The following is a 144,179-nucleotide window of genomic DNA, read 5'->3' as shown; positions in this document are numbered from 1 at the left end:
CAACAAAAAAAAACCCAAAAGAATACAAGCAATGAAACTCAGTGACACCACCAACTAAAATAAGTAACAATTGTTGGTCACTAGTTTCTATCAACATCAACGGACTCAACTCCCCAATTAAAAGACACAGACTAACAGAATGGTTGAGGAAACAGGATCCAACATTCTGTTGCATCCAAGAAACACACCTATGCAACAAAGATAAACACTACCTCAGAGTAAAGGGCTGGAAAAATGTCTTTCAAGCAAATGGTTCCAGAAAACAAGCGGGAGTAGCCATCCTAATATGAAATAAAATAGACTTTCAACCCAAGTTAATCAAAAAAGATAAGGACGGCCACTATATTCTCATCAAAGGAAAAATCCACCAAGAGGACATCACAATTTTGAATATCTATGCCCCAAATACAAGAGCACCTACATTCGTAAATGAAACAATATTAAAGCTTAAATCACACATTGATCCTAAAACCCTAATAGTGGGAGACTTCAACACTCCACTCTCACCAAGGGACAGATCAACTAGACAGAAAACAAATAGGGAAATAAAAACACTTACAGAGACCCTAAATCAAATGGAACTAATAGACGTCTACAGATCTTTTCATCCAAACTCAAAAGAGTATACCTTCTTTTCAGCACCGCATGGAACCTTCTCCAAAATAGACCATATAATTGGTCATAAAGAAAGCCTCAACAGATACAAAAAGATTGAAATATCTTTGTATGTATTTTTGTATGAAATATCAGTATCTATCTGACCACCATGGACTTAAGCTGGACCTCAACAACAACAGAAATAACAAACAGCCTACACATACATGGAAACTGAACAACCTGTTACTCAACGACAGCTGGGTTAAGGAAGAAATAAAGAAAGAAATTAAAGACTTCCTAGAATTCAATGAAATGAAGGCACAACATACCCAAATTTATGGGACACATTGAAAGCAGTGCTCAGGGGAAAATTTATAGCACTAAGTGCCTGCAAGAAGAAATTCGTAACAGCACATACAAACAACTTAATGGCCCAACTGAAAACCCTAGAAAAAAAAGAAGCAGATACACCCAAGAGGAGCAGAAGGCTGGAAATAATCAAACTCAGGGCTGAAATCAATCAATTAGAAACAAATAAAACTATTCAAAGAATCAATGAAACAAAAAGCTGGTTCTTTGAGAAAATCAACAAGATAGACAAACCCTTAGTCAAACTAACTAAAAAGCAAAGAGAATCTATCCAAATCAACAAAATCAGAGATGAAAAGGGTGACATAACTACAGACACAGAGGAAATTCAAACAATCATTAGGTCATACTACAAAAGCCTATATGCCACAAAATTTGAAAATCTAAATGAAATGGACAATTTTCTTGATAGATTCCATCTTCCAACATTAAGTCAAGATCAGGTAGAAAGACTGAACAGCCCAATATCCCCCAAGGAAATTGAGGCAGTCATTCACAGTCTCCCCTCCAAAAAAAGCCCTGGGCCAGATGGTTTCAGCGCGGAATTCTACCAGACCTTCAAAGAAGTGCTCACACCAATTCTCCTCAAACTATTCCACAAAATAGAAACAGAAGGTACATTACCAAACTCATTCTATGAAGCAACACTCACTCTGATACCTAAACCACACAAAGACCCAACAAAAAAAAAGAGAACTTCAGACCTATCTCTCTTATGAACATTGATGCAAAAATACTCAATAAAATGTTTGCAAACCGAATCCAAGAATACATCAAAGATAACATCCACCACGACCAAGTAGGCTTCATCCCAGGCATGCAAGGGTGGTTCAACATACGGAAATCCATCAATGTAATCCACCACATAAACAAACTGAAGGAGAAAAACCACATGATCATCTCCTTAGATGCTGAAAAAGCATGTGACAAAGTCCAACACCCATTCATGTTTAAAGTCTTGGAGAGATCAGGAATACAAGGCACATATCTAAACATAGTAAAGGCAATATACAGCAAGCCTATAGCCAACATCAAACTCAATGGAGAGAAACTTAAATCAATCCCACTGAAATCAAGGACAAGACAAGGCTGCCCACTCTCTCCCTACCTCTTCAACATAGTACTTGAAGTCCTAGCCATAGCAATAAGACAACTAAAGGAGATCAAGGGGATACAGATCGGAAAGGAAGAGGTCAAAGTGTCACTATTTGCAGATGATATGATAGTATACATGAGTGACCCCAAAAATTCAACCAGAGGACTCCTCCAGCTGATAAACACCTTCAGCAAAGTGGCAGGATACAAAATCAACTCAAAAAAATCAGAAGCCCTCCTGTATACCAAAGACAAAAAGGCTGAGAAAGAAATTAGGGAAACAACACCCTTCACAATAGCCACTAATAACATAAAGTACCTTGGTGTGACTCTAACCAAGCAAGTGAAAGACCTGTTTGAGAAAAACTTCAAGTCTCTGAAGAAAGAAATCGAAGAAGATATCAGAAGATGGAAAGATCTCCTGTGCTCATGGATTGGTAGGATTAACATTGTGAAAATGGCCATCCTGCCAAAAGCAATCTACAGATTCAATGCAATTCCCGTCAAAATACCAACTCAATTCTTTACAGACCTTGAAAAAAAGATTCTCAGCTTCATATGGAGAAACAAAAAACCCAGAATCTCCAAAACAATCCTGTACAACAACAGATCATCTGGAGGTATCTCCATCCCCGATCTCAAGCTGTACTACAGGGCAACAGTAATGAAAACTGCATGGTATTGGCATAGAAACAGAAAGGAGGATCAATGGAACCACATAGAAGACCCAGAAATAAACCCACACACCTATGAATACTCGGTATTTGACAAAGAAGCCAAATCCATTCAATGGAAAAAAGACAGCATCTTCAACAAATGGTGCTGGACCAACTAGATGTCTACATGCAGAAAAATGAAAATAGATCCATATTTATTACCCTGCACAAAACTAAAGTCAAAGTGGATCAAGGACCTCAACATAAAACCAGATACTCTAAATCAGTTGGAAAAAAAAGTGGGGAACAGCCTAGAACTCATTGGCACAGGAGACAACTTCCTGAACAGAACACCAACAGCACAGGCTCTAAGAGCAACAATCAATAAATGGGACCTCATGAAACTGAACAGCTTCTGTAAAGCAAAGGACACTGTCATCAAAACAAAACGCCTGCCTACAGATTGGGAAAGAATCTTCACTAACCCTTTATCTGACAGAGGACTAATATCGAGTATATACAAAGAACTAAAGAAGCTGAAAAGCAGCAAACCAAGTAATCCAATTAAAAAATGGGGAACAGAGCTAAACAGAGAATTCCCGACAGAGGAATATCGAATGGCAGAGAAACACTTAAAGAAATGCTCATCCTCATTAGCCATCAGGGAAATGCAAATCAAAACAACCCTGAGATATCACCTTACACCCATCAGAATGGCCAAAATGAAAAACTCAAGGGACAACACATGCTGGAGAGGTTGTGGAGAAAGGGGAACCCTCCTCCACTGCTGGTGGGAATGTAAACTGGTTCAACCACTCTGGAAATCTATCCTGCGCTTTCTAAGACAATTAGGAATAGTGCTTCCTCAAGACCCAGCTATACCACTGCTAGGTATATACCCAAAGTTTGCTCAAGTACACAAAAGAGATATTTCCTCAACCATGTTTATAGCAGCTTTATTTGTAATAGCCAGAACCTGGAAACAACCCAGATGTCCATCAACGGAGGAATGGGTACAGAAATTGTGGTATTTTTACACAATGGAATACTACTCAGCAATCAAAAAGGAGGAAATCATGAAATTTGCAGGGAAATGGTGGGACCTAGAAAAGATCATCCTGAGTGAAATATCCCAGAAGGAGAAAGACAAACATGGTATATACTCACTTATATAGACCTATAAGATATGATAAACATAATGAAATCTATACACCTAAAAAAGATAATCAAGAGAGCGGACATGGGGTAAGATGATCAATCCTCGTTTAGAAAGACAGATGGGATGCATGTTAAACATTGACAGGAGTCTACTGAGCGCATTTGAAAAACTCTAACTAGCAGTGTTTTCAAAGCAAAGACTCATGACCAAACCTTTGGCAGAGTACAGGGAATCATAAGAAAGAAGGGGAGTTAGTCTGATGTGGAAAGGATAGGAGCTCCACAAGGACCAAACATATCTGGGCACAGGGTCTTTTCTGAGACTGACATGCAACCAAGGACCATGTATGAATGTAACCTAGAACCTCTGCTCAGATGTAGCCTGTGGTAGCTCAGTAACCAATTGGCTTCCCATAGTGAGGGGAACAAGGACTATTTCTAACAGGAACTCAATGACTGGCTCTTTGGCCTCCCCACCCCCCAAGGGAGGAGCAGTCCTGTTAGGCCACAGAGGAGGGCTTTGCAGCCAGTCCTGAAGATACCTGATAAAACAGGATCAGATGAATGGGGAGGAGGTCCCCCCTATTAGTGGACTTGGCAAGGGGCACGGTGGAGATGAGGGAGGGAGGGACTGGGAGGGAATGAGGGATCGGGACACGGCTGGGATACAGAGTTAATAAAATGTAACTGATAAGAAAAAAATAAAATTAAAAAAAAGACATTTTTAAGAGGCATGAACATCAAAAGGAGCTATTAAGAAAAAGAATGTGACCAACAAAAGAGAAAGGGGATCAGAGGGTCACTGGGTATATATGGGATCAAATTGTACTACATGCATGTGTGAATATGTCACAATGAAATTTCATGCAAACAGTACACACTAAAAAAGTGAAATCTCGTGTCAATAGATTTCAGAATCATAACAAAGAAAGAAACAAATGTTGAGGCTATGTTTTCTTCAGCATGCCATTGTCTTCAACTCTGCATGAAACACCTGCATTGCCAAAGAAACAGCTAACTCATGTGACTCGTGTTAATGCTCTCCTTCCCTAACAAACTCTCTGCCACCATCTTCTATGTGGACACTAAATCCTCCTTCATTTACTACATTTTACATGTGCAGAGTAATAAGTGGATATTTTACTGTACTCATAATCACTACGCCTCCCATCGTTAGCGCCTCATTGAAGTGCCTTCTTGGGGATTTCAAAACAAAGGCCCCTCTGAAACTCACTCAAAGTAATCACAGATTCACTTTTTACCTCTACCCTCTGCTCAGTGGTTTCTGCAGGTAAAGAGTAAGTAAAAGACATGGGATCATAAATTAGGTAACACTCTTCTTATGCTCAAGCCTTAGTAAATAGGTCATAACTGAAATAGAATTAAGCAACTGATAGTTTTCGCTTTCTGTCAGCTTTCACTCCGCTGTATCTGTGCCACCTCAACTATTTCATGCTGAATTTTGAAGAAGTAAAAGAGGTCATTTCTAAGTAGAAAGTGATGGCTACCTGTCTCTCCAAGGTTGAGCAGAAGAGACATGTTTTTCTTTTAGTTTCTTTTATTATTATTATTATTGCAATTTATTCACTTTGTACCTGGTTGTAGCTCCCTCCCTCGTGTCCTCCCAGTCATCATGGCTTCATGGTACATAGGCTCTTATTGTTTGTAAATGTCAGGGTTGGGAGGCACAGTTTTTCTGAATCTTGCATAATGCCACACAACTGCATAATGCTACTCACTGTTACATCGCTGTGTAACATCAGATAATCCAACCCATCATTTAAGAAAAGAGATAAGGTCAGGCCCTACCCCAGTTCTGACTATGATATGACTAAGGTAAAGATGTAACCAAGAGGACACATGGATGTACAGACCAGAAATGAGGCTGTTCTATCTTAAAAGAATGAAACAATACTAAGTTCATCAAAACCAAATACTTTCTTCTTCTCCTGAGGGAATTTCCAGTCCCAACTAGGTGATAAAAAGTATACACTCTCTTTTTCTAGCAAGCAGTTATTTTTAAATTCATTTTTGATGTTCTTTTTGGTGCAGTGTCAATAAATCTCACTTTCTTTTCACTAACTATAATACGTATATGTTTAGTTGCGTATAGAGTTTTCTAAAATTTACAAACAATGGTATCCAGCACGCAAGTAGAGTAGGTTAGTATAGTTGGAGAATTGTTTCTTCAAATGTAGAATGAAAGAGAATGGATTTTATGAGACAGATAATCTAGAGCTATTTTAGTGATATACCCTGTAGAAGTATATCCCAATACACCCTGCACACCCTTTTGCTGCTACAATATGATGCTGACTCAGATGGGTTAAGATTCCGCTAGCATGAAATCAATCAAAATTGATAGCTATGTGTAGACAATGAATCAAAAGTGAGTAGAAGGGAAAAGAGGTCTATATTTAGCCTTGCTGTTCCAACCAAGCTATCAGTTAAAAATAACAGGAGACAAATGAATAAGAAGCTACATGCACTTCTGTTAAGGAAATTAGCAAGTTCACTGACTTGACCAAGTGAATCCAGAGTTTATCCGATAAAAGCAATAGCTAGGAGTAAGCTTAAAACTTTTCAGTACAGGCTGGGCAGTGGTGGTGTACTTGTCCTGCTACTAGGAAGCAGAGACGGGGAAATCGCTGAGCTCATGGTCAGCCTGGTCTGCAGAGTTAGTGAGTCCCAGGACAGTCGGAAACAGACAAAGAAACCCTGTCTCAAAAACGGAAAACTAAAACAAACAAAAACTGTTTCAGTGTAGATTAGTAATGAGCAATCGACACAAGAAAATAATCTACTGTCAACACTGCTCGGGAGGTGACAGGAGACAAAGCGCATTCACCCGCAGTTCCTAGACACTTTAAAGCTCTAGTAATAATTCAGCGGGATATGTATCTATTGCTATTCACAACCTTAATTATTGGTTGGTTATAAAAACAAGTGCAATGTAAGAAATCACTAACACTTTAAAATAATTAGTTTGAGCTTCTCTCATTATACAGGACTGAATACTTTACATTTATGTATTCTTAAAGGTTTTGAGTACTTTCTGTATTTTGGATCTTTTTTTTTTTTTTTTTTAACATTACTACCTCTCTGCCTCCAATGTAGAAAAGAGAAAATAACATTTCTGGGTGTCTTGCAACTGCAATGTCAGCATTTGACCTCACGGTCACTGAAGACTTGAAGAAGAAATGAGGAGCAATTGCAGGCTGTAGTAATTAGAGACTAGCATCCCCAAAAAGCTCTGTGATGGACATACTCAGTTCTTCTATGATGGTGACAGTGGAGTGCATGGAGGAAGAGAAGTAGTTTGCCACACCCACGCCAGTGTCGCCATAGTAGCTTGTGCTACAGGGTAGGAGACACGCTTTCTTCGGAAATTCGCTCCCCGGAAGGTCCCTGGCAGATTCATCCCACTTGGAAAAGAGACGTATTCTGAGATTTCTGTGCTTTTCAGGCGTGGTCTTGGGAATGGAATTTTGAATTCTTTGATCTTTCTCTGTGACTCCTGAAACAGCACAACTAATTTTATAAAGAAATTTATTATTAGTAGATTATTAAAGGCTTTAATAAAAATAAAATGTAAAAGGAATAAGTTTAAGAAAAGTAATAAATTAGATTTAGTATTAATAGGCATTAAGAATAGTGAAAAAATAATGGGCTCCTTCTTAAGAAAAAATAACATGAGAAGTACAGCTGACACGAGTTTACCCCTCCCTTCAGCGTCTTGTTCCTAGGGAAGATCATAAATCTTTAGCAGGACATAAGGGAGGAGGGTTGACAAAGGTGTGTTTAGACTTTGGCAGGTGTTCGACTTGGCTCGGAGGACTATTACAGCTCCTGACTTTCCTCTTCACTAGTCAGTGATAATGAAACCATAGTTTGAGGTTTTTGTTTCTTGTTTGCGTTGATCAGAAAGTTTCTAGGCAAAGATTTCTTGTGGGTACTGCCCTATGTTAAAACAGAAACTTTGTATCCTTGGTAAAAGTCTGAATGTTCTGGAAAGCATGCCAATTTTAAGGTGCTTCCTTGTGAGATCACTATAAAAATACTAGCTTGACTTCAGTAAAATTGCACCAGAGCCAAAACCATCAAGGTGTCTCTGTCTGTCAATTCATCGCCGAAACCGTGTCTTCCTGTCCAAAGCCTTGTTCTCCCGCAGACGCCGGGAGCCCGACTGGGCCGGTCCGTGGCAGTAGTTTCCAAGGAAAATTTTTAATCTGACTAGGCTTCCCTAAACATCCGATTCCTGATAAGCTGGTGCCAAGGTCCTTGATTTCATTGGGAATAATTATAACTATTCAGTACTAATTCAAACTTAATTAATTATTAGTATTAATTAATTAATTAGTATTAATTAATTCAGTATTAGTCCAAACTTGGACTATCCACTCTTTTCAATGTCTTTGAATTACCATGACCTTGTTGATTGAAATACATTGGTCCCTTTATAAGCAACTGAAGTATTTCATGACACTTGGACTGATGATGACCGACCTTTAAGATAGCTCCATAATGAGTGAGTGAGAGAGAAAGAGACAAACAGGTATTGAGTATCTCCTATTTGGAATTAAAAATCAGAGGGCCTGTCACCTATGTCTTCTCATCATCCCCAAATTGTCCACAGGATAAATACTAACATCTTCATGTAAAAAAAAAAAAAAAAAGCTGGAGAATCCCCAAATTATATGCTCACAGCCCTTCCTATAGCAGAAATATTTTCCTTCCCAGTAACAACCTTATTCATTTTCCAAATGTAAAAGGGAGCAGAAAAACTATGCCATGAAAGAGACAAAACATTAATCTTGGTTCGACTGATGCTGCACAGGGGCTTATGAGATTGTTGGTTTTCGGCAATGCTCCTGGTAGTTTTTATTATTATTAATATTTCGGTTAAATTCTGTCTGGGTATCAAGACATTTGTTTTAGATTCTAATACTCCACCTTCTGAATGACACTGATACTGGTAGATATACTGATGCCCTATTTAACTATAAAGCATACTTAGCAGAGTTGATGCCCTTGGGCATTGTTGGAGCCTCAATTCAAGATCTGAGTCATATTTAGTCAGGATTATACTGAAACCGCACAGGAATAGTAAAGAACCTAATCTTGAACTATTCTACTCTCCATGCCGAATGCAATGCAAATAACATCTAGCTGGTAATTTGTTATTGTTAATTTGCCTCACCAATATTTTATCGAATATACCAGTAGTCTTAAATCACCAATTTGCTGTAGATAAAAGAACACTTGCTATACAAGGAAACTATACAATCAACTTTTTACTTCCTGACTTGAGCAGTGTCCCTGAGTGACCCATTGGTTTCCATTAACATAGAATAGCAGCAATATGAGATTCCACAGAGATGCCTTCAGTGCTTGTCCTAGCTGAATGGCGCACACTTCAGCACGCAGATCACTTCAACAGAAGAACTGAGACCAGACAATGGTTAAATAAAAAAAAAAAAAGACCTCTATTAAAGATAACAAAGCATGATGGTCAAAACAGTCTTTTCATAAGTTCAAATCTCAGTTCCACGTCATCGCTGTTGGTGTGACCTTGAACAAGTTGCATCATCTCCCTGAACCCTAGCATAAGCTAACAATAGTAACTTTTGCAGAGGTTTTTGTGAGCTATTAAGGCTAAAAAAAATGTTCTGAGCAATTAAAAAGGACCTGGTAAATAGAAATCAGTATGCAAGTGTTAACCTCCAAAGCTTCCATTTGCCATCAAAGGACAGTCGGAGGACAGTTTGTGGGGCTATGCATACAGAACTGTCATTATGTTAGAATGCTCTTATGTCAGAATGTTTATTTCTGCTAATCTGAGCTTCAGGAAATGGAAATATATTACATATGTTGGAGTTAGTAATTGCTGAGAGGCTGACTAGGGCAATGGAGAGAGCATAGGCAAACCTGCCTTCGGATCCCCATTTCTCTGAAGAGTTATGAATGGCTTAGTACAAATTCTCAAACTCCCTTGAGTCTCAGTTTTCCAGTATGTAAAATATAGATGGTAATCCCTAACACCAACGGCATATATGTGTATACACACCAAACAACAGAAAAGTATGTCTTAAATACATAGATTTTCTTAATTGTTAATTTGTTAATTAAACATCTTTGAATGTTTTATATATTATTTATATATATACATATAATTTATATATAATTACATATAATTTATATTATATATATATATACACATATCAGATGTTAGAAATAAAAAGATAAAACTCTGCTTCTCTCAGGGGCTTTACATACATTGGGAAAGAAAGCCGCCCTGTAAGGGTTATGTTACACAAAAGGGCATGACGTTAGGAGATCACACCTAAAGGGTACCCAAATCAGCCACAGCACATGTAGGGCAAGAGCTGAGAAATTCAAGAGAAGTCTGCAAGGACATTAAATTCTGAAGGACTATTGGATTGAAAGGTAGGTTACAAGAGAACGAGCAGAACAAAGTGTTAAGACTTTGCCTGAAAAATGTGACCACACTCAGGCTGGAGGAAAGGGTTGTGTATGCACTGTGAGCTGATCTCTGCAGGCTGTGTGTGTAAAACCTTGATAACGGCAGATCAGAAGAGAGGTCTGAGAAACACGTTTTTGTCCAAATTAGAAACCCTGCTCTTCGATCACTTGCTCTGGCAATGTGGTCTTGCCAGGCCACAGAGGAACAGGATCCAAGCCGTCCTGATGAGACTTAACAAGCTATGGGCAGATGGCAATGGTGGACTCCCCCTTTCAGTGGACTAGAAGAATGGGATAGGGAGGAAGAGGAAGGGAGGGTGGGACTGGGGGGAGTTGAGGGAGGGGGCTTCACTTGAGATATATAATTAATAAATTGTGGAAAATTTAAAATTAAAAAAGGAAGGTGGACTATTTCACAGATTCATTGACCTAATACAGATCACTGTATTTACTATTAATATTTATATATATCCAGTCTTGGAGAACATGTCTAAAATAGAAATGGCAATCTATGACTAATGAGTAAATCTTCTATATCTTTGTGCTTTATTCATTATTTGTTTTGTTTTGTTTTTTGTTTAAGAATGGGTGCCAGCATGACAGTGCTCAAAAGCAGAGGTCAGAGGACAACCTCAGTCGTTGCCTTTTGCCTTATGTGAAACAGTCTTATGTTGTTTTTTGGCACCAAGGATGCCAGTCTAGCTTGATGGATTTTCTTGTCTCCAATTAGCCTCTCACTACAGGAGTGATGAGGTTACCAATGTGAAACCACACTGTCTCTCATGTGGGTTCTGAAGACTCAGTCTCTTGTCCTCACCTCCAATAATCACTTTACCTACTGGACCATCTCCCTGCTCCAACACCCAGGAAGGGTTTATCGTGGCTCTGTTTTCTGACAGAGTCCGTGGTGACAGAGAAGTCATCAGGACTGGGTGATAAGGCAATAAATCATATTCCATCCATAGTCTCCTATGAGGCAAACAATGATGAATGCTAGCTCTCAGCCATTCACTTACTTCATTCTATTCCGTTCAGGGCCCAGTCCATTGAATCTTGTTGCCCACAAAAGTGGGTCTTCTCACAATGGTTAACTTGGATCTCAGCATTCCTAACACACTTGATACATGTGAGGCTTGTCTCCTAAGTGATTTAGATCTTGTCAAACTGACAATCAAATTACCCATCACACTGTCTTAAACTTTTAATTCCACCCTTAGCTTTATATATTTTCCTTTAGATTATTTTATAATCTGGATCCACACTTTAATAAACCTAGCTATAACTTGGGCTATTTAAATTCATTAAGTTTATTCTTATAACTAGGTCTGTTTTCCAGATATTTCCACTGCTTGGAAAATCTTGAGTTTATATGACTGATCTTTTTTTTTTTTCATCTATATATTTGCTTGAATACTTATTAGTAAATGGCTGTTTATTGGTTAGCAGGAAACAAATGTATAATACTCAAACCCAGGACCTGTTGTTATTGTTAGCAATCAGGCATTTCCTCCGGCCTGCCCTCAAGGGCCTAGCAGCAGCTTATGTCATCACTAGCTGCAGCCTGGTGCAACAGGTGTGTGCACAAAACAGCCCCAGATAGCCCGGATCTCTCTCTCGGTCCCCATCTGCCCTGTTCTCTCTCCTGCCCCCAGTTCCCTCTCTTTCTCTCTCCCATTCTCTCTCTCTTTTCCTCTCTCCCCCTCTCTGTGTCTGTCTGTCTGCATTTCTCTCTCTTTCTCTCTCTCCAGTTCCCATCTATCCATCTCTCATGTTCTCCCTCTTCCTCCCCCTCCCCCTCTCACTCACTCTTTCCCTCCTCTTTTCTCCCTTTCTCCTTCTCTCTCTCTCTCTTACTGTCTCTGTATTTCTATCCTCCTTCCCCTCTGTTGTTCATTCTCTCTGTCACTGTCTCTGCTTCTCTTTCTCTATCTCTCTCCCATGTCCCCACTCTGAGGCAGCCTTTTGCTCTCCCCTCTCCAATAAACCTCTTACACTATATCTGTTGCATGGCACAATTTCTTAGTGGCACACTTTGGTACAGGACCTTCAAAGGTACCCCCCACCTTATAAGTTATATACTGGACAAGTCCTCTTCCACTTAGCTATGCTGCCAGCCTAATAAAATTAGTGTCTTTGCTACATCTTATGAATTATAATTTGCACATTTTGCACATTTTGTTTATTGTTTAATATTTATCTTTATATTGAGATGTGAGGGACCTAGGAGCTAAAAGTGTCTTCCTTGTAGCTAATTATTATGACAAAGGAGATCAGAAGTAAAAATAATACTTAGTACATATTGATAAGTGGTGGAATTTCTAACCTCATTGACTATACTGATTTCTATCCTATGCATGCCACAATTTTATGTATTACTTCAGAGGCAGGTAGACACAGAGGCAGAGAGAAACTATAACCCAAACTATAAACTATAACCCAAACAGGCTCAGAACTTGCTATGTAGCCCAGACAGGACTCCAAACTGGGCTGCACAGTTACTGTTCTATTACTGTGAAGAAACACCACGACCAAGACAAGGCTTATAAAAGACAGAATTTAAGGGACACTTGACTACTCTTTCATGGGTTCAGTCCATTATCATTGTGACGGGGCTCATGGTGGCACACACCGCGCTTGAGCAGTAGCTAAGATCTACATCCTGATCCACAGGACAAACTAGAGACACCACCAGGCTTGGCGTGGGCTTTTGAAACCTCAAAACCCATCTCTACTGACACAAGTCCTCCAACAAGGCCATAACTCCTAATCCTTACTTTCAAATACTGCCGCTCCCTGGTGACTAAGTATTTGAAGATGCAAGCCTATGGAATCATTCGTATTCAAAACACCACATATTCAATAACAGACATTTGTTCCTTAATTTCATTTCATTAAATTAGTATTTAAATGATTAAATTAACATAGTCAATTGGCCTGGCCTTTTATTCTTTCTCAGAGAATCTTCCATAATTATTGCATAATATAAAGGGAGCCATAGTAAATTCTTCTCCATTTTTTAGAGATGTGTGGCACCTAGCTCAAAGTTAGGCAATCCATTGGCTAGCCAGGCAACATTTGTATTTGTCCTTCAGAGTACTGTATCTGATTCCAAAGTGTGTGATCATGTAGACTCAGCCTTAACTGCTATCTTCTGCTTTGAATATGGTCAGCCAGAGACATATATATCTCAGTAGAAGCAAGCACAAGACAAGACAGGAATATAGAGAGAAGCAAATACTACAAAGCAGGGGCACACCAATGGTGTCACAGGGGACTTCTGTAAGATCTCTCAGAATCCTCCCAATACTTTTATCTATTTCAGGTAAGTTCTGGTCCCAAACATCTGTAAGATAGTCACCTTGGTAAAGCAGATAAAAAGGTAAGAATAGGGCAGGCTAAAAAGTGTATCCTGGTCCCATCCATCTAGGACAGATTCCTCTCTATTTTTGTTGGCCCACAACAGTTCATTTTACACGTTAGTGGATTCTCTCATTCCCCCTATATTATTATACAAACTGTGACCAAAATTTATTTAAGAGACTCTGAGATCATAAGCCCAGCTGCCATGTAGCATCCAAGAAAGAAGCTTGAGATGACATATGCATTGAAGTTTTGGGTTAGTAAATAATTGAAGGTTCAAAAAAAAAAAAAAAAGACAGGTTACGTGCTATTTTTTTAAATGTATTGGAATGCAGAATGTTGGCTAGAAAACATATTAAATGTGATCTTTGCCTGTCCAAGAGTAAGAGCCACAGCAAGTCAGTCTCCCAGGCACCAAAGAATAATGATTTTTTTTTTAGAATACATGGATTTTGTCTGTTCAAAACATCTTTAGGAATTTTTAAATTATTATTTTATGGGTTTACTCATGAAATTATTATTTCATGGGTTTCTCTCACCATCAAGATTTTATGACTATTATATTAAAATATTTTTCAGCCATACTTATTTAAAACTGGTTTCTCCTTAAAACACTTTTTTATTAGTTTCTTTATGAAGAAGGAAAAGGGGGGAGAACAGAGGCTGAAGAAAAGAGGACAGTGAAGAGGGGGAGGGAAGGAAAAGGAGGCAGCAAAGGCGGGGCTTGGAGGAGGTTGACTTCAGGTAGAGACATACCCTGTAGGCTCAGATATTTGACGGCTTGGTTCAAAGTTGGTGGTCTGTTTCAGTAGCATTTCAGGTGGTAACCCAGCCTGACTAGTGATAGTGCATCGTGGGTGGCAGACTTTGAGGGTTCTCAGCCTACTTTCAGTGTGTACTGCCTGCTTTGTGTCTACAGTACAGGTGTGACCTCTCCACCTCCTGCTTTCACCACCATGAAAGCCACTAGCTGCCACACCTCCCTAACCTACTGACTCTAGTCCATCCATCTGCAACTGTAAGGCCAAAACAAACTTTCTTCCATAAACTGCCCTTGGTCATGGTGTTTTTTTCATAGCAACAGAATATAAACTACTGTATCCTTCTCCATTATATAGTGCATTTCTGAATATAAATTTCAAAACATGCAATTAATCTGCTTCTGTCAGCAGAAGCTTAAGAGAATATAGCAGACCTCTCAGTGCACTTCATTCAGTATCAAGTTTGTATTACTGTTGGCAAAGAGAATGAAGCAGAATTTCCTGATCATTAAAGCATACGAGTACATACAACAGAAGCTTGCAGGCTTTGTAACTTGATAAGCAACATAACTGCGCTTCCTTAATTGTAATGAAGAGGAACAATAAAATGCATACTCACGTATACATGCACAAAGGAATGTTACTCAGCTGTAAAGAAAAGTGAAATTGTGTAATTCATGGGTAAATGGATAGAGCTGGAAATAGTTATTCTGAACAAAGTAACCCAAGCCCAGAAGATAAACATCACATGATAAATCATTGATGTAGGAAAGCCTAGTCCACTGTGGCTACTACCTGGGTTATCAAACCCAGGTGGGCCTGGGTTATCAAAGAAAGATTCGGTGAGCGAGCCAGAGGGAGCAAGCCAGTAAACACTGTTCCTCCATGGTCTGCTTCAATTCCAGTCTCCTAGTTACTGCCTTGCATTTCTACCCTGGCTCCTCTCAATAGAAAGAAATATTATCCAGGTAAATAACATTATTGTGTTAAAAGCATTATAAACTAATATAATATTGAAAATTGAGATTCAAAGAAAACAAATTACAAAGGAAGAAAACCAACTAACAGCCAAATATACAAAATTTTAATATAAGTCTAAAGTAAAATATGGTACTTTATTTATAACAGTGGTAAGGTAGCATGCACCATGCTTTATATATCTTTTTTTAACATGTATTTATTATGTAACCAATGCTCTGTCTGCATGTACACCTGCAGACCAGACAAGAACACCAGTTCTCATTACAGATGGTTATGAGCCATCATGTAGTTGCTGGGAATTGGACTCATGACCTTGGGAAAAACAGCCAGTGCTCTTAACCTCTGAGCCATCTCTCCAGCTCCTGCTTTATATATCTTAAGTTTTATATAAAGCTACACAGCTTCATATTACATCTAATAGAACCTTTTCTAATAAAGAACAATATATATTGTTTCTTACCTTTGGGAAATATTGTAAATTATGAGCCTATGAAGAATTTTGACAGATACTAATCATATCTCTAGGAATTCAAAATATGGAAAAAGTCAGATTCAAAAGTTAATCACAGAATTGCTTATACTGATGATAAAAATGCAAATAAGCAATTTAATTATTCAACCTTTGGAGTTGATGAAGTAAACTGTGATCTCAATTTAGTGCAATCATTAAGATTTTTGGTTTTGAACACCATTCAAAATGCATTTCAAACATGAATTGAGGAAAGCTGAATAGAAAATATGTGGATTTTTAGAACAATGATCTAACATAAATATATATAAAATATGCCAACTAATAATAGCAATGGGAATAATGAAAGCATAAAGATCAAGGTAAACATATTGAGATCCTTTACATTCAAATTAATGTACACTTACAACCAAAGTAACTCAGAGATATTAGCCACCTCTAGCAAAGAGATTAAGTTAATAAAAAAATATATCTGTAAGTATATAAGGCTTCTAAAATATAATGTTGTGAAAGCTCAGTGTTTTCACAGGTCACAAACTCCCTGTGATAGAAATCAGAAAGAACAGAAAAGATCCATAAAAAAGTTAATGCATCACCAATAGCATGTTTTGGTGAGGTACTTGAGGGAAAAATTAAAGAAAAGAAAGCTGTTTGTCATTCAAGTTGGTATAGAGAACTGGTAAAGAGGAATATAGAGTGACATTAAGTATTTGTTAGGTCTGTGTGCTCTAGGATGGCAGGGAAATGTCTGTCTTGCTCATCACTACTTAGAAGCTCTCAATAGTACACATGCTGAATGAATGGAGAAATTCTACACTTGTTGGGCACACTGAGCTGGGAGAATGCTGGGAGAACTGTGTCCAACTCTTCCTGGAAATTCAAAGGAAAGGTTTCTAAAGAATAAGATGAGACTTCAGCAAAGTTTGATTGGCCACAAAACAGCCAAATAAATGAACCTCAACCAATAAAAACCATGGATTTGGAAGAGTGAAATGGGCTTGGGGATAGGGATAATGATAGTTTCATGTGGCCCAGTTCCAAACTGCATACTAGTGAGTGAACAGGAATAAAAGACATGAGATATGCAGGAGTCAAATCCTGCAAACCAGATGTTATAGCTCATTGTATGGGGTTTGGGCATTTTGCTGCAGAAATGACTCCATATATGTGACAAAATGAAGATCATTATCTCATGCTCAGATAAGTGCAAATTACTAAAATAACTTCAGTGGCAATTTGGAAGTATATACTTTTGTCTATACTACTGAAGAAAACAGCAGTTTTCTCCACCTACAAAATATCATTACATGGCCAGACATATGGCCCATTCCAACTCACTCAACTTCAGGGCTGCGCAGCACACCATAGTAAACAATGAGGAGCCATTCCTTCCTGCCTGCTGCTCCTACATCGACAGAAATCGGGTGACCTACAGAATGAAAGGACATTCCTTTCTACTCCTAAATAGATGTACCGGCCGTGATTATTGAAATCCTAACACATGGGAGAAAAGAGTTATAGAATCATCTGAATGTGACTGTGAAATATAAGTAAAATAGGACTAGACCCTCCAGGTCTTCTAATTATTCACAATATATAAGTTATCAGATTAATCTACACGCTCACCCATAGACAAACGGATAAAGAAATGTGTTGAACACATATAGTGCACTTAAGCATCCAAAAATGAAAAAAAATGGTATCGTTTGCAGAGTATGAAATGGAGCCGAATGCCACCATGTTAAGCAAAACAAGTCCAACTCAGAAAGACAAGAATTGTGTATTTTTCTCTCATAAAAGTATCATTGAAAAGAAAAAGAGAAACACATTTTGCTGGATAGTTTTATGTCACCTTGACACAATATGAAGTGAATTGGAAGGTGGAAATCTCAACTGAGAAAATGCCTCCATAAGATCTTCTGTAGAGCATTTTCTTAATTAGTGATTGATGAGGGAGGACCCAGCCTATGTAAGTGCTTCCATATCTGGACTGGAGGTTCTGTGTTCTATTAAAAAAAAAAAAAGGCAGGCTGAGCAAGCCATAGGGAGCAAGAAACACTCTTCAATGACCTCTGTATCAGCTCCTGCCTCTCAGTTCCTGCCCTGTTTGAGTTCTTATCCTGATTTCCTTTGATGTTAAATAGCAACATGAAAGAATAAGTTTGGTTTAGTTTGGTTTGGTTTGGTTTGGTTTGGTTTGGTTTGGTTTGGTTTGGTTTGGTTTGGTTTGGTTTGGTTTGGTTTGGTTTGGTTTTGTCATGGTGTTTAATCATAGTGACAGAAACCCAAACTAAGACATTAAAGGAAAAAGAGCTTATTAGAAATGTAGAAAGCAATGAATAGAAAGAGAATGGAAATAATTGTGTAATACACAGGATGAATGAAATCAAAGTATGTGTGTATGTGTCTGTATATATGTATGTATGTGTGTGTGTGTATGTATGTTTGTGTATGTATAGCCATACTGTGAGTTCTTTTGTTATGCTGCACAGCACAATGTGGTAGATACTGAATGCAAAAGGTTTCATGGTGACTTTACATGTATACACATATGTATATGCATATATATATATATACATACATACATACATATGTATCTCAAAGGCTATACAGCTGTACAAAATAACAAACAAGAACTCACACTAATGAATGGTATATAAGATCTTCTGGTTTATAATGACTTAACAGACACCACACTGGGTCTCTAAAAAGAGGAATAAGGAAAGAGGACAGAATTTCTTTAGATCTAGGTGTATGATGGATATTTTATTTATTTAATCCTTAAGCAATAATTTAAGTAAATACTACTACTTCAGTCTTCCAACAAGCTAAAACTCAATGGGATTAATTTGGTCAAACTAATAGAAAATAGTCAAGACTAGTCATATTCAACCTATAATTTTTTTAATTTTTTTATATTAATTGCAGTTTATGCACTTTGTATCCAAGCTGTAGCCCCTCCTTCCTCCCCTCCCAATCCCACCTGTCTTCCCTCATCTCCTCCCATGCCCCTCTCCAAGTCCACTGATAGGAGAGGTCCTTCTCCCCTTCCATCTGACCCTAGCTTATCAGGTCTCATCAGGACTGGCTACATTGTCCTCCTCTGTGGCCTGGCAAGGCTGCTCTCCCCTCAGGCAGAGGTGGTCAAAGGGCCAGCCACTGAGTTCATGTCAGAGACAGTCCCTGTTCCCCTTACTAAGTCACCCACTTGGATAATGACCTTCCATGGGCTACATCTGAGCAGGAGTTCTAGGTTATATCCATGCATGGTCCTTGGTTGGAGTATCTGTCTCAGAAAAGACCCCTGTGCCAAGATATTTTGTCAATCTATAATTTTATATCTCCCACACTACTCTGTGCAGAACCTTAACTAAGAACTTGTACCATGAAACCAAATTTGAACTTTTCAGGTTGATAGATTCATGGTTTCTCTATTCTCCAATTTCTTCATATGTAAAAACATGAATCATAATGTTCGCTTCAATTAGCACAATAAACTTGGCACATAACAAGTGGACAGGAAAAATAAAGTTATAAAGAGAAGGCAGAAAAAAGCCAAAATTCACAAGGCAGAACTTAGTTCTCACAAGACTTGTGGGAAATTGTGATCTAGTCAGTTTTAATTCTGGAAACATGTATTACATTTGCACCATCAGCAGGGGACCAGGCCTTCAGTGCGAGAGCCTTTCTATCGAATCTTCATTGTCACACAAAAACAGAATACTTTGGAATTTCAAAGGAAAACAAAAATCAAAAATTGACTGAATGGGAAGATTACACCATTTGGGATAAAGAAGATATTTTTAGGAGTAGTTAGGGCTTGTTCTTATTTATTGCCTTTGTTGAGTGAATGTACGCATGAATGAATAGCCCAGCAGTACGGATGAATCTTTAGATCACTGTAGGAATTTGGACACACCGTTTACCTATTCTCAGGCTGCCTACTACACACACACACACACACACACACACACACATATGTGGAGAAGGCTGTGCCTCTAAATGTCTCCTGCTAACATTTTTATTTCCAAATTAATTTTGTGAGTTTATTACCCAAAACATATAAAACAGAGCAATTTTATACTTTGCTAACCCAGACATTATAATCCATGCTACCTCTGGCTCCATATGGATAATTTGCAATACTGGAAGCAGCAGAGTTGTAGGCTTCACAACTTTTTACAGTATCTGAGACTCGTTAACCATGTTCTACTGGAAAAAATGTATCTAATATCTTTTAAATGACACATTTTTATGTCCCAGAAAACTAGGAAGGACTGTACAGTAAAAACCAAGAGGTTGACAAGTTACATGAGTAACTTTCTTTAATATCATTTCTGAGCCAGCAGTTGAGATGCTCTGCCTCATTTCTGCCTTATTAGAAAAAGCTGCCTTTCATTCCTGGCACTGTTGAAGAGGCAGGTCTTAATACCTTTGACCCTAATAACATTTAGAAAGTATTCCATCCTCTATACTGGTTCGGTGGTGAGAGCACCATCTACAATAACAGTGAGCAAGAAGAGAAAACTTGATTTTTAAATGCACCCTCTCACCAAGTATCAAGGTTTTCTAAGGAGTGATAAGTTTGGGGGGAGGGATTTGAGGGAGGGAAAGCAGAAGTTAGGAGCCAGTTGAAGAAATATAGAAAGAAATGATATGGCAAAACAGCTAGGAATTCTTTAAAGAAATTCTTTAATTTTTTGAGATGTTTTCTGTATGAAACACTGGGTCAGGTAATGAAGATGTGGGAGAACTGAGTCATGGTCCCTGTCTGAGTGACCTTCAGTGTTCTGTGCAAATGGGTCTGTAGCATCTGTCCTCGGGGTAACAGAAGGCTATATTAGCGACAGAGGCACAACGCGTTAAGATTCTCTGCAGTTAATATGTTGATTTTTAAGGTATTCTTTACTGTTTTGATTGTCATTGGTTTTTCTATCTCAGTATCTGCAATTTTGCCTTTTATTAAACATGTCACCTTACTGTTGTCACTTTCTCTAGCACAAACTGTGAGAAAGGAAGATGGTTTTGTGAACCTATGGCTCTGATTGCACAGTCCCACCTGCTAAAGCACAGGGCGCTCCTTGGAAGGCCTTCAGGGTTTTTCTTTGCACTTCTGTATGCTATAATGTAAGAATGTTCTGGAAGGCAAGGTAACTCATCACAGGGAGGCTTACAAGTGTGTGTCATAACATAGGTTTTTTTTTTTTAATGTTAACAAAAATAGTGTTTGTGGAAGCTGAATTTTTATTTTTAACAGAAATTTCTAAGATTTTCTTTAAGAACTAAAGTATAATTTCATATTTTGTTACTTAATAGCAGATATTAGTATAGTAGAAGACCAAAATATTTCTGGAAAGAAAAGAAATGTCTGAAGAGAGATAAAATAGATTCCCTTGCAGCTCTCTGTGTGTGTGTGTGTGTGTGTGTGTGTGTGTGTGTGTGTGTTGGTAACATTAAAAAGAACAGATTTCTTCATGTAAATTCCAGTAATGTCATTTATTGCTTCATGATTTTTACCAAAATTGTGAGTTAACTTAGTTTCTGCTTCCTACTTGGTAGTTACAGCTACCTCTCAGGACTAATAGGGGCATCAAATATATGGAGGTTTTATCTCAGTACATGTATTGTGGGGGCTATATATTTACTACTTGATACTATTGAGGGTTTTTTTAATTTTATTTTTATTAGTTACATTTTGTTAACTCTGTGTCCCAGCTGTATCCCGCTCCCTCATTCCCTCCCCAATCCCACACTCCCTCCCTGACCCTTTCCAAGTCCACTGATAGGGGAGGAGGTTCATTTGACCCTGTTTTATCAGGTATCTTCAGGGCTGGCTGCAAAGTCCTCCTCTGTGGCCTAACAGACTGCTCCTCCCCGGGGGGTGGGGTGGGGTCAAACAGCCTGCCCTTGAGATCCTGTTAGAAATAGTCCTTGTTCCCCTTACTTTGGAAAACTACTTGGTTACTGAGCTACCACAGGCCACATCCGAGCAGAAGTTCTATGTTATATCCATAGATGGTCCTTGGTTGAGTGTCAGTCTCAGAAAAGACCCTGTGCCCAGATATATTTGGTCCTTGTAGAGCTCCTATCCTTTCCATATCATACTAACTCCCCTTCTTTCATATGATTCCTTGCACTCTGCCAAGGTTTGGTTATGAGTCTTAGTGTCTGCTTTGAAACACTGCTAGGTAGAGTCTTTCAGATGCCTTTTGCAGTAGACACTATTGAGGTTTTTTTTTTCCAGAAGACAAGTATAATAAAGAGAACGGATGATACCCATTAAAAGTGTTAAGTTTATTCTAGAACCCATCAAGTAGTTTACAAAATATAAGCAGAATCCACAAAATAAATATCACTACTAAGTAACTCATCAACTATGTTCAAGGTGAGATAAATAAAACAGAACACATCACAGAATAAAACTATTGTCATTGGCAAATGAAAATAATGTAAAAAATTAATTAACTGTATTGCCTCTGGGCTGAAAGACAGTTATCCAAACTTCAGGTATCCAGTATGGATCCTTCATACCCCATAGGGTCTTCTGCCCAAGAAACATATATAAAATCCAAACTTCACATTAGGTTAATTAATGAGCTATAACTCTGATGAGTGGGTTTGCTCTTGCATCTCTATGAGAGATTCTGTGTTTGAGATCCAGGTGCCTTCTTAGCTTAGGTATCAGAGGCCATCTCGTCAAATCTCCGTGAGACATATTTATGAAATATTTCTTGTGGATTTTCTTTTCCTTGCTTCTCACTATATATTTTAAATTGATGTGATAAACTGTATCATTCAAGCCTTTCCACTTGGTTTATGAACCCTTCTATTCCTTTACCTCTGAGAAAGTGTACCGAGGAGTAAAATTGGAGGGTGGTATTGCTTCAGTGTAATTTCTCAGATGTCGAGAGCTGTGCACCTTAGCCCCTTTATTTCCTCTTGGTGAAGAATAATAGAGGAATGAATCACAGTGCCTTTCAGAATTGCTATGCTGTTTGTCTCTACTCAGACACACAGGCCTGTCACCACATACCTCCCTCACAACTCCCACTGCACAAGCATCCCTCACACCCACGCTGAATGCATGCCTAGTGGCATCCTTCCTCGCTATAGTACATGGGCTGTGAGTGTGTTTATCCCATACAACCAACCACTGGCTGGCGGGTGAATTGAAACATGGGAAATCCAGCCCAGAAAGCACCATGCCATTCATATAATGAAGTAAGACTACAGACGTGAGAAGTCACTGTCAGTTTTAAGAGGAATTTGTTGACATGAGTAGGCTGTGTTGTTGCTCAGAGTTAGTAGGAAATACAGGTGAGAAAATGGGGCATGCCTGAGGTGAGGGGTAGGAAGAAAGCTGTCTAGTAGACGAGAAGAAACAGAGGAGACTGGGAGACACCGTGACATTGCTAAATGGTGAGGGCAACTCCCCCAGACCAAAAGAGAAGGCAACAGGGAATGTGTGCTTCCTTGCTTTCTCACCTCCAGCCTCAGCAGGATTCCGTCACTCAAAACTTGCTCCTCGATGCCCCCCATTCCAAACAAGATTTTTTTAAAGAAACTTCCATTTGCCTTAGAGTAGAAGATTTTCTTTAACTTTTCTTCTTGTTTTGGAAACCTAGCAAACAGAATTTTTATTTGAACATTATTTTGAACATTTTATATGTATTTACGTGTGTGTGTGTGTGTGTGTGTGTGTGTGTATGCACAAGCATAGATGGCATGACACAGATGTGGAGGTTAGTTACTGTTTTTTGTTCATGGTGTCCATGATCAGGGAGACGTTTATAAAAGAATGCATTTCATTGAGGGCTTGCTTGCGGGTTTAGAGGGCGAGGCCATAATCATCATGGCAGGCGTTAGAGAGGCATGACGCCAGAAGAGTATCTGACAGCTTTTCCTCCTGATCCACAGGCAGCCCGCAGAGGCACTGGGCCTGATGTGGACTTTTTGAACCCCAAAGTCCACACCAATTAACACACTTTCCAACAAGGCCACACCTCCTAATCCTTCCCAAACAGTTCCACTCCTAATGACTAAGCATTCAAACGTATATTCATATGGGGACCATTCTCATTTAAACCACCACAGAAATCAGCTTTCAGAAGTCAGATCTCTTCGTCCACTGTTGCTCCTGGGACTGAGCTCAAGTTGTTAGTCTTACCGGACAAGCACTCTTACCCACTCAACCCTTTCACCGGCCCTGATTGTTTATCTTAATGCTCCCAAATAACCTCACTTCTGTGGAACTCGCACATGTTTCTTTAAAAACAGACACTGGTAGAAATACTTAACTGATGCTCGTGAGGTAGCCCCCAGAACCTTGGAACCTTATGCCTCCTACAGGTATAAAGCGTAACTCTAGAAACTTTCACAATCACCACGACCTTCGTGGTTCCGTCTCACGATACTGGATAATCCATCGAGAGCACAGAGACGTAGTATTTAACCACACCCACCCAGTTTTCTAAGGGCCCACACAAAATGAGGTCATCAGTTAGAAAAGCGATGTGAGCAATAGTGACAGTAGGAGTGTTCTCGGTTCCCCAACCAAGAAACTATCTGCAAAGGGAAAATAGCTTCTCTCTAAGGGAGTCTCACAGGGTCTACCAACCACACTCAGCGCAGGCCCCATGCGGGGAGTAGTTGGCCAATGAATACAAACTCAGTGATGCTTTTGTGGACCTTTTGTTTTATGTTGCTTTCTTTTTGCACCTTTTGTCTTATTGGTCTTTGGTTTTGATTTTTATTTTTGTGGGGTTGTTTTTGAGAGAGAGGGGAGAAAGAGAGAGAGACAGATTAAGACAGTCCACTTGATAGTGGAAGCACATTTGGCCATGCTGTAACTATTTCATTTGGAAAAACTAATTTAAAAAATCAAAATCTACTTGTCTTATGTTTTATGGGAAATGTTAATTTGGCATTTAACAAAGTCATATAAAATGTATGCAACCATGTCAAAAATGATTCTTCAGCCAAAATTCTATTATAGGTAATTTTAGTATTGAATTCTAGTACTAAAATAATTCTAACAAAAATAATGTTTTAAAGGTTTAATTGTCAGTACCACAGGGGTAAAAAATATCTTCTTAGTGTTTCTTTAACTTCATTGTACCTGTACTTCATCCCCAGGGCAGTGTCAGAGGCGTTTGACTTATCAAACGCATCAAATCCATGAATAAAGCAGTAAACTAAGATTCAGAGAAATAATATTCTTGTGTTATTTGCCCAAAGATACACAGAAAGTAAATTACAGACTTTATACTCTAATTACATTATGTCTGGCTCCAAACTTAACTTTTTTTCATTTCATCATGCTTTTTCAACTCAATATGATGTGGTAAATTGATGATTTTTAAGCAATAAACTGTATTGTACTTTAATCATCATTTTGGAGACATATGGCTCTAGTTTTATTTAAATACAATAAACATTTTAGATTTTTTGATTGGCTTAGAGATCTTCAAGATCGCTGGTACTATCTAAAATACAAAAATGAGACAAAATATTTTGCCCTGAAAATAGGCAGGCATCCAGCTTCATGGAGATTGCCCATGATAGGTTTACTAAATGAATATCCCTTAAGCACATGAAACACACAGCTCCAAAACCAAACTCATTTTTTACAAGCTTCCTATCTCCAAAATATGATAGGCTAGTTTGACCTGAGTTTCCCTATATCAATAAATAAGATCACCCTCAACTCTGGGCCTTATACACAAATCCCAGAATTCACCTGTCATGCTTCAGGGGTTCCTGAATCCAAAATGTTCCTGTGCTGTGTCCCCCATTTCTCTATTCAGACCACTCTCTTCCCTTTACCTTGAGTTATGTCCCCAAAGCAGACTCCAAATGGTGGGCAACAGTGATCTTACAGGCAGTTTCAGGAAGGCATCAAATAGAGGGCAGTCATGCTCATGGCTTCATCACCACAGAACCTTGTCTCTGAGACTTTGTCATAAACCCTGTCATCCTTCTAGTATTTCTCAGGTTTCTGACAATCACTCTTCTGATCCTGTAAACACAGAGAGGTGGCCACTTCCCCTCATGTCTGTCTCCTATACAGCTCTCAGTTATCTTTTTTTTTAACTTTTATTAATTACATTTTATTCACTTTGTATCCCCCCATAAACCCCTCCCTCTTCCCCTCCTAATCCCACCTTCCCTCCCCCTTCTTCATGCATGCCCCTTCCCAAGTCCACTGATAGGGGAGGTTCCCCTTTCCTTCCTTCTGATCTTAGTCTATCAGATCTCATCAAAAGTGGCTGCATTGTCATCCTCTGTGGCCTGCTAAGGCTGCTCCCCCCTCAGGGGGAGGTGATCAAAGAGCAGGCCAATCAGTTTATGTCAGAGGCAGTCCCTCTTCCCATTACTATGTAACCCACTTGGACATTGAACTGCCATGGGCTACATCTGTGCAGGGGTTCATTTCAAAATAACTAGTTTTAACACATCTTTCATGTCTTATATTTGATTACATAAGCTAAGCTCATCTGGTCCACATCTTTTTGAATGTCCTCTTTTCTTCATTCCCAGTGACCTTAATTTTGAAGTTCTTCTTTTACTTCCTGGATTCCAGTGATGGCCTTTTGACTAGTCTTTAACCATTTTCTAAATTCTAATAACATCCTGAAAGAAATCAAATCAAATTAGCTGACAAATTCATGTACTGTTTAAAACGCCCAATGACAAGATGACTTCCCATAATGCCATGCTAACTCCAAGCTGCTTGAGATGCCTTATAAATTCCATTTATCATCTGGACCACATTTGCTTATCCAGCTCATTGCTCAACATTTGCCCCCCCACACACACACACACATACCCTTGAAGCCCATGTTTTACTCATGTTTGTTCATGCTTGACTCCACCGACCACAATTGCTTCTCTCACAATTGATTTCATCTATCCAAATCAATCTCCCCACTCAACCTCAATTGGCCAGTTCCTTCCTCCACTGCTGGACGATTGGCTTTGGTTTCCACATTTGGCAAATAATTGCTGAAATCTCCTTTCAGTCTGCACTGGCGTTTCTTTATCTTTGTAGTCCCAAGAATATATGTTCACCATTATGCTGACAGCATCCTTTGCTACAGACAGTAGCTTCCCTAAAAGTGATAGTCAACTCTGCAATGGCTAAATCCATAGTACTTGACACAGAACACATATCCAATAAATCTTTGTTGAATGAACCAAATTAGAGGTCTGAATATTCTTCCCCAGAAACCCAAGGCATACAAAATGTTTGTTCCTGTGTTCTTCTCAGCAAGATATCTTTGGCACAGAAGTGTTTGTGATGCACATGTTTATTAGAAATGTGAGTTGATATTAACACGTGTGTATATTTCTATTTCAGGCAGCCATATTATGCCCAGTTTGGGTAATAGCCACAAAATTCTGCTATGCAGAGAGCAATTTCTCTGTAATCACAGTTGGTGGTTCCCTTTCATAAACTTTAAATTTTGTGTGTTGTTTCTTCTATTATCAGAAATCAAATTAAGAAAAAGAATTCATGCAAAATGAGGGCATGACAGCTATAAATTAAAAGGTAGAAACTCATCTCTCTGAGTATAAATTACTATCAAAGGCTGCAAACTGCCTGAGAAAACAAAGTTCTCAGTCCACTGGCATAGAATGTGCTATAAAGCCACAACACAGATGGCATAGGAGGGAATTTTTACAGATGCCAGAATGTTCAATTGTGTATATTTAACAGATGAGCTACTACCAGAACCGTCACTGTCATTGTAGCTGCCAATCCCACAGCTGATATTTTCTGTCTGTCTGTCTCAGCTCTGTCCATTGGCAGATGCTGTAGCATATAAGAAGCACAGTGATAAGGTTTAGTCTTTGTCTATAGCAGAGGACTATTTGTTATAGAATTTCTGGCATATTCACATTACCCCTCTCCCACATATGTCACACACTTCCTATTATGTATAAAAGCATCTTCTCCACTTATCAGTTGTCTACTGCAGGCTAACGCACAGCCATGACTAAGCAGCTTAAAACTGCAGACACTTCTATCACAATCTAACAGTCTGTAAAACAGGCTAGACTCAGCAGTGGGGTTCTTTTGCTGGATTTCCCCTTGTGGTGTCTGGTCAACTGTAGGTCTCATCCAAAGCAAACTGAATAAACATCTCTTCAAGTAGTACTTACTCTCCTCCACACTACCTGTCCATGTTTATATAAAAACACAAATTGCCAGGAACAGAGAAAGAAGGCAACCTCAAGGAGAATTTAGGAGTAGTTTGAAGGACCCTTCCTCCAAATCTGTGGTAGGGGTTAGATGTGAAAAAGATCTTGTAGAGAGCTATATGCTCTCTAATGTGGTGACTGGCATTAGTATCTCACGCCATGGTGACATTTGTACCAGATTTGGATCCACAATTTACACAAGTCAAAGCTCTAAAGCTCTAGAGCAATGATTCTCAGTCTGTGGTCACAACATCTTTGAGGTTGTATATCAAATATCCTGCACATCATATATTTATACTATGATTCATAACAGTAGTAAAATTACAGTTATGCAGTATCAACAAAATAATTTCATGGTTGGGGTCACCCCAACATAAGGATCTATATGAAATGGTGGCAGCATTAGGAAGGTCGCGAACCACTGCTCTAGCTTGGGTGGATATAGAGTATAATTGATATCACTAAGTAAAATGTGTAGAAATATTATTCTAACTGTTCTATTAAATAATACCAGTCTTGTAAAGTGGAAGCTATAGATTCTGTTCCAAGATCCATGACCTCACGAGCTCTGGGTAGTTGGCTAGGTTTCCATCACCAGATGTGAATTCCCTCTTGTTGACTTTTGGTGAAAAGGTCTTAAGTACAATTGGAGAGCTATTACTGCCCATGCGTACACATTTCTGGATATATGTTACATATATATTAAATATTATATACATATAATCAGCTACATTGCAATTTTATGAACAGCATGAGATGCATGAGAGAAAAAAGGAAAGGGGAGAAGAGGGGGGAGATGAAAAGAGAGAGAAGGAAGAGCAAAAGAAGATAATTATGATGATTATCTCGGCCTACTTTAGGCCTTTTCAAAGCAGCTTTTGTATTTGGCCTAACTTTTAAGCTTGTCAGGAAAATGTCAATGAGCTTATCAAAGTGCTAGACTCCACCAACCCCAAAGCTAAGAGTGCTCTAGTATCTGAAACACATGGAAAAGATTACCTCATCTTCTTGTATCCTATTTAACTGATGTTTCCTTCATGGATAAATATATGAATTTATAATCAGCTCCTATGACTGAAAAACATATTGTAAGCTCTTCCACAGTAGAACATGCGACTTAACCTAAGCCGAATCCATATTTCTGTAATTAACTCAATATACGTAGTATTTCCTTTAAAAGAAAACCATTACATTTACATACCAATAATGAAAAGTGCTATTTCCTAGATGGTATGATGGCCTATGGTAAAGGCTATTTCTGTCAAGGCTTGAGGTAATTAGTATCACGGCCTAATCAAATATTTGAAATCTATCTGCTCATAGAAATGTTGGGGGACTACAACATTAGATTTATAAAAAAAAATGCAAACGTGTTTGCTTATTGATACTTGGAATACTTAAAATATTATGCAAATGGAAGGATGGTGCTATACAGCAGAGTATCATCTTTAAACCTGAACTTTGAGAAAAGAATAGACGAGAAGCATATAAACATCATTTCTAAAAGCGGGGTCAAATGTGTTCGTTTTAATTTCATGTAGCAAAATAGCTGAGACAAACTGAAGGTGAGAGGTGGGTGAGGCCATCTGTTTTTCGGTCCATGACCCCTCATTCTGTGATTCTGGGCCTCTGCTGAGGTAATGTGACAGAGGAAGTGGGGCTGTGATGAAACAGATGCTTCTGGGAAGCAGAGAAAGACAGAGTGGCCCAGGGCAAAATATAGCCCCCATGACAGACGCCTGTGACCAGCTTTTCCAAACGAAACCATACCTTTGCAGGTTTATATCACATATGAGTAAGGTTGTCAGATTATGAGGCCATCAACTGACTCATTCACTCACGACACCAGTCCTCTAATCACCACCTATGGACCATTCACGAAACCCATGAGTGTTTTAGGGGGCGGGGGTGTATTTAATTTCCAAATCACAAACCTGTGTCTGACTCTTTGATATTTGTCCAACTCTCAGTACTGGAATAGGTCAAAGCCCTCATTAAAAGATTGTTGGGGTGCAGTGGGGTGGAGTACAGCCTAGACAGGAAGCCATTTACGAGAACTCTTAAAATTTGTGATAAGCATACTTAAGTGTAGCTCTCCACAAACTTATGGGTTCTGTTGACAATGCAGTTGAGAAAGGACTCAGTTTTCTTTAAGGGGATGGCCTTTAAGAGTTTGCCCATGCTCCACTGAGCATATAGGCAGCACAAATGGGACTTTTTCTCTCTTCTTCTTCTCCTTCTCCTCCTCCTCCTCCTCCTCCTCCTCCTTCTTCTTCTCCTTCTTCCTCTTTTTATTTTTCTTCTTCTTCCTCTTCCTTCTCTTTTTCTTCCTCCTCCTCTTCCTCTTCTTCTTCTTCTCCTTCCTTTTTGTGGAGTCAGAAAGGGGTATTCGAGAAGACTTGAAAGTGAATATAATGAATATATATATATATATATATATAAAATGAATACAATTTGATGATATGAAATTCCCAAAAATCAATAAAAATATTATGTAAAAAAAGATTATTGGATTAGTTAACTTAGTTAACGTAATAAAAATTGGGAGGATACATATCAGAGCCCTGCTACTAGAAGGCTCTCCTTCCTCTTTGTTTTTTGTTCTCTTAATACCAATATCAGAGAATGCAATAAAATGAGAAAAATAGAGGTATAGTAATCTTTAACATTCCCTCAGCTCTATAAATAAGTTGTTTTGGTTCTCTGTCTTTTTCAGTTTCAATTTATAATAACAAGTGAAAAGATAAAAAAGAAAACTGTGAAATATAGAATAATAGTATTTAGATCCTTATTGTTTCCATTATTGATGGAATGTAACCAACCATGAAATATTAGTTTAAAACACTTTGATCTGTACAATATTAAAATCCAATATTACCACATAATGGTCTTATTGGTAGTAGGCACTAAGTTAAATTTGATTCAGAGCAAAGTAAAACAGAATTTTGCACTCATTGATGAAGTCTCTTGATGTGCATGTGCAAAATTTGACATTTAATTTAAACAGCATGGAGGCACGATGGGAAAGATATCTCTATGTTGAGAGCGGAGAGCAGCGGTGCATTTTATTTGACATGGTGGATTTGCTTTCCTTTATTTTCATATTTTAATAAGTTCAGCTCATGAAAGCATAATGAAAATAAAAAGATCAGCTATAATCAGGATGCATGGACATTTGAGGATCTTGATTTAAAAAGCAGTTGCCTTCTTAAGTCTTTCAACAAAATGTAAATTAAACAGATGAAATTGCCTAAAACATCACTGATTCCCAAGGGAATGTAATCATGCTTAAATGCCAACACTAAATTAATCAGAGGAACAGAATCTGGAGATAAGAAATTTCATTTTAGGCAGCTTCCTGTTTCATAAAAGTAAGTGGACATGGCGGGCCAGGTTAAGACTTTGCAAAGAATTATTTGAAAAGCAAAAGGCAAAGGTTTCCATCACAATGATGCAGCCACAAAGCCTATTCAAGCAGAGCTGAAAGGCAATTCCTGTGCTGAGCAAGCTCCAAAGATGATCACTTTCCCCAGACATTTCTTTTTCTCTGAAAATTCGAGGGGGGGAGGGAAGGTACTAATATTTATATTACCATATTCCTTTCTTCCAAATACTTTAGCTTTAACTTTACATATTATACTTAGATTGTTTATAAGCAATCATGTTCTTCTACACTAAGATGGTCCGAAAAAATGCATTGGGTTGCTAGTGAAAGTGAGTTATTTGGTTTAGAACAAACAGAGAAAGAAGTTGGACAGGAAGGTGAGGGAGCCAAATATCTTCATAATTCATTTATTTGTTCAACAAATATTTTGACCGCCTATCTGCTCCACATACAGTCCCACATGTGTGGCATATCCACATATCCAACATGCACACACACACAAGCGCACATGCATGCACGCATGAGCACATACACAAGCATGCATGAAGAGCAAAATTTTTAAAATTAGAAGCTAAATTAGGTAGCAAAGCAGAATAAGACAAAGAAATATGCAGTTGAGAAAAGGAGGCAAATTATGAGATAACAGTGGGTATTCAGAGCATACCTTTTAAGGAACTGGGCTTGAAAGAGTAGAACTGCCCAGGTTTATACTTATCCAACACATAGAGTGCCACCATTATAGACAGAAAAAAAACTGTCAGTTCAGTCGATCTTGGACAGGATGTCCTCTGAAAACTTGTGAAGAAGTAGAGACCAATGTGTCAAAGCAGAGAAGAGGCCAGAGTAGCAGATGAGGCCAGCAACGTGGGGTAAGATCACATGGAATCTCACAGGTTGTTTTAAGGATTTTCATTTTTACCCTAAGTAAAAGGAACGTATGATCTGTGAATGAGCAGAAAAGTAAACACAAATCAGTTTCTATGTTTCCTGTCCTGGGAATAGATGAAAGAAGAATGAGACAAACACAGAAGCAGAGACCCTAGTTAGGACAATACTAGAGTGAGTCAAGCGAAAGTTGCTGGTAAAGAATAAAGCTGATAATGATTGGACTCTGGATTTATTTTGAAGGTGGCTTTCCTGTTTAATTGAACATGGAATGTAAAAAGGAGTCAAAGATGACTTGAAGGTATTTGGAAGGGCAGCTTAAAGGGAAACATCAACAACTAGATGGTTGAAGAACTCTATAAAGTCTGAGGATAGAGAAGATAAATTATACTTTGTACAAGCTGAGTTTGAAATATATTTGAGAAAACAGTTTGATATGCCATTTTCAAAGAGAATACATAGGTCTAGAGATACAAATTTGACAACTCAACATAGACGTGATGACGGAAAAGCTCTCCAAAACTACAACTCTCTCAGGTGTCCCAAGAAATGCACAATTTCCTCATTTTCAGTCCTTCATTTTTGGCCTTTGTCTGAGCATGCAGTCCATCTATTAAAGCCAACTACCCTATCCAGCCCTCAGTTGTCACTTGTACCATGATCTATTGTTCTGTTCAGAGAATAAAATATGATAGCCATACTTTCAGTTTTGAAGGAGAGATTATATTAATTGCATTGCCAGCAGAAGTAAAAGAACAAACAGCAAGCAGCAGATAGATAGCAGAACATAAAGTCAGGTTCTTAAGCAATCCGGCAGAAGACACTGGAAAAGGCCCACTGAAGCAGGCAGGCTGGTGTTCCCAGCTGAGAGCTCCAGGCTGAGCATCTCCCTCGTATGTGAGGCTTCCAGCTTTCTACTTCCATCACAGGCATTTTTAAACCATGGAGTAAACAACAGTGCCCTCTGTCAGCAGAAGATCACCTTCCACATGTTCTCAAGGATGCAATACTCATGCCTCTGGAACCCCTCCTGGGCCCCCCACTCTCAAGCTGATAGCTCCTATTTCTTTGATGATTATTGTCACATTCATATTGTCTGTGTGCATGGACATAAATATTTATAAATACCTGCTGTCTCCATTTTGTTGTTGTTGGTGGTGGTGATGGTGGTTGTATGTTCAAAGCTGACTACTCCGCACTGGACAAATAAGGTACCACATCTCTGGAAGAGGCAAATTCTTCTTTTCCCAAATGTTTCTCTTTCTCTTTGTCACAGGAGCAAGAGGACAGCCTGTCTCAGGACAAGTAGTCTCAGTGGACTAAAGTTAAACATAGTTAAGTATGAGAGAAGGGGCCTGCCTTGCACCCAGAGTCCACTCTAAACAAGCACAGAGAGCATGTGAAAATTTATGGATATAATTTATATTACATCTATTTATAATGTAATGCATTTGTTACATTCCCCCTCCTTGAAGGTTAAGAACTTTGGCATAAAGATTAATTTTAGACTTTTTAAAATATTTTTGAAGTCCCTAATGCCCAACACAATGTATAAATAGCAGCTGTATTAACTTAATATGTTGAATCAATCTGGAATTATTAAAACAAAAGATCTTTTAAATGAAAAAGGTGGAAACTATATTTTGATTGTTCTCATATAATTTAGGCTAGAATTAAAGAATGATGGATTTTTATCACGTATGAATGCATCCCTCAGTTGGGAAGCATATAAAACTAGAATATATTCTAGATGAAGCACTTTAAATATGCTATTTTATTTTATTTAATTAATGTTGAATTGAAACAACCAACTCCATTTTATGTATGTATATATGTATGTATGCATGCATGTATGTGTACTGAATAATTAAACGGAAATCAGAAATTAAGGCCAAAATGTATCTGTCCCTAGAGCTTATTCCTCCAGTGCCATTTAGAACTTTGAAAATAATAGAATAAGTCTAATGAGTATCAAATGGCATCTTTAGACTTCTATCAGGGAGTCTGCTTCAGAACCATCAATATAAGATATCAACAGTATCCACTACCCATCCTGTTCATTCATTCAAAATCTTCATAGTCTATGAGGACAAAGGAAAGGGAAAGTGAAAGAAAGGTGAAGGTGACAAGCAGAGGACTGAGGCAGCCTTTGGACACCCCCATATTTTACTGTGTCTTGTTCAATACTCTGTGGCAAGACTGTGCCATCCCTTATGACCTGGAGCTAAAACTGCAATGTGAGAAACACAATCAGGTGTAGTGTCAGCTTTAAAAAAGCTAGCCAGCTAGAGACAATGTGCACAATAGATTGGGAGGTGGATTTACAGTCAGATAGGCCAGACTCAAATCCCAGGTCAACCTCTTCTGTAGTCATGAGACTCACAGCAATCATCTAAACACTCTGAGTCTCAGGCACTGAATCAAGAAAAGGAAGAAAATAGCATCTTCCCTTTCATATCACAGAATTGTTGCGAGGATGAAAGAGGCAATAAAGGACAAAGTGCTTTAAATCAAGGGATACAATTCTAGCTAAGTTTATCTATATAGGTTTACAGTGGCTTTCCTGAAGTCTGATTTGTGTACGTTCTCTCCCTAGCATGGAGAAAGAGGACTGGAAGTTGGTGCCAAGGCTTCTAGGTGTATAAAATAAAACTACAAAAACCTTATAGTAAGAGATAAGCACTACCACAGTTATTTGTGGGTTCTTTCATTAAGTGGTAGAACATATCTTTCCACCCTTAGTCTTTCTGGGCTAGTGGTTTGCTTTAAGTAACTCCAGCATAATCACCATATTATGTATCTCTTGGCCAGAGCCATGAGAGTCTTTGAGTACATCCTCCTACTCTTGTGAATCCTTGCCACAAATCAATATGCAGTAAAATAAGAGTCTCTGGTGAAAATAGAGCATGTGGAACTAAGACAATCTTTCCCAAGAACTTCATGCTATAACATCCATCCTCCAGCCAAACCTACTGACTTCATATGTATATGAAGTGCAGCCAAGACCAGCAAAGCCTGCTCCCATCTGACCAATCCCAGGCCTAATTGCTGACCCAGCCATCATGGCTTTAACACATAGTTTGTTGTTCTTGTTGTTGTTGTTGTTGTTATTTAAAATGAAGCTAATTTTGTAAGGTATTTGTCATGCAGCAAGTATTGACTGGTAACAACCAAGCATGAGAAGGAAATGTTCAGTGGGTGCATGTTGTTACTCTAACTTTTCCCTCCTATCTTTAGAAACTGTAGATTTGCTAGCCACGGAAACTGGCTTGAGAAGAACAATCGATCAGAATCCTCTTTCCCCTCTGAACTCATAAGCATGGACTGGCCACATGAGGAAATCTAAAATGTCCATTGTCCCTGCTCACAACCCAACCTCTAAGGAGGTGAAGAAATAATCCAGCGGGACAAGAACCTGGAAGGAGCAACAGACTCCACAGGAGATGAAAGCTTCCTGGAAAGAAATTTGATACGTCATCCTTCACTGACTCACTCTGGTCCACTTGGATGGGGACTCAGCACAAACCCTAATCTCACAATGTAATGAAGCAGGAGCCCATTTTCTGCCTACCCAGTGGAAAGTGAAATTGCAATCCGCCTGCATTGTAAATCAAAATGCCTTTCCAACCTCAGTTGTTAACAAATGTATAATTTCCATTTTGCCACCATCTGACTTATTCAAATTCATTATCAAGACATCCCAGAGCCTGCTGGGCTTCCTTGTCTAAATAAATTTTTATAAGTTATGAAGTTTAGAGTATTTTTAAAAATTCAGAAATCTAAACATTGAGGTACCTAGAAAATGCACTTTAGTTTTCAAATATACACCAGTTTAAAAACCTTTCAAGCAACTCTGACTCTCAGAATAATGCTTGTTTGTGGGCAATAACAACAATGAAATAATAATACAAAAGAAAATCAAGATAACATCTGAAAATGTCTACAAGATGGTGTCATATATTCATAAATGTAGGCATGTGAGTATGCTGACTTTGGCATATTTGCTCATACTCAGGCTTAACATAATGGACCTCATAAAATGATCATCGTCTTTTGCCCCCAAAATTCGTCAGAAGTAACTTACCCTGTCAGCACTTATTTCTTTCTACTGCAAGGAAATGTCCTGAGATTCTTTTTTTTTTTAAGTAGGGCTGAAGAGAAAGCTTAGCAGTTAAGAATGCTTGCTGCTCTTGTGGAGGATAGATGTTTGAATCCTCACACCCACATGGTGGCTCACCTACATCTAAAACCCCAGTTCCAGAGCGTACAACACCATCTTCTAGGCTCCTTAGACACTGGGCACCAATGTGGTGCACAAGCATTTGTGCAAAACCCTCATACACCTAAGATAAAAGTGGATGAATCTTTCTTAAAAGCACAGGCCTTTAATCCCAACACTCAGGAGGCAGAAGCAGGTAGAGCTCTGTGAGTTCGAGGCCAGCCTGGTCTGCAAAGCAGGTCCAGAACAACCAAAGCTTCATAAAGAAACCCTGTCTCAAAAAAAAAAAAAAAAGCAAAGACAGAGGCCACATAATAAGCTCTGATAAGTGTTCTTTTTAAAAACATAAGCCATCATTTCTACTTTTGAGTAAGTTATAGACCTGCTATGAAATCAACACTAACACATATGAAGGCCCTGATAAGATAACCAAGCACTGAACTAAAAGATGGAGATAAATGTGACTTTAAAAGACAAAATACCATTTACTAAGCTTGCCTTCCATAAGAGTACACTGCAAACATTATGTCATTCAAAGTGCCCCATCTTCTCTTCTGACATCCTTTCCTTCTTGAAAGGACTCTTGTGATAAACTACATTGAGCCTGTCCAGATAATACAGAAGAACCTTTCTATAGCAAAGCCAACAGATTGGCCTGATTTGCTTTTGCTGTTTAGCATGTCATATAACATCAGCCTTAGTAAATTAAATGTTGTTCAGGCTGGTGTTTTGCTCACTATACTGCATAACCCATAAAGCCTATTCATCCCTTTAGGGAAAAAAACCCATGCCATGTCCTAAACCTTAGCTCAGGTTTATAAGCCTGAGTGTGTAACATGTGGATGAGCTAAAACAAAGTACAAGACACCTGACACAATATGGGATCAGTTCTAGGCTGCCACAGAGAAGGAAATATTCCAACTAAATGATTCACATAAATTTTGGGTTTCTTGGTGACTATAAGATGTATGCTTACACCCATCAGAATGGCCAAGATGAAAAACTCAAGTGACAACACATGCTGGAGAGGTTGTGGAGAAAGGGGAACTCTCCTCCACTGCTGGTGGAAATGTAAACTGGTACAACCACTTTGGAAATCTATCTGGCGATTTCTCAGACAATTAGGAATAGTGCTTCCTCAAGACCCAGCTATACCACTGCTAGGTATATACCCAAAATTTGCTCGAATACACAAAAGGGATACTTGCTCAACCATGTTTATAGCAGCTTTATTTGTAATAGCCAGAACCTGGAAACAACCCAGATGTCCATCAACGGAGGAATGGGTACAGAAATTGTGGTATTTTTACACAATGGAATACTACTCAGCAATCAAAAAGGAGGAAATCATGAAATTTGCAGGCAAATGGTGGGATCTAGAAAAGATCATTCTGAGTGAAGTATCCCAGAAGGAGAAAGACAAACATGGTATATACTCGCTTATATAGACCTACAAGATATGATAAACATAATGAAATCTACACACCTAAAGAAGATAATCAAGAAAGTGGACACGGCGTAAGATGATCAATCCTCATTTAGAAAGATAGATGGGATGTGCCTTGAACTTATGACAGGAGTCTACTGCAGAAGGCATCTGAAAGACTCTACCTAGCAGTGTTTTCAAAGCAGATACTAAGACTCATAACCAAACCTTTGTCAGAGTACAGGGAATCATATGAAAGAAGGAGAGTTAGTATGATGGGGAAAGGATAGGAGCTCCACAAGGACCAAATATAACTAGGCACAGGGACTTTTCTGAGACAATTCAACCAAGAACCATGTATGGATATAACCTAGAACCTCTGCTCGGATGTAGCCCGTGGTAGCTCAGTAACCAATTGATTTCCCATAGTAAGGGGAACAAGGACTATTTCTAACAGGAACTCAATGGCTGGCTCTTTGACCTCCCACACCGCAAGGGAGGAGCAGTCCTGTTAGGCCACAGAGGAGGACTTTGTAGCCAGTCCTGAAGATATCTGATAAAACAGGGTCAGATGAATGGGGAGGATGTTCCTCCCCTATCCGTGGATTTGGAAAGGGGCAGGGTGGAGATGAGGGAGGGAGGGTGGGATTGGGAGGGAATGAGGGAGCGGGATACAGCTGGGAAACAGAGTTAATAAAATGTAACTGATAAGAAAAAAATAAGATTAAAAGAAAAAGATGTATGCTTACACTATATTATAGGCTATTAAGTGTGTAATAGTAGTGTTTAAAAACAATGTAGTACCCACCTTAATTTAAAAACACACTATGGTTATGCCAACCCTCCTGGTGGGGTGAGCGGAAGGCACCACTATCAAGAACAAATATGTGATGGAGAGCTGAACAACATAGCGAATCAGAGTGGTGCATGCACTGTGGAGAGAGGCGTAACTTGAGATGTGAAGGCGGTGAGTATGATCAGGCTGGTGGGGGTGACCTGCACTTCCACCTGAGGCCTTGGTGATATCTGGGTTCCTACTGCCTCTGAGGGCCATGTCTGGCTCTGTGGTCCTACTGCAGCTGGGGTCTGTGCTGACGTCCATCTGCCATGTTACCACCAAAGGCCATGCGGTTGTCTACAGTCTGTGGCACAGCCTGAAATCATGTTGATGTCAGGAGGCCATGTTGATGTCAGAAAGCTGTGCGGCCTCCATATTGATGTAAGTGAGGCCAAGTTTATGTCCATTTTCCAGGATGACTTTGAGGGTATGTGGTCCTACTGCAGGCAGGGACCGTGTTCCTGGCTTGTGCTGTTGCCAGAAACCATGCTCCATGCTTCCACTGTAAAGAGCCTCCACTCTGCTAAACTCCCCTCCAAAAAAGTAACAGCCTAAAGATGAAGCCATCGAAGAGAACCCTTTTAAAATGTGGTAAGGATGCTGAAGTTAGCTCTCCAAACTGATGACTTCTGGTGGGGGTACAGGAAAACGATTCAGTTCTATCTACGGGACGGGCCACTGAAAGTTTGACCATGCTCCAATGAGTATAAAAATAACACAAACTGGACTTTTAATATGTAAGAAGTGGGAAATAGTAAGAGCTGGAGAGGATAGGAACTCCACAAGAAGAGCAACAGAACAAGATAATTTGAACACAGGGAACTTCCCAGAGACTCATACTCCAACCAAGGACTATCCGTGGAGATAACCTAGAACCCTGACAATGCAGCCACTTCTGATGAGAACTGATAGACTAAGATCAGAAAGAAGGAGAGGAGGACCTCCCCTATCAGTGGACTTGGGGAGGGGCATGCATGCAGAAAGGGGGGGGAGGGTGGGAACAGGAGGGGAGGAGGGAGGGGCTTATGGGGGGATACAAAATGAATAAAGTGTAATTAATAAAAGTTAAAAAAAGAATAAAAAAATATATTTTATCTTTATTTGTATGTGGGGGGAGGCATCACAAGGGTGGGAAATGGACATAGAATGACTGGGAAAGAGGTGTGATGAGGTGCATAATGTGAAACTCCCAATAAATCAATAAAAATACTATGTTAGAAAACATATTGTAGCTAAAAGTGCTGCTTTAAATCTGATCGTTCTTGTTGGGAAAATCACATCAGCAAAGTTCTCTGATGTAGCATGGTAACAAACATTAAATTTGGAAAGGGACAAGCATTATCTCAATACAGTAAGGGGCCAAAAAAAAAAAAAAGAAAGAAATGAATCTATATTAATCAGATGTCTAAAATAAAAACATGTACGAACTCCATTCCTGGGTCCACCGATAGATAAAAACAAAAGAGCCTCTCATACAATAGTGTATCAATAATACGGATCTGGACCACCCCTGCCAGGAAACCAGACAAACTCCTCCAGACCTGCTCTTCTCTCTGGGTTTCCCTAGATCCAATTCCTTAGTCTCATCCTCAGCTCTGCAGCGTAACTCCTGTGGCAACCTTCCCTGCTCCGCTGCGCCCATCTCCTGAAGATTCACAGATCTTCCCCTTCTAAGCACCCTGCTTCATTGCTTTGTCCCAGCCCCAAACGCAGCAGAAACTCCCTGCTAACCCAAGGACCACTCCACTCAGGGCAAGAAGGAGGGTGACAGTGGAGCCACACCTGCTGTGGATGTTTTCGCTCCACCCTCACTCCCATTGGCTCCACCCCCTCTTCCCACTGTTGCCATCCTTCTCCGCCTCCCCTCTGCTCTCTTCCCTGGCTCTCCTCCCTCTTCCCTAAAAAAAAAAAAAAAGACAAAATGGCAGCCTACAGAATGGGAAAGATTGTCACCAACTCCACATCTAATAGAGGGCTAATATCCAAAATACATAAAGGTCTTAAAAAACTAGACATCAAACCAAATAATCCAATTTTTAAAATGAGATGCAGATGTAAACAGAGAATTAACAACAAAGGAATCTCAAATGACCAAGAAGAACTTAGAGAAATCTTCAACATCCTTAGCCATCAGAAAACACAAGTTGAAATGACTCTAAGATCCCATCTTACACCTATAAGAATGACTAAGATCAAAAACAAAAGTTATAGCTCATGCTGATGAGGATGTACAGCGTGGTGAACACTCCTTCATTGCTGGTGGGAGTGAAAGCTTGTGCAGTTACTTTGGAAATCAATATGGCACTTTCTCAGAAAACTAGAAATCGATCTACCCCGAGATCCAGCTGTATCACTCCTGGGCATATACCCAAAGGACACTCCATCCTGCCACAATGATATTTGCTCAGCTATATTCATAGCAGTTTGTTCATAATAGTCAGAAACTAGAAATAACCTAGATGTCCCTCAACAGAAGAATGGATAAAGAAACTGTGGTACAATTACACAATGGAGTGTTACTCATCTATTAAAAAATAATAATAATAACATCTGAAATTTGCAGGCAAATTAAAAGAACTGGAAAAAAAATCATCCTGAGTGAGGTAACCAGAACCCATAAAAACAAACGTGGTATGTATTCATTTTTAATGAATTTTAGCTGAAAAATAAAGGATAATGGTGCTACAATCCACAGACCCAGAGAAATTAAGTAATGAAGACAGCTCAATGTAGGACGCATGGATCTATCTGAGAAAGGGAAAGACAATGGAGTCTGTTTGTGGACTTGGGTGAATGGTGACAGGAAAATGAGGAATCAGGTAGGAGGAAGGTGGATGGAGAGATTACTGGGGAGAAACTACTGGAACTTGGAAAATTTTTAGGGCTAGGTAGAAACCTCATGCAATGGAAACTCCAAGCAATCTATGAGGGTGACCCTAGCTAAGAATCTTAGCAATGGGGGATGCAGAGCCTGAACTCGCCATCTCCTGTAACAAAGCAAGACTTCCAGTAAAGAGATTGGGACACCAATCCAGCCACAATACCTTTGACCTAAAATTTGCCCTGCCTGCAAGATGTGCTGAGGTTTAAAAAAAAAATGTAAAAGTGGCCAACGAATGATTGGTCAACTTGAGACCCATGCCACAAGAGGAGCCCATACCTGACACTGCCTGATGGCCAGGAACTAAAGGCAGGACAGCCCAAAGACTCTGGACATAACCAAGTATGACTGGCAAAAAGTCAATAAAATGATTACTAATGATATTCTTTTATACTTATAGACAGGAGCCTGGCATAATCTTCATCAGAGAGGCTTCATCCAGCAACTGATGGAAACAGATGCAGAGACTCATAGCCAAACGTTAGGTATAGCTTAGAAACTCTATGGAAGAGAAAGAAAGATTGTAGGAGTCAGAGAGATCAAGAACACCACAAAAAAACCCACAGCATCAACTAACCTGTGCCCAGAGATGAATATATGGTTCAACATATAAAAAACAGTAAACATGGGGCTGGAGAGATGTCTCAGTACTTAAAAGCACCGGCTGCTCTTCCAGAGGACCAGGATTCAATCCCCAGCACCCACATGGCAGCTCAAAACTGTCTGCAACTCCGGTTCTAGGGAATCTGACACCTTCACATGGACATACATGAAAGCAAAACACCAATGAATACAAAATACAAAATAAATAAATAAAATAAATTTTTAAAAAAACAGTAAATATAATCCACTATATAAACAAGCTGAAAGAAAAAACACATAATCATCTTATTAGATGAAAGAAAAGAAAAGCCTTTGACAAACCGCAACACCCCTTCATGATAAAATTCTAGGGAGGTCAGGATACAAGGGACATACCTAACCATAATTAAGGTAATTTATAGAAAGCCCACACCCAATATCAACTTCAGTGGAATGAAGCTCAAAACAATTTTATTAAAATCAGGAATAAGACAAGTCCCCTCCCTTTTTATCTATTTCATTTCATACTTGAAGTTCTAACTAGAACAATAAAGACAACTGAAGGAGATTAAGGGGATGAAAATTGGAAGTGAAGAAGTTAAAATATTGTTATTTGCATATGATATATGATTAACATATGTCACCCTAAAAATTCTACTAGGAAACTCCTACAGCTGGTAAACAACTTCAGTGAAGTGGCTAGATACAAGATTTACTCAAAATCTTAGTATTCCTCCTATATACAAATGACAAATGAACTGAGGAAGTAACCACCCTTCACAATGGCCACAGATAATATAAAATACCTTCTGGTAATTTAACCAAGCAAGCAAAAGGCTTGTTTGCCAAAAACTTCAAGTCTTTAAAGAAAGAAATTGGAGAAGATACCAGAAGAAAAAAACAACCTCCCATGCTCATGGATAGGAAAAATTAACAGACTAAAAATGATCATCCTACCAAAAGCAATCTACAAATTCAATGCAACTCCCTTAAAAAAAATTCAGCACAATTTATTACACACTTTGAAATGATATTTCTCAACTTTATATAGGGAAAAAAAAAGCCCAGGTTAGCTAAAACAATCTTGAACAATAAAAGAACTGCTGAAAGTATCACCATCCCTGATTTCAAGCTGTACTACAGAGCTATAGTAATAGAAAAACAGCATCGTATTGGCATAAAAATAGACAAGTTGATCAATGGAATTGAATTGACCACCCAGACATAAATGGACACCTGTTTTTTGATAGAGAAGCTAGAAATACACACTTTACAAAAAAAAAAGTAACTCAAAAACATCAGTAGCCCTCCTGTGTACGAAAAACAAAAGGGCTAAGAAAGAAATTAAGGAAACCACCCCCTTCAGAATAGCCACTAATAACATAAAGTACCTAGGTGTTACTTTAACAAAGCAACTGAAAGACCTGGCCACAGAGGAAGACAATGCAGCCAGTCCTGGTGAGACCTGATAGATTAGGGTCAGATGGAACGGGAGGAGGACCTCCCCAATCAGTGGACTTGGGAAGGGGCATGGGAGGAGATGAGGGAGCTGTCTAAAGTCTGGTAATAGTTGTGTTAGCACTAACCTTATGACTGCTTATAATAAAAGGGGCCTTTGAGTCACATGCTCAGACCATCCAAATGAGTAAGGAATTGGAGCTTTTTGAAGAGGCAGCCTCCCAGTTATTCAGAAATCCACAATCACAGATTGGGACAACGTCAGAACTCAGGTTCTTGGACATCATAACTACCTTTCTATCAAATGTCCAGGGTATTTGGTGGTGCTGTAAACCAAAACTATCAAAATAAAAATCCTTGTTCTTTTTATTCTTATTAGAAATATTTACTATGCATTTTATTAACTTATTGAGCAGTCAGTAACCAAAGAAGATGGCTAGGGAGATGGTTTGATGCTTAAGAGCACTGCGGCTCTCCAGGGCCCTGGTATGATTCATCACATGGATCACATCTAAAACTCCAGTTCCATGGGATTTTGTGACTCTTCTGACCTCAGTAGGTCCTCATATGCATTCAAGCACACAGAGACACATAAAACCATTAAGTGAATAAATGAATAAATACTTAAACTTTATATAGAAAAACAAACAGACAAAAAAACACCCAAAATAGCTAAAACAATTCTATACAACAAAAGAAATGCTGGAAGTATTTCCATCCCTGAATTCAAGTTCTATTACAGAGCAATTGTAATAAAAACTGCATGATGCTAGTATAGAAATAGACTGGTTGATCAATGGAATCAAATTAAAGACAAAAAAATGAAGCCACATACCTATGATTGCCTGTTTGGGGGTTTGTTGTTGTTGTTGTTTTGTTTTGTTTTGTTTTGTTTCTGCAAAAACCATACAATGGAAAAAAGACAACATCTTCAACAAATGGTGCTAGTCAAACTGGATTTTTTTTTAAGAACAGGCATTTTTAAAGAATAATTATATATTTATTTTATGTATATGAGTGCTCTATCTGCACGTATACCAGCAAGCCAGAAGAGAGCATCAGATCCAAATATAGATGGCTGTGAGCTACCATGAGGTTGCTGGGAATTGAACTTAGGACCTCTGGAAGAACAGACAGTTCTCTTAACCACTGAGCCATCTCTCTAATCCTTCTATTAATATTTTTATTCTTTTAAATTAAAAACATAAGTACATTATTTTTTAATTTTTTCTTTCATCCCTCTAAACCTTCCTATACCCCTCCTACTTTATTCTCTCTCAAATTCATATATATATATATATAGTACTAAATATATAAATACAACCTTCTCAGTCTATATGGTGTGCTTCTATATATATATATGATATCAGGGCTTACCACTTGGTATTAGGTAACTGATTTGAGGGGTTTCTACTTTTATATTCATTTATTTTGATAAGTATTTGTGTACTTTATTACATATTTATTAAAATGTATATTTGTATAATCAGCACAAAAATAAAATTGATCGAATTTCCACAAAAAAAAAGAATTATAAAAGCCAACATTTTTCCTCCTCTTTCTATTCCTGACAAAAGCTGAGACATATAAATGCAAATAAAAGCAGAAGAAAGAGCAAATCATGCCTTTTGCTTTGCAGATAGAGAAAGAGCTTCTGTTTGCATGGGACAGTAACCATTCACCCAAAGTGGGCATCAGAGGAAGCCAGATCCTCTAGCTAACTGTTTATCCCCTTCTGTTCATGTAGTGTGGCTTTCCAAAGTACTAAGAACTTGATTCTTGAGTGGAAAAAGCAAGCGTTGAAGAGAAATATTCACCTCAATCCTGCAGTGTTAAACAGTTTAGTCTTTATTCTGGATTTGAGGCGATCTAGCCTCAAATTAAATTCAGGCTTATGTTTACCTTGCTTTCACCAGCAGATCTATAGCCTGTGGAGACAAGGCTCACCTAAAAAAAATTCAGGGTTAAAATAATTTTAACCCATGGCTGTTATGAATAATACTAAGGCTTATGCTGAAACATAGCCTTGAAGAGAAACCTGAGCCAAGATTCAGGCATAGTTTCATTTATAGCTTTTAAATATTTAGATTCATGGTATGTGGACCTCCATTTGTGACCTTGCCCTACAAATGTTAAAGGAAATTACCCACCAAGGACACCTTTCCTTGGATGCATTGTTAAGAATGGATTCTGAACCACCTGGAACAAGAAGAAAGCAATGTCAGTGAGATGCGGATGGTTTTCCTAGGCCAATATGAACCATCTCCATTTAAAGGGCACCCTTTGAAACAGTCATCCTGTCCTTTATAACAACAAACCCTTCCTTTGTTGTCAGACGGGTTAGAGTTGTTGCCTTTGTCTATATCAACTCTATGTGAAGGTATGTAAACTCACATGATCTGCAGAGAGGGCAAATCAACTATCAAGAGCAAAATCTAATTTGACATAGCCAGGCCACCAGTTCCTACTGAAGCAATTCGGACAGCTTTGTCTATGTGACCAAAACTATTTTCCTTCTGAGTATGAATTAATTTTAGAAGAAATACCAAGGGATATTAATATACAAGTCAAAAAAACAAATATTGACAGTGGGTAGTGAGAGAAAATAGAAGCAAATCAATATGTTTAAAATAAAAAGCTGCCTTGAAGCTATGAATAAGTCTTTGACTATCAGTGTAATTGTTTGGTCGATGCAGCATAATCAAGACAGCTTAACTGGTTAAAATTAGTCTTCAAGGAGGTCATCCCTAAAACGAGATCCTGACAGTATGATGAACTTCAAGCTGCAGATACTTTGGTAGGTTTCAAAAGGAGATCAGAGTGGAACCAGATATGAAAAGGTCACAGAAAAGCTACACCCTGAGATATAACTGCCCAGGACAAAGAGGACACTTGTAGAAAAAAATATGTGAATTTGAGAATATTGTTCCAAATAATTTACAAGAGTTTTGTCCTAATAAGGGGTTTTCATGGCTCTATTAATGAGGCTATTTTTATTTTCATTTTCTTCAATTTTACAGCTTTTTGAATGCAAAGCGAGTGGTTAGTGAAGGTTCTGAATTCTGGCTTCAGACATAAACAACATGAACCCCTAACTTTGAGAAATCCCTATTCTACTCAGAAATGAAGCTAACACATCCAAAAGCAATAAGACTCTAATTGTTAGACTCTAATGATTGGAGAGAAGAGAGACTTTCATTCCAAAGTGAGAAATTGTATCAGTGACTTTACTTCTTGCTATAAAAAAAACACCAACAAGGCTCAACTGAGGAAAACAGGGTTTATGTTCACTCACAGAAGACACAGTCCATCATAGCAGGAATGTCACACCAGCAGGAGCTTCGGGCAGCTGCTTACAGTCATAAAGCAGAGAAATAGAGATACATGCTGGTCCCCAGTTTCCTTCCTACTTTTTATTTCATCTAGTATGCCAGCCCATGGAATGGAGCCACTCACAGTTAAGGTGAGAATTCTCATTTCAATTAGCCTAGTCTAAAAATTCCCCCAGACACGCCAAGACATTCATCTCCTAAAAGATTCTAGAACATGTAAAGGTAACAGTCAATGTTAACCACCACATGAATCTAAATTAGTCTAGATTCTCATCATACTTATTATATCTAATACCATGTTGACATCAATATTTTTGTGTTGCAGTATAATCAGCCATCCCTCCTCTCTTCATCTCAAACAACAGCTTTTATCAGAAAGAGACTGAAAATTAATATTTTTAATCAGAACTAACAGATCAAGTTGATACCAGTCCTTTGCTTTAGGCATGGAAGAGGGTTCTTACCAGTAATCAATAAGGATAGGCAATAAAAGCCAAATGAGGCTCAGTCCAGTACTAAGGGAGACTATAATTCATAAGATCCATGATCAAACCTAGGTAACACGAGAAATATTCTTCTTCAATGCAGAATTTGCAAAATTCTCAGTAAATGGGTAAAAACAGTGTTTATGTTTATAACTTCTACTTTGGTGTCTATGTAAAGAAAATAAGCAAGGCCCAGGTATTATCTTTGTAGCTACCACCTCCCGTTCAAAACACTTTTATGATCACCAGCGTCAATATACATACAATTTTAAACTACAAGAAAATACAGATTTAGATGTTCCAAGGCATTATCCCCCATCTTTATGTGGTACAAGCAGAGTTTCCTGAGGGGAGCTCATGTGCCTGAGAAACTTATAAAGGTGCATGTAAATCAGCAGATCTGAGAGAGGTGAGTCAGTTCAGACACAAACAGCAGAGACAGGTTTACCTGGCTCACCTAGGCCCTCTTGCCTGGAAAGGAACGCCTATGCCATCTGGAACTTCAGGCTTTATCTCCCCTTCACTCTGGTGTGTCTTTCAGATATGCTTGATTCATTAGTAAAGAACTTTTTGCATGTGTGTGCCCTGAGGTTCTAGGTGTTTGAGATGGTGACAGTAGAGAGGGCAACTTAGCCTGATCCTCTCCTTTGTCATGACAGCTTGATGGGCAATGGTCACATGGTGATGGCCATTCCTGGTTCTCAACTTTACTTAACTAAAGTACAAGCAGCTGGGCACAACTATAAGGAAATTTTTGTCTTTATTAGATCATCTGAGGTGGAAAGATCCACCTTAAATCTGAGACACACCTTCTGGTATCAGTCTACATAGAGGACCTGGAAGAAGGAAGCTTTTTTTCTTTGCCTACTTGCCCTCACTCCCACCGGCAATTTCATTTCTTCACTGGTATTTGAGCCTATTTCTTTGGAATTCTGGCACATACAGAAGACCACCTGAGAGATCAGACTTGTGGACCAAACAGCTATTGGATGAAGACAATGAAGCCAGTCCTGATGAGATCTGATAGACTAGGATTAGAGAGAAGATGACTTGGGGACCCATTCTCCTAACTAAACTACCTCATCTAGCCTCAGTAGGAGAAGATGCTCCTAGTCTTACTGAGATTTGGTATGCTGAGATAGGTTGATATCCATAGGAGAGGAAGTGAATGAGGGGAGGTCAGGGGGAAGATTGGGAGGTAAGAAAGGGGAGGAAACTGTAGTCAGGGTGTAAAGTAAATTACTTTCTTAATTAATTAAAGATATAGAGATTACCTTCAGTTAGGAAAAAATGGTAAAATATTCTAACCGCTAAAATGTCTACAAATTCCTGGCATATTTATTACTGGACTAGTCAGAATTTAAAATATATGGTATCTTTCCCTGGATGCTGCATAGAAAAATGGCTTAGAAATGGGCAATATTACGGCACAATGTCATTTGGGGTGAACCACTACAGCGTTCATGCTACCTCTGAGGAAAGATCTGACACAACAATTATTTTGCCTTCTGTCTTTCCTACAGCTGCTACTATGCCAACCTTTCCTTTCTTCAAGAGAGCTGTCTCTGATGTAAATTGAGACAAACACAAAACCTAAATTTTAAGCCTGAGAACATAGGACAAGGGATGTGCAGAGGCTTAAAAATGGTGGCTCTTTAAGAAGTATGGCAATGTGTCAGGAATGACCACTGTATGTTAAGTGAGAAGGATACCCAGGTGCCCTAGAGTGAGTTGTATTTTAACATGTGTGGTACTTTCAGGATCGACAAAACACAGGATCCTGCACAGAGATCTCCTTTGTCTAGTTTAAGGCTGATTCCCTTCTTAAGATAAAGTTTGATCATTAAAGGTATCATTACCTTTGATTTTCTTCCTGTGGACTCAATCAATCCCATCATGTCTGAAGTCAAGGAAGCATCTCTGTAGGGATGTTCAGTGGAAACCTACATGTGGATCCTCAGGTTAAACCATGAGATTTCCCCCATTGCACATACACATACGCTTCCATGCAAATTCCAAACTCTGTAAACAGCTCTCTTAAATCAAAGTATATTAATTAGTTTTTCTCCTAATTTAATCAAGGTTTGCATTATTTAAAGAGGTTAAAAGTGACTGCTCTGTTGATCAATGAAGGCCAATCGCAATAGTACTTCTAGTACCACCACTCTGTCATTTGAATCATCCTAATTACAAATAAGGATCAGAAGCTCTATGTGACTAGAAAAATAAAATCACAACAGAAACATAAAGCTTGAATAAAAGATCCATTAGAAAAAAAATGTGCTTTCCAATTGATGATAAATGCCTCACACATCACTTTTATTGCCAAATTCAAATGATTAACAGATGGGTTGAGCAATTAATTTGCATTCAGCACTTAAGTGTTGAGCAGTTTTTATGCAACCAGGGCATTCACTGGTACTTTCTCAATCAAATAAATGTGGGTTTAAATAATCTACACTGTTTTCCTCCCAAATTTCCTACCTTAAATTAATCTCTCTCTTCCTCAAACGTTTCCAGTTCTCCTTCTTCATCTCCTCTCTCTTCTTTGCTTTTGAAATAATGTTTTAAATGGTCAAAATCTGGTTGGCCTTGCCTCCAACACGGGGAAGTGAAGAGTGGTATCATAGTGTTTTCGGAATGATATGTAAAAGCCTCTGTACATGCAAAGCCTACAGTATTCCTTGATGTAAATATTAAGATTCAGCAAAGTTCAAACAGAAGTAAAGCACTCTGGAACGCACATGCATTTTATATGAAAAGAGCGGTGGCCTGAACTGCTACTTAAGCAATGTTTATGTGACAATAAAGACCATCGTTAAATTCCTGAACTTAGTGTTTCATTGAAAGGACATAGTCCATTAATACATATATGTCAGATTATTTTCAGAAGTGAAGATGGCAAAGAATTCAACTTACATAGATAACATTCCCATTTCAAATGTCAATTTACCTTTCAACTTGACTGAGAACATAACTGGTAAAATAACTCTGATGGGCTGTGTCTATGGGAGCATTTTGGGAAAGACTTGGACTTGGTCAATTGTTCAGGTAAAGAATATTCCAATGTAGGTGAGCGACATCTAATCCATTGAAAGAACAAATAGAACAAAAAGAATAAAAACCAGGAGTTCCTCCTGGAGAGCGTCTGTCTTCCTTCTCAGTCATCAGAGCTCTGAAGGACGCCACAAATTACACCACAGGCCCTTCTGCTTTTCTAGTTCTCAGGCCTCCGACTTCAGAGATTGCCCGATACCCCCGCAACCTCCCACACCCACACACCAGGTTCTCAGGCCTCCCTTCAGGCTGGGTTACACTATTTACTTTCCTGGTTCTCCAGTTTGCAGACAAAATACCATGGGGGCTTAGGTTCTACAATCATGAGTCATTTCCCACAGTAACCTTATCTATCACCACATGCATTGGGACATGCCTTTAATCCAGTGAGACTGAGACAGGAGGATCACTGTGAGTTCAAGGCCAGCCTGGTCTGCAAATCGAACAGTCAAAAATACACAGAGAAACTGTCTCAAAAACACAAAAACAAAAACAAAATCTTACCTATCTTTTGTACAGAGAACCACAGTTACTACACTCACAGTGTCTATCCTGGTTTCCCTTCTGATGCAGCAACCAAAGACCATGCCTAGAAAGGACTTAGACCCCCTACTCAGATGTAGCCCATAGACAGCTCAGTCTCCATGTGAGTCCTCTAGTAAGGGGGACAAGAGACAATCTCTGACATGAACTAGGTTGCCTGTTCGTTGATCACTTCTCCCAGGTGGGGTGATCTAGCCAGCTCACAGAGGAAGAGGATTCAGGCAGTCCTGATGGGACCTGATAGGCTAGGATCAGACAGTAGGGGAGGAGGACTTCCCCTATCAGTGGACTAGGGGAAAGGGATAGGGGAAAAAGAGGGAGAGAGGATGGGACTAGGAGGAGATGAGGAAGAAGGCTACACCCGGGATACAAAGTGAATAAATTGTAAAATAATAATAACAATAATTAATAATAATAAAGAAAAAAGAAACAATAACATTTTTAAAAGTCAGTATGAATATAGTTTTTAAAATAGTTTTAATCTATAATTCATTGGATCCACAACTTAGATACAGAGAGCATACACGTCCAAATGTCTACACAGTGTCTGATTAGCATGAAGATAAAGGCCCAGCATCCTTCAACCCAAGGCAGAAAATTCAGAAATCCCTCTCAACTTCAGACCTCCTGCAGGGCCTGCAGGGACTTTCACTAACTGTGCTTCACAGTCAAAGTTCTCTTTCTGTAATCTCATATTTTCTGTTCCATTCTATGAATGACCCACAGGGCATTCCTTAATGACTTAGCCTGCTGGCATCTGGCACAGCAGATGGGAAGATTCTTTAATGAGAGTCTCACTAACTAAGAGAGAAGCCTAAAGACAGTGATGGCAAGGACCCCTTGATGAAAGTTTAACTAGACCTTTCTCTAATAAAGCTCACAGGAAGCCCTACACAAATGCACAGAGGTTGTAATTAGGGGTTATTTTTAATTGCATACTCTTATATGTGAATTATCAACAACAATTACCAAACATATGAAATAGAAAAATGAAAGACAGGCTAAGGTTTATAGAAATTAACAACTTAATACGGAAATGAATCATGCCAGAAGTTAAACCAGAACAAAAGCAATCATTGTTTGAAAAGATAAAAGAAGGCACTGCATCCATTAAAAATATATTAAAGATAAAGGGGGTGAATATGTGATACACTTCTTTAAACCCAGCATTTGGGAGGCAGAGTCAGGAGGATCTATGTAGGTTTGAGGCCAGCCTGATCTACAGAGCAAGTTCCAGAACAGTCACTACTGTTTTTGGAGAAACCTTGTCTCCAAAAAATATCAGAAAGACAGACAGTGGCAAAAAAAAAAAAAAAAAAAAACTTTGTTTAAAATATGTATGCATAAGAAAAATGAAAATAAAGGGAAGACTAGAATAGCCTCAGTGGGTAAAACTACCAACTTATTTTTTAGAGGACAGAGGTTCAATCACCATCATTTACATGGTAGCTCACAACTGTCTGTAACTCCACTCCAGGAGATCACGCCTTCCTCTGGATTCTGTAGGCACTGCAAATAACGTGATGCACAGACATACATGCAGGAAAAACACCCATACACATTAAGTAATAAAATGTATTATAAAATCAAAATAAAATGGAATGAGTATACATTATAACAATTAGAATGTTTGAAATATATTGATAGTAATAAAAAATTCAGTACAGGATTAGAACACAAAGTTGAGGATCTACCTCAAAAGGCAGGAAGGAAAAAGAATATGAAAATCTAAGATTTTTTAATTTTTTATTTATTTATTACAATTTATTCACTTTGTATCCCAGCTGTAGCCCCTTCCTTAATGCCCTCTCACTCCCACCCTTCCTCCTTTATCTCCTTCCATGCCCCTCCCCCGTCCACTGATAGGGGAGGTCCTCCGCCCCTTCCATCTGACCCTTGCTTATCAGGTCTCATCAGGACTGGCTGCATTGTCTTCCTCTGTGGCCTGTTAAGGCTGCTCCTCCCTCAGGGGGAAGTCATCAAGAGCCAGCCACTGAGTTCATGTCACAGACAGTCCCTGTTCCCCTTACTAGGAAGCCCACTTAGACACTGAGCTGCCATGGGCTACATCTGCACATGGATTCTAGGATATTTACATTCACGGTCCTTGGTTGGAGTATCAGTCTCAGAAAATACCCCTGTGCCCAGATTTTTTAATTCTGTTGCTCTCCTTGTAGAACTCCTGTTCCCTCCAGATTTTTCATCTCCCCCTTCCTTCATAAGATTCTCTGCACTCTGCTCAAAGTTTGGCTATAAGTCTCAGCCTCTGCTTCGATACCCAACTGGGTAGAGTCTTTCAGAAACCCTCTGTGGTACACTCAAGTAATCCAATTAAAAACTGGGGTACAGAGCTAAACGGAGAATTCTCAGTGGAGGAATATCAAATGGCAGAGAAACACTAAGAAATGTTCAACTTTCTTAGTCATCAGAGAAATGCAAATCAAAACGACCCTGAGGTTTCACCTTATACCCATCAAAATGGCTAAAATCAAAAACTCACGTGACAACACATGCTGGAGAGGATGTGGAGAAAGAGGAACCCTCCTCCATTGCTGGTGGGAATGTAAACTTGTACAAGCACTTTGGAAATCAATCTGGTGCTTTCTTATTTAGAAATAGTGCTTCCTCAAGATCCAGCTATACCACTCCTAGGCATATATCCAAAATATGCTCAAGTATACAACAAGGACATTTGCTCAACCATATTCATAGCAGCTTTATTAATAACAGCCAGAATCTGGAAATAACCCAGATGTCCCTCGACTAAGGAATGGATACAGAAATTGTGGTACATTTACACAATGGAATACTACTCAGCAATTAAAAACAAAGAAATCATGAAATTTGCAGGCAAATGGTGGGAACTAGAGAAGATCATCTTGAATGAGGTATCCCAGAAGCAGAAAGACACACATGGTATATACTCACTTATAAGTGGATATTAGACATATAATATAGGATAAACATACTAAAATCTGCACACTTAAAGAAGCTAAGCAAAAAGGAGGACCCTGGGTAAGATGATCAATCCTCAGTCAGAAAGGCAAATGGGATAGACATCAGAAGAGGGAGAAAACAAGAAACAAGATTTTTTTTATTTAGCATACACACAAATATTAGGAGTTATGGAGTGAGAGAACAATATGCACAAAGGACACTTTAAAAATAGAGAACATTTTGAAGAACTGAAAGTTTTATGTTCTTAAGGAAAAACTAAAATGATTGTTAAAAATAAACAAATACCAAATAAATCCACAAGAGATCTCAGCGCTCTAAGAATAAAGACTCACTGAAGGTTCAACTTTCCTATACAAATACCCTAAAGGGCGTGACAGGCTTCTTTCGAGGAAAAAAGAAAACGTATGCTGGATAGTTTTATGTCACCTTGACACACCTGAGATCATCTGAGAGGAGAGAACTTCAATTAAGGAAATGCTCTGAGGTTGGGCTGTAGGTAAGCCTGTGGGGTATTGTCCTACTAACTGATGATGGAGGGAGGCCCAGCCCACTGTGGATGGGATCATTGCTGAGCTAGTGGTGCTGAGTTCTGTAAGAATGCAGGCTGAGCAACCCGCGGAGAGAGCACTAGTAAGCAACACTCCTCCATGGCCTCTGCAACAGCTCCTGTCTCCAGGTTCTTGGCCTGCTTGAGTTCCTTCCTGACTTCCTTTGGTGATGAACTGTGGTGTAGAAATGTAAGCCAAATAAACTCTTCCTCCCCAAGTTGCTTTGGTCATGGTGTTTCATCCCAGCAATTAGTAACTCTAAGTCAGAAAGAACTCTCAGGGGAACTAGAGCAAAGCATCAGTTTTAAATTCTATGGGGAAAGTTATTTCCCATGGAGAATTCTACACCCTACCTGCTGTTGACATAAATCTTGAACAGGCTGTTCCATGCCCTGACCAAAGAATTTTTGGTTTACTTAAGCATTGCTGAAATCCTTAACCCCCTATGTTAAAATTCTAGTCACTGCCACCACCTAAGTCAGTCACCCATAACCATTTATATCTTGATACCCAAAGCAATGCAGTTCCTAAAGATAAAACATCCTCATCTGTAAAAATAACTCCAAGAAGTAGCTGCATTTAACTTCTTTATTCTCCAAACCCCATGTATAAACTCCAGTATTCCCTATGGGCAGGCATCCCTTTTCCCATGGCAGTGTCTGCCCCTCACTGCTTGAAATAAACAGTCCCTTCTGCTGAGGTTAGACTGGTCCCTTTCTGCCGCCTGTCTCTTTATAAAGGCTCGGGAATCTAATACCTACTATATCCCCTCTACCACAAGGTGCAATTAACAATAATCTACTTTCATCTCTTATATGTGATGATAGAATAAAAATGTTTGGTATGCAATGCTTCAAATTATTTCCTCCAGATACACCTTTCCTTGTGGAGCCTTTATAGAATATATATTTTGAATAATACAATAACAAGAAAGGAAATCAATGTATGATTATGCCTCCCATACCTGCAGACCAAGGAGATCTCCATGGTGACAGAGAGGAAATGCCAGATGACCACTCACAACAAGCATAGGCTTCATAAGACATGAGTATCAGCTGAGCATCTTTAAGAAAGTAATATTAATACAAGTACCTGATTTGTTTTATTGTGTCAGGATAATTACCCAGTTTGGTGTTATTTGAGTGGGTAAATTATAACTATTTAAAATCTAAACAAATGAAAACCAAGACCTTTACAAACTACACACAAAACAATAACCAGTTTGGCAAGAAAAGGAGATTCATTTTGTTATCTCCAAAAATAAGTTGACCCAGTAATAATAAAATAGTCTGAAGGGCTGAAGGTGTATGTGTGTGTGTGAATTGGGAAAAAGAAAATTAAAAAGATCTAAATTTCCATGCTATAAGAAGCCTCAGAAGTTATTTTCTAGCGGGAGACTCAGGGATATTCACAGTATGTTCATGTCAAGACCAAAAGCCTGGGCTTCTACTTCCAGTTCAAGTGCATTGTGGAGAAGGCTCTGGAGGCTGGAGGCTCTATAGTTCTAAACTGAAGATAGGAAATTAGTATGCCCCAGTCTCCAGAGGGAGATGCAAACTGTATTCTGAATTTGTTCTCTGAGTCACCAGCAATGGTATTGTGCCCACTCAAAGCAGAGACAACTCTTCCCCATGCAGTCTGCTCAAAAGCAAAGGCTGTTAGGATGGGGATTGAGCATTATAGCCAGAGTCCTCCCTCTTGATTAGTTTCTTTAGCTGTACAGATTGTAGTAGGTTTATCCTATATTATATGTCTATATGAGTGAGTATATACCGTGTGTGCCTTTCTGCTTCTGGGATAGCTCACTCAGGATGATCCTTTCCAGGTCCCACCATTTACCTGCAAATTTCATGATTTCTTTGTTTTTCATTTCTGAGTAATATTCCATTATGTAGATGTACCACAACAAGAAGAAAACAGGAAACAAGTTAGGAGCCTGCCACAGAGGGCCTCTGAAAGGCTCTGCCCTGCAGACTATCAAAGCAGATGCTGAGACTTATGGCCAACTGTTGGGTAGAATGCATAGAATCTTATGAAAGAAGTGGGAAATAGTAAGATCTGGAGAGGACAGGAACTCCACAAGGAGAGCAACAGAACCAAAAAAATCTGAGCACAGGGGTCTTTCCTGAGACTGATATTCCAACGAAGGACCATGCATGGAGATAACCTAGAACCCCTGCACAGATGTAGCCCATGGCAGCTCAGTGTCCAAGTGGGTTCCATAGTAATGGGAACAGGGACTGCCTCTGATATGAACTGATTGACCTGCTCTTTGATCACCTTCTCCTGAGGTGGTGGGGGGAACCAGCCTTTCGAGACCACAGAGGAAGACAATGCAGCCACTCCTGATGATATCTGATAGACTAGGATCAGAAGGAAGGAGAGGAAGACCTCCCCTATCAGCAGACTTAGGGAGGGGCATGGGTGGAGAAAGGGGAGGGAAGGTGGGGTTGGCAGGGGAGGAGGGAGGAGTTTGTGGGGGGATACAAAGTGAATAAAGTGTAATTAATAAAAATTAAAAAAAAGCAAAGGCTGCCTACTTTATAAACACCTTTTAAGACACAGCCAAAGCAGTATTTCAAGAGATGCCTCAATCCGGTGAAGTTGGCACTTAAAATAAGCTGTTACAAATGGTTTCCACCTAGACCTAACATGTGTTCAATATCACTATCTCAATCTCTGTCATTGTCGTGCACCCGGCTAGTGAAATCTGAAATCTGTGACTCATCCTCAGCACCTCCCCTCTTTTTCTATCCACATCCTGCTAATCTTATAGTCTTGTGACTTATCCTTCTATATTTCTAGAAAGTACTTCTCTACATTCACACTAGTATAATTCACAGGATTTTTTTTTTTTTTACAGGCTGGTGTGCTCTTTTCTCTTTCCTTCTCTCTTTTGCTGATTCCTAGTCACAATCCAGATATCTTTATTTATCAGTTATACAAACACATCTTGTTTCGTGAAGAAAATCAAAATCAAAATCACAATAGCATATAGCCTCATATCTGCTACAAGGGCTACTGCTAAAAGTTCAGTACATACATGCTAGTGAGAACATGAAGCAATGAGAGCCTTGTACAGCGCTGGTGGTAACTGGTTCACCTATTATGGTTAAAAAAAAAAAAACAACTAAAAATAAACTACCATAAAGATTCAGCAATTCCACTGTTGAATGTAAATGCAGAAGAAATGAAACTGAATCTACAAAAGAGAGACCAGTTCTCCCATGTCCACTGAAGCATTACTCATGAAATCCAAGGTCTAGAAACAACCTAAGTGTCCACTGATAGATGAAAGGCTAAAGAAATGTGGAATTATTACACAACTGAATAATAATCAGCCATAAAAAAGAAACTGTCATTTGTGACAAGATAGATAAACCTGGAGGAGTTTATGTTAAGTACAGAGAGCTTGGCATAAAAGGCAAATGCTTTATGATCACTCTCATATGTAGACTCTTAAAAAGTTGATCTCATGGAAGTAGACAGCAGAACAGTAGTTACTGGGAATTGGGTAGCTGGTGAGGGGGTTTTTAGAGATGTTGGTCAAAAGACAAAATTTCCATTTGGAGAAATAAGTTCTATACAGCTATTAAAAACTGTGATCTATGGTTAGTATGCAGTAATTATATTTTATTCTTAAAAATGGTGAGAGTGGTTGTAAAATATTCTTACCACAAAAATGGTAACTAAGGTAATGCACACATTGTCTGGATATAAATCATCTTATATGTATACATATTTCAGAACATACTGTTGTGTACATTGAACACATGTAATTTTATCTATAAACTTTTGAACAAAATACAGTGAAATATCAAACTGGTAATGAGAAGAAATTTTAGTAAAACATCTGTAGAACTTATCAACAAAAAGCCTTTTTCGGCCCATTCCAGGCTAGGTTTAGAATACTCTAGGATATTTTTATTATTGCAATTGCCACCATTATGATTAAATATTGATTGTTGTATTATTAGCTATGTAATGACTAGCTCCCAAATGCAAATATGAGCCTCCCAAGGACATGAATAAAATATTTTATTTAACACTATAGATACACTTCCCAACAAAACAAATGTTTATTTAATGAATAAATGAACAAATTAATAAAAGAATATGGTGCTCTTATTTCTCATCATCTAATTTTGTTAATTTTTTTGTTGAGGAGAGGAATGGCCTTTTATCATAATAAGATAACAAAACTAGTTACGAAATAGTGACAACATTAGCAAGAAAAAAAGTTCAGTGTGCCTCTGGGTGCGGGGAGTGAAAATCTAAAACAAGGGGAAGAACATTTTAGTAATCTCAAAAATATCCTAAAACTGTAAATATATCAGCTAGAAGAAAGAGATTTCTGGGAGACCATGAAAGACTAAGATGAACCCAAAGAGAAACAAAAGGAGAATGTTTGACATCATGGTCTGGACTGAGGGCAGAAATTATGGTGAGCCACAGATAAGACCCGGCCATTTAAGTAATAAACAATACAACCCAAGCTTTTCCAAATTGTGTGTGCATTATCCCAGAAGTATGTATTATTTGTATAGCTTCCTCAGCCAGGAGAGATTTAAGTCTGGGTCAAGTTTCCCCACTCTATAATTCCAGAAATATTAAATAATTCATTGTTTCCCCCAGATGAACAGTATATACTGTTGCCTCCAAACTGAATGTACTACCTTTAGGCAGCAATGCCTGCTCTCTCTAAATCTAAATCCAAAGCATCCTCCAAAGCCAACTCAAATTCTGGACCTCTCCTGAGGATTCCCCCAGGGGTCTTCCAGTAAAGCCAGCTTAAACCACGTAGTCTTTACACTGTTTTCGTCATCCTCATCAAAACGTCAAATTGAATTTTTTTTCCAGTGATTGGTGGCAGTTTAGGCTAGTTGCAATAGTGTGATTAGTTTTTTACCCTTTAATTTTTTAATTAGCATACAAAGTACTGGGTATCATTTTAGCATTTCCAATAATCTGTTCTCTGTCTTTGTTTCCCCCACCTCCTTTCTCCTTCAACTCCCTTGAGTCCTCCTTCCTCCTCTCAGTGTCCTCTGCACTTTCATGTCACGTGTCCCCCCCACAACCGTGTGTGTGTATGTGTTTGTGTGTGTGTGTGTACTTGTGTATGCGTGCACTTGCACAGCAGAACCCAGAAAAGGTGCTCTGGAGCTGGAGTTACAGGTGGGTGTGAGCTGTTCAGTGTGGCTGCTGGGAATCTTCGAGAGAGCAGAAGCTTATGTAGCCTCTGAGCACATAGAAGCTACTGATTTTAGTGTGTTGGTTTTGTATCTTGCCGCTTTACTGAAAGTGTTCATTATATCTCAGACCGGGCCCTGGGCCTCACCTTGGCAGCACAGTCAAGCAGGCCCTGATGGCAGCGGCAAGGTTGAGCGGCCCGAGAGTGAGGGCACAGGAGTGCTAGGCCCACTGCCCCTCTGCCGTGAGGTAGTGAAGCCCTAGCCGCTTGGGGCGCTTGGTGGAGCTGGCCCTGGGGTAATGAGAGCAGGTGAGCGGCCCTGTCTCAGAGTGATCTATCTTCTCAGGAGAGCAGGCCCTGCACTTCACCTGGGCAGCACAGTATAGGCGGCCCTGATGGAGGGAGGGCAGGTGAGCCGGTTTCCCCACTCCTCTGCCATGAGGTGGAGTGGGTGCACGGGGAGGGCATGTGATGCCTTCCACTCACCCTCAACCTCACCCTCACCCCTTGCCTGGGCAACACAGTATACCTGGATGTGGTAGCAAAGGCACAGATGAGCCAGGCCCAAGAGTGTAAGAGTGGGAGAGCTGTCCCAGGCCCCTGGCTGGCTGATGCAACTGGGAGAGTGGACACAGCACCTCCAATGGACACCACAGTGGAGTTGGCTCTGGAGGCATGGGGGCAGGTGATCCAGCCTGAGGGCATGAGAGAAGGAAAGTTGACCCTGCCTCCTGCCGATTGTGGCATTGGGTGGCCTAGCCAGAGCAGTGCTAGAGTGCTCACCTCGATGATGAGATAAGGGAGAGCCAGCGGGACAACCAGCTCAGCTCCCAGGCAGACCCAGATCCAGGGCTTTAAGTTGGCCCACCCCAAAATCTACATCATGTGTGAATTGTTGGGAACATGAAAGGGTCGGTCCTGCTGATACAAAGCTGCTGTGTCTCTATGACACAGGGCAACAACAGGATAACAGGAGGAGTCCAGGTGAGGAGCCAGTACTGATAGCGTCACAGAAACCAGAGCCCTCAAACCAGACCAATAACCCATTGCAATAAACATTCTCAAGTGAAGATGTGTGGACAGAGGGGCGTATTGTTTGACATGCTGTGACATACTGCAGCTTCCACGATGAGGTGTTTTGTATGTTTTGTTTTGTTTTGTTTTGTTTCTTTTGTTTGCTTGTGTGTTTCTTATTTTGAATGGGAGGTTTTAAGGGCAGAGGGTAGATACCAAAGGATGGGGAGATGAATGGGACCGGCATGCATGATGTGAAACTCACAAAGAATCAAGAAAAAGTTTTCTTTAAAGAAAAACTACTGTATGAAAACCCATTGTTAACTAAACTAATTTAAAGAATATAAGTTTCAAATGGCACAAGTTTGGACATAAGACTCCAGCCTCTAGACACCAGACTCCTCCCACCTCCCTGAGGATAGCTCCTGAATACCAGGTACAGTCCCAACCTCCTGTCCTCCGTTCTACAAGTCCCTCTGTGGAGACCTGCCAGGCAATGGGAGCATATAGAGTCTCCTTCCCAGATGGCAGTGCCTTGAGTGCAAGGAGTCTGAGTACAAGTTCAGTGACTTCAGAGTGAGCAAGAGGGTGGGCTGCTGACGACTCCAAAATGCCAGCCTCCATTCATGTTTTCCAGAGAAAGGAGGGGCGTCCAGCTGCCAGATACGTACCATTCCCAGCCCCAGACCTCCCAGCTAGTCCCATCATCCAGATGACTACTCCAGAATCCGGAGACACCCAGATCCAACCAGCAGTTCACAGCTCTGCTAAGCCATCTTGAGGAGACTTGCTGGACCTCAGGATCGCACAGGTTAGAAAGCCACACCCTAATTCCCTGCCTATGGGTTAAACTGGGACACAACCAGCATAGAAGAGCTGCAGGGTTTTTGCAGAGATCCAGCCCCCAGCCCACAACCCAGGGCTCCCCCCACATGCTTGAGAAGCCCAGGGGGCTCCAGGAACAACCGGTCAATGGCAAAGAAAACCAGATGGCTAAAGGCCAGCATAAGAAAACACGCAACAAAAACCAGCCACCACCAGAACCCAGCCATCCTAATATAGCAAGCCCTGGCTATCCTAACACAGCTGAAAGCAGAAAAATGTCCTTAAATCTATTCTTGTGAAGATGATAGAGATCTTTAAAGAGGAAATAAATAAATTCCTCAAAGAAATACAGAAAAATAGAATCAAATAGAGTCTTTTAAAGAGGAAACAAATCACTTAACGAAATACAGAAAAATACAATCAAACAGGTGAAGGAAATAAATAAAACAGTTCAATACCTGAAAATGGAAATACAATCAATAAAGAAAATGTAAACTGAGGAAATTCTAGAGATGAAAAACTTAGTAAAGAAAACAGGAACCACTGAGGTAAGCATCACCAACAGAATACAAGAGATGTAGGAGACAGTCTCAGGCATAGAAGATACATTTGAAGAAATCGATATATCTGTCAAAGAAAATATTAAATCAAAAAAATTCTGGACATAAAACATCTAAGAAATCCCTTGGATTTACATGCTGTAAAAATGAAACTTAAAAATAATAAGAATAGAAGAAAGAGAAGATTCCTGGCTCCAAAAACCAGAAAATATTTTCAATAAAATCATAGAAGAAAATTTCCCCAACCTGAAGAAAGTGATGCCTTTAAACATTCAAGAAGCTTACAGAACACCAAATATATTAGACCAGAAAAGAAATTTCTCCCACAGCATAATAATTAAAATACTAAATGTACAAAGAAAAAAAATTAAAAGCAGCAAGGAAAAAAGGCCAAGTAACATATAAAGGCAAACCATCAGAATCACACCTGACTTCTCAATTGAGACTCTAAAAGGCAGAAGGGCCTGGGAAGATGACCTGCACACCCTAAGGGACCACAGATGTTAGCTCAGACTACTATATCCAGCAAAATTTCCAACCACCATAGATGGGGAAAACAAGATATTTCATGACAAAAACAAATTTAAACAATATCTATGCACAAACCCAGTCCTACAGAAAATACTAGAAGGAAAATGGCAACTCCAGAGAATATAGGGTATAAATAACTACAGCAAAACCAAAAGAATATAAGAACACAAACACGCTACCACTACCAATATCAAAATATAAGTAACTAACAATCATGGTCACTAATACCTCTCAACATCAATGGACTCAACTCCCCAATAAAAAGACACAGGCTATACAGATTGGGAAAGAATCTTCACCAACCCTTTATCTGACAGAGGACTCATATCCAGTATATATAAAGAACTAAAGAAGCTGAAAAGCAGCAAACCAAGTAATCCACTTAAAAAATGGGGAACAGAGCTAAAGAGAGAATTCTCTGTAGAGGAATACCGAATGGCAGATAAGCACTTAAAGAAATGCTCAACCTCATTAGCCATTAGGGAAATGCAAATCAAAACAACCCTGAGATTTCACCTTACACCCATCAGAATGGCCAAGATCAAAAACTCAAGTGACAACACATGCTGGAGAGGTTGTGGAGAAAGGGGAACCCTTCTCCACTGCTGGTGGGAATGTAAACTTGTACAACCACTCTGGAAATCAATCTGGCGCTTTCTCAGACAACTAGGAATAGCACTTCCTCAAGATCCAGCCATATCACTCCTAGGCATATACCCAAAAGAGGCTCAAGTACACAAAAAGGACATTTGCTCAACCATGTTTGTAGCAGCTTTATTTGTAATAGCCAGAAGCTGGAAACAGCCCAGATGCCCCTTAATTGAAGAATGGATGCAGAAACTGTGGTACATCTATACAATGGAGTATTACTCAGCAATGAAAAATAAGGAAATCATGAAATTTGCAGGTAAATGGTGGGACCTGGAAAGGATCATCCTGAGTGAGTTGTCCCAGAATCAAAAAGACACACACAGTATATACTCACTCATATAAACATACAACATAGCATGAACCCACTAAAATCTGTACATCTAAACAAACTAAGCAAAAGAGAGGACCCTAACTAAAAATGCTCAATCCCTATCCTGAAAGGCAAAGAAGATGGACATCAGAAGAAAAAGAAAACAGGAAACAACCTCGGAACCTGCTACAGAGGGCCTCTGAAAGCCAGAAGAAAAAAACAGGAAACAACCTCGGAACCTGCCACAGAGGGCCCCTGAAAGCCTCTGCTGTGCAGACTGTCAAAGCAGATGCTGAGCCTGATGGCCAACTGGCAGGCAGAGTGAATGGAATTTTATGTAAGAAGTGGGAAATAGTAAGAGCTGGAGAGGACAGGAACTCCACAAGGAGAGCAGCAGAACAAGAAAATTTGAACACAGGGAACTTCCCAGAGACTCATACTCCAACCAAGGACTATCCGTGGAGATAACCTAGAACCCTGACAATGAAGCCACTTCTGATAAGAACTGATAGACTAAGATCAGAAAGAAGGAGAGGAGGACCTCCCCTATCAGTGGACTTGGGGAGGGGCATGCATGCAGAAGGGGGGGAGGGTGGGAATGGGAGGGGAGGAGGGAGGGGCTTATGGGGGGATACAAAATGAATAAAGTGTAATTAATAAAAGTTAAAAACATTTAAAAAAAAGACACAGGCTAACAGAATGGATGTATAAACAGGACCCATCATTCTGCTGCATATAAGAACCAAGATAGACTTTAAACTCAGAGGAAGAGGCTTGAAAAAGGTTTTCCAAGCAAACAGACCCAAGAAGCAAACTAGAGTAGCCATCCTAATAGCTAATAACATAGACTTTTAACCAAAATTAATCAAAAGAGATAGGGAAGGACACTTCAATCTCATCAAAGGAAAAATCCACCAAGAGGACATCTCAATTCTAAAAATATATGCTCCAAATGCAAAGGGACCCACACTTGTAAAAGAAACATTATTAAAGCTTAAATCACACATTGATCCCCACACACTAGTAGGGGGAGACTTCGACATCTCACTCTCACAAATGGACAGATCATTGAGATAGAAACTAAATAGAAAAGATAATGAAACCAACAGATGCCATGAGTCATATGGATCTGATAGCTACAGCACTTTTCACCCAACCACAGAAGAATACACCTTCTTCTCACACCACATAGACCCTTCTCCAAAATTGACCAAATACTTGGTCAAAAAGTAGGACTTAACAAATACAAGAAAATTAAAATAATCCTTGTATCTTATCAAATCACCTTGGATTAAAGCTGAACTTCGGCAACAACAGAAAACCTAAAAACTTATGGAAACTGAACAACTCTCTACTCAGTGACCACTGGGTCCAGGAAGAAATTAAGAAATTAAAGACTTCTTCGAATTCAATAAAAATTAAGGCACAACATACCCAAACTTATAGGGCTTGATGAAAGCAGTGCTCATAGGAATGTTCATAGTATTAAGTGCCTTCATAAAGAAATTAGTAAGAGCTCACACCTAAAAAGCTCTAGAAAAAAAAAGAAGTAAACACACCCAAAAAAAGTAGACAGCAGGAAATAATCAAACTCATGGATAAAATCATTAAATTAGAAACAAAAAAAAAAGAGAACAATACAAAGAATTAATGAAACTAAGAGCAGATTCTTTGAGAAAATCAACAAGATAGACAAACCCTTAGCCAAGCTAAGAGGCAAAGAAACAATATCCAAATCATCAAAATTAAAAATTGAAAAGGGAGACATAACAATAGACACTGAGGAAATCCAAAGAATCATTTGGTCTTACTTCAAAAGCCTATACTCCACAAAATTGAAAAATCTAAATGAAAATGGATTATTTTCTTGGTAGATTCTACCTTCCAAAGTTAAGTCAAGTTAAATAGTCCTATAAACCCTAAGAAAATAGAAGCAGTCATTGAAATCTTCCATCATCAACAACAACAACAACCAAAACAGCCCAAAGCCAAATTGTTTCAGTGAAGAATTCTACCAGATTTTCAAAGAAGAGCTAATACCAATAACTCCTCAAAGTATTCCCCAAAAAAGAAACAGAAGGAACACAGGAACATTGCCAAACTCATTCTATGAGGCTAGTCACCATAATACCTGAACCTCACAAATACCAATGAAGAAAGAGAATTTCAGGCCAATTTCCCTTATGAACATTGATGCAAAAATATTCAATAAAACATTTGCAAACCGAATCCAAGAACACATCAAAAATATCATCCACCATGATCAAGTAGCATTCAACCTAGGCATGCAGGGGTGATTCAATATATGAAAATCTGATCTGCCTGGCCCACCTGTGACACAGACAGTGAAAACGTAGAAGAGGGACTACCAGACCTGCTAACACCAGAGACAAACAGATAGCTAGCTGCCTAAGAACACAAGCAGCAAAACTCAGGGCCATACGACAGCACCAGAAACCAGCAGTCCTACCACAGCAAGCCCTGGAGATACAACCACACCCAAAGCAGAAGAAAAAGATTTCAAACCTGATGTTATGAAAATGATAGAAACCTTAAAGGAGGAAAATAAATCTCTCAAAGAAAAACAGGAAAATGCAATCAAACAGGTAAAAGAATTGAATAAATCTCTTAAGGAAATACAGGAAACTACAATCAAACAGGAGAAGGAAATGAATAAAACTGTTCAAGACCTAAAAATGGAACTAGTAGCAATAAAGAAAACAACCTGAGGCAATGCTGGAGATATCAGAAGATGGAAAGATCCCTATGCTCATGGATTAGTAGAATTAACATAGTCACAACACCCTTCTTACCAAAAGCAATCTATATATTCAGTGCAATCCCCATCAAAATTCCAACTAAATCCTTTATAAACCTTGAAAGAACAATTTCAAATTTCATATGGAAAAACAAAAAACCCAGAATAGCTAAAAACAAGCCTATACAATAAAAGAGCTTCTGGAGGGATCTCCATCCCTGCTTTCAAGCTGTACTACAGAGCAATAGTAATAAAAACTGCATGGTGTTGGCATAGAAATAGACGGGCTGATCAATAGAATCGAACTGAAGACCAGGAAATAAACACACACACCTAAGGACACTTGATTTTTGACAAAGAAGCCAAAACTATAAAAATGGAAATAAATATTTTCAACAAATGGTGCTAGTCTAACTTGATGTTTACATGTAGAAAAATTCAAATAGATCCATATTTATCACCTTGCACAAAACTCAAGTCCAAATCAGATGCTGAAACTCACAGCTAAACATTTGGTGGAGTGCAGGGAGTCTTGTGGAAGAGCCAGGAGAAGGACAGAAAGACCTGGGGGGACAGGAGCTCCACAAGAAGAGTCAACTAATCAAGACCCGGGGAGCTTGAGGAGACTGAAGCACCAACCAAGGACCATGCATGGACTAGATCTAGGCCCCCTACACACATGTAGCCAATGGGCAGCTCATGCTTCATGTGGATTCCCTAGTAAGGGGAGTAGGAGCTGTCTCTGATCTGGACCCTGTTGCCTGCTTTTTGATCACTTACCCCTGGCAGGACTGCCTCACCAGGCCACAAGGGAAGGGGATGTGTTCAATCCTGATATGACTTGATGTGCTGGGGTGGGTTGTGGAGGAGGCTCCCCCTTTCTAAGGAGTGGGGGAAGGGGATGGGAGAAGAGGAAGAGAGGGTGGGACCAGGAGGATAAGAGGGAGAGGCCCACAATCAGGATATAAAGTGAATTAACATAAGCAGCATTCATTATACTGGCTAGGGCCTGGGGGCTGAGATGAGAGAAGGAGGAGTACCTACAAAAACATAAAATTACACAGGGAATCCTGAGAATACTTTTGTGCCTTTGTCCATGTTTCCTCCATAAATTGGGGAACCATTGTATCTCACCTTCGAGGAGAAAACTCAAGTCCATACTTGAGGGTGGAATCCTTCCCACCTTGCAATCAGAGCATTCTATGTCCCCATTGCTTGGTAGCTCGGTGGGGATTTGTGAACTTCACAAGAAGCTCATGTCTCCAACTTCAAGTCAGATAAAATCTGTTTAAATGAAGGCAATTCTTCTCTAAAATGTTTTTTTTTTCTTTCTTTCAAAGATACAAGATGCATTAGATACATTCCCGAACATGATTAGGACAAAGAAAAGCCAACTAAAAGCTTTTACAAGATGCCTTTTCATCACTTGGCAGCAGAGGATAAAATCAGTTCTTGCTATTCCTCAAATAGACAGCCCTTTTCTGCCTCCTGGGTTCTGTAACTTTCAGTTCTTCCTGTTGTTATAAACCATGACAAAGCATGTTGCTCTTAAAGGAAGATCACTTTTTCAAAGGAAACACTGAAACTGCTCTTGGGAAGGTGATGTCTTCCATTTGTGAAGCCTGCTGAAGTCAAAGTCATAATGCCATCTTCTCAAGCTTCACAGGAGCATCTATGACCTATGTGTTCAGACTGTACATAAAACTCCTCAAATCATGGCTGCATCCAACCAGAGCCCATCAGTGACAAGGAAAGAGGAGAGGAAGTAGCTATGATCTAATTATAAAATCCCCATAAGAAGACAGTAACCTGTCCAAAACAAGACTTAGAAATGCTGACTTATTTGGAAAAATGTGTGTCTTAATTTCTTGAATGCCTTGATTCCTTAGCTATTATATTGGCATCTCTATCTCTCCAGAGTACATAACCCATTGCATTACAAAATACAAAGCAGAACTGTTTTTTATTTTCATCAAAAAGGAGTTGTTCAAGTATTGAGGGGCTCTCTCACACTCTCTTGTGTCTCTGGCATCATCTAATGACCATGGTCATAAGAAATGCTTGACCTTAATGCAGTTCAAAAAGAGGGTTAATATCAGCCTTAAATTTTAAAATCTCAAAGAACCTATTCAAAACTTTCTTATCTTCAGGAGAAGGGTGTGATTTCATGAACTGGGACAGAGCATCAGGAACTACAGATGCTACAGACATTTACAAATTCATTATCTCTACTTATCTAGAATGTATGTAAGTTGAAGCTAAACAGCTGTCAGTTTTGTGGGTAGAAAAGTTCATTCACTACTGGCCGTGTGAGTCGGTGAACGTAAGAGACTTAAAGATTTACTCTATCAGCAGTTCAGGTAACCACATGAGAACTAATACCTAAGCAAAACTTCCATAGCATGGACACATAAAGCCCAAGTATACATACATGGTAGTGATGTACTCAAATGGCCAACAGACCCAGTCTAATAACACACATGTGCATGGGGACACGAAAGCCTTTAGTCAGGGGAAGTACAACACTCCAGCAAATGTAGTGATCATGACTACACAGCCAAGAGGGATTAAGCCTGGAAACTGAAGACAGTCAGTACATTTGAGCGTGTTACCTGGGTGCTAAACAATGTGAATAAATTAGAAAAGTGCAGCCTGAGTCCCTCAATCCCGTCTCGCTGCTGAGCCTATTCACTCCGCCTGTCAAAATGATACCAACAGGGACTGGGGAAAATGGATTAGCAAGTAAGGGCACCTGCTGATCTTTCAGAGAACCTAAGTTCAGTAGCCAGCACCCTTCAACTGTCTGTAATTCCACTTCCAGGGGATCTGATGGCCTCTTCTGACCTTTATGGGCACTAGGCATGCCACACAGCGCACATACATCTGTGCAGGCAAACATTTATATACATACATCTTCATCAATAGACCTAAGTGGGCACTTTGCGTTATCCCACACTCATGAGTATTCACTAAGTTCCTACAATTGTAAGACATTCTGCTAATCTCTCAAGTTCTAAAGACATTATCCTCTTTGAAAGTATTCACAGGTTAATTGAAAGCAAAGAAATGCTTAAGATGAGTGATGAATGCAGTCTTAGGGTATACAGAGCATTAGTAATTTGTCAGCGTTCTCTATCCCAGCTTGCAGATTTAAAGGAATTGTCATGAACAAATTAGTTCAAAGATTCTCTTTTTTTATATGAATGCTACATTTGAGTGTGTTACCTGGGTACTAAGAAATATGAATGTAATAGTAAGAAGTGTGGGGAATGCCTGACAGAGATTATTAGCATGAGAAAGAGCAAAGATAAAAAAAAAAAGGCTCTGGGAATGACAACCAGTTCTATGTACTAGAAAACAATGTATAAAAAGAAATGAAAGGATATAATGCAAGAGATGAAGGTGGCTATCAGTACCAGAGGTCCTTTCATGCCCATATTAGTGATATTAGACTTCACTTTATTGAAAATGGAGGACAATTTGATCTTTAATGATTAGTGCAAATTCCAGGCATTTGAATAAAACAATACATATTCTTAGCTCTTTAGATCCTCACCACACCACATAGTATATAACTTTAGAAAATGAACTGACTCTTCTAATCCCTAGAGTGGGAGAAAATTTGTGAGTATTAAGTGAGATAAAACATTTAAATGTAGAGCAACCTTAATTCAAACTCAGTCCAAAAATACAGGAATCTTAACAGTTGTAGCTGCTACCTACTCTATCATGTTTATTACACAAGGCAGAATTGAGAGGAAGAATTATCAATGAAGAGCCTCTTCTGTGGCATCTTGTGATAATGGATAAAAACATAAAGTGAGAGCATTCTTTCCTACTATTTCATCTGTAGATCATCTTTATGTGCTAAAACAGAGTGTCAAAGACTTATTGCCTATGTGTGCTGGCTAGTTTCATGTCAACCTGACACAAGCTAGACGCGTTAGGAAGAAGGAACCACAACTGACAACCACAACCACAACCAGAGTAGTCAATTGGAAAGCCTGTGATAGAGTTTCATGATTCATCATTGATGTGGGAGAGCCCGGTTCACTCTGAGCAGTGCCACACCTTGCTGGTGGGCCTGGATGCTATAAGTAAGTGGGCTTAATAAGCCATGAGAAGCAAGCCAGTATGAAGCATCCCTCCACGGCCTCTGCCTTAGCTGCTGCCTCCAGGTTTCTGTCTGAGTTACTGCTTTGACTTCCATTGATGATGGCCTTCAATGTGGAAGTGTAGGCCAAATAAACCTTGTCCTCCCCAAGTTGTGTGTGGTCCTGGTGCTTTCTCACAACAAGACTATAGGAGAGTTGACCAAATGAAAGACTTTATTTGATTGGGAAGTCAATAAAAAGAAAAGAGCATCAAGGTCACAAAGTATCATCCAGATCACTTCTGATCTCTTGCTTTTTCTCCATGTCTTCCATCATATCACAGTTGTCAGTTCTTTAGAAGTCTTGATTATAGGCATAGACATTTGTCTTGGAATAGCACAGTTTTGTGAAATCTATGTATCAATAAATACAGCTTAAAAGCTGTTTGTCACACTGGCAGAGAGTTAATTGCTTCTGTGGTTAAATCAAATGTGCTCATTGTTTACTTTTGGGAGGAATAAAGGCTCAAGGTCCACAATTGTCTCGGGGCTTCTTATAAAGTCATAATTAAGACACTAGAGTTTGGGACTTGAAGTCATGCCCGAAAATACCCACACTTTGATTAGCTCTCTGTGTCCAGAGAGTAGCAAATCAAATTTCCAAGGTGAGACAGAAAATCAATTTTACATTTCAAAAGAGACATTTTCTTTGTGTCAGCCATCATTCCTTTATCTATTTCTCTTTTCAGAAAACACTTTTGGGATTTGATATATTGGTCAGATATTTGGTTGGAGGAGGCATGGAATGGAAAAAAATAGAGAAGAAAAAGAAATAGCATTTGCTCTCAAGAATAACAGAGGGAAGCAAATAGCCTGAAAGATTCAAAGCATTATAAGAGCATTATGACAAAAATATGATTCTGTACATGAGGTCTCAAGACATGGTGGATTAATTCAGCTACAAAAGAGAGTCAGGAGGCAGACAAAGAGGTGAAACTTGAGCTGAATCTTTTTCTAATTTTTTTATTAATTATATTTTATTTACTTTGTATCCCCCCTGTAGTTCCCTCCCTCCTCCCCTCCCAATCCCTACCTTCCTCCTATTTATCCACACATGTCCCTCTCCAAGTCCACTGGTGGGGAGGTCTTCTTTTTCTTCCTTCTGATCCTAATCTTTTAGGTCTCATCAGGAGTGGTTGCATTGTCTTCCTCTGTGGCCTGGTAAGGCTGCTCCCCACTCAGGGGGAGGTGATCAAAGAGCAGGCCAATCAGTTCACATCAGAGGCAGTCCCTGCTCCCATTACTATGGAACCCACTTGGACACTGAGCTGCCATGGGCTACATCTGTGCAGGGGTTCTAGGTTATCTCCATGCATGGTACTTGGTTGGAATATCAGTCTCAGGAAAGACCCTTGTGCTCAGATTTTTTTTTTTTTTTGGTTCTGTTGCTCTCCTTGTATACCTCCTGTCCTCTTCAGATCTTACTATTTCCCACTTCTTTCATAAGATTCCCTGCTTTCTGCCCAAATTTTGGCCATAAGTCTCAACATCTGCTTTGATAGAGTGCAGGGCAGAGCTTTTCAGAGGCCCTCTGTGGCAGATTCCTAACTTGTTTCCTTTTTTCTCCTTCTTCTGATGTCCATCCTCTTTGCCTTTCTGGATGGGGATTGAGCATTTTAGCTAGAATTCTCCCTCTTGATTAGTTTCTTTAGATTTACAGATTTTAGTAGGTTTATCCTATATTATATGTCTATATGAGTGAGTATATACCGTGTGTGTCTTTCTGCTTCTCGGATAGCTCACTCAGGATGATTCTTTCCAGTTCCCACCATTTACCTGCACATTTCATGATTTTCTTGTTTTTTATTGTTGGGTAGTATTCCATTGTGTAGATGTACCATACTTTCTGTATCCATTCCTCAGTTGAGGGGCATCTTGGTTGTTTCCAGCTTCTGGCTATTACAAATAAAGCTGCTATAAACATGGTTGAGCAAATATCCTTATTATGTACTTGAGCCTCTTTTGGATATATGCCTAGAAGTGGTATAGCTGGATCTTGAGAAAGCGCTATTCCTAATTGTCTGAGAAAATGCCAGATTGATTTCCAGGGTGGTTGTACAACTTTACATTCCCACCGGCAATGGAGGAGGGTTCCCCTTTCTCCACAACCTCTCCAGCATGTGCTGTCACTTGAGTTTTTGATCTTAGCCATTCTGATGGATGTAAGGTGAAATTTCAGGGTTGTTTTGATTTGCATTTCCCTGATGATTAATGACGTTGAGCACTTCTTTAAGTGTTTCTCTGCCATTCGATATTCCTCTATCGAGAATTCTCTGTTTAGTTCTGTTTCCCATTTTTTTAATTGGATTACTTAAATTTGTTGCTTTTTAACTTCTTTAGTTCTTTATATATACTGGATATTAGCCCTCTGTCAGATATAAGGTTGGTGAAGATCCTTTCCCAGTCTGTAGATAGTCGTTTTGTTCTGATGGCAGTGTCCTTTGCTTTACAGAAGCCCAGGACCAGATGGTTTCAGCGCAGAATTCTACCAGACCTTCAAAGAAGAGCCAATTCTCTTCACACTATTCCACAAAATAGAAACAGAAGGAACACTACCAAACTTTTGTCACCTCTAGGTCCATTTATCCTTCCCTCCTCTTTTCAAGTAGAATCCCTATGCATGGCCCAGTGTTTGGCTGTGAGTCTCAGTATCTGTTTCGAGCGGTTGCTAGGTGGAGCCTCTAAGAGCACAACTCTGATTGACGCATGTCTGCAAGCATATCAGAGTATCATTAATAGTGACAGAGGTTGGCTCTCTTCGATGGGGTGGGTCTTAGGAGTGGACCCAGCATGTGGTCACACATTCCCTCAATCTCTGCTCTGTCTGCCTCTGCAGGTCTTGTAGGTAAGGTAAATTTTGGATTGAGGGTTTTGTGGGTGGCTTGGTGTCTTCTTCTGTTCACTAGGAGTCTTGTCTAGATAAAGGGTGTCATGTTCAGTTTCCATGGACCCTGCTACTAGGAGGGTTAGCTAGAGTTCCCCTCATATCTTCCCAGAGGCCTATTCTGCTTTAGGACTGCAGCTTGTCGCAGAGATGCTGCTACCCACCATTTCTCTTTTCTCTGCAGGCCTTCTGCCTCCCACTCCTGGTCTCACCAGGTCTGATGTCCACCCTTATTTCTCTCTGTGATCCCTCTTCCACCTTGTCCCCGCTCTTACAACCACTACCTCTGTCTATTCTATTTCCCCTTCTGAGTGAGATTTACGTGTCCTCCCTGTTACTTATCTTCTTGGGGTCTGTGCATTGTGATATGTCTATCCTGTACTATATGACTAAAATCTGCTTATAAGTGAGTATATGCCATGTCTTTCTGGATCTGTGTTACTTCTACTCAGAATCTTTTCTAGTTCCATCCATTTGGCTGAAATTGTTTTTAATGGCGGAGTAGTATTCCACTGTGTAAATGTGCCTGAAATTTTCATGATTTCCTTGTTTTTAATGGCTGAGTAGTTTTCCATCGTGTAAATGTACCACAATTTCTGTATCTATTCTTTGGTTGAGAGACCTCTAGATTGTTTCCAGATTCTGGCTATTACAAATAAAACTGCTATGGACACGGTTGAGCAAATGTCATTGTTGTATGGTGGAACCTCCTTGTTTCTTTGATCTTTTCAATATATCTATTTTAGCATCTCTTTCAGATTGCTCTGATATTTCTCTTTCTAGGGGTAATATGTAGTTCATTTGTTAATGTTTGTTTCATTTTCTGTTTTCCCTCTTGGCAATGCTGTTTTTTTAAACAATGTGTCACTCTATATCCCAAACTGTCCTGGAATTTACTAGATAGGCCAATTAAATTCGTGATGACCCTTCTACCTCAGCCTCCCAAGAATGAGAATTATGGGTATAAGCCACTATGCCTGGCTTTTTGGGGGGGTGGGGCAGGTTTTCAATATGTGATTGTGAGACCATCCTCTATATCACTTTAAGAGTCCAGCTACACTTCAACTACCTCCACAGTGTATGTTACATTTGCCTCGCTTAGCCTCAAAGGTACCGGCTCTAGACTCCCTATTGTTTTAACTCTTTTATTCTGTCTGTTGTATGCCTGTCTGTCCATCCATCTGTTTGTCCATCTGTCTGTCTGTCTTTCTGAAAACAGGACATTTCTTTTATGACCACTGAAACTCTTAAGATGAGCTGGATGCTGGAACAACCTCCCTGTTGTTTTTCTGTGAAATCTGTCTGAGTCTGCGCACATCACACTCCAGTTATACATTCCCTTAAAGCATGATGAAGTATCTGGAAACTGCAACAACAAAAATGCTTGAATTACGAAATGATACTTGATTTAGAGAAGAGAATGCTCCAAGCACCACCACCAAATACTTAAAAGAACTGTAACGTTAGAAATAGAATTAATTGTACTTACACCCATGTAGTTCAGAGAACAGACATAAGACTGCGCTCCAGCCAGCTGGGATTCTTATAATTCAAGTTCATCATCTACCAACCTTAGATTTAAAACAATAGCCTCATCCACCCCTAAACCCTCATCTGTGAAGTGAGGAAGTCATATCGCATGCGTAATTCATGGAGAGTTCTGTTCTTTTCTTACCAATGGTAAGGAGGGCAATGTTTCAGGCAATCAATCCATGAGCACACTTGGATAATATTCTCCTCTCTCATCTCATCGCCATTCAGAATAATGTACTGCTTGGTTTCCTCCACTAAGGAAACTGATCTCATACCAAGTACCCAGGACCCAATTTTGAGTTAGAAATTATATGACAGAACTGTCAAAATGAAAGAACAATATTTTTAAGATGATAGTTTGGGAGTCACAACAAGCCCAACTTTCATTTTCCTGACTGTCTCTGCGCATCTAAATGCAGCCTACACAACAGTTTCCTTATCTATGAAATGGAACAATAGCCCATGCCTTATGTGTTTCATTATTATTCCCTTTGAAATCCAATATAAACATATCTGCCATATGGTAGGTATTCAATAAAAGTTATTTAAATCTAAAATTAAGCAAATATTCTCTACTGACAAAGGATGAAATGGTGTCTATGACAACAGGATATATTTTAATCCTTCCAACATGTTATACTGCTATGCCTTAACATTGCAAAATGTTTTCTAATTCCATTACAATTTGCATGCATTCCAAACTCTGGTGATGAATTATTTCTATGCAAGGTACAGTTATATGAATTTCTCCAACACCTTGGACATGTATCAAAGATTTTTTATCCTTGAATTGTTAAAATCATGGGTAATCAACTCCCAGCCTCATAAATATTTTATTTAACACCAACAAAAAAAATGCTATCTCTTTTGGTAACCAGTGCTTTTTCCAACTTATCCCTGTCCTACCTCATTATCTCTTGGCACAGAGGGATCTCAGCACCTCATACTTCTGTTATCACACCAAAGATTTATTTTACAAGCTGACATCTAGGTATCTGTCTCCTGACATCTAAGATGATCTTGGGTTGGTAAACAATACAACAAGATTCATTAAAAGTTTCTGACTCACAGCCACTCCAAGAAAACTTCCTTTATTTTTCTGGTAAGCTTTACTTCCTGGGTTCTTTTTTTCCTATGTCTTTCAATCTGGTAAGTTGCTCTTGTTCTGAATAAAAGAAAATTAAAATCATCTGCACTCTTCAGATAATAGGGGTGACTTAATGTAATATTGAGGGATATAACATAAGTGTTAAAAAGAAACAAATTGTCCCAATATAGAGTTATTTAAAAAGTGAGTCTGACTCTGGTTTTGAAATCAGACTCAACTCAATTCCAGAATCTACCACTCTGAAGTATAGTGAATTTAAATAAGTGTGCATCTAACCTTCAATTTCACACCTCAAATGAAAAAGAAGCACAGTCTTCCTATATCGAGCCAGAAGAGAATAAAGAAACACTTGAACCCCCTTCAGTTGTAGAAAGTGCATTAAGGCCTGTCCCTAGGACATTAAAAGCAGCCTAGGGAAAAACAGAAGGGGAAAATAATGTGCCCCTCTACCGTGGATAGAGTAGATGCAGAGAAATACATGTTCTTACTTTCTTAAACTTATGCTGAGCCAGCCTGGAAAGCAAAAGCATGTTACTATATTAAAATATTTCATGACTGAGATGCATTATATAGGTCACAAAACTAATGATGTAAGCCTGTGGACAGACAAAGCAGCCATGAGATAACACACGATACTACATAAGCACTGACTTTGGGCTGGGGACTGTGATATACTTCACATATGAACAAATGTGTCCCTGTCTCATTTCATATTTATTACGACATACGTGTTTTGAGCATATTAAAATCCATGTGGAAGACTCGATATGATGACCATTTAATAAATGATAACTTAGCCTGACAGCATAAACTGAGACAGGAGCTTCTGAAATCACCCACAATAGTTATAGCTAGAATAAAGAAGTGACCAGGAAGATATGAGGCAATAAGTATATAAGAAGTATTCTATAGATGTGAAGTCAGGGCTCACATTTTTATAAAGATTGTCTGGTCAAAATGATAAAAACTGCAAAGTGAAGATGGAAACAAGGCAAATATTGGTACCATGCCAGATAATTCTGTTTCTTGCTCAGAAAGAAAGAAAGAAAGAAAGAAAGAAAGAAAGAAAGAAAGAAAGAAAGAAAGAATTTGAAGATACAAGAGGCTAATTATTCAGATACAGATTCATACAGACAGATACAGATTCATACAGACAGACCCCTCGGTGACCTCTGCCCCTCCAGCTCTTTCAGTCTCTGCTGTCACCACTCTCCTAATCCCTCATGCTTGCTTTCTTCCGGGCCTTTAGGTGGCATGATCAAGTTCCCAATCCAATAATCCCAGTAAAAATGACTTCACATCCCAACTTCTGCACAATGTTTCATCCTACATTTCTGCTGCTTGCATTCAAGAAAGCTAAGAATGCACATGTGCGCTCAGTACAACAACTATATACTTCCTGGTTGGCAGAAATTGAGGAAGAAGCACTTCCAAGTTCACAGTTGTTGGTAGTAGATGTGCTTGCTAGGATCCAGAAAGCCTGGATTCTGGTCTTGAATATCTCTAATTCACTGTGAAGTACAAGATTTCATGAACCCCTTTGCTCCAGAATTTAGGTTCTTAGCATTTTGATAATATAATTGAAACAAATTATTTCCAATGTCCCTTCCAAATACAACGACCTCTGCATTTGAAATTATTATTTAAAAAACAACAGACCACACTTGTTTTTCCATTTTCCTTCCTTGCTGTCCTTTGAGCACATTGTCTTTTGTATCAAAACACTCAATAAATCAATGCACAGGAGGAATGATTTATTTTGCTTACAGGTTCACAGAGTTGAGCCCACGGTCATCAGCTGGTTCCGTTGCTTTCGTGACTGTGGTAAGGCATTGTGGTAGAAGGACATGGTGTTAATCTCGTGACTAGACACTACCACTTACTTACATGCCGTCCCATGATTCCAAATCCCAATACTGAATCTATTGATGGGTTAAGCTATTAATGAGGTTAGATTCATCATGAGTCAATTGTTAAATCCATCAGTAGCAATCAAACATTTAACACCTGCGACTTTCGTGGTAGGGGCATTTGACACCTGATCTATAACATTTTTTTTTAATATGGACAAGTAGAATCTAAGCAGAAAATTCACGAGACCAAGCTCTAACCTTTTAGTTTGTCCTGCTCAGAATGTCTGTGTGCATTGAAAATGAAGACTGTTGGGATGAGATGGATATATTCCAGTGATTAGGTAATCCCAAATCTGAAACTAGTCCTATGAGTTCATTTCCACATGTGGTAAGTGTCCAGGCGTATTGTAAATACAGAAAAAAATCATGGCTAATTTCTTCATCTTACAAATGAGATCCATGAGGCTCAGAAGGGGACTACTCCAAGCTCTCACCATGATCTTTTAGTAAAAGTTGAATCCCTTCTCCTGCACACTGGGTGTTTTTTCTGTATTATTTCATTGAGGAACAAGATTGTTGGGGAAAAGGGCACTAAATGTATCATTAAAACTTGGATTTGAGTTCTGGCTACCACATTTTGCAATCATGTATTATTTATCAGATGTAAAATAATTCATGGAATACTTGTGTGAAAGTACAAATAACTAAAATGTACTCATAGTAAACCCAATGATAAATGCTTTCAAATATCACCCCTCAGGAGAGTGAATTAGATTTGCTTAATGTGATTCATATGAACATATTACATAAAATGAGTGATATGGAAATAGAATTGTTTTGTCTTTCAATATCAAAATAAAGACCCTTTCAAATAAGATTGCAATGGATGAAAGACATTATTACTTTCCAACTCTTGGACCACTTGTGGCAATATTTATATTCTGAAACTACGTGCACTTCTGCATCCAGAATGGACATATACATTCACTGAAGCCTGAAAACAAATCCATCCTACCAAGACTAGCAGAAAATATACTATGTATATGGTAAACATTCTGAAATAAAACAGCCTATGTGTCTGAATATATCCAACTGAGCCAACCTATTTCTAGAAAATGTCTAGAAATAAGAAGACTGCCTAAAATATTGTTAAATATTTTACAGAAATCAAACTAAAATTCGTTGATTCTATCATAAATCATACTCTGTAAATGTTGCTTCTAGCCTCCATACAATCTAATCTTCTGCAATCACAGACCTTGAAGGCTTCAGCTTCTAGCCTCCATCTGTTAATCTAGGCTTAGAATGTTTCTAGCCTCCAAGATGTACTGCTGAATAAGCTCACCCTTTCTAGTTCTTTTGGAACTCTAGCTGGCTGGATCAACTCAGCTGTTCTGGCTCAAAATCCCTATCCAAGATGACTTACTCAAACTGGCTTCTCTCAACTTCTCACTTGATTGCTCTGCTTGGAAAAACCTGCCTCTGAGCTCCATGAACTGAACTGCATTGCTGTACTGACTGCAGGAACTCAACTGCACAACTCAACTGCACTCAACTGAACTGCACCAAACACAACTCTCCTCTGTCTTCCTGCACTGCCTTTAAGTAGCCTCTCCTTCCTGTCTGTTCTTTTGAGAGTTGGACATATCCTATCTCTGACTCATTCTTTCAAATCTCTCTGATTCTTTACTCTGCCCCTTAGGCATCACTGTTCAGTATTAAAGATGTGTACTACCGCATGTCTGTCTTCCAGCCAGATTACACACACCTAGGTCTTTGGATGTGATCCCTTGTCATAGTAGACATGTTGCTGGATTAAATTTTCTCTATATGCTCCCTTACAGTTCCTGAAAAACACAAACCTGAACATAACCTAACAAGGGAAATTGAATTAGGGAAAAGGGGTAAATAAACACTTGATGGCTGAATGCTAAACATTGGTAGATATCTGACAGACATACTTTGTCTATCAGGCATTACTTTGTTCCAGTAATTAAATCATTCCAAATCTGAAACTAGTTCCATAAGTTCATTTCCAAATCTGGACAGTTGTCCAGAGACAGAGCTCTCTCATAATCTTCCATTTAACCCTATTATTTTTTTTCAAAGAAAACACAAAATGTCTTTTCAGTTATTGCTTACAAGATTTTAGAGTCAAGTACAGATTCATCTTACTATTGCAGATAATCACCATATTAGAAAACACACAATTTTACAAGCGCTGTAGGAAGTACCTTGCTAATGAGTCCAGTCCAAAAGCCAAAGTATATATGTAAACCTTCAAAACAGCTACTGGGAATTTAGGAGTCAATTTGGGTTAATTGGATTGTTTTTTCTTTTTGTACAATAAAAAGTTAATCACACCTTGGTGTTTAAAGAACACTTTTAAAACACATTTTTTTTTTCAAATAGCATACCTAAGATGAAAATCCAAGTTTTCTAAGCCCTTATCTCAGCAAATCCTGTCTCAAGGGAATCTAAACCAGAATTCAGGCATCTGCGTAGTAACAACAGCATATTTTTATCTGTTATAACAAAATATCATATAACAAAGTTATATGTTACATATACATGCTACATACAACAAAGTTATATATAACAAAGTTATTTACATATAACAAAGTTATTTCTCACTTTTGGAGTCTGTGAAGCCCAATACCAAACCTCTGATCAATATCTGATGAGAGCTATTTTCTATTTAATGGATGGGAGATGGTAGCACCTTCTCACTCCATCCCACTTGGTGGAAGAGGTTAGCTACTCTCTGGGATTTCTTTCGTGAGGACACTGTATTACTTACCTGTAGGAATCTGATTGTATATGTCCTCATCAAAGGTATTAAGAAAACTGGGAAGGTTTGGGAGCTTTAAGTTATAGAATACATAATTTGACTTTTATTTGAAACATGTGGAATAGAAGCCATATGGGTTAGGGAAATGCTAGTGTGGAAGCTGTTGTGAAATAAAGAACAGAGCTTACATGGGGACTGTAGAAAAGGTGGTGAGGATGGGTGGGTTCTGTGATTATTTTGATAGAATTTTCCAGTAGGCTGAAAAATAGAATTTTCCAGTGGGGTATTTTAAAAGCGAATAGTCAAGAATGATAATATATACAATGAAATATTTAGTCAGCCACAAAAGCAATGGTAATCCTATAATGTGTAGCAAAAGATGTGGAACTGAAAGATATTTTTCTGGTAATTGAAACAAGCTAGACAAAAAACATATATGGCATATTCTTTTTGATGTGTGGAGTTTTTAAAATGTCCATTTGAATGCAGATTAATGATCTCTAGAAGCTGTGAGGAGGAATGGGAAGAACACGAGGACATTAGTTAGCAAGTATCAAAATGCAGGTCAAAGTCCTAAGTTCTGTTGCTATGCAAGATAAAGTGACTATAGCTCATGATAATACATTCTATATTTTTATGAATGACTAGACAAAAGGAATCCAAAGGCGTCAAACACGAAATAATGCTATGTTGATGAAATGAACTGATTTAATCAGTTCATATCATATTGAAATATCACACTGGACCTCTTAAATATGTATATTATGCAACAATTGATTTGTTATGTTTAAAGAGATACAAATGATAACTGTTCACTCTAATCTGATCATTACACAAAATACACCACACTATCATGCTATAGCATATAAAAATCTACTATTAAAATAACTAAAAAGCAACATTTGGAGAGTGGAAAAAACAAAGGTTTAGAGGTGATAATAAATAGCAACTCATAAATAGCCTATTTTTAAAAAGCAAGGTTGAAACCCAATGTTGTGTTTCCAAAGTACACATTCACTCCAGTGAACTATATTGGCCTAAATGAAGAACAAGTAAAAGGCTCCACCAGATTTAGGAAACTCAATGAGTAACCAAGTGAAAAACACAGTCTGCCATCCAAGAACGTCTATACAGGGACTAAGAACAACACGTCCCCGGATCAGCCTTGCTCACCCGAGCCTTAACCACATTAAGTACCTGCCATTACATTTTCACAAGACAGCAGGCCTGGATTCTCTCTGCTGCACACATAATATGGCATCTGGCATCTAGCTGGCTCTTGAGATGATGAAGACTGTGTTCTACATTAGGTGGGAGGCAGCCCTCATGCAATATGCAGCACTTACAATGCTACAGTAAGTAAACTATTCCCTCAGAGTCAACGGTTCACCCATGTGGAGTAAACTCTACCAGAACAGCTGCGAAGCATAAACCAGACCATGTCATTTAGGCACTATCAAGCTCCCGAGAATGTAGCAAGTGGAAATAATCACCGTAGCAAATTCTTGTAAAGGGCCTTTCAGTCTGAAGAGCATTGCCATTTGTTGTTGTATGTGACTCTCATCGAAGCCTTGAGAGTTAGAGGTTTTACTGGTAAGAAAACAGATACACAAAGACCGATGGTTCATCCAAGACCCACTGCTAGCAAAAGACAAAGCATGTACTCAAGCCTATATCTGGTGCTCCACAATCCTTCTTCTTCCTCTTAAGGAAAAATAATCAAACTCATGCTTTTAAATGTTAAGTGCTCTGCATATCCCAACACAATGAGAGTAGAATAGTCTGAGTAGATCCACAATGCTTCAAGAACCAGGGAACATTTGTAACCCAATTGGAAGAAGGAGTTGTTACTGGTGTATCAGAATCCAGAATCCAGTATTGTGGGTTTTGTACTAGTTGTTTGAAAATTTCATCCAATGTGTTTTTTATTATTTTCACACCTTTCCCCCAATTCCTCCCATATCCACCTTGCTTCTCTACCCACCCAAGTTAATGTCCTCTTTAAAAAAAAAAAACTCATAAAGTCCAATTTGTGCTGCCCAAACACTCTTGGATGTGTGACCTTACACAAGAATGTAGTCAATTTACCAGGAGCTACACTCTTAAAGAAAACTGACTCTCCCTGTATTAGCAGTCAATTGCCGATAGCTTCTCTTCTAGGGATAAAATTTCATACTCAAACCCTCTCTGTAACTTGATGTTTGATCCAACTTGAGCTTGCATAGGTTTTATATGTACAATTCCTACGTGAAACTGCCCTGTTGTATCCAAAAGGCACTATTTCCCAGTAGTCCTCTACTGCCTCTGGCCCAGACATTCTTTCTGTCACTCATCCACAGTGATCCTTGACCCTTCTTTTTGTAATAGATAAATCTCAGTTTCCAGTCATCAGGGAGATCCTTTCCTCCCCCGTCACAACAAGCTAGCTCAACTAGATAATGAAATGGACCCTCTGACGGCAAAGTTGTTTCAAAAACGCCTTACTAAACTTAGGAGTCTTTTACCAAGTTACTTCCTGGGTCACAAGTTCCTTTGCCAAATAGAATACTGAGGGTCTAGCCAGTCTTCTGATATCACCTATAAATGTGTAGAGAAGTTAACAAGTTGTATCAGAGTGTGTTCACAACATTGTCTAGCAGTTACAGACCAATACATGTCTGTACAATTGTAGAGACCAAGGAAACTGCATTCTGCTACTTCTCTGTTCATATATCAGTCTTAGGAAATCTTTTCAGCTAGCATCATTGTGTTATAAAGTGTATGTTCTTATGCTAAAGAACAAGAATTTAGTTTGCATCCTCTTGGAGGCAATGAAGTCCAAGATCAAACTTTCATCATGTTCTCTACCTGGCATGGGCCCAGTGTTTGCTTCCAAGATGGTGCCTTGAATTCTGTGTCCTCACATAGCATAAGAGATAGAAGGGGCAAAAGGGACCTAGTGTTTTTCTCCAACTCTGATATGGACCTTAACTTTCTCTCCTAAAGGTCCTACCTTTATTATTTACTGATCTCCTAAATGTCCCACCTTCTGATTCTACCGTATTATTCACTAAGGTTCAGTGTGTGAATTCAGGGAGACCCTTTGACCACAATGATCAAAAAGCTGTCCCTGAAATCCCAGGTGCCAGCCTGAAATGCAAATGCACGGCAATGTTGGACATAGAGCTTTCTACCAACCCCTACAGGAAGCTCACTGACCCCACCTCCTAAGCATGTCATAAAATTGGCTGTAATCAATGGGGACAACATTATGATTCAACAAGGGCAGGGTAGAGAACAGGAAAAGTCAGATCCTGATGACCTTCGAGCAACTCCTCCATCCTCTGTTGCCTGACTTTATTCTGGATCAGTGACTGCACAGCGGCTCCGCGTTAACTCAACCTGTGTGACCATTCACTGATCTCCTCGAAAGCCTCTATTTTAATTCTAAATAACTGTTTCCTTAATGTTTTCAGTTTGCATGACACATAAGGAGTTCTCAAAGATATAAACTTTCAGTTCTAAAACATAAACAGCATTGTCAGGCAAACTGGGATTGCTAGTCAGCCTGTTGACCAAGGATCTTCTGTTATAACAGTTACATAGATGAATCCTGTCTCCCTATACATTTAACATAAGGAGCATCTGGGGGATAGAGGTAGTATCCCACCCCAGCGGGACTCCAGACATGTGCTCTGTCTCATTAGTACCCAGACTGAGTGCTGAGTTGTCCCCTAGAATTCTGCTTGTAATCTTCCCTAGTATAATAATTTTTATATGGCATGAGTGCATGCACTGGTGACAAAGGGCTAAGATCTGTCCTCCTTGGACCCTTAGTTATCCCTCTTCTGGCAATGACCTTTACAAAGGTAGAAAATGACTGTGTGGAAAATTCTTCAAAAACAAATTGAATGCTCGATTAAAGCTGAATCCAGAGACCCTTCATACACTAAACATAGAACCATGAAGATGCTTTCTTACTCCTCCTGAACATATAGTTTCTCCATCTTCGATACATGTCTTCTGAGAGTGCCCTTCTCAGTTACCTCTCCCTTCGGTGACTTACTTACTTGGAATGTTGTTCTTTTTAATTCCTGCCAATCCTTTAATGTCTAGCTCAATCCCATTTCCTTTCCTCTCCCCTGCTGATTAGGTCCACATTGATTCTTCTCATTAGGAAAAGCATTATTGTATTTATGTCACAATTTTAAATAGCCAGTGTTTAGTCCAGTGTGGTTAACTATCTCCTGTGTGTGTGTCCTGAATTTATAAACTCTCCCTTTAGCTCCTGAAAGATTGGGGTCACATCTTACACTCTTATACATTATCTGCCACATGTATGTGCTACATACATGTGACCAGAAATATGTGCCTATTAGTCTCATATGTTCTTTTGTATTAATTTATATACTATGATCCTGGCCCTCCCTGAAACTGTAGAGTTGTACTTCCTGCTAGGACCAGGTATAGTGAAAACTATGATAAAGCTATTTTGTAGAGTCCAAACACTTGAAAGGGAAAAAATTTTTAGATTGATCTCTTTGGAACTAGAACCAGACATGAGGCCTCCATATAAATCATCAAACCCATGCTCTCCATTCTGAATAACTTTATCTTTTTATAATAACAGCTACTGGGTACGATGACTCCATGGAGTCATCGCATGGCATGATGCTAAGGCGTCAAGCGTAGCACTCATTGTCAGTACTCTACCCAATATCTCTTCTGATGCCTCACTGTTTACATTCACACTAATGTACATGTCTTCTTAGAGAGCTGCACACAGGCTGGCAGAACCCGCATGAACTTCCCATACACAGGCTTCACACCCAGAACATGGGAGAGAGAGAGAGGGAGCCTCTTCCCAAAAACTACAAATACCCTGGGTCACTCTGCACTGACCAAAAAAAAAAAAAAAAAAAAAATTGCTGGAACATTGTTTTCTAGGACATGGTGAGTAAGTAACAGTTGCCTATAGTGCAAGCTGGATTTGTGATTTGAGTTAAGTATCTGACTTCTCTTTCTTATACACTGTTTCCCCTCCATATTCTATCCATCTTTCAGTTAACTGCATTTGAATCCTTCACCAGGGACCTAGTTCTGGAGAACCCAAACCAAAATATCATCATAACACACCTGGAAATAATGTCATTAGACACAGGTTCTTGGCAATATGAATGTTTAGGGAGATACAGCTAAATAACACAAGCTAACCCCCATCCCTATTTTTAAAATTTAAAAGCAAAAAAACAGTGCACCAAGATGTACTTTAAATCATTATCTTCTTGCAGGTAAGTAGAGCAAAGGTGCAGGAGAAAATCTCCTTTATACATCCCATAATTTCAGGACATAGTTTTCGCCCAACCCTTATCTTGGCTAATTTCTATGCTTGTTCAAGTTCTCTATTTGCTACATGACACATCTTTCAGAAGCATGCTTGGCTTCTTTCCATTTTTCCTCAAAGCATCTTCTGCTTCCCTTGTCATGGTACCAACTGCCCATTTTATAGCTGCTACTTCCTATACCTTCCACTACTCCTTAGGTTTGGTGGAACCAGGAACCATGTTTAATCTTTGTATTTACCATTAAATGTAACAAAAATTTTGGTATAGAGTAAATGTCGGAAGAATAATGCTGTATAATCAAAAAGGAGGAAATCATGAAATTTGCAGGCAAATGGTGGGACCTAGAAAAGATCATCCTGAGTGAAATATCCCAGAAGGAGAAAGACAAACACGGTATATACTCACTTATATAGACCTATAAGATATAATAAACATAATGAAATCTGTACACCTAAAAAAGATAATCAAGAGAGTGGACATGGGGTAAGATGATCAATCCTCGTCTAGAATGACAGATGGGATGTGCATTGAACGTATGACAGGAGTCTACTGAGCGCATTGGAAAGACTCTAACTAGCAGTGTTTTCAAAGCAAAGACTCATGACCAAACCTTTGGCAGAGTACAGGGAATCATAAGAAAGAAGGGGAGTTAGTCTGATGAGGAAAGGATAGGAGCTCCACAAGGACCAAAGATATCTGGGCACAGGGTCTTTTCTGAGACTGACATGCAACCAAGGACCATGTATGAATGTAACCTAGAACCTCTGCTCAGATGTAGCCTGTGGTAGCTCAGTAACCAATTGGTTTCCCATAGTGAGGGGAACAAGGACTATTTCTAACAGGAACTCAATGACTGGCTCTTTGGCCTCCCCACCCCCCAAGGGAGGAGCAGTCCTGTTAGGCCACAGAGGAGAACTTTGCAGCCAGTCCTGAAGATACCTGATAAAACAGGATCAGATGAATGGGGAGGAGGTCCCCCCTATCAGTGGACTTGGCAAGGGGCACGGTGGAGAGGAGGGAGGGAGGGAGAGACTGGGAGGGAATGAGGGATCGGGACATGGCTGGGGTACAGAGTTAATAAAATGTAACTGATAAGAAAAAAATAAAATACAAAAAAAAATTAAAAAAATAAAAAAAGAATAATGCTGTATGAAGGAATATATAAACAAGTGGGAGTTCCAAGTGTCCATTTAATCTTGATCATGGATTATGACCTAGAATTGTATTTTCTTTCACTTTCCAGTATGATAGCCCTAAATGTATAAGATGGTTAGATTACAAATAACCACTGAGATCATTTATTTATCAGGTGATTTTTATCAATAGGAAAATTCAGATCCAATACATTCCAAAGCCAGAATTCGGAAGATCCATGGTCCATCTGTTTCAGATACATAAATGTTAAGAAGTTTCATATTAACAATCTCTATCCATACTTATCACCCTGCACAAACTCAGCTCCAAATAAGCAAAGATATAAATGTAAAACCAGATATACTAGGTTCCCGAGCTTCGAGTGATGTTTGGCTGTGGGTCTCTGCATCTGTTCCCATCAGCTGCTGGAGGAAGCCTCTCTGATGGCAAATGGGCTAAGCACTCATCTATGAGCCTAGCAGAATATCACTAGAAATCATAAGAGCAAAAGGGTTCTAGGACACCAGGACAACACAGCCCACAAAATCAACGAAGCAAGGCTTATCAGGGCTCAGAAACTGAAGCTTCAATCATTAAGCCTGCATGGGTCTGCACTAGGTCTTCTCTTGGTTTTTTAGCTTGGAGCTTTTGAGGGTCTCCTAACCTGCTCTCAGGACCTTTATTCTCCTACTGGGTTGCTTCATCCAGTCTTGATATGAGTGTCTGTGCCTAGGCTTATTTCGTCTTATTATGCCATGTTCAGTCCAACAACACTGTCTCGCTCTCTTTTGAAGGGAAATGGAATAGTGGATATAGAGGGATAGGAGACTGGAGGGTTGTAACTGGGAAGAATAAAGGGAGCGGAAGCTGCAGTCAGGATGTATTACACGAGAGAAGAATAAATTTAAAAAAATAGTAGATACACTGAACCTGATAGAAGAGAAAGTCGGGAATAGTCTTGAACTTATTGGCACAAGAAAAAAAAAAAAACTTCTGAACAGAACACCATAGCACAAGCATTACAATCAACAAGTAATGAATGGGACCTCATGAAATTGAAAAGCTTCTGTATGGTAAAAGACATCATTTGAACAAAGCATCAGCCTACAGAACAGAAAACAATCCTCACCAACTACTCCTCTAATAGAGGCCTAATATCTAAAATATATTAAAAACTCAAACAAATGGGCATCGAGAAAAAAAATAACCCAATTGAAAACTGGAGAACATATCTAAACAGGAAGTTCTCAAAATAGGAAAGACAGATGCCTTAGAATCACTAAAGAAATTTTCAACATCCTTAGTCGTCAGGAAAATACAAATCAAAACTGCTTTGATTTTTCATTTTGCATCAGTAAGAATTGCCAAGATCAATAAAGTAATGACAGCTCATGCTGGCAGGGCTGTGAAGAAAGAGGAATACACATACCTTGCTGGGGAAACTCAGCTTGTACAGCCACTACACAAAGCAGTGCTGCAGCCCCTTAGGAAGCTGGGAAGACGTCTACCTACAGGTCCAGCTGTACCACTCTTGGGAGTATACCCAAAGACCCTACATCTTACTAAAGAGACACTTGCCCAATTGTATCCACTGCTACTCTATCTATAATAACCAGACACTAGAAACAACCTAGATGTCCATCAACAGAATAAGGGATTTTCAAATGTGGTAGATTTACACAATGGAATATTCCTAAGTTGTTAAAAATGATACCATGAAATCTGCAGGTAAATGAGTGGAGATAGAAAAAAAAATCAACTTGAATGAGGTAACCCAAGACTCAAAGAAAGGCCAATTGTGGTATGTATTTGTTTATATATGGATGCTACTGTTAAACCTTAGGTAAGCAGATTACAATCTATATAGCTGCAGAAATAAGGCATAGAGTAAGGAACTAGCAGGGAAGGAAGGATCTCCCTAGGAAAGAGAAATCAAATAGTTATGAATAGACCAGTGTGGGGGAAAACTAGAACAGGAGGATCAAACAGGCATGGAGAGAGAGAGAGGGTAAGGGAGGAAATGTGGGCAGGGTCAGCTAAAATAAGGGACACTTGAGGAGTCATACGGAGACCTGATACAATAGAAGCTTCTTAAAATATAGACATATGTGAAAGAAATCTAAATTGGAATAACCAAATAACAGAGAAGAATCCCCAACTAGACATCTCCTGTCACCAATGGCACCTCCAGGGCCAGAAATAAATCCATCTAAATGAATTACTGGCCTAAGGGGCCCCGTGGAAGCACCCAACCAACCCAGGCTATTGCCAAGGTTATTTGTTGCTCTCTAAAAACTAATGGTAAGAACCAATTGCTGAAGACAACACCTATGTAACTCACTGAACACAAAGATGTCAAACTGGTGCCTACCTGGAGCCTTCACACCTGTTGACTAGTGCTCATGGTATGATGTGTTGCTCTGCACAGCCACAGAAGATGAAGGTAAATGCCAACCCAGCTATAAACCGTTTTCTCTATAACGGAATCTAGCATAATGCCAGATATGCTAGAAAAATAGTGGCGCAAAAGTTGTGAGAGTAACCAACAACTCTAGAACTGGAATTAAGGCCCACTCTATAAGATTAAGCCCATACCTGACATTTCCCTGGTGTCCAAGAACCTAAGGCAAGATAGGCAAGGACCTAGGGGGTAAACAAATATTAGCGTCTTTCCAATAGAACAAAGCAATAACATGACTCCTCACAACCTTCTGCTGTACTTATGATCCTGATCTTCCATCACAGAGACGCTTCCTCCTGTAATAGATGGGAACAAACACAGACACCCACAGCTTGACAGTGTGCAGAGTGTGAGAGACCTTAGAACAGTCAATTCGTATTGGTAGCTATCCATCAAATTCCTCCCCTGTAGGTCAAGCAACTCCACAGAAGAGGAGGTAGAAAGAATGTAGTGCAGACCCAGTGGCAATGGAAGACACCAGGGAAATAAAGTCTCTAGACACAAGAGAACTGATGCTCATGAGAACTCATAGAGACTGAGGCAGCATGTACAGATGGAGTCTAAGCTAGATGGGGGGTCTCAATGCGGAGAGGAGAAATAGGCACAAGATCCCATCCCTAGCTCAGAAGCTGTCTCTGATAACCACTCACAAAGAAAAAATTCGTTCTCTTCAACAGAGTCTCACTGGGTATGCAAACCATGCCCAGCCGTAGATGGCCAACAGAAAATGAGCTCAGTGGTATTTTTGGAGGTTTTTGTGGAGTTTGTTTTTTGTTTGTTTGTTTTGGTTTGTTTTGTTTTTTTAACTCACAATGCTTTGTCTGGGAATTATCTTTTTCTTACAGATATTTTGCTTGTCTATTTTGATTTCCAGTTTCTTTATGGGTTTTCTGTGTGTGCGAATGTGTGTGTCTCAGTATCTGTATGTGTTTCTTGTTCTTTTTCTTTGGCTCTTTTTTTCCTATTTGTTTATCTGTTTGTTGTTGTTGTTGTTTCCTATATTCTGGTTTGTTTATTTGTTTTTATTATTATTGTTATCATTATTATTTAGATGCCTGCTAGTAGTCTAATGAGAGGGGGGGAAAAGGGTGCGGATTTGGATAGGGGCAGCAGTGAGTGAGGAAGATCTAAGAAGGGTTGGGGAAGAAAAAATAATCAGAATATATTGAATGGGGAAAAAACTATTTACAATAAAAAAAATTTTCACTGAAAGGTGAGACCTACATCTATTTTCCTATTTCTGAAAATGGAATGATAAAATTACTTCAACTACTTCAAAGACTGGTTTCCCTCCTTTTGATGTTCACTGACCACCTATTAGATGCCAGACCTTCTGTAAAAGAGCACAATTAGAACTCAGACTGTGTATCCATAGACCTTGTGTTAGTGAGGTCTAATAAAACAAAGGAGAAAACTGGTGCCCAGAAGTGTGGTGTTTCTTGCTCAAATTCACACAGCAAATAAACACGGTAACCAAGCCTCAATAACTGCTTTCCAATAGTCTCCTTTAAGGTAAACTCTTTAACAATCTGCCAGTATGAGGCTAATAGGCTCCTGCCCTTACTTCAGATCATAATGTAGTTTTGCATAACTGTGGTTAATCTTTTGGCAAAAGGCAAGGTGTTGTGGCCAAAACTAGATAAATAACAATAGAAAAAGAATGGCAGGCACTCAGCATGTTTTGGGCATATTGAGTTAAATTTGTTTCAACAAATTTGATCTAAGAAGACTTGGAAAGCAAAGCCCAAAGAGATGCACCACTTGGAGAACTCCAGCTGTATCCAATCAGTTTATTCCATCCCATATAATAAGCTTTTATTGCCTGACTTTTATTACGTTGTGTTTCTCCTTATGCTGGGTGTGACCTTGAATGGGAGTAATTCTTTTGAGTCTCAGTTTTATATCTATACTACCCCTTTTTATAAAAGATCTCTTGAACATTTACACGCACCAACTTTTTTGAATAATTTTTTGAATAATAAAGGTGAATTTTGGTGATGGCCAGTCACTACTAAATAATGTTTTTTAAGCATAGTCTTATCTATTCTTATCTATTCTCCCAGGGCTTTAGGGCTCTGTTCCTAGAAGTTTGAACAACACAAACTCTTGTCTTGTGGCTTTAAAAAAGACCCTTAATCTCTCCAAGGCTTAGTTTGTTCATCTATGAATTGGAGACAACAATAAAAGCGTACACATAGAATTACTGTGAAAACCAAATAAAACAATTAGGTCAAAATTTTCCTCTTAGTACCTGCTACAAGCTAGATAGCCATTAAAGATGGTTCTTCCTTGCTGCTCAACTCCATCACAGCATTGTCATCAGACTTCCAGCTCACTGTGGCCTTGCCAGCAGGTCCTTCCAACCAACACCTACTCATACAAAAGCAAAATCAGTGTGAAAAGGATCTTTGTGACCACTAGCCACTTGCAAGAAAACACCCTGTGCTCAGCTTCAGACCATGGAAAGAACAAGGATCCCCTGAATCTTCTTTAACACAGACCCACCTAGCAAAACTCACAGTAGGCGTAAGCGGGAAACTCCGTCTACTGGAAGATTCTGAATCTGCATCCAGGTCTCCACAGCCACAAGTAGACCAGCCTAAAAGCTGACAGCATTGCTTATCTTGCAATGCCACCTGCTGAGATTTGTGAGCTATCACAGCCTCTTCAGTTCCAGAGACAATGCCATCTGGTTCTGTATTCCAGAAAATGGATCAGAGACAACTTTCTCATTTGTACTACAACTGTCTACCAAGAAAGATAAATGCATTATCTTTTTCTAAAACTAATCAATAAGACATTTAATGACCAATATGTCTACCTCTAGGAAGCCTGGAATATGAGAAGTACAATGTAAAGGTTTCATCTGGACTTCAATTGAAATCCTAGAATTTAAAACCCACTGACATTTTGGGTGACCAGGATGAGTGACTGTCTAGATCACCACCAGGAAGACAGTGGTGATGATCTTGATAGTTTTTAGATAGATAGTTTTTAGATAGGATTGAACAGAATACTGGAATTCAATAAATATTTCCTCACTTCGTCCCTGACTAGCATGGACTAGTGTGAAGTCACTGTGTGGATAGCCTTCTTACACACAGCAAGGAAGGTGTTGAAAGGGGTCTATAGATCCCAGTTTTCAGAAAACTTTTTATGTCCTTAAAGAGCAATCTTTATACTGAAATAAGCGCTACTTTTCTGAAGCAAATCAAAGGTGTGTTTCTCAAAGTTCTGCTGTCTTCTGCGGCATTTGATAGAGGATCTTTTATACATTTGTAATAGATAAAAATAAATCAGATTGCAAATTGTTTTTTGTTTTTTGTTTTTTTTATATTGAATTCTCGTTTTATTTTTTTAATTTTTTATTAATTACACTTTATTCATTTTGTATCCCCCCATAAGCCCCTCCCTCCTCCCCTCCCGATCCCACCCTCCCTCCCCTTTCTGCATGCATGCCCCTCCCCAAGTCCACTGATAGGGGAGGTTCTCCTCTCCTTTCTGATCTTAGTCTATCAGTTCTCATCAAAAGTGGCTGTTTTTTTTTTTTTTTAAACCATGTACTGAGTTACTGGACAACATTATGTAGAAGTTAAATATAATTGCATTCTATTAACCAATATGAGTGTGTGTTTTATGCATAGTTACATTGAAGTAAAGTTCTAAAAAGAGAAAAAAAAACACCTTCAATTTTGTCTTCATAATCTTCTGTCCCTTAAAGACACAGAGAACAGAGAACCAAAGATCTAATTTTAATAGAACCTATTAAGAGCTTCTTAATTTCTTCGATTATATTGCAGCAAAGCACACAGAATTTTTAAGAAACTGCTTACACTTTTAATTTTTCAATAAAATGGTTTCGTGAACAAAACTATAACAAAAAAAATTAATAATATGTGATCCAGACCTGAAAACAGATACTGGTTACCAATAGAGAGGTGAGCTTGTTCCCATCATGGGTTGAAAAGATACACGAGAGGAGGACCTCAATCACAGTGAAACTGTGGTGCACAGTATAGGGCTAGAGGCAGTAACTCTTGTCATAACCCGAACGTAAAATGCCTCTCACAGGACAGGAGCCTACCACAGGGGGACTCTGAAAGACTTGACCCTGTAGTGTATCAAAGCAGAGGCTGAGACCCATAGCAAAATTTGGGCAGAGTGAAGAGAATCTTATGAAAGAAGGGGGAGATAGAAAGACCTGGAGGGAACAGGAGCTCCACAAGGAGAGAAAAAATAAAAAGAAATATCTGGGCACATGGATCCTTTCTGAAAATGATGCTCCAACTATGGAGATAACCTAGAACCCCTGCACATATGTAGCCCATGGCAGCTCAGTGTTCAAGTGGGAATTCCTAGTAAGGGGAACAGGAACTATCTCTGATATGAACTCAATGGCTGTCTCTTTGATCACCTCCCCCTGAGGGGGGAACAGCCTTACCAGGCCACAGAGGAAGACAATTCAGCCAGTCCTGATGAGACCTGATAGACTAGGGTCAGATGGAAGGGGAGGAGGACCTCCCCTATCAATGGACTTGGGGAGGGGCATGGGTGGAAAAGAGGGAAAGAGGGATTGGGAGGGGTCAAGGGAGGGGGGCTACAATTGGGATACAAAGTGAATTTAAAAAAAATAAATTAATTTTTAAAACAAAGAAAAAAATGCCTCTCACAGGTTCATGTGTTTGAACACTTAATTTACTGTTTGGGAAGCTGTGAGGACCTCTGAACACGGGTATTAAAAGGCTCTCGGGAGTGGGCTTTGAAGGCTGTCCTGTTTCCAGCTCTAGGCCAGATCCCTACATTCTGTAAAGCACCACACAGCTTCAAGCTCCTACTACCACAAACATACCTACTCCAACCACTGTGCCTTCCACTCCGTGATGGGTAAAATCAACCCGTGTTTTCTTGAGCTGCTTCTGTCAGGCATTTTATCACAGGAAGAGTAACACCTGATCCTGCACCCAACACAAAGGTAAGCCGAAGGTCTAGCATAGATATAGCTCTTCAAAAATCACATAGCGATTATTGATAGGCATTAAAGGCCCAGTTCTTACAAACAGGGAAGCAGCTTTGCTATGGGCAAAAGTAGTCGTTTCCAGCGAGCAGGAAAAAGACAGACTAATCGACCAAGAGCTTTGGAATTGCCGGGCGGCATTTTATATATATTTCGTTGCTTGTTATGATGAGATAATTTCCAGAGGTATTTTTAAGCACACGATTTTATGTTTAATAATAATTCATGTTATTTTGAGTGGAAGACAAAGCAACTACATAGAGCATACATTTTCAAAAGGTTTGTATGTGACAGAAGTTTACGTTTTTTTTATTTATTCTTTAGACGAATTTATTTTTACTTTCCATTCACACAATTAAACATGCTGATATGCCATTTGTAGAAAGCTCCAGCTTATGGGACATTAAACTAAACATCATTAACACTCATTAAACATTGTGTTACATTTATAAATAATAATGAGAATAAAGCTCTAACTTAATTGAGGACAAGTGGTTAAACACAGAGCTGAGACACCCTGTACCAACTCAGTGTTTGAGACTCTCTCTTCTGTGTTTCCTTCCCAAAGTCTATAATTACACTTCTATTTGAAAGAATGTAAGAAAGTGCTGGTAGGCAAGCCTCTTGGGAGATGCCGATGGGAGGTCTCTGTGTTTATGAGAAATATAGGTGTTTACCATTAAAATTCTATCCTATCAATTTTATAAAATCTCATTAAGTATATAATTTTTCTTAACTATATTAATTGCTGTGATAAGAGACTGGCTGGTCTGGGTGTTGGGATGGTAGCTGGCCATGTTTTGTATCCTTTATTGTTTTGTTTTAAACAAAAAAAATCATTTCAGAACATTTTAATTCACTTATTAAAGACATTAGCTAGCACATGCCTGTAATCTCAGAATTCAGAAAGCGCAGGGGTCTAAAACCATCTTTGGCTACAGAGCATACTTAAGACCAGCCAAGGTTTCATGAGTCCCTCAAAACACCAAACAAAAATAAAAGTGAAGTATAGAAATAATATACAAGCATGGACTAACACAAAAAGCTCCTGGCTTATCATTTGACATAATTTTTCTACTTCCTAACAGAGTGAAATTAATACACATTCAGTAGAAATTCTGTTTCAAATACTGGATTTTGTTCTCCACCGTAAGTGATATAATACTGTCCTTGGTGCCGGGCAGCGGCTCTGTCCCGTAGGTCCCCCTCAGCCGTGTGGTCATGAAGGTGCACAGTACCGCACGCACAGTGTAACGTATTGCTGTACTGTTTGATAGGCCAGGTGTATTAAAAGCATTTACAGTCGAAGATATCGTCAGCCTACTGTGGTTTTATAAGAGCATAACTGGAGTGGACAACATTCTTCAAACCTGACATAAAACCCATAACTCCGGCTGGAGAGACGGGTCAGTGGTTAAGAGCACGGTCTGCTCTTCCTAGATAACCCAGGTTCAATTCCCAGCATGCACATGGTAGTTAACAACCATTGTAACTTCTGTTCCAGGGGATCCAAACAAATACAGGGGCACTGCACACACATACACACACAGGCAAAATACACACACATACATATATGCACAGATATATACACAGGCAAAATACGTACATATATGAACATAGATGTATAATAAAAAGAAATAAACTTCAAAAACAATGGAGGCCCAGAACCTCTAAAATAAAGACATTAATCTGAACCCATAAAAAAAAAAAGTTAAATGAATACAAAATGCTTAGGAGAATCTTGGCTGTGCATTTACCAGACAGCGGGCTAATTTCCTTGCTGTAAAACGAATTTCACAAATCAATAAGGAAAAGCTATACAAGTCAATAGAAATACTAATGCCCAATAAATAGATTTTAGCATGCTTGATCACATTCATAATTAAGAAGATACAAATCAAATGGGATGCTAATTTACATCCGTGTTAGTTTGGCAAAATACTTAAGGCTTAAGCAGTTTTCAAACCTGAGTAAAAACAAAAATAATCACTTACTCACATTGTAAGAGGATTGAGATTGGTGCACATTTAAAAGATCAGTTTAGAGATGGCTGCACCCAAGGTGTCACCTTGTCCAGTAACAGATAAAAGAAGCGAGTGTGCCAAAGCCGAATTTGGCAAGAAAGGGTCTGTGGAGGGTAGTTTCAAGAGTATGGCGGAGAGGTTACATGTAAGAGGATGTGTAACTCATGCAGAGCCTTGTCACTGGAAAGCCCACGCAGCCCAGGTGCCAATCAAGTGAGAATTCCAGCATCTTTTGTTCACACATCCTTCAGCTGCTACGGCTTAAACGTGTAACTCAAAACACATATGTTGAAGGCTTGGGGTGTAACGCAATACAAGAACCTTTGCCTAGCATGTAAGAGGCACCAGTTCATCCTCTCATCTGTAATCATGAGTGTGATGCTAACAGCTGTGGTCTTTAGGAAGCTATTAAGTCATGAACATACCTTCTTAAATGGGATTAGGGTTTTAGGGACAGGCTTGATGACCAGTGTGGTGGGCCTGGGGCAAGATTTAAGTTCAAGGCCAGCTTCAGGCAGCCAGTGACCAGGGCCACCACGAAGTATGTGATCTAGCCTCAACACCTACACCCTTTCTGCTTCCAATTCCAACTTTGTAGTTTGGCAATACTAAACAGTCTGTCAACCCCAGCTCACAAGTATCTTGTCTTGGCTTCCCTGTCTTTCTGTCCATCACTCTGACCTAGTTGTCCACCCCACACTAATGTTCTGATGGCTCAGTTTAAGAGGTATCTCCCCAGGAAGCATTCCCTGTTCTCTTTCTCATCACAGAGAATTTTATGCCTTTCTTGTTCTCCCATAATCTATGCCTGTCCTTCAGCATTAAAACTATATGCTCTGATTTTGTGTCTGGTATGAGTCCCCATCTCAAGAGTTTCATGAGGATACTGTGTTCATCTTTGCTCCCTAGACAGATCAAATTCAAACACAGCGTACACTTTCAAGAACTTTGGACAGCTATTTTTTAAAAATCACTAACATTTACCCAGCCCTCTAACATGTCATGAACTGACCGTAAGCATTTTTACTGGTCGGCTGCCATTCATCAGGCAGACCTATGATATATAAACTTTACTAATTCTTCCAGTTAAGAGGATATTGAAAGACACAGAAGGATTAAGTATGTGTCAGAGTCCAAGCATCTGAGAAACAGTAAAGATCAAATAGAGACATGTTCAAAGCTCTAGATCCACAGGCTTCACCACTCTGCTGTAACTGCTTCTCAAACACAGCATTAACTGTCACCTTCTGAGACTTACTCCAAGTCCTCCCCAGCATCTTCATTCATTCCTTAACTCTGAGTTGAGTTTTTAACAGCTATGGTACTTAAATTTTGCAAGGTGCATAGGCATAACGTTTCCTAAATCTATCAAAACTCCCCAAAAGGAAGCCTGCTCTTACTGTGATGATCAGCCTAGAGCCCAGACTCGGGCTTTTGGGGAATTTTGGAGGAAAGGGAAGGAAAAGGAGATATTTAGAGGAGGAAAGAAGAAAGAATGAAGGAGGGAAGGGAAAAGTGATATGAAGAAGGATGAGGCAGCTCTGCCATCTGACACCTCCTTTGTCACTGCCAACATGCACCGCACATGCACACACACACACACACACACACACCACATACACACACAAAACCACACACACATGCAAACTCACAATACACGCACACACGCGCACACACGCAAAAACACACACATCTGCATGTCACCTCTTCAAAGTATTTCTGTAGTCAGAAAAGATGAAAAGAGCCTCTCATCTTTCTTACCGTTTTTCTTCATTATGACAATAAGATGATTTTACTTTCTTACTGCTGAAATTTGAGCTGCAGAAAAGCATCTCAGAATGGCACTATAGTGCCATCTTTTGTTCAAAGTCCTTTATGCCATCTAGGTTGAACCACACAAACTGGACAGGAGTAAGACTCTGTTATCAATCTAATTCTCTCTCTCTCTCTCTCGCTCTCTCTCACACACACACACACACACACACATGTACGTATACACACACAGTCATATGTACACACTCCTTTATAGTGAAGAATTTGTCTCTTGTTGCTACTGGAAGGAAAACTTCAGCTGATGGTCTCTCCTAGGGAAAGGTATCTCACCCAGGGTCAAGCCCTTCCCAAGGTAACAAACAATTCATTACATGGTGGTTCAAAAGTCTGGCTAACCCAGAACAGGACTGAAGGGCCATTTTCTCTCCTGAGATTCCCACGCGCTAACTCATCTAGGGTCTGTCTTGAGGCTCTTCTCCTTCTGGTTCTCTCTTCCACAAGTGTCAATGCTAAAGCACCCCTCAAGGTCATCCTTAAGCTATGTGCAATCTCAGAATTGTCTTCTCCAATACTATTTCTGCTGTCAAGTGTCACTGTTGACTCTCCGAATCAAGGATTATTCACTAACCAGAATATCTAATTGTTTATTTTAATGATCAAAATCCCAAATCCGTCCAAATGTATCTTTATCTTGTCGGCAATAAATAAGAAAGTGAGCCAGTCAATGATACCACAATGCTTTTGGAGTCCTAGCACAGTAGTTCTCAACTTTCCTAACGAGGCAACCCTTTAATACATTCTTCATGCTGCGCTAACTCCCCGAACCATGAAATTGTTTTTGTTGCTACTTCAGAACTGTAATTTTGCTAGCTATAAATTACAACGTACACATCTAATATGCAAGCTATCTGCCATGTGACCCCTGTGAAAGTGTCGCAGAACTTTTGCAGGACCATTTCGTCCGGCAGGAATCTGGAGTGGTGGCACCTAAGCTTTGAAGTAGCCTTTTGTCGGTGATTGATATCTGGGATTTCATGGGGTTATTTTCTCAGAAGGATTCACAGAGTCTTCGAATAACCTAGTCTTGAGATGGGCCTGGCAAACCAGGAAGTCTCCTATGGCTGAGATAACTACTAGATCAGAGAAGAAGGTTTTTGGTGTGCAGAAATTGGCTTGCTAAAGCTGTCTTTTTTTGTGTAACAATATAAAGAGCTTCTAGAAAGCTGTCAGGGTTCAGTCCTTCAGAGGCTGATCTCCCTGCTGCTGAGAAACCTAAATTCATCCTGCAGTGGCTCTTTTCTTCCATCAATCATCCCTGAGCACTGACGTTAAACGGTCCTTTGACCCCAAATCGGTCAGGATCCACAGGTTGAGAACCACTGTCCCAGAGTAACTTTGAATCTGAACAAACATCTGTATCACATAACTTTAGAACTTATCAGTTTCACATGTCCTGTTACCCATTGAGAAAGACATTGCTAATTCCCTAGCTAAATTCAAATAGTGCACTTGAACATGTTTTTTAAGTTAAAGAAAGAAAAACTTTTGTGGCAGCATTTTTTGTTTACTACTTGTTTGTTGTAACATCTTTTTCGTCACCAGAGCAACAAATTACATTCTCTCTCTCTCTCTCTCTCTCTCTCTCTCTGTGTGTGTGTGTGTGTGTGTGTGTGTGTGTGTGTGTGCGCGCGCGCGCGCGCGAGCGCCCAAGCATGTATGTATGTATGTGAGAGAGCGAGAGAAGAGTACACATGACAGTGTGTGTGTATGAGAGAGAGAGAGAGTGCGTGTGTGTGAGGGGGTAAGCACACACGACAGTGTGTGTGAATGTGTATGTGTGTATGTGTGCACACGTGTGTTAGAGAGAGTAGCACATATGACAGTGGAGATGCATGTGTGTGTGAATGTATGTTTCCAGAATCAAATCTTTTTTTTGGTTTGTTTTTGGGTTTTTTGTTTTGTTTTGTTTTGTTTTTTTGGGGGGGGCAGGGGGTGGATTTTTGTTTTTTGATTTTTGTGTTTTGTAGGATTTTTTTTTCTTTTTTTGGTTGGTTGGTTTTTCAAGAGAGGGTTTCTTGGTGTAGCCCTGCTGTCCTGGATTAACTCTATAGGCCAGGCTGGCCTCAAACTCACAGAGATCCACCTGCCTCTGCTTCCCTGAGTGCTGGGATTACAGGCATGCACCACCATGCCTGGCTCAGAGTCAAAATCATGATATCTTATTTAAATTCACAGATGCCCCCCGTCCAATCATTCTACATCAGCTCCTGGAGGGGCTGCCTTGCCAGGACACTGTGGAAGAGAATGCACTCAGTCCTGATTTGACTCGATGTGCTGGGGTAAGTTGGGGGCTTCTCCTTTCTGAGGAATAGAAGAGAAGGGATGGGGGGAGAGGAAAGAAGGAGGGAAGTTGTGACCAGGAGGAGAGGAAGGAGGGGCTCTGATTGGAATGTAAAGTGAATAAATAAACAAAGTTTAATATGTTTATTAATTAGTTCCAGATTAAAGAAGCTCTTAAAAACTGTCTATAATATTCGGCAGAATGGACTTGATGATAGGTAGAAATAGTTGAGTGAGGAAAAGCATACATCAAGAATTGGTATTTTTCAGCTTTATATATGCTGTCATATCAGAATGTGTTCACATAGTATTCCTAAGTTTATTTTGCATCTACTTAGTGGCCAAAGAGTCAGAAATATTAAGAAATTTTCACACCACCAAATTAACTATTACTGGAAATTGAATATAAATTTAATTGAATGCATCGTTTTGCCTTTTATAGTGAAGGGCACCGTGATTTGACAGGGAGAGTATTTAAATGGTGCTTGAGACCAGAAGGGTCTTGTTATGGTTTGGTTAAGATGTCCCACACTCAACGGGCTCACACATTGAAGGTTTGGTCAGAGGTGGCGCTTTGGAGGAAGTAATTGGTTCACAAGGGTTCTGTTTTCACCAACAGGTTAGTCTATTGCTGCCCTGAAAACATTAAAAGACTGTTGGGAGTAGGGAAGCTGCAAAAAGTAGGAAATAAATCCAGGGTGTGCCCTGGAAAAAGAGAGGCTCAGTTCCGTCACTCTCTGCCTCCTTCCCACTGTGGAGTGAACAGCCTGTCCTCTACCACATGCTTCTTTCCAGGATGTCCTGTCTCACCACAGCTTAGAGGAAACAGAGCCAAGTGGCCATAGACAGAAGCCTCTGGAACTGTGAGCCAAAATAAATTCTTCCTACTTTAAATTGTTTGTGTGCAGTGATGAGAAAGTAAAAGAATCCAGCTAACACATCCCATAGATAAGCACTGTGCAAATTAAACTTTATAAAGTGACCTATGGCTAAATTCTTGAAAACAAGATTCATTCGATTCATAAAGCCACTTTCTAGGGAGCTAATTAATATCCTTGCTTTGAGCATTCATTTTCTCTCTTCTTCCAGGTACACAACTCATTGTGATGATGGCCCCATCCACCATCTGTCTCTGTAAATAACAGCTGCCAAAAAACAAGGGTTGAAGCTGTTAGCAAAGTGAGGACACTTTAGTATCAGCATTTGGCTTTAGAATCTTTGTGTACAACACAGCAGTCAAAGCGACTAATTAGACTTCAGTTGGAGCCCAATGGGATTTATTAAAGGAAAATCTTGTAAAACATTTCATCCACACCATGTATTTGGATAATCCAGAAGAACAGTTTAATTAGGGGATTAAGAGCTCATTGAAGTATATTCCAGAACAGAATAGTTTCCATCAGAACAATATAGGGATCACATTCCTGGATGGGGGTGGGAGGAGAGCATTCCCAGCATCCTCTTGCTCTCCCTTTTAATGGGCAGATGGCAGCAGCAATTCACTTTTTTAAATCACTTAAGCCCCCACACACAGAATATTGTTCATTGGATCCTGTCTGCCATATCATTGATAAAGCCATACCAATAATTATAAATCTGTTTCCTCTCTAAACATCGAAAACTATGTCATTGGGGACATCAGCTACCGAACAAATATTCAAGCCCTTGGTCAGTCTAAAGTGGAGTTTTGTGTGGCCCCTTCCAGATTGTGAATAAGGCACAAACTGAATTATAGCTACTAGCACCGACTCAGCATCTAGTGCATAGTGGTGTCCAGTGTCTCGTGCACAGTTGAAAGATACATCCGAAAAGGTTTCAGTGTCTTCGTAAGGGTCATACACCCAAAGCTTCAAAACTGTGCCTGTGACTGATATTGAAGGCACAGTGACAGTCGAAATCCAAATGTCAGCTGGGTGCAGTGGCGAACAACTGTAATCCCCAAACTCTAAAAGTTCATGGTAGGGTGATCATAAATTTAAGGCCACCCTAGGCTATACAGTAAAACTCTTTGCCTCTCCCTCGCCACAAAATAAATGAAAGTTCTATTCTTTCCTAATGAGAGGACCAGGCCTGACTCTCCCCCCGCCCCAAACCCTGGTGCCCACACCAAAAGTCACCAGTCCCAGGAACTAGGCCATAGCTCACCAGTTCCAGGAACAAGACAATAAAAGCCCCTACCCAAGGGACAGCCCGGAGAAAAATCCACAAACGTGCTTCCACCACTCACCTCTGGTAGTATTTAGCCATCACCTCCTAGCAACAGCTAATCAGCTGGTCGCTGGCTTTGCTCCTAAGCTGGATAAGACATCTCCTGAGTGATTGACATTTAGCAAATATCAGGTGATGAAACCCGATTGACTATATCCGGAGGGCTAAACCGTAATTTTTATTCAACCTCACTTAAAGAACTGCCAAGCTGGAATTCCTTGCTCCTTGTTCAACCCCCAATAAAAACCCTCCTTCCCCTGAGCTCGGGGGCTCTATACTCGAGAATCATTGCATTAGTGTGTGCCTGAGCTCGAGCTTTAACAAAGGCTGCATTTTCATCGGAACTGGCTCCTTGGTGGTCTTTGGGGTCCACGAGACTTGGGCATAACACTTACCTCTGCTTGTATACACAGTATGTCTCTAACACTCAGAACATGTCTTACCCAGTACTTAGAAGCAAGGCCAGCGAGCAGCTGTGAGTCGCACAATCTCTCTACTCCTCACACTCATTTCTACTCTTCCCAAGGAACGCAGAACCAGTGGGCACTGGATGAGAGGACAAAACTATCTTAACAGAGACCTCCATGCTGGCTCATAGCACTTCTTTCCCTTAAGACAGAGAATCCTCAGTCCCTCTGAGCAAGTAAACTTTAGTTGAACTAGCTTCCAGGTGAGCATAGCTATGGCTCTCAAGCTAAACCAGGTGTTTCTCTGGATATCCCTCAGGTTAACTATGTCAAAGGCCCACCCTGGAACAGAGCAGTAAGAGGTAACAGCCAGGAGGAGCACAGAGCAATGCAAGCAAGTCTTTGAGATGTAAGCTCAGGAGCAGGGGGACAGGGGTAAAACAGGGTATATAACACAATTCCAATTTGTGAATTTTGTGCACACAAAATAATACACATTCTACAAAATGCATACGTACTAAGAATACATGTTAAACACACATGTGATTATGTTTAAATAAGACACAAAAACTTCTATACTGTTTAAAACTGTTGGCCTTATGCTGGGGCAGTCTGTCAGCTAGCTGGTCTAAACTTCTCCACCATCTTGTCTCTCCACATAGTTCTCACTACCTCCATCTCTCTGCCGGGAAGTCCCTCTGCTGGCCCAGAACTAACAACTGAAAGTTCAGGGACACACCTTCTCAATGTGAGGGAAGGTCAGCCCAACACAGAAGAGGAAAGAGTCCCAGGAGCTAATGGTGAGAGTGTGCCACAGTTTGAGGAATACTGTTACTTCAACAGTATATTTTAAAGATCCAAGCTAGAACAACATTAATTTCTTCGGTGATGAATCACTTAGAGGAGAATGTAAAGGGAGGAAACAGGTTAAAGCATTTTATTTTTTTTCCCCTCAAGTGCAAAATAGTTCAGGTCAAGTGGGAAAGGGTTCAACTTGTCAGTGCTGTGATTCAAAAGTTCTGGGTACATTTGAGTTACAAGGAGAACCCCACCAGCCGTAACTCCTAATATGATAGATCTGGGATAGAATCTGAATTGTACATTTTTAACAAGTCCTTTGATGATATGGATGCTTGTTGGTCAAGGACCAAATTTTTTTTTTTTCACAATTTATTCATTTTATATCCCAATGTTGGCTCTCTCCTTCACCTCCTTCCTGTCCCACCCTCCCCCCCCCCATTTCCCCTGTCTCCTTCCCCAAGTCCACTGAAAGAGGGAGTCCTCTTCCCCTGCCATCGGACCCTAGCTTATCAAGTCTCATCAGGACTGCCGGATCCTCTGTGGCCTGGCAATGGCCCCCACCAGGGGGAAGTGATCAAAGAGTGGGTAACAGAGTTCATGTCAAGGCAGGCCCTGATTCCCTTACTAGGGAACCTACCTGGAGACAGAGCTGCCTATTGGCTACATCTGAGCAGGGGATCTAGGGCCTTTCCTGCATGGTCCTTGGTTGGTGCATCAGTCTCTGCAGGACCTGCTGGGCTCAGATTTTTAGATTTGTTGCTCTCCTTGTGGACCTCCTGTTCCTTCCGGGCAGGGACCAAATATTAAGAACGATGATTTTAAAGATTATTATTAGCTGGTAAATTTACTCAGGAGGAACTAACCATAATGGGGCTTCTCTGAATTATAAATTAGGAAGCAAAGTGAAGGCAGGGAAATTCCTTTGTAATTTTGTGTATTTTCTCTTCCTATCATAACCTATATTCAAGACATTTGTTGAACTGGAATTAAGTGAATGAGTGACTCTATACCATCAAAAATATTTAATACATGCCATGAAAAAAAAAAAAAAGGGCAGAATGTCTTTCTCCCCAAGTATTCTTAATAGAACTTTCCAGCATCATGAAAACTAGACAATAGGAAAAGAAGATTCCTGGTCAGTAACAGAAGGATTTCTCACATGTTCAGTTGTTATGCCCAGTTCACAAACCCCAAAAGACCAGAACTAAATAGACTCCACTGTAAATACATGAGTTTTTTTTTGTTTGTTTGTTTGTTTGTTTGTTTGTTTGTTTTACAAATTACAAGCTACAGCTTGGGCTCATACCCCCCACCGCCAAAGAGGTGAGAACAACCGAGAGCCCGGTGCTCAGATTAGTTGAGTGATTCCGGTCCCTCCCAGCATGCCCAAAGCAGGGGTGATTCCCACCTGGCAAGCATCTATTGGTCAAAACGCAAAAGGGATGTTGCACTTTGAATTTATTGGCTATAGGAAGGTCCCCAAACCATTAATGATCTGGTGTCCCTCCCTAGGGGGATGGGCCAGTTCCCTAGCAACTTTATCTCTAGTGGATAGGAAAAGAATGCACTAAGACTAGTTCTTCCCCTCAGGGCATTATGGCTGGACATATCTCCACCCAGCTAGCCTTAGTTCAGGCCTTTGCTTTAAACTTTAAAATAATAGCCACTGATTTTTAATCTTTTGGTCTCTCACAGTGACCAAAGAACTTTGTGCCTTCAGCAACAGTCTTTACCATCAAGTTCTGATAACAGCAAAGAGCAATGGCAATGGCTTGTATCGTTTTCAAGGACTCTGGAATTCTGCTGACCATCAGCTCAAAGTGAGGTAGCCCACAGCTCCTCCCCTAAGGGCTCAGCGACAATATAGAAGAGAAGAGGGAAAGTTAGTATGAGCCAGAGATCACAGAGAACTGTTGCAAAATAGTATCTTCTGCACACGATGGGGCTATTATGTTCACCGATAGCAGCTGTGCTTGCCTGCACAAGACAGATGCAACATTAAGCCAATCAACAGACTCCAGCCTAGAGTCAGAAGGGACTCAAGAGATCCCACCATATCGGAGGCATTATAACAGTGTTGGCTTTTGTGGAAGGGAGAGTCACCTTCTTGGGGAAATGGCCTCACATAGATTGCCCATTTTCCAGAAGCTAGCCCTGTACTTGTGAGGCAGATGGAAACACTGTTTGGACTCAGCGCGAAGAAAATAAAAGGGTATGAGGTTGGGAAGAGAACAACAAAAAAAGGTCAAAAAGAATGTGGGCGGGAGTAGAAGAGGGTAAATATGAACAAACTACATTGTATATATGTATGAAATTCTCAAAAAATAGTTAGATAAAATAAAAAAATTAAAGACAAATGTACAAAATAAAAAAGGAAATAAATACAAAATATCCAAGGATTTCAGACTTTGGATATGGTGATCAAAAAAAAAAAAAAAAAAAAAAACCACAAAGCAAATTTTGTTATGTCATAACAATGCTGTAACCTGGGCCTGTCCTAGAAAAATCAGTGAAACTATATCAAGACAACCCTCAGTTTCAGGTGATATCATCAAGACCAACCATGTTCTCACTGTGGGTCAGGCATTATGGGTGTCCTGCATGCATCAACTCACTCACTCCACTTAGCAAGAGGATACTTCTATTATCCTTATTTTTCAGGCAAGGAAACTTAAATATAGAGAGGTAAAATGCTCACACAACTGGTAAATTATGAATCACAATTTGAACATAAGTAATCTAAGTCCACTCCATGTTTGGTCTGAATCGTGCTGGCGTAATTACCAGAGTCCATCCTTGGTACCTGTGGTGGAACAATAAGTTCCCATTCTTCTATGACAATAGAAGTCTTTCCTTTCCTTCGGGTTGTCTCAAGTCTACAATCTAATATCTTTTCAGAGTATACAAAAAATGCAAAAATGATGACTTCTCACCAAATACGTTTTTCTGGGTCAACATCAGAAACATCAGAAAAGAGGAGACAGTGTACTCAAAGAGAAAGTGGAAAATGTTTTACAAAAATGCTAGTTAGTTACAGTGTTGTGGGTATTAATATTTACTGTTGCTTTATCTTTTAGTTAATCAGCGGTTATTCCTAAACAGCTGTACACCCAAATCACCATATAGAGACTGGGATTTATTTAATTAACCTAGAGCACAATGCTGGGCAATAGTTACTCCATCCTAAACCTCAAAACCTGCATTGTTTTCTAGCATTCAGATTTCACCCATTATACTTGTTTTTAATCATATCTTAAGTCCTGTCCATCCTCCTCATGACCTCTCCTGCAGATTTTCTGTTTTCCTTCCTTCACTTCCTCCTCTTCCTCTCCCTCCCCTCCGGACCAGGATGTCCCACCCTATCCTCTCCATTGCACAGCATTGGCTGGTTGTTTTAACTGACAACACAGAGAACAAATGGTGGCATGTTTACACAAACTTGAGACAGGTGATGCTTAGAGTAAGCATCACAATACAATGTCCGGATTGAAACCAGATAGTGGGGTAGAGAAATCAGCATTTGAATGAACAAGGGTAAATTGTATACATTCCACAAGAACATTATACCAACATTACAAATAATAAATACAGAGCTAAGGAAAGCAGTGGTGGATGGTGATGTTAGCAACAGTAGACCCAGCAATTAGCAACAATAAAAGAAAAAAGCATTACCACCCTAGACCAAAGGAAGCAAGACTAGAGACAATATTAACCGATCCATAACAGAATGGAGCCACTGTGAATGGACACCAAACAAGAAATGCAGTCTGCAGTAGACACAATTTCTAGGAACGGCTTCAAGACCCTACACTCTAATCCCCAAAACCTTTGAATGGAAAGAGCTATCATTGTTATAACTTGAGTTATATTTTATCATCCTACTGATAGTCAAAAGGGAGATCATCCAAGTATGTCTACTCTAATCCCAGAGTATTCCAAAAGCAAAGAACTTTCTCCATCTGGTAACAGAAGAGGAAGTTGAGAGATGAAGCCAAAAAATTCAAACTATGGAGACTTAATGTGATGTTTCTTTTTCTTTAAAGATGGAAGAGGCATAGAAGCAAGCAGCTTCCAGAATCAACAAGCTCCCTGTTAATGACATAAAGCTGAGAACCACAGCTCTCAGCCAGCCCTGTGCTCAGAAGTGGAATCCTGCCAGCCCAGTGAGTTTAGAAATGGATGAACAACTCAACCTCAGCCCCAAGATAAAAGCTGAACTCTGCCAGGACTTTAAACTTTTGCCGTCTCAGTTTCACTGAACACAGAACTCATTTGAATTCACCCTTCTGTCCTAAAGAAATGTTAAGTAATGGGTGATATTTTAGGCTATTAAATATGATCATTTGTTTTAACAATAGAAATCCACATACAACCAAAGAGGGCATGACTGTGCCCAGAACTGACCATGGGGGTGACAGAAATAATGACCATAGGGCTGGAGAGATGACCAGCAGTCGTCTTTATTAGAGTTACTATTGCTTTGATGAAACATATGACCTAAAGCAATTTGAGAAGGAAGGGGCTTATTAAACTTACATTACTATGTTACAGTCCATAGAGGGAAGCCTTCCTCAAACCAGGAAAGAAACTGGAGGTCGGAGCTGATGCAGAGGCCATGGAAAAGTGCTGCTAACTGGCTGGATCCTCCCGGCTTGCTCAGCCTGCTTTGTTAATGAACCTAGTACCACCAGCCCAGGGGTGTTCCCATACACAATTGGCTGGGCCCTCCTCAATCAATCACTAATTAAGAAAGTGCCCTATAGGCTTACCTGCCGACAACCAGATCTTATGCAGGTCAATTTCTCAGTTGAGGTTCCCTCCCACCAGATGACTTTAGCTTGTGTCAAGTTGACATAAAGCTAGCCAGGGTAGTAAGTAAAAAGTACTTCAATGTGAAGACCCAAGTTTGAATGAATATCCAGAATCCACATAAAAACTAGGAACATAGCACAAGGATCTATAATCCCAGTACTCCTACAAAGATGAGAGGCAAAGGGAGGACACTCTCTAGAAGCTCAAAAGCCAGCTAGAATCACGATTGGAAAAGAATAAATTAGACCTGTTCCAAACAAGGGGGAAGGCAGAGATTATCCTCCAACCTCCACACTTATGCCATGCCTATGTCCACACACATGAATACACACATATGCACACACCACACACCCAAACAAAATAAGAACCCCGTTTCTTCTTCCTCCTGTTCTGCACTCTGCTTCAGGGCCACACACTTATCATGCTGTTGATGGCAGCCACGGACGTAAGTTGCCTGGAACGTGTCAATCTCTTTCAAACACATAGATATATTCTAAGCTCACAGATAAACTTGGGTCTTGTGGGCATTAAGCATATAACGTTAGCTCCATCTCAGAGAAAAAGACTATCAAAAGCAGTACAAAAGCAAACGTCTATCGAAAATGTAAAGAGAACCCACAGCAAATTATAAAACCCATTGGGGCTACAAACATCACTAACGTCTGAGCGGCATGTCAATGCTTCTATTTTTATTAACCAACAGCTCTTCATATGCTTTCTTCTGACTTTGGCTCTGTTACCTCTAACCATTCCTTCATACGACAACACTTTTGTAACTTTTCTTTGGCAGATGTGCATGCATGTGGTATTCATTGCATGTGTGCATGTTTACACGTGTGTGGGAGCATGTGAGTGTGTGTGTATGGGTGTGTTTACTCGTGTATGTGGAGGCTTAAGGTTTATGTGTCTTCCTCAGTCACTCTCCAATTTATATTTTTGAAGCAGGCTATCTCTCAGAGCTCACGCTTTCAAATATTCTGACTAGCTGCTTGTTTGTAAGATTCTCTGACATTGTCTCTGACACCCACCTGGCTTTTACGTGATTTGTGGGAGTTCAGCCCTGGCCATCACACTTGACCCACTCAGGCAGTCCTCCAGCCCCCCGGGGATATTATTTTCCACAGAAAGAATAGAAAATCAAATCAGACTTTTGTCTAGCATGAGTAATAAATTATCCTCTCCCTATATTTAAAACATAAGTTATTTTTCACCTTTGCAGCTTACTGCCAATAATGGCATGAAATTATTTTATAACTGATATTATCCATGGTTAAACCTCTATCATTTGCTTTCATGATGGAAGGATAAGATTTCAAAGGGTTTCCAGATTCCTTCGGTTGAGAGCCTCAAACTAGTCTCCATTGAAGTGTGCTCACTAAGCCTGTCAGAGTTCTCACTGGAGAGACTTATTGTGAGGGATCCACTACCTTTCCAACGCCAGGGTTTCCTGTCACACTGACAGGAAATCTAAGTCAATCCTGACGTGCTCACTCCTCACCAGTAAGGAGGATGCGAGCTCATCCAATAATGCTAAGTAGCACTCTTTGCACGGCCTCTCTCCTCAGGAGTTACTGCCTTGAGTATTACTGAAGAAGAAAGTTGTTACAACTCACTTCTTGAAGTCAGAATATTTATTATCCATTTTATATGTTTACGTACCGCTTTCTTTGTCGTTCGTAACTAAATTTGAAGTGACTTCCAAATCAGACATCTCTAATTTCACCATTTTATTAAAATGCCCCCAAATACTTGTTGGTGAGGCAGTCTAAATGGTATGTTTAAGCTTTGTCTGTTAAGTCATTCACATCACAAACAAGAGAAAATGTTTTTAAAATACATTGAGCATCAGATAGACTTCTTTTCAAAGTCAGAAAGTCTATCTCTGACAGAAGAAAAATTTAGTCTTGACAAAGCAAGACCAAAAGCTAAATTTCTACTTATAGTTTTACACATCTAAAGGTCTTAAAGAAAATGTAAGACTCCTTCTGACTTGGTGAGCTACAAGCTTATTTCTCCTTGCTTCCATTTTCCCTGCACTGTGAACAGATGCTCCTGCAAGACCATCCCGGGCCCTCCATCTTCTCACAACTGTACAGCGGTACAGAAGCATTCCTAGAAACCAGAGAGGCACCACAAGGCTGGTGACCATTCATTTAACTCCACATGGAAGAGATCAAAAACCACAGGGGAACGACGAAGCTCAAACTCAAAGTATCTGTGTTCAGCGTCCCATTATCCAGATCCCAAAATGCCCGGAGCCCATTCAATATCATCCAACACAAAGTAAAAGGTGATGGGTGGGAAGAAGACAGGGGTCCTGACAAATCCTCTAGGGATAATCTCTTATGTTGTGTGTGGAAACATCACCTGTCAATAAAAATCTGATGGCCAATAAGCTGAGGCAGGAGTAGAAAGCAGGACTTCTGGCAGGGAAAGAAAAAAAATCAATAGTTATATCAATCTCTATTTAGTGGCTTCCAGGGAGAAAACTTACGGGGAAAATAAGTAATCACAAAACAAACATGCAATATTCTTATCACCCATATCTGCACCAGGATACCAAAGAATAGATGGAGTCATTTTCTTGTGAAACCACAAGATGGCTCTGTGGGGCTTTGGATTCCTCAAGTTTTGCTCTGCCATCCTTTGCAGTGAAGCAAGATAAAAGGATTTTCCAGAAGTCTAAGCAGAGATATAAATGACCCTATTCTTCTAAGCCTAGCTCAAAGAACTGAGCTGGGCCTGCCTCCACCTCACGGGGATTAGTAACTGGGAGAAAAAGAGAAGGCAGTGAGGTTAAGCTGAGCGTGGGGGCCTGGGCTGAAAGCACACACTACATGGGCAAAGCCTGTCCTCAGCACCATCTGAGACGGCACACTCATTGAGCACATATAGCCTTTTGCTACCTCTGTTTCTTTCTTTCTTTCTTTCTTTCTTTCTTTCTTTCTTTCTTTCTTTCTTTCTTTTTTGTAGAATGGATACAATCTTTCATTTAATGATTTCTCCAGCTTCCTCAAGTGCTTTCACAAGTGTCCTCCTCTGTTGGCATCCAAGCAAGGTCCCATTGTAGGCGGAGAAACTAAGAGAGACTAAAACAACTTGCCAAGGGCGGAGGCAAGTAAATCAGTTGCCGTCGCTCTGTGATGAATTTTATCAAACTCGCGGGAATCCTGTCTCCTCTGTTCCTCACTAGACACACGTAAGCAAGGTAAGCAAGGCCTCACTCCACTCGCTGTATATCCACTGCACAGACAGGGAAGACTGATTCAGAGGGAGGCAGGCAGCCTTCCCACTTAGGGAACAGAAAGGGCATATAATTATGTTTCTAAATTTCCTCTTAAAATTAGTTTTTAATATTAATGTCATACACTAAACTTTTCCCTCTTGCTGTCAGATACACTGATTTTTTAGTGTTTTGAAAAGATTCTTTCCTTTTAAACATGGTCCTATAATTTTTTTTTTTTTTTTTTTTAGGTGGAGGATGCAGGATGCTGTGGGTAAGAAAGTAAGCAGGCACTGTGGCGTGCCTCTTCAAGCAACCTCTGAGCGGAACAGTGGTGTTGGAGCTGTGTGCTCAGAGTGATGGAGATGGACCCAGGTGTCCAGCCTTCTCACCACACGTGAATGAAACACCCAGCGAGGACTGAAGACCCTTCTCATCCACAAGAAAGGATCTAGCTCTAAACTCCACCTCAGCCACTGGAAGTCAAAAGTATTGACTGGGAAGCTGAAGAGAAAGCTCAACTGTTAGAGAACCAGCTGCTCTTCAAATCTAAAGGAGCAGGATTTGATTCCCAGCATCCATGTTATCCCTCAGCTATCTAGAATTCCAGTTCCAAGGGATCCCACGCCGTCTTCTGACCTCAGCAGGCACTTCTGTGGTTGAAGAGACATTCAAGCAACACACTCACACACATATAATAAAATAAACAAATCTAAAACTAGTTTTAAAATCACTCAGAAGAAATACATGAGCAATTTGAAAGTCGGTTGTGCGTATTGGCATAGCGTCACGTATGGCTAATAGCATGCAAATCTTTGACTTCAGGTGAAGTAGAAGTAAATTCACAGTTAAAATGGAGCTTTAGGACCGGAAATATAACCTGACGGTACAGTGCTTGCTCAGCACATGTAAGCCCCAAAAGCTGGGGGGCTGGGGGTTACTTTATACCTTATATGGTTTCCAGGTCCTGTAGTATTTACCAATGCTTGCACACAGCATTAGTAAACAGTGATAAAAGGTGGCTGCGTTTCAGGCCATCCTTATGACCAGAACACTGATCCTGCATGTTAAGTGGCAGGCACAGATCATCCCCGAGTGGTTTACATGCAGATCTTAGGTCTTGGAAGTACCAGCTCCTGCGACCCTATTCCCTGCCTGATGTTTGGCGATAGCTACAGACGTGATTTTCCATCCTCACACCGATCCCGAGATCAGGGCATGGTTTTAGCACCGCTTTCCAGGTGACTCCTGGCAAAGTTAGAAACTCTACGAAAAGATATCAGTAGAAAAGAGCAGAAACAGAGCCTGGCCGTGGCACACCGCAGCCACACAGGTCTGGGCCGCCGCGGCTGCATCTCTTCCCACTGCCGTCTAACTCTGAGCTCTAGGTGTGTGGCAACCGACAGGAGAGTAGGGGAAACCTCTCTGCTGAGACTCTCAGAGAGGATAATAATTGATGCCGTGCTGTCTCACTTCCTGTTTCCTCCCCACCATTGTACAGGCAAGAATGGCTTCTTTTCTTTTTCTTTTTTTTTTTTTTTTTTACAATGTTCTGGCAGCAACCCATGCCCCGGGCCTGTGCCAGATTCCATCCGGGTTCTGGGCTAGTGTTCAAACGTGTCCTGAGTCTCTCTGGGCCACTTTACATCCCCCCCTTCCCCCGCCCCAACCCGCACTGCTTTGAAATCCTGTTGTTAAGGATGGAATTAAGCGATCGGATTCTGAACAGCACTCAGCACCCAGAACTTGGAAGACAGGGGACTCCAAACATAAAGCTGACCACCCAGTATTCGGCCCTCCAGGGAGGCCTGCCCCACTCCTGAAGGACCAGACAGAGTCTCCTGGCTTGCTGAGAGGATGGCCCACTCCTGCCCAGCAGCAGCAACCTTTTGTGTGGGGTTTGTTTTGTCGTCCAGGGCAAAGGCACATTCCACCATCACTCCTTTACAAGCCAGCTCATCTGAAGGGAGCTGTTAGTCACGGATTCCAAGTCACTGAGGAGAGACAGCATGTTTTTAGTACCAGAGCTTCCTCCAGACCTTTCGGTCCTGAGGGGAATACCCCACGGCATCCAGTTCTTCCTGTCTGGATGCAGCGAGGAGGCACCGGGAAGTTCAAGGCTCTTTTTCAGCCTTCTGATCGAGCCTCACTGGACACCAGGGGCATTGGTAACAGTCACTGTTTGAAGTTGATCTTTACAGAACGCTGGTCGCTTGGTCTGCGCATCTCAGGCAATTGCAACTGCCTGTGGTGTCACTGTTGTCATTTGACAGAGAACATGCAGTTCTAGTTTAATGATCCCTGCCTAGGGACACGCCTCTGTGGACTCCAGTGGTTAGACATGCCCATCAGTGTACCTTTACCAGAGCAAACAGGACTCACACCCACAACGATAGAGGACTCTCACACAGTAAGAACAGGCAACAGGCTCAGCTTGTCAGAAACAGGAGAGTAAACTACAATGGCCTAGGACCAAAGAACCTGGTAACCAGGGAGAGGATTCCGAATGAAAACTGAATGACTCAATTAGATCCCAGAAATAAAGGGGAATAGTGCTGGTTCTGAGTCCTAGTGGTGTCAGGTTTCAGAATCTACCCTGGCCTGACACCCCTCAGGTCTGGCCTCAAAAGAGAGTATTTTCCCAACAATGCGTGCAGGGCCCCAGCAAGTGAACCTGGCAGCATTAGCAGCTGTGCTTTTCTGGCTAGGACAGGTCTGCCAGGGTGACTCACTAACCGTCACTAGCTATGAAATTACTTTTCATAATGTCTTATGAAAATGCTTTTTAAAAAAGACTCCCTGTTTCTTGGGTACATCGCTAGTAGAAACTGAGGCAAGATAGCTAGTTAGGAAACAGCGCTATCATGAGAAGACTTTTAAAGCCCCCCTCCCCCTTCCAAAGCCTGAGTTCTATCCCTTGCTAGTTAATGCCCAGGTTTCAACATAAACGGCCAGACATCTGCAAGAACTGTAGTCCCCACTCTGAGAAACTTTACAAGCAGAATTGCTACAAAGAGCTAGTGAACTCTCTGTGCCCTGTGGGTTAAGAAGGGTCCCTTTAGTAAGCATTTTGTATCTACTTGTGGCCAGCCTACACAGGACGTCAACAGAGTCCGTTCAAGCACAAGATTCTGTGGACAGGAAAGGGGGATTTATGAGCACATACATGCTGCCCCTAGCATCTAAACTTACTTAGGTAGCTTGGAAGCACACAAAGTAAATACATGGCTCCCACTGGGGCCTGTGGGCACCCTCCTCCCCTTACACCTGTACTCGGCTCTCAAAAGTTTGTCAATAAACAACTTTGCTTCACTCTGACTCGTTCTGAAAATCATTCCTGTGGCAGATATTAAAGCCCCGGGGTGCACCTTCAGGGCAAGAGGTTCCCTGAAGCCCTGATGCCGCCTCTGTAATTTTGTCACAGTAACTATGGAAGTCGTGGCTGAGTCTTACCTTCTGTTCATCTCATTGACTTCTGTCTCAGTTTTATTACTGTGAAGAGACAGTATGACTATGGCAATGCTTATAAAAGAAAACATTTGGGGGCTGGAGAGATGGCTCAGAGGTCCTAAGGCATATGTGCAGGCAGAATACTCTATACATAATAAATAAATCTTTTAAAAACTAAATAAACAAAGGAAAACATTTCACTGGGGCTGGCATACAGTTTCAGAGGTTCAGTCCATTATCATCATGGGAGGGAACATGGCCACATACACGCAGACAGTGCTGAAGAAGGAGTTGAGAGTTCTACAGCATGATCTGCAGGCAGCAGAAGAGAACTGTCACATAGGCCTAGCTTGAGACCCCAAACCCACCTCCACAGTGACACACCTCCCCAATAAGGCCACAGTTCTCCAACAAGACCACATTTAATAGTGCTGCTTTCTGTAGACCTGTGGGGGCCATTTTTATTCAAAGCACCACAACTATGTGTGCTCATAATGTAGGATATATGCCATCCAGTGTTTCATGACAAACAGTGATGATAGCATATTTACCAGACTACCCAAACAAATTCTGGGCTCCCTTGAATGAAACTCTCTGATTCTCTCCTTTGGGTTATGTAAGTGTTTGGGGTATATACTCCTACAGGGTTCTGGCACACTCTTGGGAGGAGAAAAGACTTCAGGGGACAGATACTGAGATAGATTTGGTAAAGCTTAAACAGTTACTTGAACGTAAAAGAAACTTAGTATTTGATGTCTCAACTTGAGGAATTGTTCTCACAGACACATTACCTCTGGCCCCAACTGCCTATTTACTGGGTTACAGTTTGCATATCTTCTATGTAGGTAGAGCCTATAATTTTACTTGTCAGCGTGAACTGATTCACATCTATTTATTCCTGAATATTAGCAAAATTACTTATGGCTTTTAAGTTGGATATTTCGTTATTTGGGATAGCATAAATCAATCTTCTAGCATTGGATTAATTCTGTCACTACATTAAAAAAAAAGTTGCAGATGGGAGAAAAGCCTTAACTTAGGAAGATGGCAGTAAATTAAGCTATACTTATGCACAGTAGGCAAGGAATAAGCAAAACTGGCCTGGTTACAGGAGCAAAAAGTGGTTCCTGCCTCACGCTGGCCAGTTTGGACCAACTGCATCAAATCTCTGCGAACGATCGTTATAGCATCCTTTCTTCTCTTCATTGTCATCTTGGGCTACATTTCTTGGTTTCCCTAAAGCTTTTATATCAACACACTGAAAAACTGGGTTGCTTGAAATCATAGAAATGTATTCTTTCAGTTCTGGAGGCTGCAAGTCTGAAGTTAAGGTCTGGGCAGGGCAATGGTCTCTGACTGCCCCACGATTCCCAGCGTCTGGTGTTGGCCAGCCGTCCTTGGTGTTTCTTGACCAGCAGACAGATCACTCCAGACACATGGTTGTCTTTCTCCTGTGACTCTTCAATGCATCTTCTGTGTGTGTGTGTGCGTGTGTGTGTGTGTCCAGATTTTCCTTTCATAGATACACAAGTCATAGTAGATTAGCTTCACTCCTAATGGCCTCATTTTGCCTTTATATCTATGAAAATACCCTACCTCCAAATAGTGGCAAATCTTGGGCACCTGGGAGTTATCTCTTCAACTTGTCTTTTAAGGGATATATGTCCATTTTTTTATTTATACCTATAAAATTTTCATTGCTAATAAGTAGATGGAATTAGGTTCACTTTATTAGGCCATAGACATTTGTTTACTTTTTCATTCCTATCTTTCCCTCTTCATCCACTAACACTGGAGTCTATGCAGAATGAATATCATATTTAACTTGAAATGCATTTCTAGAAATAGTTGATTTTGAAAATGAAACTATTCATATCATTCACTTATCAACTGAGCTTTCTTTGTGGCATTTCTTTGGTTATTTTTAATATATTCTTCATTCTCACATTGACAAGGAACAAACTATTACATGTCCTTGTGTCTGAAGAACACATTTGTCTGAGATCAACTTTGAATTCACTGTAGGAAGAGAAAATATTATAACTTGGTAAATTCACAGAGGAAAGTTCTGTCCATACGATACGGACAGGGTAAATAATTAAAAGTATGTCACCAATATCCTTTCTGCTTGCCACAAATGTGCTGCTCCATGCAAAATTACTGTGTCTCTGGGTTCTATATGGTTTTTCATATGACTGTTACATACATACACAATTTTTCACAAGTTAATTCTTACAAAAAAAGGGTTCTCTTTGCACAATATGTCCTCAACAGATACCATCTTACAAGACTTAGGTAAAGAACAAATGAGAGAAAGAGTGAGAAGTCTCTTTTACAAATATAAAACTCATCCAGAAATCACCAGTATGTATCCCTGATGTCTGGTTCCAAAAGCAATAGGCAGAGGCTCCCAGTAAAGAAGGTAGAAGAATGACAACTATTTTTAAAAGTCTAATTAGTTGTCACAAGATAATCTTGGACTTGAGCAAAATATTTTAAAACAAGTGCTTAGTTGATTCAAAAAAAAATTTTTTTAAGCGGCTGACATGAATGCTGAAAAGCAAAGTAGAGAAATTAGGACAGTGTAGTCTGGGCTTACGTAGGACATGAGAAAACTCATAGAGTTTAGTAAATTCATGTATATGTAGCAGTCAAGTAACTGTGGTTACTATTAAACTTCTTAAAAATACATTCCCTTAATGGAGTCATGGGTGAAGCTCGCGGCAGAATTCACACCTATAAGCAAACAAAAACTTAGAGTTGACCATGGAAGCAACAGGAAGCCACTCAACACTTGTAAGAAAAGTAATTACAGCAGGGATACTTTTTTGAAATCTCACTTTAGCAAGTAATGGAGAGGATGGACTAGAGACTTGCAAGCACAGAAACAAAAAAGTCATTAAGAGATCAATGGAATAGGTCTGGTGACAAGTACTGAGGGCTCAAACGAAGGAAGTTTCACTAACAGGCAAACGGAGGAGAAAGACAGGTTAGACTTATTAAGTTAGTATCTTTCAAGCTGAAGATCCAACATCTTAATTACTGTTAAATCATACTAGTCACTAGACTGCCAGAGACTTTAGTCTAATGAACACTGACTATGTTTAGGAATAAACTGAAAAGAAATATCAGTGTCCTTGACTCCTTGACAAGAACCTAAGCTTTGTATTTTGGTTTTTTGTTTCAGTTTTTTAAAGTTATTTATCGAAATAGAAAAATGCATCTTAATATAAATAAGGACCTAGTAACACTTCAATTCTTGTGTATGAGAATATACGAACATGAACTTATCTAAATGTGGATATGGGTAAACTGAGCATGATGTCAAATCGTGAACAAATATACATATATACAAACACACTAATTTAGTAGGCCTCTGGAGCCATTTGGATAGATGGGAGAGGCTACAAGAAATAGTGTGATTAAGTTGACTGTGACTAATTAGTTTGAGTATGTTTCATTTCAAACATAGAGTTTTGGGAGTTAAGGAGCCCCCAGGACATGTTATCTGGAAAGCAGGTAGGTAATGGTCTAATATGGAGGAAAGGGGCTATATGTACAGAGCTGGGTCAGGGTGGTGTTCATCAGAACATACAAAATAGATAATAGCATGGAGAAATCCACCATCTCCCAGGAAGAATGTGAGGAGTGTAAAGGAAAAAGGGTAGACAACAGAACTCTGAAGAATACTGAGGACATCCACTCTGCAGAGAAGACAGAGACACAAGGTTAAAAAGGACCCACAATTACATGTTTAGGATGTTTATAGAGAAATGAAAGAAAACTGGATTCTGGTGGGGCCTTCAGGCAGCAGTTCTTGGGAAGCGGTAGGCAGAGTGTGCTATGGATTTAAAAATTTCTTGATTTGTGCAACTTGCAGTTTGAAACCTGGGAATGTACAGAAAACTAGACTGTTGATCACCCTAGACTGAAAATAGTGACAGTTTAAATAGTTGGTGAGATAGAGGCAAACCCTGTGGGTCCTTCCCCCAAAAGATCTGACTCTTAAGAGATTGGTACTTAGAAAGAAAATGGTTGAACATTTTGATTTATCCCACACCCCTTGGAATTTTAAAAATTATGTTAAAGATTTATTTCCAGAATGTGAGGGGGAAATGAGGAGACAGGTAGGTCAATAACACAGAACACAAATAATAAATGGAACAGTGCTTTCTCATGGAGAAGGGCAGGCAGGATTCTGGGCAGCAAGGTCAGGATGAGGTCCTGATAATTGCAGAGAGAAACTGAAACAGGTATAGGAAAAGGAGAGACCAAAACAAAGGTTCTCTTCTTGTCAGGACCTAGTGGTATGATGATGGGTACTAAGGTACGTGGCAGCTTGAATGAAGATGAAGGGACGTTATGAAGTTGCAGGATGTCACTTCATTCCAAGAATGAAGAATGACCAGCTAAAGAAGCATTAAAGAGTATATATTCTACACATACAATTACCAACTAGCGAGGGTCTCAAGCTTGTCCAATCATACAAGTATAAGTACACTGCACTAGTGGTCTTGAGAAATATCTATCATTGTACTTAAAAATAATTCCTCTTGGATAATTAATTATGTGGCTGCACAAGAAATAAAATACAGATTTTAAAATGACTGGAAAGACACATTTTCTATTTTGGCTATGAGTAACCCACTTACTGCACTACAGTGGGTGACACAGCCAGAGACAGATAAACTTATATTGGAAGGGAACATGAGAAAAAGAGGAACCAGAGACGGGGAAATGGGGAGGGTGCTAAGTCAGGGTCCAGTATACAACAGCTTGGAAACCAAGATGGCTTAACATAATGCTAAGTCTAGACTACCAAAACTGACCCCTCCCTCTCAGTGGGCTTTTATAAACACCTTATGGCAAAATCTTACAATAATTCTCTGTGATAGATTGCTCTCCAGTTTGCCAACAGGAAAACCACAATTCAGTACAGTAACTGGCCTGTGGCTGTTAAGTTAACCAATTTAGCCCTTCTCTAGAACAGCCTTTTCATTATTTACCAATAATAAAAAGGAAAAATAATAACACCTAAATTCAGACCTCTAATAAGATTAAATAAGATAATGTAAAATAAACAAGATAATAAACAAATAAATTGGGTTCATGGGAAAGTTCTGGTTACCTCACAGGCACTGAGTTTATATTTACCTGGCATAATAATTCTCAACCAGTGGTAATTTTGCCTGTGAGGGCACATATGACAATAGGGATAGATTTTGTTGTCACAACCAACAGAGTACCGCTGGACAAGCCTGGGCAAGCTTCGGAACATGGCCGTGTGCAGGAAGTCCACACAGTAAAGAAGTGTGGTACCCAAAATGTCAACAGCACCAAGGGGTCAGAACCTCCGCTTCTGGCACGGTGTAAGGGTCGGGAATCCACGTGCACCAAACATAGCAAAACCTCACCAATGTCAGGCACGTCTTGGTGTCCCGGTACATCTGAACCCACCACCACTTGCTTTCAGCGAGTTGGAGTTGTCTTGTCTATCTGAGCTTCAGCTTTCAAAGGAGCAACCACCACCCACGGGAAGAAGATCGGTAAACGGGAGGCTTTGCTCAGCCCCTGGCACATAGAAACATGTGGTGTTGGTATTCGTCTCATGGACGGAGGGCATCTCAAACAAGGCACTGGCCAAAGAGATCTTGTTTTTACTAAATTGGGTAAGAAGGAAGGAGAAATTCAAGAAACACTACAGTGACAGTCAACCTTGTGAACGGTCACAGTGTTAACATCTGACTGTGAAATCCTACCCTGGATTTTCTCACCATAAAACACCTTAGATAAATTAAATGCCTGTTGAGTAATGTGCCTGCCATTAGCACAATGAAATGAATCACTTTCACTACTGTGAATAAATCCAGCTAGCTGCCAGGATCCTAGAGTTGCAAAGTTCTTTTCATGGTTACTGCTCCAGTTTTGCTCATAAGAAAGTGATTTGGTAAAAGCATTTTGCCAAATGCCTAACATTGCTTCATACACTTTTTTTTTTTTTTTTTTAACAATTCCTTTCCAAAATCTACAGCAGTGCTTTCTGTCTTCACAGACATTGGCCCTGGCTTTTTTATCCCTTGCAGCAACACTGATTGCCCTTTCTCACATGTAGATCTTCAGACAACCTGGCTTCGCTGCCTTGCACAGAAGCAGCCATCAAGGCCGTGGACACACCCTAATCAGTTTCTGAAGTACTGCGCTCTTCCATTCTCACCTGTGCGCCTGCACTCAGCAGCCTCCTTTCTTGTCTCCAGCTGCTCTCTTCCCACAGAGGCTTTCCTTCTCTGGCTCTCAGTCATCTTGACGGTCCTGTGAATCCTCTCAGCCACCTTCCTGACTGTTTGAACTATTCCTCTGGCTTTTCCCCTCCATGTCTCCATCCAGGCCTCCCTCAGACAGGTTATAAAGGGAATGGAAAACCTCCTATGGAAACATACCCTCCACCACTCCCTATCATGGCGAGGTACAAGGAGTGGGGAAGATCAGGAAGGTAGGGACTGGGGAGCAAGGATTTGAGATACAAGGATTGGCTGGGGAGTTATAGAGCTGTTGTAAGGCCCAAAACAAAACAAACAAAATGTAAAAATTACATGCTGAGCTTTCTAGCGCAGAAGGCACTTACATGCTTGTAAAATACATGTACACCTGCAGGCCCAAACAATGCAAGTCTCAAGACACTTCTGAGACTCCCAAACAGCTGCAGAATGAGAAGTGAGAAAAGGTTGTCATTCTCTGTTATAATACGGAAACTCAGAATCAAAGAGGTTACAACCTGTCTCCTTTCCCCCATCCTAAAACGGCTGGTAAAGAGGAAAAGGAAAAGAGAGAAATGACTTCCGTTTTGTTTTTTGTTTTGTTTGTTTGTTTTTTCCTCCCAACTCAGAAATTTGAAAGAAGGCAAACCTAAAGAGAACAATGAGAAGTTAGAGCAAGAGGAGAGGTGAGCCATATACAGGTAAGAGCAGAAAAGCGGAATGGGGGCGGGGGGGGGGGGTGATCCTAGGAATGAAAGAAGAAAATCACACTCAGGGCTGGGGATAAAACTCAGTGGTAGAGCACTTTTTCTAACGTGTTTGAAGCCTTGGGTTTAATACCCAACACTGTGAAAAATTAACCGTAATGGCACTGTCAGCCGCGCGCCCCCTAAAAAGGAAAGGGGGGAGAGAAGGAAAGCCAACGCTGGGATCTGGCCTTGTCAGCGCCCAGCCACACCCACAGCATCCGCCTAGCAAAGCTGAGAAATCTGTGAAATCACTAAGACTAAAAACAAAACAAAACACAAAACGCTCAACTCAATGACCACATACCTCTGCTCCAGTTCTTTCAGTATAGGCTTTAATTCATAATGCACTCAGGAGAGGACACCAGGGCACTGTTTAAAGGGGGATGACAGTGAACACACTGACCTTGGCTGAACTGAGAGGAGACAGGTGGCTACAAAAGCCCCATCCTGCTCGTGACCCTTCCTTCCATCGCCCTACCCGATTATTCCCCAAACCCTATCTTGGGCTTTTGGGTTTCTTCTGGTCCAAGGAAGAATCTATGGGACACCTACAAAGAAAGGAAAGGGGGGTGGGGGAAATCTGAGGCTGTGATTAAAATAACTCCTCTTTTCCCCAAGTTTCTTTTATTAACTGAATGGCGGGTTTGTTTGTTTTGTTTTTTTGTGTTTTTTTTTTAAATCCCATTTTGTCGTCACTTGCGTTCTCCCATCGTTCTCTCCCCTCAGGAGAGACCCACAGTGGCACGCAGCCCACAGCAGTCATAAGGAAAGGGAAGGGTACCTCGCAGTCAGTCTGGGTGTGCCCCCTCTTCCCCAGAAGCCCCTTCCCAGCAGGCCCCGTCGGGTCTCCAGAGGCTGGGGTAAACTGCGCGGCTGTAGCCCGGGCTGTAATCATAGGACACCTGGTGGGGCGGCGGCAGCGCACAATCTGGGAAGAAGGGGGTGAAAGATGCCAAGGCTGGTGCGTCCTCCCCACCTGGATTGTCCAAAGCGGTGGGGTACAGGAGGCGCACAGGCTCGTTCAAGGTCACGCCGCCGCGAACGCCAGCCGGGGCAGGCTTCTTGGTCTGAGGACAGCTCGGAGCGTTCCAGGGCTCCGGATAGAGTAGGTTCCCCCCGATAGCGGGCGGCTCAAAGGGGCCAGACTCCAGCTCCAAGGGTCCCCGTAGGACGGCGGCTCCGGCGGGGAACGGGTCGAGAGGGTCCGAGGCCAGCAGGACGCCCGCGTCGTTGCCGGCGCCGAAGTCCGGCGCCAACAGCTCAAAGAACTCAACGGCCTCCGCCCCTTTCTCCAGGTCACCAAGGCTCACGCCTTGACCCGAGGGGCCGCAGCCGCCTCCGCCTCCGCCTCCGCCGCCTCCCACCCGGGACGGCTCAGTGAAGAAGGACGGGGGCAGGTTTCGAGCGCGCAGCGGGACCTTCTTGGTGCCGGGGCCCGCTAAGCTCCCCGCGGTGCCTGCCCCGTCGCCCGCAGAGCTCGCCGCCCCAAGGCCCGGGACCGACACGGCCACCGCTCCGCCTGCCGTCTCTGCGCCCCCGGGGACGTGGCGCAGAGAGTCGAAGAGGGCAGCCAGGCTCCGGCTCTGCAGGCTGGCGGCAGCCGCCGCCTGGGTCGCCTCCCTCCGCGGGGCGGCCTTGCAGTGCGCCGGGGCAGCGACGGCCGGGGCTCCCGGGGGTCCCGGCGGCCGCCTGGCTGGAGCGTCTGGCGCGCTCGGGGACGGCGGTGGCGGAGGCGCGGTGCCCATGAGGCCGCTGCAGCGCTTGATCTGCTTCTGCAGGTACTTGCGGTGGTTCACCTTCCGCTTGGACTTGCCTGGCTTGTCCAGCGCCAGCTTGATGTTGCTGGACGCCGAGTCTATGAAGCTGAGCAGGTCGCGGGTGGCCTCGCGCACGTCCCCGCCCTCCGATCCCGACAGCAGCGCCCCCGCGGACCCGCCGCTCTCATCGTCCTCGAAACAGCAGCCCTTATCCAAACTTCCGAAGGCGCTCACCAGCCCGTCGGCCGGGCCTCCGAAGCCGAAGGGGATGAAGGGGTGGGAGCTGAGCAGCGCAGCCTGCACCGCCATCGCCGCGGCTCCTGCGCTGTCCGCTGCGCGGCCCGTGCGCTCCCGGCCGCCTCCCGCCCGGGCGCAGCGCCGTCTGCTTGCTCCCGCCCCAACTCGCGGCTCAGCCTCCCGGGGGAGCTCATTAGATCTTGTAAACCAGGGGCGGAGGGAGGGAGCAAGGCGACCGCCCCGGTAGCAGAGGGGCGGAGCTTACTTAGCCAGGCTTAGGGGGGCGGAAAGGGGGCGCTGGAGACGGTTGGGGGGTGGGGGTGCGGACTTGGGCTTTTCTGAGCTTTCCCAAGCCTTAACTCTTTCCTCTCACTGTGCCCCGGCGCATTTGTTCTGACTGGCCTCAACCACCAGGGGTGACAAGAAAGCCTGTGTTCAAACATCAGCTCGAGTACGTGTAAAAAAAAAAAAAATCACACCCTGGCCCTGGACAGTGTCCTTAAGGCAAAGCAGGCCTGAGTCCATACTTTACCGCATTTAATCCTGTCCAACAGCCCCGTGCACTGAGTGTTTTCGTCACTATTCAACAAAAGAAACTGGACCTCTGAGACGTTCAGAGGATTGACCACTTGTAGCCCAGTCAGACAACAAGGCCATTCTCAAACTGATTAGTCTGTTCCTTATTGGCCTTGTCTTTCTGAAGACGGTGGGAAGTTATATGTTTTCAAACTCAACTTCTGATCATAAGATTCTGATAAGTCTCCCTGGGACCTTCGAGTCCAGTGTTCTTTCTTCTACTGCTTGATTGATAGTAGTTACTACTAGTTTAAAGGAAGTTGAAGCCAGCCCTTGGTCCAAAATCAGTCTCCCTAAGCCAATTCTTGGTGGAGAGCCGAGGGTGTGTGGACGGACAGCTCTCAGCTCCTTATCCTCTGTGCTACTTCGGAAGCCACATAGACTGTCCTCCACACGCTTCCATTGTATTTGAATGATCACCTTGAGGTTCGCTAGGACACACTTTTAACCAGATATTCGTTTCTCTTGGAATGGAGGAAATGAACAACATGGCCCAGCATGAAAGATAATTGAGAAAATATTTGGTTCTGGTTTAACGTAAGCCTTACCATTCAAAAGCCTTGAGACTGGGAGTGAAAGCCTTGGCCCTGCCGGATGCCTGGCTTTGGACAACCCGACCATGCAAAGCTTACTCATGTTAAACGCTGGTGAGGTAGCCACCTCACTGGACCCATATAGCATTTACTATAAAACACTCGACCTGTGGAAATGGCTGCACCCCTTGACAAGCCTTCTCTGTCACAGGAATTCGTTAGAATTAACTGATGCCACAATAGGAAAGCCCTGAGCATATGACAAAGTTCTCATAGTCATCAGGGTCGCTGAAGAGGTACAGACCATGTCTTCTAAACGTCTTCTCTTCTCGCCCATTCTTCTGCAGCAATTGGAGCATATACCCCTACCAAAGAAGACAGGCTTTATTTAGATGATGGGAATAGGCACTTACTCAAACCCATAAGGCTGAATCAGACTGTGTGTTGTAACTCAAGTTGGCTCAGTTGTCATGTACCTTACATCCAGGTTCACTCAAAGATGTCCAAGATCAGCCAGGCACCCAGAGTCCAATAAAGATGCCAAGATTTTAATTAGAAATGTCCATTTGAGGCCAACCTGGTCTACAAAGTGAGTCTAGGACAAAAACCCTGTCTCAAAAGAGAGAGAGAGAGAGAGAAAGAAAGAGAGAGAGAGAGAAAGAGAAAGAGAAAGAGAAAGAGAAAGAGAAAGAGAAAGAGAAAAGGAAATATCCAGAAGCCAACTGCACAAGATTTCTACACTTGAAAGACTGAAAAAAAATTCTAACAATCATATTTAAAATAAGTCACTATGAAGATTCATCTATGAAAATCCTTCTTCATTTCTAGACAGTTGGACTTCTGCACATCAAAGCTGATTTGCCCTTAGATGAGGCCAGTTACGATTCTGGCTGTGCCTGTTATTCCTGGTGTCCTTAGCTGGTCAGTTCATTCTCTGTATCTTTTCCATTCCTCTTCTGAGAAATGAGATCAGTCAGAATTGTTCTCATTCTCATGGGTTTTGAAATGGTTATATGACATAGTAGGTAAATGTTACTGGCAAATATTCTTCCAGTACAGTAGTGGGAAAGCTATCTCATCCCTTCATCTGGAGTAAGGAACTCCATTTCTTGATTTATATCCAACCCATTCTATTCCAACATAGCAAACTATAAAGTCTGTGTCATTTGTCCATCGTCCCCAACCAAGTGCCTATCTGCAAGTGCAAGAAAGTGGCTGTGCCTGTGGCTTATGTGGACTTTAAACAGACAGTGGAGTATGGTGGAGGAAGTGCTGAAATTAAAGCCAGAGGCTAAAACTGGAGTTCAATTTTGCCTTTACAAAACTTTTGCAAAATGTTGCCTTTGACAGTACAAAACTTCTCCTGTGGACTCTGACCTATAAAATAGAAATAAATGAGAGCTGTTTGGTGAAAAATTAACAAGATAACAAAAGTGAAAGTCTGTTGACAACTATATGTATAGAAAAGAAAAATATTTATAACTTTTCATGGTTCACAAAGCTGACCCTTATATTCACATCTATGCCCATCCTGTGACTTATTCATTTGGCAGAAAAATATTAACACTCGCCCTCGGCTGTACATATACTGGACATGCAGAGATAAGAAGCTGTGATTCCAACCTTTTCTACTGCAAAGGCAGACATACACAAAAGTCAGTGTAATCTACAACCTTAATAAATTAAAGGCGCGAGAGTTGATGGGATAAAAGGACCCTCAAGGCTGTCCAAAGTAGAAAAGATATTTATATAGACAGGGTAGTATTGGAGCAATTACTTAAATGATGTCTTAGTATTTCAAGCAAATATGCTCTCTCTCTCTCTCTCTCTCTCTCTCTCTCTCTCCATCCCAGAAAAAGGCATGAGTAAGTGAAAGCAATGGTGTTTATGGAAAAATGTGGAATAAGATACAAAGAATAACTTTTTCTTGAAAGAATACGTTCTATTTCTGAAACCAGAGAGTTCTTAACCAGATACATTATCTGTACCTAGTATGACTCATGGCCTCAGTTGCTTTTCCCCTTCATCTTCTCTCTTTTTTAGAAGAGTCCTATCTGGGATGAAATTGGCTTTAGTTGAGCCAGTGGCTCACTCCTGCCAGGCCCTTCTGCCCCTCCTCCTACCCCCTGAGTGAGAGCATTCACTTGAGTGGCTTTGACATCAATACATTTCACTTCCTATAGAGCAAAGGGACTCAACTCCCGCCTGCACCAAGGGATCGCAGATCTCCAGACTAGAGCTCTTTCCTCCTGGTGATGCCTAATGCTGAGCAAGTGGGATTAGTCTCCTTGGGAACCAAGCCCCCCAGGGGCTCAAGAGCTGAACTCACCCCAAACCGTTTGGGAGAATTGAGATTTCATATTGTTCTTTTACACAAGGATTTCAGGACATTACTCGAACAAAAGCCCACCTGAGAGCTGCCTCCTTTTTGTGGGTAAATATAGCAGCAGGATCAAAAGCTGACTTACTTATTTTGTTTTCCTTCTTTTTAACTTTAATCATATTCCCTACAGGAAATTCTTAGTCCTCAGAGATGTCAGGAATGCACGTTCATAATGAAAGAAATAATTATGCATCTTTTTTTCTCTTCCCAAATTAATTTCCTGTCACTGGTTAGTTGGGAAATCTCAAATAAGGCAACTTAATTTCTCACACAATTTATAAGCTATCATTATCATCATAATACAATGTTACCTTACAAATATTACACACACACCCAATGTGTCTTTTGCCTTGTTTCTCATCCACCCACCTCACCACCAGCGCAAACCTTCTACCAACACTACATCTCAACTTCTGGCTTAAAATATGAAATGTTGGTCAAGGAAGGTAACTCAGTGGGTTAAAAAAAAAAAGGTTCTTGCCACCAAACCTGAACCTGCGTTCTATCTCTAATATCCACATCATGAAAGGAAAGCACCAGTTCTTGCAAGTTGTCTTGTGACCTCTACACAGATGCCATGGCGCATATATATATATATATATATATATATATATATATATATATATATATATGTATGTATGTATGTATGTATAGATGTATACACACACACACTCAAAATGTAAAATACAAGTTACAAAGTATAATTTGTTACCTTCTCCATATATCATTATTAAATAGGTCACTTCAAAATTTAGCAATTACAAACAATAGCCATGTTATAGCTTGAAATGTTACCGATCAGTAATTTGACTAGGAGAAACATCTGTATATGAGACACTGAAAACAGCTGACGTAGAGGGTCCAAAGTGGCATCATTCCTAGTCTAGCACATGCTGGTGTCTCCAGCATTCTGATCTAAGAGGACTCCAGCTCTTAGGAGGGGGTGTAGGAGGTCCCAGAAAAGATGCTCGGAGGGGCTTTTGGGACATCTGCCAGGTTTCTAGTCCTGGAATCCTCAGGATGTCCACTCTCACTAGTTTCTTTGGTTAAGCAATTTATTAAGGCCAGCACTAATTTAAAGAATGAGACATTAGTTACTACCTTCTGGTAAAGAACTAGCAGAGAATTTGTATATCTCTTGGGTCTTTTTAATCACTAGCAACCATCATCCCACTTTGCTTTGTTAAAGAAACTGAGTTGTCACCAGACCAACTGTCTCACATTTTATACTTGTCACTGAGTATATCTATCTCTATGATGTCATTAGCAAGTGCATTTGGTCTCTGTGATATCATTAGCAAGTACCTTTGGTCTCTGTGCCTACATGGAAAGCATATGCCAAATTTGATGAGATTTGTGGTCCCTTCTTCTTCTTCCCAGTGTGTTTTAGAATAACAATGTCAGTATTATTACCTACAACCACCACAAATTGACTTCTCTTTCTTATTTTTTCCATGCTTTTGTTCTCAAAACAGTTTCCAAAATTTGTTCTCTCTTTTAACTCTTCCCTGTTTGACTACGCTACCAATTCAAGGCATACATTCATTTGTTTATTTTGCTTTTCAAAAAAATCAAATCTTTAATTTTATTGGAAATTTTTTACATGCAAATATAAATGGGTAAAACTCATCCATTTCCTCCCTCCAGTTCCCCCTTACACACCCCCAATTTTTCCTTCCAACTTCTTGTGCTCATGTGTTTCGTTTGTTATTAAGATCCACATAGGGGTGCCTGTCTGTTTGGGGCTGTAGGAGAGTATGGATAGCCTTTAGATAAAACATTAAAAACACAATAAAGAGAGTATATTAAAATCTGCAAGAGAGAAAGACCACGTCACTTTTAAAGGCAGGCCCAACAGATCAACACTTGGTTATTTGACAGAAAGATTTAAATCCTGGAGAACCCCGAAAAGATGTACCCAAGTCCTGAGAGAGGGTTCCTGTCAAGACACACCACTGTATCCAGAAAAGCTATCAATTAACTTACAGCAGAAATAAAATTAGTTTTTCAAATGCAGATGAATGTCATTTTTAGTGCTGTGACTCTCAGCCTTGGAGAATGTAAGGCCATGTGAAAAGTAGGAGTAGGGTATGTTTGCTGACAGGCAGCACTGACTGCCACACGTGCCAGGGAAACTACACTGTACCGTGCACACCCGATCAAACCAACTGATAATGGAAGCCATATGAACAGTCCCAAGCAAGACAAACAGAAAAACCACTCAGACAGCTAAACCACAGAATCCTGTAAAGCAGTGCATTTTCTTTTTAAGCCAGAAAGTTTGCTTGTTATACAACAAGTTTCATGGAACTTTTTTTTTTTCAAACCATTGCATTTTCCATAGAAGAATAGCCTTCCATTCTGGTATGTCCATCAAAGGCAACTGAAGAGAACCTGTTCATTCTAGCTGAATACCTTGGAACCAAGCCTTCATTGAGATAACCCCTGCCCTCCCTACTTGTTATGCTTGTAAAATTGACATATCATGAGATGTTGAGTTAGAAATGTTTCTATAATTGTTGGGTCTATGATTTGTCTGATGACTGTAGAAAGTGAGATTGATGGAGAGGGGATTTAGAGGACCAAATGTGAACAAATTCTGCATTGGTTCAGCCATTCATGAAAAACACCACAAACTCATGCTGTATCTATCTCTCTGCTCTATCTTCATTAATATGATAGTTTTTACCCTTATGTGGGTGTCCTATGGCCAGAACACTTTTGCAGAAGGCTTTGTGATCTTCATAAAAGGAGACCCAACACTGAAAACCACCTCTTTAGCCAAACCATAAGCTTAATGTTTACCTGCACACCACTCAGTGACTATAGAAAATAAGACTTTCATGACTTATTTAGATTAATAATAATTTACTCCTTGTACCCAGTATCTTGTACCTGGTAGGTATCAACAGTTACTGAGAAGGAGGGATTGTCTGTCCAGCACTTAGATATATTTGTGTTCTGTTCACTGTAGAAGATTGGCTATTAAATGCTCTGTGTAACCAACATGGTAACTGTTCTGGCCTACATCCCAAGCACACCAACAGAATCAAACATTTCTAGCAATCTATAATTCAGGGACTAAAACATCCAGGTTAGTAGAAATAAAAACGTCTTAGTTTGTGTGCCTGTGACAAAATACCCGAGAGGAAGGAAAGAGAAAATGCTTCTGGAGGTGTTTATGATTCTAAGGGTTTCAGCCTGTGCTTGCTTAGCCCCGTTACTATTGGCATGTGAAGGGACACTACATCATAGCTGCTGCAAACCTGACAGAGCAAACCTGTTCACTTCGGATGGACAGAAAGCAGGATCAGGATGGGAGACAGAAACACAGGAACAGACAGACAATGAATCACTTCTATCACAAGGCGTCTCTGTCCAAACCAATTTAAGATAAGAACCCATAAATGCACACAACTTTATTATTCTGTAATTTTTTTAAATTTTATCTACCAAAATTTTAGACTTGTATTAGCTGCATGGGAGAAAAAAGGAGGAGGAGGAGGGGAAAATGTTAAGAAAGAAGAAGATTTTTACAATATTAGTGGAGTTAGAAATCCATGGAGACTCCTTTAAAAAAAAAAATCAATGTAACTACCACAGTCTCATTGTAGGGCATCTATCTGAAGAGAATGAAATCTGTAATCCTCACAGCATTACTCAACAGAATCAATGCTAAGTATAAGTATCCACTGACAAATGAATGGATAAAGAATATATATTAATATACATATATATGTAGAGAGAGATGTTTGAATGCTATTTAGCCTCAGAAAATAACATTCTGTCATTTACAAAATCATAAATGAACCTAAAGACCATATGCTTAGTGAAATAAGCCAGACGCAGGACATACTGTATAATCTCAATTCTCGTTTCACTGAACTTGGCTTGGTTTTACAGAGATGAGGGTGAAAAGCTGGAGCTTGGCATAAGTTAGGCAAGCCCTTACTCTATATCCCAGAATTCTGGTTTTGTGGCTCACAGGCATGTGACTGTAAGCATACACCACCACAGCCAGCTTGATCTCACTAGTGTGTAATCTTAGAAGACAAAAAAAAAAAAAAATCAAACTCAGATACATACTGTAGAGTGGTAGTTACCAGAGAGCCCAACAGGTATTTTTTGCAGGGCAAAGATGTTCATCAAATGGTACCAAGCTGTGGGCCTGGTGGCACATGCCTATCATCCCAGCACTTGTGAGGCTGAGACAAAGAGGACCTCAAGTTTGAAGCCAGCCTGGGCTACATAGGAATTCTAGGCCAGCCGAGTCTACAGATTAAGAACCTCTTCTTAAAAACTACAAGAAAAAACAAATACAGTGTCAGACAAGAAGACTAAATTCTTGAGATCTATTTTATACCATAATGGCTATAGTAAATAATAAAACGTTATATACTTCAAAATAAGTAGATTTTAAACATTCTCACCGTAAAAAGTAAGCATGAAACGATATGCTAGTTGGCTTGGTTTAATCATTCCACAATGCCTACCTACACCAAAACACAGTGTTAGGTACCTTGTAATGTGTAATTATTATTTGTCAAATAAAATTAAATAAAAATTAAAAATAAATACTTTAAACTATAGAAATATTTTTTTAAAGAGTGAACCTTAGTAGAGTTAGCAAGTGAGAAATGGCCCTTCACTGCTCCCACTCCCAAGCAGGCTTTATTGATTGTCCCAAAATCCTAATTCATGTGTGGCTCAAGTTGTTTGCCAAATTCTTATCACCTCAAATGTTAATACAACTGAATTCTCAATTTTCTAGCTTAAAATACTTTATAAGACAACAATGGGTTATCCAATACCTAATGGTCAGCCCTGGAAACATCACACAAGTAACTGCACAGACTGAACAGGTAGTAGTTATATATTTTTAAATATATATGTATATACATAACAACAATTAATTTAAATGACTATGAATTTGAAAGAGGGCAGTGAGGGGGTATATGGGTGCATTTGGAGAGAGGAAAATCAAAGGTGGAAATGATGGAATGACATTATAACCTCTAAAAGTAAAACAAATACTTTCTATAAATCCATTACTCGTGGAGTTCAGGACTCTTCTCACACTAGTCTGGCTACGAGAGTCCCATTAGTCGCCTTCCCATTCTCAGATCACAAAATGCAATCTAAAAGAATGAGGGGTGTCAGAAGAGCAAAAGAAGTAACTAGATGACCAAAGCATGGAACCTTCATACAGATCTGGAGGCTGAGAAAAGCCTGCATGGGTGGGAGTGGACAAAGAGCATTTCAGGTGAGGACAAAGACGGTTAGAATACACTACACAGAGGAAAGAAACAAATGTGTTCGAAGGACAATAGATGCTTGTATGGAAAATGGTTTGCATAGGTAGGAGTGGCAATGGAGGAGGTCATAGTCAGATTGTAGAGTTTAAATGTCATAATACCAATCCGTGGCCCTACTATATAAATAGTAGGGAGACGATGAGGGATTTTTATGAACAGAGAATGGCTATTGAGCTATTTTAGACATTACTTTGTATAGTGGAACAAAATATGATTTATTATTTAAAATTGAAAAACATGGAGGCAATAACATAAGTTAATCTCAAAAACATTAAATGGGACAAGTATGGTGCATGGGACCAGAATAGCAGCTGCCTACAGGATTAACTGTCAGGGATCACAGAAGAACCTCATGTCATGAGAAGTGTTTAGTATTCTCATGGGTTTGCAGGTGGGCCTTCTCGCTGACAAAGTCCCAAAGTGGTGCAGGGCATTGCATGCCTAGAGACAAGAAACATATATATGTCCATATATGCTAGTATGCTAGTGTGTGTGTGTGTGTGTGTGTGTGTGTGTGTGTGTGTGTAGTCTCTGGTCTTTCTCCCTCTTCTAACAAAGCTACCAGGATTCAATCACGAGGCTCTACCCTAATGACCATCTCTAACCCTGATCACCTCCTATGCCCCACCCCTGCCTCTAAGCACCACAGTCAGACCATTTCCAGCCTTGGAACAGGAACGGCATGGTAACATGCGAAGCTTCGGGGGTCTCAGACCGTAGCCGAAAGCCGCATCTGCACTTTAGGTCCATCATGGTGGTCTCTGTAAATGATACGTAGAAAAGACAGAAAATCCAGTCTTTTATCAGTATGAACTGAGAGACAGAACAGAGGGCTGAAAACCAACCCGCCCACCATTTTTTTGCCCCCTTCTGTTCTAATTCCTCGCTTTTGCTCTGTAGAGAGAGTAGCTGTTCTGTTGCAGATGAGGCCAAGGTAGAGCTGAAGGCTTTGATTTCTGAATAATGATCCTGCTTCTTCCTGGAAATGGGGGACATTATATAAGTCCTTCTGCATGGAATCCTCTTTTGCTCAGAATTTATTCAAATTCTTAGGGACACCAGACTCCAGTTGCAGTGATGTGGAGTGACATCTGTCAGAACAAAGCTTAAATCTGCTGTGAGATCACAGAGGTTTGCAGCAGAATGTAAGCGAGTGAAATAGAAACAGCCAGTGCTGAGGTAAGGCCTGGCCACTGGAGCAGCCCAACAGCTCAATATCCGGTGCACCAGACAGAAATGCTTAAAGACTTAGATCCTATTATATGAGGTTGAATTCATTCAATTAAACAGCTTAGGCTCCGATCAGCCACTGGAACACATCTCTGCAGAGTGCTAAAACAATGGCGTGAGGGACATTTGAGGTTTATTTTCTCTTGTGGGAGGCCAGCTGGAGCTGCCCAGCACATAGCCACACTGGGGAGGGCGGGCACTGCATAATTGCATTAAGCTTGCCTGTTCTTTGAGGGGAACGCTTCCTGACTACATCAAGAGAGGAAATGAGTTAAAGGGGGGCACTTTAAAGTCTTCGGACACCACACTTACCTTTTAAGCCCTGTCTCCTAACCCTTAAAATCACTTACGAGAAAAGAATCTGAATGTAGACTCCCCTGTCAATGGCTGTTTTTGCTCTTCTGCCATTGGCCTTCCGTCATGATTATTAAATTGTCTTTCACCAAGCCAGCGTAACATTTAAAACAGCAAACGTGCACTGGGCTATATTTCTGTAAAACTGAACCCAGTAATCACAGTTCCATGGCACTGTCTAGGATTCCTGTCTTACGTTTAAAACCCACACCAGATTCGGAACTCTTCCAGAAGCATCCCACATTCTCCTTCTCCTCTCAAGCTGTTGCCTCTCCCGCCCTTGTACCACATTTTTGTACCGCATTTCACCTTCTCCCCTCCGTGGCCCTTCTTTATTCTCTCGTGTACTCTCTCAACAAGCATGGGTCGAGTGCTCCCCTTACACTTGAAGCCTTTCTCAACAGTTGTGCATATTCATTTACCCTCCTAAGAGCACTTTCAGGTAGGTAATTTCTCTACTCACTGGAAAAACCCAGCTCACGAGAGGTTGCCCGCTTACCAAGGGTCAGACAGCTGGTAGCAGCGGTGGATCGCTTTAACCTCAAGTCCTCTATTTCCAAACTTTTGCTACCTTCAATTTTGCTTTCTACGCTACTTAGCTATTTCGAGCACTTATTTCTCGGATCCCATCCTAAGCACCCAGATTTACACATCTCTCAATATTAATCCTAAGGAATAGACAGGTTTCAATTAACTGTTTGTAATGTCACTTACTCACTCTGCTGACGTTTACTGCAGACCCGCTAACATTCTAAGTATACCGTACACTGAACAAAGACAAACGGCATGCCTAGGCTTCCCATCCTCAGAGCCATGTTCTACAGACACGCAAGCAGAAAGAGAGAAAGAGAGTAGTTCACTATGTCTGGGAAATTTCCAGAGGACCTTTTAAAAAGAAGGAGGAGAAGGAAGACGGAAGACGAGGAAGAAGAAGAGAGAGTTTTAAATGTGTTAGATGGTACCTTTAAAGTTAAAAGATGTTAAAGGGTGTCTCCCTCACAACATCATCATGAACAGTGGCATGAAAGTATAAAATTACAGTAGTAACAGAATCCTGAAGGTGGAAAGCAAAGTCTGAATGACATTCTCTAATCTCATCAGCTTATTTCAGATGCAATAACCAAGATAATATGATATTGCTGAATGAAGAGACAAACAGATCAAGGTAATGTAAGGGAGTTCATAAATTGGTGCGTGTGTGTGATTTGAATATGAAATGTTTCTTATAGCCTCATATGTTTGAATACCTGCTCTCCAGCTGGTGGTGCTGTCTTGGAAAGTTGTGGAGCCCTTGGGAGGTGGAGCCTTACTGAGGAAGTAGATCACTGAAGGTGGGCCTTCAGGTTTTATAGTTCAGGCCTACTTCTTGTTCACTCTCTACTGCCTGTCACTGAAATGTCTCTGGTAGTTCCAGCAGGAACTGCTCTCCTGTTCCTGCTTTCATGCCTTTCCCCACTATGTTGAACTGTATGACCCAGAAAATGTAAGCCAACATGAACCCTTCTCCCATAAGTTCCTTTTACCAGGGAATTTTCTAACAGCAATAAATAAATAAATAAAAATCAAGACTTAGACTTAACTAGTCTTTAACTAGTCATTTACGAAGCAGCTAAGACAGCACAACAGAGCAAAGATGTTCTATTTAATAAGTGGTGCTAGAGCCCCTGTGTATTGACCTGCATAAAAATGAATCGACATATAAAATTTACACTATAAAATATTAACTCATAATAGGTCAAACACTTTAATATAAAGTGCAAAAGACTTGCAAGAAGTAGGACTAAATATAGGTTATGGATATTGTGATGATTTGAAGAAGTTTGGCCCCGTAGACTCATGTGTTTGAATGCTTGGCCCGTAGTGGGTGGCACTGTTAGGAGGTGTATCCTTGCTGGAATGGGTGTGGCCTGGTTGGAGGAACTATATCACTGTGGAGGTGGGCTTTGAGGTCTCATATGCTCACGCTATGAGCAGTGTGGCACACAGTCTCCTTCTGCCACCAGAAGATCAAGATGTAGAACTCTTGGCCCCTTCTCCAGCACCATGGCTGCTCATGCTGCCATGTTTCCCATCATGACAATAATGGACTAAACTTCTGACACTATAAGCCAGCCCTAAATTAATTTTTTATAAGTGTTACCTTGATCATGTGCTCTCTTCACAGCAATGGAAACCCTAACTGAGAGAGATATGGACAGGATGTTTCAGATATAACACCAGAGTTATGATCTGTGAAAGAAATAATCAACAATGTGGACTTCACTAAAACAGAAAACTTCTCTGTGCTAGACAATATCAAAATGAGAAGATAAGCCACTGTCTGGGAAGAAATCATTTGACAAAGAATTTTTATCTGAACACAGAGTTCTTAAAACTCCAAATTAATAATATGAAGAGCTCAATTTTTCAAAAAGAAGCAAAGCACAAAGCCTCTAAACACATTCCTCACCAAAGATCCAGGAGATGCAAATGAGCATATAAAAGGTGTGCAGTATCTTTCTTAAGAGCTATTTCAATTTGAAACAGTGACAAGACACCATTGTAAACCTCTTAGAAGGGCCAACATCCTCAAGGCACCAAATGCTAAAGAGGATGTGAAGCAACTGGAACTCATTGTTGGAAGACTTTGGAAGGCGATTTGGATGTTTCTTACAAAACTAACCACACTCTCACTTCTACCCAGCAACTGCTGTTTGTTATTTGCACAAAGGATCTGGGAATTATTTCATTTCCACATAAGAACTTGTTTATGAATTCTTATAGAGTTTTATTCACAGTTTACAAAATTGGGAATCAAATAAGATATTATTCACTAGATGAGAAGGTAACAAGCCATAAACATATGTGAAAGAACTTTAAATGTGCGCTGCTGAGTTAATGAAACTAATCTGAAAATGGTGTATATTATAAGATTCCATCTGTATGGACTCTTAAAAAAGGGAGACCTAGGAAGGCAATAAAAAATCAGTTATTAAGAAACTTGTAGAGAAATTTCTTAATAACTTAACTAAGAAATTCATCGGTTATAACAAGTCTACCATTCTGCTGGGAAATTGTTATGATTTGGATGTAAAATGTGTCACCTGCATGATCATGTGTTCGAACATTATCCCCAGCTGGTGGTGCTGTTCTGGAACAATGTAGAACTACCAGACAGCCTGCCAGGCAAACACAGGCAACAGGGAGTACCCAGCCCTGCTTACTCTCTCTTCTCTGCTTTCTGATTGACCAAGATGTGAATAAGCCATGCCTGCTGTTATGGATAGAGCCACCCCCAATTGCCATGCCCTCCCCACAACAGTAGGTTAACAACCTCTGATCCTGGGAGCCCAAATAAACCTCCTCTCTTACTGAGTTACTGTCAGATATATGGTTATAGTGATGGAGAAGTACCAATCAGAGATGTTGATATTGAGGGACATTGTTTATGTATAAGTATGTGGGGGTGGTCTCTATGCCTTTCTCTTAATTATGATATAAAAACAAAGCGCCATTGATTTCTGAACAAAGATCTTATTTCTCTTTTTATTATATGTCTTGCTTTGGTAGCATCTTCCTGGAACAACAGAATTTCTAACCCCCCCGCCCAACCTGATGCTATGCTCTGTTTATGTAGGAAAAATAACACACACACACACACACACACACACACACACACACACACACCCTTCTACGTAGCAGTTTTCTTGCCAACCCCTGTGAGAAAGCATCTGAGGTCTATTAGCAGGCTTTCTCTTTTAGCTGAAACTAACCTCTTCCTCCTTGTTCTGTTGTGCTACAGATCCCACTAGCTCCTCCTGAGAAAAAAAGAAGACAAAGGAGGTTTAGTTCACAGAAGAAGCGCTAGACTAGGGCTTAGGAACCAGGGCTCTGATTCCCACTCTAAGCACCTAGAGTGTTATCTGACAACAGTCCTAGCTCTCAAGTGGATAGACAGTCCTCCCCTTCTCTTCCAGCCTTAAGCATGCCTAAATTTAAATGCAGGGTCATCACCACCCCTTTGCCAAGTCCAAAGTCCTGCCTTATCATGTGGCTGTTAGATATTTTGTTCTCTTTGACTGCTTCATGTTCTCCCTTCTCCATACCTGTTCTAGAAGGTTGGCCAGGAACATTTGCCCGTCCAACTTTGGAGAGTTTTGTATTGCTTAGCTAAAAGCAGAGGTCGCTAACGCAAACCCTTTCTGCATTAGGACTCAGGAATATAGTGAGAACACTAGTCTACTTTCTCACCTGGCATCCAGAGAAAAGGGAGCGAGCACTTTTAAGGGAATGAAATGAGGTTAGGGAAGGAGACCTCTCAGAACAACAGCGTGATCAGTCCTCGGAAAGGGAGCATTATAAGAATAAATGTAACACTAGTCAGAACTACCTTTGACAAACAGGCATGAATATGGATGATCGCTAGCAAACCATGTGGCATAGCCACCCTCTACCACCGTGAAATCCAGGAAGAAATGCAGCCTCACTTTCCTCTTTCTTCTAACAGAGATCCCTGACCAATCCTGACAGCTCTACACTGAGCCCAAGGGAGCCTCGACCCCTTCTCATCATACTGTTTCTTGCCTTCATCAGTCCATCAGAGTTAACCCTTGACTTGAAACCTTTCCTTTTTTTTAATCACAGTGAGCTTTGTAACAAAACTGATAGTGTTTGTGTTGTGCAGTTTCCCCCTGAGCAAATTGCTCAGCCTGTTAGCTGCTGAGGGCTACCTAGTGTACAACTCTCTCAACAGCACTGACCTCAGTTAATAGACATCATCTTGTTCAACGTTGTACCTCTCCCCAACCCAGAACCAGACAGGGTTTAAGAGCACAAGTTTCCTCTCTCTATTTAGGTTAAATTGAAAAAGCAACGCCAGCCCCAAAGCAAGAGTAGCTAAGACTGATGGCAGATCAGATTATCATAATCAATCATGGCTTCCTCACTTCACTTCGCTGCAGAGATGGCCTCCAAATTTTCTCAATTGGTCTGCACACAAATCTATTACTGGTTCTGTTTACAGGGAAAGCTAAGGAACCAAAGTATGTCTGCCCTAGGAGCAGGAAGTAAACTCTGAGTTCAGCTTCCTAGTGTCTACCTTAGGAGTCAGTTCACATAGATTTCTTAATCCTACAGTAAATTGAAATTAACTGAAATGTCAAAGCAAAAAAAAGTACATGTTGTTGATTGTTTATAAACAGCAAAATGCAAGCTCTCTTTCCAGGGCCCTGTGGAAATTCCAGGCTGAGGAATCAAGGTTGCTACATGGTTCCTGGGTTCCTAGGTAGTAAATGGAGCAGAGCTGAGCTTCCATTATGCTTTGACACTGACTCACTGGGATGTAGACAAATCATTTCTTCTAGGTATACAAATTTACATATAAAACATGGAGATTGCCAGAGCAATTACTCCAAACCTAGAAAGACAGAAATATGTACCCTACACTCTTTCAATATTATCCTGATAATAAGCCACTGAGAGACTGCCTACAGGAATATGATTTGTCTTAGATTTGCTGTTATTAAAAGTCTCCAACTTAGTGAAAATATTTCATACCTGACATCTTTGTTCAGTACATAGGTAAATAATTTCTTCTCAAGGAACAAAAACATATAGCTGGTGTTTATGAGAACCCAGTAAACTTACAGTAACATCACATATATATGTACATGGTGTCTATATGAATATACAGTTAGTGTATATATATGTGTGTGTGTATGCATGCGTAAACATACATATACTGGCTACTTTTCACAGATGGGTTTCACTGAGAAGAACCTCTTACAAGACTACATACACATAATCTATCTATAACATATATCAGTCATATGTAGGGACTTTTAAATGCTTTTTGAACAAATCCTAACAGTTTAATGATTCTGTTACTACTTAGCAACTAGAATAGGATCTCTTACATGTAGCTTATATTTGCCTAGGAGTCATAATTTTTTGCCTTCTTGAAAATCATACTTCAATGGTTTATGCTCTCTGTGACACTGGGAGAAAGCCAATCCACACCCTGGGGAATTCAGGATCTCCAGGGATGAATGTCTTACAAAGGTTCTGAGAGGTCATTTATGTGGCATGCCTTTGCCTATTCTGACTTCATCACAAACATTGTGGGAACTCTCCCGAGGTTTCCTACAGAAGTTACGTCCTACCTGGATCCGTCTATACTTCCTCATCACCACTTGTCACATAGCAACGTGTTCCTTCTGCCTCCATTTCAACCCACATCACATGAGCCCAGCACACAGTGCTCAACGTATACTCCAAGAAATTGTTTTCATTATTCCCAGTAACTAAACTTTGCACATTTCCAAAGGACCCAACCTATTTAGTGAACCTCACTTCAGAGCCCTGGAAAAGGCAGACATGTCACACACATCCAGATAGACCTATATTCCATCCCATCATTGCTATTTAGTGGCATTTACTTAGCCACTGTTTATTTAGCATTGTGACCTTGAACCAGAGAGGAAAGCACACAAGCCTCAGTTTCCTCCTTCATCATATGCAAATATCCCTCGTGGGCCCATTATAGGGATTAAAGTTTTACAAGTGTGCAAAGGCACTTAGCAGCAACCTAGTCCAAAGCCACCCCCACTGGCAAGGTCTTTTCCTCCCTCCCCCCAGCCTCCCCTGAAGGACTTGGAGAGCTTTGAGCCTTGGCTATGTTGCAGTTTCTCCCCACCCCCACCATAGCCACAGTGATCAAGGGATGGGAAAATAACTCTGTTCAAGCAGGTGTCACTGTTCTAAACCTACAGTCTCATTTCCTGATCGTGTCTTAATCTGCTCGTCGGTGGCGAGAGTTGATTTCTTGCACATTCTTATATCAGTGGGAATTTCTGCCCTTGGCTGACAGGCATTATGGGCTGGCTTTGACATACAGCCCTACAGGGCCTGAACAGCTCCTATTCTTTCCCGGTCCTGAAAGGGAGCTTTGTGCCAAGGATTCATTAAACTGCACCGCACAGCCCCTTCATAAATGGGGCTCAATAATGAACAGTCGATTTAACTGGAAAAGCTGCTGGAGCTGTTAAATTAAAGGAAAATAAAGTGCACTTTAGGCTCAGTCTGCCAGAAGAAACGGTGACCTAAAAGGAAAATCTTCATTTTTATTGAATTGCAGATTTTTTTTTTTAAAAAAAGTCTAAAATGTCCAGGAAGCTTCCTTGTGACAAGCAGCGTGACACAGAAGATTCGAATGCAGCTTAAGATGGTGCTTGCTTTTGTTCACCCCAGAGTGAGTCTTAGGCTCTTCGAGGGTTCAGGGGAATGATCTAATTTTGAGACTCTGAAGGAACTCTTCAAAATGCCACAAAGAAAATTTGCACACATAAAATATTATATATATATATATATACACATATACATATACATATATATTTAAGCATCTTATCTAACTGTTCTGGGATAAGAAACTTTCCCTAGAGAAAATCCAGCTGTTTCTTCTTACTGTGCATCTCTGAGGTACACTTGGATTTGGTCTTTCGCTCTTAAATCCGACAATGGCCTTGCTTTGGGAATTAGATTTTCAGAAACAAGGAATGTTCTCTTCAACTTTTCAGCTTATTCTAGACTATAGCATAGAGACATAGAATTTCTAATAGATGATAAAATCATGATTTCAAACAACAATCTTGTGGAAGAAGCAGAATTCACTGGGCCTTGGCAGATAAAATAGCCCTGGCTTCTCTCTTGTAAGATGCCGTGAGCCAAGAGTTCTGCTCAACACGCACCTGTGCCTTTTGTGTGTTTTCAAATCTAACATGCTTCATCCTGGGTATGCTACAGATTTTACTGCCTCATTAAACTCCTTTCCTGCTTGTCATGTCCAAGCCTCTTTTACCACCAAAAGTGACAATCATTCATCACGGGGAATTTAAAGAAAAATCTAAGGGACAGAATGAAAAATAAATAAATTCCACTTCCGATACCATTATTCAAGATCACTGGAATCCAAACACAAATTTTCAGTTGAAAATCTGTGCAGAAAAATCCAAAGCTTCCTTTCTACAAAGTTTTAGGCTTTCTTTAGAGAAACAACCTCATTTTATTTTTGCTTTTAGCCATTGATTTAATTTTTATTAAATCAAACTAGCCACAAAAATATAGTGAGGTTGAGCAAAATAAATCTGTACGACTCCTTTTTTATTTATTTTTAATTTTTAGGAGTAACTGGTGGCTCACTATCTGGCATTGTTTTCTCTATTCTTAGTTACAGCTGACCAGTAGAAAGCATGAACTCCCCATACCATGACATCCTGGGTTTGTAATACAATACTCAACTTTTGGGAGACCTTGTCCAGTGTCAGCCTTGATGGTTCTCAAGATCCTCGCCTAAGTCAGCGTAATGCATGATGTTGTATTCCCCTTGAAATCTGCCAACCCATATCATACCATCCAGTATGGCTTCTGCACGCCTGACAGCAATGTGCATTTAGCTCTGGGGGTGAATATTCTTTAGGAAATACATACATGACTGAACCAACCTCTGCAATATTCACCAGCCACCTCATGACACCTTTATACTGTTCAGAAGACCTTTAGCTTTACACAATGCAACATAAGAGAAATTTCTATATCTGGACTAAGTGGACCACAGTCTAGTTAGTTAAAGACCACAAATTAGGGAACGATGATATGTTGGAGCTTCTATGGAAGAAAATGACCAGAAGGGTGATGATGATTAAAGTTAAGCCACACCGTGCTGGAGAGATGCCTCAGAGGTTAGGGGCACTGGCTGGTCTTCCAGAAGACTCAGGTTCAATTCCCAGCATGCACATGGCGGCTCATAGCTGTAACTCCAATTCCAGGGAATCCAACACCCTCATACAGACATACATGCAGGCAATACACCAATGCACTAAAAATAAATTATTTTTAAAAGGTTGAATAAAACAAAAAAATAAACCACAAAAAGAAGGATGCTGCCACTAAAAG

General features: G+C 40.3%; 1 protein-coding gene across 1 annotated transcript; it reads right to left on the bottom strand.

Annotated features, from left to right (window-relative positions):
• Window positions 1-123,176: 123,176 nt before the first annotated feature.
• Window positions 123,177-125,003, bottom strand: Fam181b (family with sequence similarity 181 member B). Its single transcript, XM_055623342.1, has one exon. It carries the CDS (start codon window positions 124,930-124,932, stop codon window positions 123,655-123,657), a length of 1,278 nt encoding a protein of 425 aa, XP_055479317.1. The 5' UTR covers window positions 124,933-125,003; the 3' UTR covers window positions 123,177-123,654.
• Window positions 125,004-144,179: the final 19,176 nt, after the last annotated feature.

The sequence above is a fragment of the Psammomys obesus genome, unplaced genomic scaffold (assembly GCF_907164565.1).
Source record: "Psammomys obesus unplaced genomic scaffold, mPsaObe1.curated_primary_1811, whole genome shotgun sequence".
Classification (NCBI taxonomy): domain Eukaryota; kingdom Metazoa; phylum Chordata; class Mammalia; order Rodentia; family Muridae; genus Psammomys; species Psammomys obesus.
Note: the sequence above shows the minus strand (reverse complement) of the source record. Positions and strands in the feature narration are given on the sequence as shown.

Coding starts and splice junctions, on each gene's coding strand:
- Fam181b (XM_055623342.1), bottom strand. CDS start 124,932: ATGGCGGTGCAGGCTGCGCTGCTCAGCTCCCACCCCTTCATCCCCTTC.